Genomic DNA, 144,179 nt, shown 5'->3' with positions numbered 1-144,179 from the left:
TCAAATCCCTGAAATCCACGCATACCCGGATCCTACCATCTTTCTTTGGCACTGGAACGATGTTGGCCAACCAAGTCGGGTATTCGGATACCAGCAGGAAGCCTGCATCAATTTGCTTGGTGACCTCTTCTTTAATCTTGAGAGCCCAGTCGGGGCGGATCCTTCTGAGTTTCTGCTTGACAGGTCGGGCCTCGGGGTCAAGGGGGATCCGGTGCTGTACAATCTCAGGATCGATCCCAGGCATGTCTTCGTAGGACCACGCGAAAACATCTTTGAAATCTTTTAGTAAAGCAACTAAGCGCTCGCGTTCCTCCGAAGACAGCGTGGACCCGATCTGGACTAGCCGCGGGTCCTCCTTAGTACCAATATTCACGGTAATGATTTCATCCATTAAGGGTTTGACAAATCTCTCCTGCTCCTGCTCAATTAAACGTTGCAAAACCGGAGGAATTTCGTTCTCGTCGTTTTTATCAAAATTTTGAAAGTCTGAGTTTATGCAATAAATTAAGGGCACAGAAAAGTACTCAGAAACCACAGTTACTTGATTCTCATTAAGCACATCCAAATCGTCCGAATTCTCGGTTACAACAGACTCAAATGAGAAAGAAAAAGACGACCTGGACACAACTGTGGCATCCGGGTTATCGTCCCCAGGATTACCAGACTCAGACTCAATCGAGCTGGAACCTGATTCCGACTCACAGGACTCGGTGGAATCAGATTCCGGCTCACTACCTGACCCGGTGTTGCTGGACAAAAATCCCTCCTCGTACTGCCAAGTGAGAGAGGGTGCGATAGATGCATCCAAAATAGCCGCTGGAAGGCCCGCAACCGTTTCATCCCCAATCATGGAAACCGAGGAGTTATCCCCCAAGCACTTTTGGTCGATCGAAGGATCTGAAAGTAGACATGCCAGCGCTACCCCCATCTCAAGTTCGATGCTCTCGGAATCCACTGCCTTACACTGCCTAACCTCAGCTGATGGGTCTGTCTGCTCTTCGGCAACATCATCCCCGGGTAGCTGCAAGTCGAAGAAGATCTCGAAGCCAGGCACGCGCTTCCTCTCTGCGTTCAGCCATGGCTCTGGGAAGCCACAGAATGGAAAGTCTTTCCCCTCCTGGACGAAGCGTCCGTTTAGGGTACCCCGAATGGGCCGATGCATTAACTCAAAAGGCTTCCCAGCCTTCTTTGCTCTGGCTCTTCTGGCCAACTCTTTACCCTTCCTCACCCAGTCCTCTTTGGTGGGCAGATAACCCAGGCCAAAGGTGTGAGGGTTGTGTGGCACTTCAGCCAATGCTGCGACGCCTTTCCGGCCGCTTTTTCCCAATCCCATTCCGGGGATGTGTTGTAACTTGTTCATGAGGTAGACGGATTGAGCACTGACGTACACCCCTCATTCACAGCCATAATATTCTGTACCACTCGAGCCTCAGCCAAAGTGAACCCTGATAAAAACACATCCTCAGTGCCATGCTCGATTTCCAAGACTGGTGTAGACACTTCCGGTGGCGGATGGATTGATGAATTCCTGAAGACAATAGCCACCCCCTTCCCGTGAGGATACTTCAGCATCTGATGTAAAGTGGAAGAGACTGCCCTGACCTGGTGCAACCACGGTCGCCCCAAAAGTAGGTTGAAGGTTGCAGGAACGTCCAAGACATGGAATTCAATGTTGTGTTGTCCGGGACCAACCTGGGTCTGAATTTTGACAGTCCCCATCACTTCCCTGCTAGTATTATCGTATGCTCTGATCACCTGAGTAGTTGGGACGAAGTCCGCGGGCTTTAACCCGATTGCATATGCTGTTCTGGCTGGGCAGACATTGATGGCGGACCCGGTATCAATAAGTACCACCGGTATCCACTTGTCTCTACATTCCACGGAAATGTAGAGGGATTTGTTGTGATTTGTGCCCTTAGGCGGTAGTTCCTTGTCTGAAAAGGTTAATGCCGGGGAACCTCCTCCCGGAAAAACCAGCCCAACCAGCTGTTCTGGTGTAGCATCTATGGAGAGTTTGGACTTGTCCACAGCAGATAAGACAGCTTGTCTATGTACTCGCGACGCCATAAGCAGTCCCCAGATGGAGATGTCTGCTTGTATCTTCTTTAGCTGTTTCAGCACAGCTTCCTCTTCGATCTGCTTCTCCTTTTGTTTCTCAGCTTCTTTATCCTTCCCGGATGCCTCGGGTTGGTCTAGGTGCGGGGGCTTGAAGTACCGCCCGCTTCTTGTCATGTGATCAACCTCATCGAGGTACCAAGTGTCGTCCGGTTGGTTGCTTCCCCAGTCTTCGTCTGTGTGGGCAAGACATAAGTCATCGTCTTCCCACCACATTCCGCTGGCATTCAAAAGACACATGTCCGGTTCGGGTATGTTTGTACTCACAGCACTTTCAGCTTGTATGCTCACAGCATCCTCTGTTCTTGTGCCCGCAGCACTTCTGATCCCCTCATGGATTTTGGCTTTCCCGGTTCTCTCAGAACCCTGTTGTTCTACCTGCGTCAGTGCAGTTTGTTGTTCAACTTTCCCTGCATTCACAATGCTTCCGTCCCGAGCGAAATTCTTCATACCGGCGCTCTCCGGCAATGTAACCTGACTTCCGGCCCTTCCGGCCACAACTGATACTCTCGCTCCTGCCGGGCCCTGTTCTGGTTAGGATTCTCCCACCACATCTGGTAGATCATCGAGCCATCCAGTGGCCTCTGCCGATTCCTCATAGTCAAACCAGTTGACTGCCGCGTCCCCTGATTCTTGATCATCGAAAAATTGTAGGTTGGCAAAGTCCTCCTCTACAGCTGTCTGATCATTTGCCCCTTACTCGAATCCATCCCCCTGGATCACACACAGCTCTTCCTTCTCTGGCAATTCTATACCCAGCCCAATCTGGCTTGTTGACAAGATGTACTCACTTGGATCATAGGCTCCCCCAGCAAAACTCTGTTCAATCCCAAACTCAACAATCCCATTCTCTCATGAAGTCTGCCCTGCCCCATCTTCGATGGTCACCACCGTCGGCTCTGGTTGGGTTGTGGAGATGTCCAACATGCACAAGAAGTCAGTGCAGTCGGGAAGGAGCACCTCCGGCTTAGATAGATGGGTAAGAGTAATATAGATGCTAGGATCGTAAGACACGACCCCAGTCTGGATAAGATTGACTCTTTTGAGAGGTGGAGTTTGGTTGTGTGTAGGGAGGGGTTTGGTTGTGACGTTGGGTTTTTCTGGTGGCAAAATCACGTTTTTGTCAAGGAGGTCTTGAATCTCGTGACGCAGCCTGAAACATTGGTCAGTATCATGACCGTGCTGCTGATGATATGCACAGTACTTGGCTGGGTTGTGAGAGGGAGGGAGTGGATTCGGCAATGGCCTCGGCTCTAGGGGTTTTAGATGCCCCTTTCTGATCAAGACCCCCAAAGCCTTAGACAAAGGCATGTGTAGTGGGGTGAAGGTTCTTTGGCCTCTGGGCTGGTATTTAGAGGTTTGAGTATTGCTTCCGGATGCACCGGAGAAGGGTGTGGCTGCCATGGGCCTTGGAAGGGGAGGGGGAATGGTGGCGACCATGCTGACCTCCGAAGCTCTTGTGGTTGCAGCGCCACTCGGGCCTGCATTGTTGTTACGGTTGAATGTTCTCCGGGGTTGTTCCCTGTCCTGGTCAATCAGACCTTGCTTCATCGCGTCTTCGATTTGTACCCCCATCTCATGTAGATCCGAAAAAGTAAGAAAAGGGAGTACAATCATTTTCTGCATCAATTTTGGTTGGAGATTGCGCACAATCATCCTGATTTGGTCCTTATCAGTGGGCCTCAAAGTCATCATCGACGCCTTTGCCCTCCACCGAGTTACAAAATCTGAGAAAGTTTCCTTGGGCTCCTGCCTTGTCGTTTCGAGATCACGAGTCGTAATCTCGATCTGGGTGTTGTACGAGTACTGTGCGACAAAGGCCTCGGCCATTTCATCCCAACTCCTCTTTACCTCATCTTCTAACTTCGCGTACCAGATAGCGGCCACACCCAATAGGGTTCAGCCGAACAGCGAAAGCTTTTGTGGTCGGGTTAGGCCCATTGGCCGCAGGATGTCTGAGAATAGCCGAAGATGGACCATGGGGTCCCCGGACCCGTCGAAGCGGTCAATTTGCGGCATCTTGAACCTATCGGGCAATGTCACGGCCACGTCGGTATATCCATCTTCGATATCCGGAATAACCTTTACTCCTTGTGATTTCTTGAAGAGCTTCTCAAGCTTGCTCAGTTTCAGAGCTGTATGGTCTATTTCGAACTCGAAGGGAGAGTCCGGGTGGTTGGGTGTATGGGTCTTGGACAGTTGAGGCGGAAGCGGGGCGGAGCTGGCCCCGTTGGAAAGTTCGTGTCCTCTTGTATGTTCTGGGCATTTGGCACGGTGTTCTGGGTGTTTGGCAGAGCATTCTGGACAGTAGGTGTCTGTTCGGGTAATAGAGCCCCTGGCGGAGGAAGAACTTGATGTGAAGCAGATGCCGCATTCTGCCGTTGCAGTCTAGTGATTAGCCCGGCCTGCCGGGCCATGATCGCGGCCTGCTGTTTGGAGAACTCCGCTTGACGAGCGGCATCCTCCTGCATTTGTCTCATGCTCTCTGGCATTTGGCGCATCAAGGCTTCCATTCCTGATGTATTTTGCTGATCCATCCGACTAACTAGTATGTCTATTTCTATAGCAACAATCGAGACCTCAGTCCTATTGTCCTCTGATGGAGAAACCCATTATTCTAGCAACCTCTGTTCTGACACACTGTGCTTTCTTGGCCTTCTTCTGACAACGGGGGTAGAGAATGGAACACTGGCTGTCCGTCAATTAGATCCTCAGATCGATTGAGTCGACGACCTCGTGTCCAAAGTGCTTGGGGAATATCTACTGGGTTAGAAGTAATTGTGCTAGAACTGCCCTAGTAAAAAGATAAATAAAGCAATAAGGAAATAAATAAACAGATAAACGGACAGCATAACAGCTTAAAATAAATGCATGACACACAGCCGAGCATAACAACACACGGTTGACAAGCTGAATACACACTGTCCTCCAACATTGATTATTATCCCTGAATCACTGCCCCCAAAACTGAATCTCTGATATCCGCAGATAACTGATTCTCAAACACTGACTGATGCCCGCAGGCCTGGTGCCCAAACTCATACACTGATATATGCATTCCCTGTAGAGACGCACTCCAAAAGCACATAACAGATAAGCGAGAGCCAAAACACCCCTATGTTGGGGTAGGGTTTCCCTGTCCTATTTTGTCAGGAGCTAGGGTTTCACTACGCACGCAGCGGTTTCAAACAACCTATCGGGTAAGCAACATGTCCTAGTTTGGAATGGTCACTACGGATTTCGAATATGCACTAGGTCGAATGGTCAAAAGGGTGCCCCGGTAAAACCGGGGTTTGTGTTCCCATACTGGCAGAGCCCACAACCGGTCAGCCTTATGGTCATGCCTTGACAAGACAAGCCTCCGGCAAACCGTTTAGGAATAGCAGATGGCAAACACGATGTCCTAGGCGCACCAATACACATGCAATGCAAAGAAACACATAAGTGTAGTCAAAAACAGATATCATGAGTTCGAGTCAAGTTCTCTAAATCCCCAGCAGAGTCGCCAGAAACTGTAGACGTCCCCGAACGCCCCGGGAGGAACGAACTCCCGTTCCGTTTGATATTAGGCTCACTACAACTCGGACTCTCAAATTGCCACGGTTCTTAATCTGAACCAAAGAGTCCAAATCCAGCAAATCGTTTTGAGAAAACAGATTTTGAAAGAAGTGCCAAACATGGACTGCTTTGCCAGATACAGAGTCGCCACCTAAATATTTTATTTTGGAAAATTTAGGAAACCCTGACTCATTTGCCTAAGGCCACGTGTCCGTCATCACCAAAGTTGCCTTGGCTCGGGAACTTGGGTACGATTGGGGAAGGTCACTTCGTGAGCACCCCCGCTCGCCCGATCAAAGATCGGCCTCTACTAACCATGATATCTATTTTTGAAAACTTTATGTGTTCTTATTCCGGTTATTAGCCTAGATTACTATGTGATGCGCACAGCATACAAGTATAGACTGGATCGCCTGAATTGGAACAAAACATTTCATGTTTGTTTGTTTGAAAATGGTTTGATGGTGCTACTCGCAAGTAGGCTAAGACGTGGATTTGCCACCCTCGGGTGGGCTTAGAAAACATGATTTTGCCACTATCTAATGGGCTTAAAACGCACATTTGATGAATTGTTCCAATTCAGATAACCCAACCTTCACCCACAGGCATTCAGGCAGTTATATCACATAAGCATATAGCCTCATGGTAAGCATGCTATTCATGGCAGTCACTCACACGCATACAAGGATGCTAAAGCATAAAACTTACCGAGTACTCCAAGCCAAAACAGAAGCTTATTAGAAATCCATGCATGATCCTAATTATACAGAAATGCCTAATGCAACACATGCAAAGTGCAACTATAGTAGGCTCGGCTATTCTAAACATGGCATATGAGATGCAACAGCTAACAAGTATTCAACTTTGAAATTGAAATACAAATGCAATTAGTATGATGCGCCGAGCACAGTGCATGCAAAACAGATGAATGATGCAAACATGCTGTCATACTGTATGCTAATTGAAACATGCCCGAATCTAACCATCATAAGCGGATAAATAAAAGGGAGAAAGACGTGGGGTTGGAAGACATACAACACACACACGCACACTTATTACAGTTGTGCCCTCGCGCAAAGGGTCCGAATAAATAGTACAGTCCAAATAACACAGTCCAAATATATACAAATTCCTAATTAATTTACAAATTAACTAAAAAAAATAATAAACTGGCATGCAAGCCAGGGACTGCCTTGACTCTTCTTCAGATGATGGATGATACATGTCTGGGCTGCCTTGCGCGGAAATCCACTGGGATGCCCCAATTAGCCTCTGTTTCACAATTACTCTTAGAAAGCGCGCCAAGCTCCGGAAGGTTTCTAATTCTTGATTTGCTGCAACAGAGAGCAGAAAAGGGGCATAGCAATATATTTTCACAAATGTATGCATGCCTCGATCCTCGTGCCACTAATCACGCATCTCGATGCATGATGGCCGAGGGGTCGAATTGTGCAACTCAATATAGAATGAATGCACATATAAACACAACAAGACCTAACTCCATCATGGATAATCCGGAGTGTCGGCGACTTGGAATTGAGACACGTTCCGTCACTCGGAGTACGAAACGTACCTCGTTTCCCGTGCTTGGGCTAACCCCTATCCCAAGCACGATGCAATATGCATGATATGCATGAAATGCAACTAAGATACAACCTAACATACACAATGCTATGAAATGGCATACACGATGCACGAGATAACATGGCATACACAATGCACTAACATACAACCTAGCATACGCAATACTATGAAATAAAATGGCATACACAATGCACAATGGACTTACACCAACACAAGTGGACCTCAGCCACACTCACATAAGAGGCCATATGATGAAAATGAGACAACTCGAGATGCGCGCACGCATGCACGCAAACCGAGGATCGACCCTAAGGCACGAAATGCCACTCTACCAAAGCATGGTAAGGAATGGAACATGGTATGCAAACATGCAAATTTCAGGGGCAATAAGTGATGCAAAATAGCCCCGAAAGATGGAAAAATGGCACCCGATGCGTGACATGCGACCCGAAACATGAAATTAGGCACGTGCATTGGCCTATAGCTATACAAAACATGCATTATTTGAACATGGAATGTAAATACAGAGTCAAGACAGCCCTAAAATAAGCACATTTACAGTTCTAAGCAAGGTCAAACGGAGAGTGTAAATGGGACTAAACTAGCATGCAAAAATGGCCCTAAATGTGAGATAAAGAAGCAAGTCACAGCTGCCGGCCTCAAACAGATGAGGGCCCTTCAACAATATTGAATAGGGGCCCAAAATATGATATTTTACAGTTTACAACAAACCACAAAAACCAACACAGGTATGGCTAAGCTCTCGTGCAAGAAATGGGCCAAAAGAGGGACAAAGAAGCAAGTGGTGGTTTCTGGCCTCAAACACAAAGGGTCCCTTCAACAATGTTGAAGAGGGGCCCAAAATATTTCACTTTACAGTTGAGGGCCAGACCCAAAACAGTACGCATGCAAACCTAAAATACTACGCAAAATAAGGCCAAAAAGAGAGATATAACACAAAGTATATAAAGGATGCCTCAAACAGTGAAATACCCTTAATGAAACATGAAGAGGGGGTCAAAATAAGGCCACTTATAGTTCGGACCAGAGCCCAAAAACAGAATCAAAAGAGGCTAACAAATCATGCAAAAATATGGCCAAAAGAGAGATATAAAGGTAAGTGATAAATGAAAGCCTCAAACAGCAATGACCCCTTCAACAATATTGAAGAAGGGCTCAAAATAAGCTACTTTTCAGTTCATGACAGAGTTCAAAACAGTTTATACATTGGCCAAAAATACTACACAAGAAGATGGCATACAAGGGAGATAATGAAGCAAGTGCAACAAGGAGACCTCAAACAGGTAAATACCCTTAAACAAACATGAAAAATAGCTCAAAATAAGCCTAGTTCCAGTTAGGGTCGGAGCCCAAAACAGCAAGCAAGTATGGCTAAGAAAGCATGCAAAATATGGACCAAAAAGGGAGAAATGGAACTTACCCTTGTAGACCAATCTTTTGGCAACTCTTGGCTTGAGTTTGGTGGCTCTTTAGCTTTGAAGAACAACCTCAAGCTGCTGGAATGAAGGATGGAAGGGTGGGGCTATGGGTTGGTGAAGAAATGGTGTAGGGTTTGAGAGGTTTGAAGCTTGGAAGTGTAAAGGGAGAGAGATACAATGGAAGGGGCCTAAGGCAAGTGTTGTAACCCTCAAACCAGCAGCTGGAGCTGCTGTTATATAGACAAAAGAGGGGGGAAAAGGGGGGAAAAATGGAGGGAAAACAATCCAAGTTTCCCTCCAAAAATGCACCCCCCCGGATACACAATCTGGGGGGAAACAGAATATACAGCTGTAAGGAACAGGGTGCAAGGATCATGACCGGCCAGCTATCTAGGGTTTAGGTGGCCGGCCGGCTACCTCCCATGGCCGGCCGGCCAAGGGTCAAAAGGTTCAAGAAGCATTAGTGGCCGGCCACCCCAAAAAGAGAGCCTCTGATGTGTGCACAACACAACCCTGTGGTTAAACACTGGAAATAGTGAACCAGGAGAGAGAACAACCCACTTTTCAAAGGGGTTCAAAAGGTTCAACAACAATTACTGGCCGGCCACCAAATATTGGTGGCCTCCCTTATGTGTACATCACAAATATGGGGTTTAGGGTGCAAGAAAATGGCTCAAGGATGGTCAACATTGGCTTTGAAGTGAGGAAAATCGGGCGACGGAGGGCGATGAAGGAATAAAGTTGGTTGACAGAACAATTACTGGCCTCCCACCCTTCTACGGCCTTCTTACCAATGAAACAGAGGTCCCTGCAAAAAATGAACCAAAACTGATGCAAAATGAAGGTTCGGGGGCCAAAACACGCTGCCCGAGGCCCCGAAAACTGACTGTTAGGCACCAGGAGTGGTGTTTGACCACGAAGTTGGTCTCTCGGACCACAGTGTCCCTCAAAAGGGAGCAAATAAGATGTATGCCGAAAACCGGAGCAAACGGAGATGGTTAAGCGGTCCCGAACCGAGGCACACGGCCAACAGCTCCGAAAAACTGGGAATCGGACGCCACACGGGCAAAAATGGCCTACGACCACGAAACGTAGCCTACGGCCACTGAGAGATGATCTGCAGGACCTCTCCCTCCTTTCGGGAAGAGAAACAGAGAAAACTGAGCCTGGTTCGCAAACCGAGGTAAGGCGTGAAAGAGTCCGAAAGTCCGAAGGTAAGGCTCGCAGCCAAGACTCCGCGACTTCTGAACGAGCACGATATGCAACATAACCAAGCGCTCAATCGGTGACGTCTGAGTCTTAAGGTCGGTCAAAAATGGGGTGTCTAGAATGTGGTGCTAGGTGATGGTGAGGAAATGGTGTAAGAATCAAAAGGGTTTTTTAAGGCTTAGAGTAGAGAGAGAGAGATTTAATGTGAGAGCTCCAAAAAAAAATTTTCTAACCCCTAAAACACAGCTGGGGGGTCTGTTATATAGACACAAGAGAGTGGAAAAGAGGGGGAAAAATGGGGGGGGGGAAATGAAATTCAAATTTTCCCCCAAAATTGGCCTAAAATGGAGGTAAAGGGGCAAGTGATAGTAGGAGATCTCAAACCAAAGAGAGCCCTTCAACAAAGTTGAAGAGGGGCTCAAAATAAGACACTTTGTAGTTTATGACAAGCCACGAAAATAAATAAAAGTAGGCCTAAACTATCATGCAAGAAAAGGCCTAAAAGAGGGGTAAAGAAGCAAGTGGCAGTAGGAGATCTCAAACAGCAAAAGGTCCTTAATCAAACATGAAAAGGACCTCAAAATATGACTAACTCAAGTTCGGATTGGAGCCCAAAAATGCAGAATGAAGGTTTGGGAGCCAAAACACGCAGTGCGGGACCCCGAAAGTGGGCTGTTAGGCACCGGAAGTGGTGTCCGACCACGAAGTTGGTCTCTCGGACCGCAATGTCCCTCAAAAGGGAGTAAATAAGATGCATGCCAAAACTGGAGCAAACGGAGGTGGTTAAGCGGTCCCGAACCGAGGTACACGGCCAACGGCTCCGAAAAATCGGAAACCGGACTCCAAACGGGCAAAACGGCCTACGACCACGAAACGTAGCCTACGGCCACTGAGAGATGATCTACGAGACCTCTCCCTCCCTTCGGGAAGAGAAAACATAGAAAACGGAGCCTGGTTCGCAAACCGAGGCAAAGCACAAAAGAGTCCGGAAGTCCAGAGGCAAGGCTCGCAGCCGAGACTCTGAAACTTCTGAACAAGCACAATATGCGGTATCACCGAGCCCTCAATTGTGACGTCTGAGTCTCAAGGTCGGTCAAAAATGGGGTGTCTACACTTGGAAATCCCGAACCTTTGCGTTCTAGGCGTGAGCCATTCGAACTCTAGTTTCCACCGTCTCAGTTGGTCTCCTTGGAACTCACCGTAAACACAGGCAGGTGGCTATACCAGACCGCCGAAAGTCGTTCGGGCACGACAAACACCAAAGGAATTACACCTTTAGAGGATTTAAGGTCTCCTAGACCAGGAAGTGCACAAGACAGTACGAATGATACAAAAATACAATGTGCACAAGACAGTGCAATGCAGAGTGAATGCACAAAATAGTGCTAAGAAGATGCACAAAATAGTGCGATGCTAAAGGTGTACAAAACAGTACGAGCATGGTGAATGCACAAAACAGTGCGATACAGATAAGGTGTGCAAGATAGTACGATGCTATGCACTAACAAGTGCAGGTAAGGTGCGCAAGATAGTGCGATGCGATATGCAAAGCACAAGACAATGCGATGTGCGAAATAGCGCGATGAATGCAATGCACAAAAAAGTGCGAATGAGGTGCGCAAGATAGCGCGATAAAATGCATGCACAACGCAAGACTTGGCACACGGCTTACAACATAGCATTCCAATCATTTGGCACACGGCTCACAACACAACACTTTGTTTGTTTGGCACGCGGCTCACAACACAATATTCTATTCATTTGGCACGCAGCTCAAAACATAGCACTCTGTTTATCTGGGCACACAGCTGTTTTGGGCACACAGCTCATTTCGGGCACACGGCTCATTTTCGGGCACACAGCTCATAACACTGCTCAATCTGAACACTCAGTCCATAACGCAGCATTTGGTTTGCATTTTGAACACACAGCTCAAGCACTTGAATTTCTGAACACGCAGCTCAAACTTTTGGCGTGAACACGTAGCCCACATTTTTGAAACCTGAACACACAGCTCAAACTTTTGTCGTGAACATGCAGCCCATATTTTCTTGAAATCTGAACACACAGCTCAAACTTGTTGTCGTGAACACACAGCTCACAGTTTTTGAAAGTTGAACACGCAGCTCAAACTTTTGAATTTCTGAACACGCGGCCCATCTTTTATTGTGAACACGCAGCACACACTTGTTGAAAGTTGAACACGCAGCTCAAGCTCTTGAACTTCTGAACACGCAACCCATTTTTTGATTGTGAACACGCGGCGCACACTTGTTGAAAGTCGAACACGCAGCCCAAACTTTTGAATTTCTGAACACGCAGCACACACTTGTTGAAAGTTGAACATGCAGCTCAAGCTTTTGAACTTCTGAACACGCAGCCCATTTTTTGATTGTGAACACGCGGCGCACACTTGTTGAAAGTCGAACACGCAGCCCAAACTTTTGAATTTCTAAACACGCAGCCCATTTTTTGATTGTGAACACGCAGCACACATTTGTTGAAAGTTGAACACGCAGCTCAAACTTTTGAACTTCTGAACACGCAGCCCATTTTTTTATTGTGAACACGCAGCACACACTTGTTGAAAGTTGAACATGCAGCTCAAACTTTTGAACTTCTGAACACGCAGCCCATTTGTTGATTGTGAACACGCGGCGCACACTTGTTGAAAGTCGAACACGCAGCCCAAACTTTTGAATTTTTGAACACGCAGCCCATTTTTTGATTGTGAACACGCAGCACACATTTGTTGAAAGTTGAACACGCAACTCAAACTTTTGAACTTCTGAACACGCAGCCCATTTTTTGATTGTGAACACGCAGCACACACTTGTTGAAAGTCGAACACACAACCCAAACTTTTGATGGAGAACACACAGCCCACAGTTTTTAAAAGTTGAACACGCAGCTCATTCATTTCATTTGCACGCAGCTTATACATCCCACTTTGAACACACAGCTCACACATTTCACTTGTGAACACGCAGCCCACACATTTCTCTTCTGAACACATAACTCATTCATTTCATTTGCACGCAGCTTATACTGAACACACAGTTCATACACTTCACTTCTAAAACACACAGCTCATTCACTTCAGTTTGAACACGCAGCTCACATATTTTAATTCTGAACGCGCAGCTCATTCATTTTCATTTGCACACAGCTCATTCTTAATTCTGAACACGCAGCTCATAAATTTTCACTTCTGAACTCACAGCTCATTCACTTCATGTTGAACACGCAGCTCACATACTTTAATTCTGAACACACAGCTCATATACTTCAATTCTGAACACACAGCTCATATACTTTAATTCTGAACACACAGCTCATATACTTTATGTTGAACACGTAGCTCACATACTTCAATTCTGAACACACAGCTCATATACTTTATGTTGAACACGCAGCTCACATACTTCAATTCTGAACACACAGCTCATATATTTTATGTTGAACACTCAGTTCACATACTTCAATTCTGAACACACAGCTCATATACTTCAATTCTGAACACACAGCTCATATACTTTATGTTGAACACGCAGCTCACATACTTCAATTCTGAACACACAGCTCATATATTTTATGTTGAACACTCAGTTCACATACTTCAATTCTGAACACACAGCTCATATACTTCAATTCTGAACACACAGCTTATATACTTTATGATGAACATGCAGCTCACATACTTCAATTCTGAACACACAGCTCATATACTTCAATTCTGAACACACAGCTCATATACTTTATGCTGAACACACAACTCACGTACTGCAATTCTGAATACACAGCTCATATACTTCAGTTTTTTTTTTTTTTTTGAACACGCAGCTCATAACATAACACTGCTCAATTTGAACACACGGCTTATAACTCAGTAGTCTTTTAATTTTGAACACACAGCTCAATCTGAACATACAGGATGCGATAACGGAACTTGCAGAAGTTGAAACAAACTCAGATGTCCGACATCTTCCTCTTTTCTTTTTGCTTCGAAGTTTGGAACCTATATAGCTTCAGATGGGTTCTGGCTTTACTATTCCCACATGATTCAGGTTGAACCCTGCGGTTTTTTTGAAAGAACAAAATCTTGTTTTGCACAAATGTGGAGAACGACACGGCACTCTGAGCACAAGACAATTTTTTGAAATTAAGAAATGTGTTCTTAACTGGGTATTGAGCCTACGACTGAACATAGCGAAAAAGACTCAACAACGGAAAACAAAAGGTAAACAACCTGAACACAATAAGACACGCTCAGAAAGACTAAAGGCAAGAATCGAGACAAACAAAACAAAAGACACGACACACAGACGTGTTACAAAGACGAGAGACCTCTCAGTACGCAAGGAGCCAGTTTCTTCGGGTATTGTTTCCCACCCTTTCTCGTTTGTGATTCTTACATCACTTGGCCCTCAGGCTCTGTTTTTGCTGAAAAAGCCCTTTTCCTGACTTTTTCTCTCAGCGCACATCTCTCTATTCTTTAATCTCTCATTTTTTATCCCTCCCCTGGGTGGTTGATGGATGAACAGGAAGTTGCGGGCTCACGCCTAACATAATCAGTTCGCGGCTATTTCCCCCGGTGATATCTGTCGATGCGCCGGATGAGGGGATAGAGTATCTTGATCCATTCCAATTCGTGCTTCGCACTCAGCTTGATACCTTGCTGTTTGGAGGATGAGAGAGCTTTCAGCCCTTTGTTGTTAACTTCAGTTATGCCCTTTTCTAGCGGGTAGAGTGTCCTTTCTGGCAAGTAGAGTGCCCTTTTCTGGCAAGTATGTTGACAACGAGGAAAAGACAGAACACCTGACTTAACTTTTCCCTTAGTTCATTATTTTGACCATTTTTTGTTTTTGACGTTCTGTTAAAACAATTTTGACCAACATGAGAGTTAGATTAACATGCTTGTTCGATTTTCTGATTTAAAATCATGCAAGTTAGGTTATGAGCACTGAAAATTTTCCTTTTTGGGTCCAAGAAATGGTCCAGTTTTGGAAAAACGGAATAATTTTTCGAGAAAATTAGTCAACTTCATTAAAAAATTCTTAAAACTGTTCTTACAAACGACCGATGCTCAACGAGCTCGGAACCTACTCTTGAGATGCACAACCTCAGATCCGAAGGAAAATTGCCCCTTGCTTGGAGGACATTGCATGGCAACGGAAAGTTGCCCTTTGTTTGAACGGCACCATGGCGCATTGAATGGCAACGAAAAGTTGCCCCTTATTTGAAAGGAACCGTAGCGCATTGTAGTCAATCCTCAGAATGACGATCACAACCGAACTCCCGGATATAAAAAAGACAAAGATGACCAGAACCATCACATGGACATAGTTGAGTTTGAAGTGTTTTACAGCTGGACTTCAGAATGAAGTTGCCTACGTATCCCAATGATAGGAATCAAGCCTTACGTAGTTCGGGGTTAAGGCACACTCGAGTATTTAACCTCTCCTTTTGCGCTCTAACTTTTGCCAAGGCCGCCCTTCCAGGTTTTCAACCTTGCGAGCTATGTTCTTCTTTTCTTTTCAATTTTTCATTTCTTTTCTACTTTGTTCATTCTTTTTCAGAATTTTTCATCTCTTTTTCTTCATTTCTTTTTTTTGTTCTTTTTCTTGCTCTAACTTTTGCCTGGGTCGCCCTTCCGGGTTTTCGACCCAGTGAGCCTCTCAAGGGTAAAAGTGTAGCTTTTGTCCATATGGAATGGTTTGAGATCTCGAAGCCATCTGAATCCAGGAGAATGGCTGTTGTTCGCTGATGATGTAGGAGTCCATCCAATGGGGGGCTGAATTTGCCCCTAGTGTTGTGGATAAGAACTCAGTTATCCTTCAACAGTATTTTCTTCTTTCCTCCCTTTTGGGATTTGGCATTCTTGCCGATCTTCATCTTTGACTCTTCGAGCGCATCTGACATTTTTGCCCCTAGTTCGAGGGGAGCTCCTGATCTAACTTCACAAGCTTCTTGATCTGACTTTTCTTGCCCCTAGTTCGCGGGTTGCTTCAAATCTGGCCACACAGGCCTCACATCATGGTTGACCTTTGAACTTTCTGAGTCCGAGTTCGAGGTTTGAAAGCAAAGGGTCGAGTCTCGAGGCTGAGAGCGATCCTAGGCTGCACAATCTCAAGAGCGATTCCACACAGGTCTTCGTGGGATCGCGCAAAACATTTTTTTGTTTTTTTTTTTTGAAATCTTTTAAGAAAGCGACTAATCGTTCGCGCTGAAGACAATGTAGAACCAATCTGGATCAAGCCATGATCCTTCTCAGTACTCACATTAACAAGTATGATCTCATTCATTAAGGGCTTAGCATGCCTCTCTTTCTCTCAATTGATCAAATTTTTGCAAAACCCGAGGAATTTCTTCCTCTTTGTTTTCATCACAATGTTTGAAAAAGTTTTGAAAAGCTTAGGTCAATGCAATGAGTTCGAGGCACAGAAAAGCAGGCAAAAAGTACTGTTGTTTCATTCAAACTTTCTGGCATAACTGGCGCAAGGCAGAAGTAAACACAAGAGTGTGAAAATCACTGATGTTTCAATTAAATCTGTTGGTGTAACTGGCTCCAAGCAGGAACAGACTCAAAGCAAAACGAAAAGACAAACACAAAACAAAATGGTGATGCCCGAGGTAACACCCCCGGAATCACCCGACCTTTGTACAACAGGACTGACTCGATATAACAAGACAGACCCTTAATCAAGAAGACTGACTCGAGACAATGAGACAGACTCAAAACAAAACTACAGAACTGACTCAACACCCAAGTCAGAAACTACAAAACTAGCATTTGCAAATGCTCAAAATAGTGCGTGCCATACGCCACATCCGAGGTAAATCGCGCGCCGCCAGCAGATGGTCCAACCCCTGATCACATACTCATACTATCCTCGAAGTTCACTGACCTAGTGATGGTAGACTTCGCCGAGCTTGGCGGGAGGACAACCCCATTGTCAAACAGATCCTGTACTTCGTGGCGAAGATGAAAGCAGTTGTCGGTGCTGTGACCAGTTTGCTGGTGGTATGCGCAGTACTGGGTACCATCATGCTTAGCTGGAAGGGGACTCAGGAGAGGCCGAGGCTCGAGGGGTTTGAGATGTCCTTTTTCGACGAGGATTTGAAGGGCCTTAGACAAAGACGTGTAGAGGGCATGGAAGACCCTGCGACCTCGAGGCAGATATTTCGAAGTCTGCGAGTTTTTGCTGGATGAATTCGAAAAAGGATCCGCAGGTGCTGCCTTGGCTCTCTGATCTTTTCTAGGTGTAGGGTTAGAATTGGAAGGAACTGTTTTGGTACGACGATCCCCATCCCGATTTTCCCCTTGGCTTTAACTGCACTCGTCTTTAGTGGGGAAGATGTCATCCACAGTCTTAGCCACAACTGCGAGTACTTGTTGCTTATTCAACCCTCTGGCTTTCAGAGCCTCAACAGCTTGCTAGAGTTGTTCATAGGGATCAGTGTCCATCTTCATCTTGTTCTTTCCCCTAGCCTCAGCTTGGTGGAAGGTTTGGGTTGCTTCACCAGCATGAAGTCCGGCTGTTGTTGACACATCATTGCCAGAGCTTGAGACAGCTTCAGGTTGGCTGAGCTCAATTACAATTCGCCCAGTAGCGGGGGCTCCTGCGGTATGAAATTCCCAGCATATGATGCATTTGGTGGCGGAACCGACATTCCGCAGGCTAGATCCGCCACAGATCTTTGAAGGTCACCAATCATTCCCATCAACTCGAATGTGGTGGGCTCACGGGTTTGAAATAACTGGGGTTCCCAGATCGGATGTGCGGCCGGTGACCTGGGTGGGTGTGGCACTTCAACATCGGTATCACCCTGCAATGTGATTCCTTGGTCTGATGCAGCTGCCATAACCACAATTTCTTTCGAATTTTGCGCCATCACGAGTTTTGTTGAACTGAACAGAGGTAATGTGACTGGTGACTGACGGATCTGATGGACTGGACTGGTAACTGACGGATCTGATGGACCGAATAGGTGACTGACGGATCTGATGGACTAGTGGGCCTCGACTGGCCTCTTTCTGCCCTACCTCAGCGAAGGAGAACACTGGTTGCTTTGAACTGAATCTCTGATCCCCCTCTCTAAAGAGAAAACAGGCAGCATCTCAGCCCAATTTTACCAGAACAGATATAAACAAAGCTGAATAACTGTATTCGACCACTGATCATTATTCTCAAATCACTGCTCAAAACTGAATCTGATACCCGCAGATAACTGATTCCGAAAATGCTGAACTGGTGCCCGCAGGCCCTTGATACCCAGAAACACTGAACTGGTGCCCGTAGGCCTGATGCCCAAACTTGCAAACTGATACATGCATTCGTATAGAGACGCACTCTAAAAGCACATAACAAACAAGTGAGAGCCAAAACACCCTTATGTTGGGGTAAGGTTTCCCTGTCCTATTTTTTCAGGAGCTAGGGTTTCACTACGCACGCAGCGGTTTCAAACAACCTATCGGGTAAGCAACATGTCCTAGTTTGGAATGGTCACTACGGATTCCGAATATGCACTAGGTCGAATGGTCAAAAGGGTGCCCCGGTAAAATCGGGGTTTGTGTTCCCATACTGGCAGAGCCCACAACCGGTCAGCCTTATGGTCATGCCTTGACAAGACAAGCCTCCGGCAAACCGTTCAGGAATAGCAGATGGCAAACACGGTGTCCTAGGCGCACCAATGCACATGCAATGCAAAGAAACACATAAGTGTAGTAAAAAACAGATATCATGAGTTCAAGTCAAGTTCTCTAATTTCCCAGCAGAGTCGCCAGAAACTGTAGACGTCCCCGAACGCCCCGGGAGGATGAGTCCCCCGCTCTGTTCATTTTGGGCTCACTACATGTTCGGACTCTCAAATTGCCACGGTTCTAAATCTGAACCAAAGAGTCCAAATCCGGCAAATCGTTTTGAGAAAACAAATTTTGAAAGAAGTGCCAAACATGGACTGCTTTGCCAGATACAGAGTCGTCACCTAAATATTTTATTTTTGGGAAATTTAGGAAACCCTGACTCGTTGCCTAAGGCCACGTGTCTGTCATCACCAAAGTTGCCTCGGCTCGAGAGCTTGGGTACGATCGGGGAAAGTCACTTCGTGAGCACCCCCGCTCGCCCGATCAAAGATCGGCCTCTACTAACCATAATATCTTGTTTTGAAAACTTTATGCGTTCTTATTCCGGTTATTAGCCTAGATTTACTATGTGATGCGAACAGCATACAAGTATAGACTAGATCGTCTGAATTGGAACAAAATATTTCATGTTTATTTTTTAAAGTGGTTTGATGGTGCTACCCGCAAGTAGGCTAAGACGTGGATTTGCCACCCTCGGGTGGGCTTAGAAAACATGATTTTGCCACTATCTAGTGGGCTTAAAACTCACAGTCAATGCATTTATTCCAATTCAAATAATCCAACCTTCACCCACAAGCATGTAGGCAGTTATATCACATAAGCATATAGCCTCATGGTAAGCATGCTATCATGGCAGTCACTCACACACATGCAAGGATGCTAAAGCATAAACACTTACCGAGTACTCCAAGCCAAAACAAAAGCTATGTTAGAAATCCATGCATGATCCTAACTATACAGAAATGCCTAATGCAACACATGCAAAATGTAACTAAGATAGGCTCGACTATTCTAAAGATGGCATGTGAAATGCTACAATTAACATGTATTCAACTTGGAATTGAGATACAAATGCAGTTAGTATGATGCGCCGAGCCCGGTGCATGCAAGACAGATGAATGAATGCAAACATGCTATCATACTGTATGCTAATTGAAATATGCCCTAATCTAACCATCATAAGCTGATAAATAAAAGGGAGAAAGACGTGGGGTTGGAAGACATACATCACACACACGCACACTTATTACAACATTGCCCTCGCGCAGAGGGTTCGAATAAATAATACAGTCCCAAATAAATAATTACAGTCCAAATAAATACAAAATCCTAATTAATTAATAAATTAATCTAGAAAAGTAATAAATTGGCACACAAATCCATGGACTGCCTCAGCTCTGTTCCGAATGATAGATGATGCATGCTCGAGCTGCCTTGCGCGAAAATCCACTGCGATGCCCCGATTTGCCTCTGTTTGCAATTGTTCTCGGGATGCGTGCCAAGCTCCGGAAGGCTGCCGATTTCTGATTTGCTGCAACAGAGAGCAACAAAGGGGCATGGCAAAGTATTTTCACATATGTATGCATGACTACTCTTCAGGGAGTGTAGTCCTCGATCCTCGTGCCACCAATCACGCATCTCGATGCGTGATGACCGAGGGGTCGATTTGCACAACTCAATATCAAATGAATGCACATATAGACACAACGAGGCCTAAACTCCATCATGGATAATCCGGAGTATCGGCAACCGGGAATTGAGACACGTTCCGTCACTCGGAGTACGAAACGTACCTCGTTTCCCGTGCTTGGGCTAACTCCTATCCCAAGCACAATGCAATATGCATGACATGCATGAATGCAATCCTAACATGCAACCTAGTATACGCAATGCTATGAAATGGCACACACAATGCACGACGTAACGAGGCATACACAATGCTCTAACATACAACCTTGCATACGCAATGCTATGAAATGAAATGGCATACACAATGCATAATGGACTTACACTAACATGAGTGGACCTCAGCTACACTCACATCAATAGCCATTAGATGAAAATGAGACACTCGAAATGCGTGCACACATGCACGCAAACCCAAGACCAAGCCTAAGGCATCAAACGCCACTCTACCAAAGCATGGCAAGGCATGGAACATGGTATGCAAACATGCAAATTTTAGTATTGAAATATGATACAAAATGGTCCCGAATCACGGAAATGTGGCACCCGATGCATGGAATGGTCCCGAAACTCAAAACTAGGCACATGAATTGACCTATAGCCATACAAAGCATGCATTATTTGATCATGAAGTCTAAAGACAGAGCCAAGGCAGTCCCAAAACATGAACATTTCCAGTTCAAAGCATGGCCAAAAGATGCTAGCAAGATGGACTAAAGTAGCGTGCAACTTTGACTAGCAAACATGAGTTATATGGAAAGTATAGGATGCACATGGAATCTTACCAAACCAGCAAAAATCAGTGAATAAAACATGTAAAAATATGCCCAAATAACCATGGAGATGCAACCAATACATGCAAAAATGATGAACTCCTTTAGAGGGCCATGCAATGAATTATTAAGCACATACAAAGTGGACACTTAGCATCGCATAAGAAACTATGAAAATCAAATATGGTAGTCTTAAAACTTACCAAATTGACCCTGGAAAGTGGCTTCAAAGCATGCAAGATAGGGTCTCTTTGGAAGGCCAAAAAATGACCACCAAACAAGTCAAGGTGAGAGGGGGTCACCCCTCTTTGATTTGGAGGCTCAAAATAGTGGCTAGAAGGCCAAACCAAGCATGCAACAAGAGCTTAGGTGTAAGGCTCAAAATAAGGGACAATCAAGCATACAAGGAAGCATATGACCTCAAAAAATAAAATGCCCTTAATCAAACATGAAGATGATACCAAAAGGAGACTTTTTTTAGTTTATAAAAAATCTCAAAAGTGAACACAAATAGGGCGAATCTATTATGCAAGAATGGCCCTAAAAGAAAGATTAGAGACAAGGGACAGCATCTGGCCCCAAATAGCAAAGAGACCTTCAAAAAAGTTGAAGAGGGGCTCAAAACAAGGCACTTTATAGTTTATATCAAGTCTCAAAAATAAACACAAGTGAGGTTAAAACAACATGCAAGAAAAAGGCCTAAGAGAGGGATAAAGAGACAAGTGGTAGAAGCTGGCCTCAAACAGAGGAAATCCTTTCAACAAAGTTGAAGAGGAGCTCAAAAAAAGACATTTTACATTTTATGACCAAGTCCAAAACAGCTCACAAATAAGACTAAAATACCATGCAAAAATAGGCCTAAAAGAGAGATAAAGAGGCAAGTGGCAGTAGGAGACCTCAAACAGCAAGAGGTCCTTGATCAAACATGAAAAGGAGCTCAAAATATGACTATTTAAAGTTCAGGTCGGAGCCCAAAATTGTAAGAAACAAAGGCTAAGATTGTATGCAAAATAGAACAAAAAAATAGAGAAATGAGGCTCACCCTTGTAGTCCAAACTTCCAGCAGCTTTTGGCCTGAGAAATGGTATTCCTAAGCTCTAAAAAACAGTCTCAAGTTTCTGGAATGGAGTATGGAGGTTGTAGGCTTGGAAGTGTAGTGTAAAGGGTGCAAGAACCTTGGGTGTTTGGAGCTTGAAAATGGAGAGCAATGGAAGAGGGAAGGGTGTATGCTCCAGCTGGTTTTCTAACCCTTCAAGATGGTGGTAGGGTGCTGGTTTTAAAGAGGGAGAGAGGCCAAGGAAAGGGGGGGAAAAACAAATTCAAATTTCCCCCCCCAAAAGGCAGCCCCTCGGATACAAGATCTGGGGGGAAACAAATTGCACAGCTGGAACACACTTGGAGAGAGGATCATGGCCGGCTAGGTTCAAAAGGTTCAGGTGGCCGGCCAGCCACCCCCCATGGCCGGCCAGCCAGGGGTCAAAAGGGTCAATGAAGATTGATGGCCGGCCACCTCAAAAAGGCGGCCTCTCATGTGTGCACAACACAACTATGTGGTCAAAACCCAGAAAATGTGAACCAAGAGAGAGAAAAGCCAACTTATAGAGGGGTTCAAAAGGGTCAGAGACAATTACTGGCCGGCCTATCAATATTGGTGGCCTCCTAGGTGTGTACAACACAAATATGTGTTTTAGGGCTAGAAAAAGTGGCCTAAGGGTGGTCAACATTAGCTTTCTAGTGAGGAAAACGGGCGACGGAGAGCGATGAAGAAATAAAATTGGCTTTTCAAAAAAATTGCTGGCCTCCCACCCTCCTACAAGCTTTCTAACAATGAAAATAAGGTCTCCACCAAAAATGAACCAAAACGGATGCAAAACGGAGGTTCGGGGACCGAAACGCGCGGCCCGGGGCCCCGAAAATGGGCTGTTAAGCACCGGAGGTGGCATTCGAGCACGAAGTTGGTCTCTCAAGACACAGTGTCCCCCAAAAGAGAGTAAATAAGATGTGTGCCAAAAACCGGAGCAAACGGAGGTGGTTAGGCAGTCCCAAACCGAGGCACACGGCAGTCGGCTCCGAAAAACCAGAAACCGGGCTCCAAACGGAAAAAATGGCCTACGACCACGAAACGTAGCCTACGGCCACTGGGAGATGATCTACGAGACCTCTCCCTCCCTTCAGGAAGAGAAAATAGAGAAAACAGAGCCTGGTTCGCAAACCGAGGCAAGGCACGAAAGAGTCCGAAAGTCCGGAGGCAAGGCTTGCAGCCGGGACTCTGAAACTTTTGAACGAGCACAATATGCAATATCACCGAGCGCTCAATCAGTGACGTCTGAGTCTTAAGGTCGGTCAAAAATGGGGTGTCTACAGGTACCTCACGCTCGAGCGAAGTATTTTTTTTGCCTGTACGCTCGAGCGGGTAAACCCACGCTCGAGCGGGGCCCTTATTTTTTGAAAATTTGTTAAGTGTTTTAAAAGGGCATCTATGCATCCTTATTTCATCCTAGGCATTCTTAAGCCTAGTTTAAGGCATCTTAATGAGGATATTGATGTAGAACCACGCGGAACCAAAGTAGGGACTAAGTCTTTGATTCCCGAATATGTAACTTAGTGTGTGTTCGTCCTGTCACTGTATAGGGTTGGCTTTCGGAGACGCGCTCTAGCTGCTTATCGCCCAGAACTCTGTGAGTAACAATATTGTAAAGATATGTTCGAAAATGAATATTTTCTGAATGATCAACTGAACTGTTTTCTGAACTGTTTACTGTTAACTGAATGAATGTTTGTCCTCTATTCTGAACTGTATTGTGGCATCCTTAACAACTACTGTTACTGTTACTGCTACTGTTACAGAGATCTCTGTCAGTTCCTATCTTGGAACTTCTGTTTACTATTACGATGGCCATCATTGACTGTTTGGTCTTTTAAGACCTACTGTTTACTGTACTGTTCTGCTAATGGATGTACCACATATGACTGTTATGACTGAATGACTGATATACTGATTCAATGAACTGTTTTCGTTACTGTAAGGACATTTATTCTTAACCTCTTTACACATTATGTTATTCACTGGGCTTTAGCTCACTGTTTATATATATATGTAGGTGTACAGGCACCGAACCGTTGCTAGAAGCGTCAGGGTAAACTCCAGTTTTGTCAAGCCAACCAACGTGCCTCACTGAGAGGTTCCAAGTCCTTCAAGCTAGGGCTTTTGGGGTGTTTTAGTTTCCCCCTTTTTGTATCTGTTTTGTAATTACTGTATAGACTGAGTGGTGTTGTACTGTACTATTCTAATAGGGATTAAGTCTCTGTTCTGAATGATTGTATATATTGTACATACTGTTTTGGTACTGATTGTATATTTATATATATGAAAAGTCTTTTTGCATACAGACTGTCACAGCTCATTGGACCTTTTTTAATTACTGTTTTGGCTTCCGCCAGCCCCTGTACTCTGTATTACTGTATTACTGTTAAGCAGGCCTTCGGTAATCTCGGATTACTGGCCGGTTACGGTGCTAAACCCATAGGGGCGGGTTTGGGTCGTGACATTATCCCTCTTTTTTTCCATGATATGATCGAGGTAGGATTTGAGGATGAGATTTTTATTCTTTTTTTGGATTTGGGGAGTGAAACCACGTTTCTCCTTCAGCAATGGGCACTAGGAGAAAGTGTGGGTTTGGGAGTGGATAACGATGTGTTCCCAGACGATAGAGACGCCATGGAAGACGTCGATGAGACAATCGTTGTTGGAGAAGAAGAAGGTCAAGATGAAGGAGGTGGTCATCGAAATCATAGAGAGAAATAGAGTCGACTGGTTTAAAGACCATTAGCGCTCGTGGTGATGAAAAAAAAAGGGATGGGGATGGAGATGGAGAGAGAAAGAGACAGATAGACAAACAGAGAGAGCCCTGGGTCGAAATTAGAGAGAGAGGGAGAGAGAGATAATGAAAATGAAGATGGCATCAGTATGATATTCTCAACCTCGAAGATTCTAGAGGCTAAATCTTGATTATGGATTAGAAATCATCCAACGGTTTGGATGGTGTCTTGAAATTGCACAACGACTCTTTTTGTTCCTAAAAGATAAATATATATATATATATATATAAGAGGCAACGACTATAAAAAAGAAATGGTCATATTTTTATGTTTTAACGGCTATATAAATTTTTTTTAAAAAAAAAACAGTTTTTTTTTTTTCTATAAATACAAACTCTCAATCTCAATTTCATTTCACAGTAAGCCTTAAAATTATGTTTTTCTTTTTCTCCTCTCTTTTTCTCAATTTCATTTCACAACAAACCTCCAATATTACATTTTTATTTATAATTTTTTCACACAATCACTATGGAAGGTTCATCAAAAACAAAGAGAGAAAAATCATTTACCATTAATGAAGATGTGGCACTTTGTAAAGTTTGGTGTCACATTTCTAAAGACCCAATTGTTAGCAATTCGCAATCTCATGCTCACTTTTGGAGGAAAATTTATGAAAATTATTGCTCACTTCAAAATGATCAATTAAGAATACAAGTGTCTATCCAATTTTGATGGGGTATAATCATAAAATGTTCCAGCAAATTTCGAGGGTGTTTAGCGCAAGTCGAAAATCTATACCCAAGTGGAATGTCTCAAGTTGATATAGTAAGATTTTATCTTCATTTATTATGTTTGTTTTTTTATTTCATGTTGTATAAAAATTAACTAATTAATTAATTTAATATTTTATCCACATAGATGCTTCAAGCAAAACTTTTATACCATGAAGATGAAAAAAAATATTTTGCTTTTGAACATGTTGGCAAGTGTTGCAAAACAATATCAGGTGGTAAGATGTAACTCCTACGAACACATTCAAGTCAAGGATACGTATACCATTTACCAATTCAATCCCCAATTCCCCTATAGATAACTGTATTTCTCTTCAAGACGATAATAGTTCAACTGAAGGTAACAATCCAAGTATTGATGATGGTAGTGTCTCTACAAGAGGTAAAAGGCCTATATGTAGGAAATTTGCAAAAGAATTATTTCGGAAAAATCAAGTCATTGAAATTGAAGTCCACAAATTTAACAATTTGTTAGAAACATTTAATCAACACCTTACTAAGAAGGAAATGAAAAGAGTTGAAAGAGAAGGTAAAATGATTCAAGTATTGCAAGAGATGAAAGAACTTGAGATGAAAAAGGAAGAACATTCCATAATGATTGTAGACCTTTCTAATATAGACCCTCAACTGAAAGCTTATTGCATAATGTGCAAAAATGAGATTTTTTCAAAGTAGTTCGTACATGTGAGCAATCCAAATTACTATTTTCCCCTACTTCCTGATGAATAATTGGGGAAGAATGTACTTTTCATTTTGCAATGTCATTTATTTTCTAATGTTATTTTTAGTATTTTTGTTTCAATATAATTTTTATTTTGTAATGTAATGTATCGTTCCAATGTAATGCATTGTTTCAATGTAATTTTGCTTTTGCAATTTGATGTATTTTTCAATATAATTTTAATTTTTCATTGTTATTATGAAAAAAATACAAACTTATTGAAATGAAGACAACAATTTTTCAATGTATTTAATTTTTCAATTTTTTAAACTTTTTATATTTGTCTAGTCGAGTAAAATGTAAATATTTCATTATTTTAGAAAAAGTTTGAAAAAAGTCACAAAAGACAAAAAATAAACATAGAAAAATCACTAAAAAATCTATATCCAAACAACACCCACAAAATTATAGGGAAGTTAGTTGAGATTTGTCAAAATAACATATGACCATTGGAAAACCATTACTATAATTTGACAATTTATTACTATTCATTACTAAATTATATTAATAACAAATATTATTTATAACATTTGTCATTAAAGATGCTCTTATATTGCCATGTATCCTTATGTCTTCAATCTTCATACACTACGTCAAAATTGGGCTTTAGCGGCGGTTTTTTACCGCCGTTAAAGGCTGTAAAACCGCCGTTAAAGCCTTTAACGGCGGCATTAACGGCGGTTTCGTTACCGCCGTTTATGCGTGTGTCGGGAAAAAGTGAAACCGTCGTAAAAAGGCAAATTACCGTCGTTAAAAGTCGATCAAAAACGGCGGTAATATAGGACCAAAAACCGCGGTTTTTTACCGCTGTAAATAGGTTCAAATTTTTCAAAAAATAATTCTTTCTTCTTGCACTCCCTAAATTTTGAACCCAAGACCTCTCATCCACCAACACCAACCACTCTGCCATAGCCACTCTTCATGAAATATATTCCCTAAATAAATATTTAAACATTACTTGTACTTTATTGTAGATGGTTTCGCCGGAGCTCGCCGGAGTTTCGCCGGAGCACGCCGGAGTTTTGCGAAGCTCTGCCGGCAAAGACCGCCGTCATTAACGGCGGTAATGATTGGGCATTAGCTGCGGTTTTGTTACCGCCGTTAAAAGTAGGCATTAACGGCGGTTTCGTTACCGCCGTTAAAAGTGGGTTTCATTACCGTCGTTAAAGACACTTTTAGTGGCGATTTTTTAACGGCGTAATGAAATCGCCGTTTTTCATTAACGGCGGTATTAACGGCAGTTTTCGTTACCGCCGTTAATAGTACCTTTAACGGCGATTTTCGTTACCGCCGCTAAAAAAATCGCCGTTAATGCCCTGTTTTAACGTAGTGATAACTTATTTCATAACACATGTTAACCTCTTAGTGATCACATGTCCTACGTAGTAATAATAATAATAATAAGTACATAAAATTTTTTGTCATTAAAGATGCTCTTATATTGCCATGTATCCTTATGTCTTCAATCTTCATAACTTATTTCATAACACATCTTAACCTCTTAGTGATCACATGTCCTACGTAGTAATAATAATAATAATAAGTACATAAAATTTAAGGTCAAGTTTGGGAAGTCCCAAATAATTTATCTTTTTATCTTTTTATTTTTTTTCATCACATCACCTTTCTACTTTTCTGCACATCTTTTCGTAAAAAGATAAAAAGTGCACTTATTTAAGTCATCCCAAACAACCCCTTAAAATCTAAACATAATTAATACAATCGATAGGTTTTGATACAATTGATAAGTAATGAGCTGGGTTTTCTTCTGGTCTATAATTAACTGAAGGGTATTGTTGGGTCCATGGAGACTCATCACGGGTCTTATTTCGATAATTCGAACCATTCAATATGTAGAACTCATCAAGTACTATATGTTTATAAAAAATTACGTTGATCGAATATTGATAGCTATCTCATCTGATCAGATTTCTATCAACTATTTATATTTTCACTGTCTATTTTTTTTTATACAAAACTAATTTAATCACGTAGTTATCGATATTCGATTAACGTGATTTTTAATAAGCATATAATACTCGACGAGTCTTATATATTAACGATTTAAATTATCAAAACGAGACTCATAATAAACTCCTACAAATCTAATCGTATCTTTTAATCCGATCACAGACTAAAAGAGATCAATCCCTAAAATAATTTAGGATGCAAACAGTAACACAACATATACTAAATTTTTATGGGTCATGCTCCGGAGCTCTAATTAGAGTTGCAAAAGGGCAGCTCTAATGAGCTGTCAGCCAATAAAAAAAAAAAATAAAATAGTGAAGTAAAAGATAAAAAAAAAGAAAGAAAAAGACAAATTAATGCTCCATTAGAACTCTTCTTTTAGAGATCTAAATCATTTTTGAATTTTTATTAGAATTTTGTTTGTACTCTTATCCGATAGGAAGGACGACTGCCGAAAGCCACGTGTCTATTAAAAACTTGATATCATTAATTTAGGACCACTTTGAGAAGTCGGATAAAAAGTCAGTTTTTTGATTTTTTTAATTAAAAAAGTCAATTTTTTTATTCAAAATAATTTAATTTTTTGTCAAAATAATATAATTTTTTGTCAAAAAAATTATTAAAAAAGTTAAAAAGTCAAAAAATTAATTTTTTATCAACTTTTTAAAATACCACTTAAAAACAAAAATTGAGAGTTTTAATTTTAGAATTTTAAATTTTTTTTTACTACTGTGGCAAAGAATAGAATTTACATGTGATATGATGTGTGTGTTTATATTTTTTTTTCTCTTGTCACATTATTAAAACTCTTTTTAAAATTTTAAAATTAAAACTTTCTATCATTATTATTAATTTTAAAAAAATATATATTATAAATTCTAAATAAATTATTAAATATTTTATCAAACCTTTCACATATATCTTAAACTCACACTCATATAATTTATATGAATCCTACATCTATATAAAAAAAATTTTGATAAAATATTTAGGCCAAGTTTGGCAAGTCCAGAATAAGTCAAAAAGTCAAAAAGTGACTCAAAAAGTTAAAAAGTTAACAGTATTCACCAAAAGTCAACAATTACGGCTGCACAACTCCCAATTCTAATTTTCTCTTGCAAACTAATTTTTACAATTTTTTATTACACATTTTTTCATAAAAAAACAAAAAATTAATCCAAATATCCATATTTTCCTCTTCAATTTTTTAATTCAAAAAGATAAAAAGTGCATTTATTTAAAACACTCCAAACAAACCTTTGGTAATTCACTCGGATCTCGAGCCTAACTCAAAAAAACAAATTTCTTCTTACTTTACTGCTGCTAGTATAAAAAACGGAAAGCTGAACGGGATGCTTTTTCAAAAAGCCTCATAATTTTTTTTGTCGATTCAATTATCCCTTATCTATTTGCGCCACTAATATATCCGCACTCATGTAGTAGGAGTAATTGTGAATTTCAGAATTAGGGCTAATAACTGTGAGCGAAGCGAACATTTTGAGAGAGAGAGAGAGGAGAATGGGGCGAAAGAAGGTGGAAATGAAGCGAATCGAATCGAAGAGTAGTCGACAAGTGACATTCTCGAAGAGGAGAGGTGGATTGGTCAAGAAAGCTCGCGACCTCTCCGTCCTCTGCGACGTCGACGTCGCTCTCCTTGTCTTCTCCAGCCGCGGCAAGCTCTATCAATTCTGCAGCGCCAACAACAGGTCTCTCTCTTTCTCTCTTCGATTTTTGTTTGTTTTCATGTTTTTGGAATCGCTGTTGTGCGTGAACTTTCTTGTCATTTTCTGTTTCTGTTTTTTGTCGATTTATTGCAAGTTATATTAGTTCAGTAGCTACCGTGTTTAGGTTTACAATGGCCGATTAAAGAAGACGGAGACGTAGCATAGAATGGCCTGTCATGTTATTCTACTCTGATTCTAAATCGGTTGGTCTTATTTGGACTACACGTTAACCCTAGTTTTTTTCTTTTTTTAAAGTTCCATTTATTTATTTATTTAATCTATAGGAGAGAGAAATAGAGAGGGAATTTACCAATGCAACAATGAGATTCAAACTTAGCATAAAAAGTTAATTTTTTAGATTATTAGTTTATTGCTGTGTTGATAAGGATTTAGAAAGGGAAAAAGAAAAGATATTTGAAATGTAAATGAAATATAACTATATTTTATTTATATTTTACACAATCTTTTCCTTTCTATTCTTAAATTTATGAACCAAACACTATTTAAAAGTTTGAAATAAGTTATTAATTTGTTTGGTTCAACTTTCTATAATCTATAAAATCATCTGAATCTGTTTGATCAAATAAGTTGTTTTGTTGTGCAAATTTTTAAGATACCATAAAAAATTATAATTAAGACAAAGGAATTGGAGCTCGTTTGTGGATAGGTATTTATTATTTAATGATTTCAAATAAACTAAAAAAATTATAAATTATAGGTTAAGAGAATTTTTTTTTTTTTTTGCCAAATAAATTGAAAATTTCTAATAAATTATAATATAAAATTGCAACCAAATACCATTTAGTTTTTTTTTTATTTTTTTTTTCTAGTGCATGTAATATCGTATTTTGTTGGATTGTGGTCAGTATGATTTACAAATATAATCTGTATACATAGGGTGCATTTAGAATGATGTGACTACATATAATTATGAGTACCATTTTGGGTGGAAATGTAATGACCATAAAAGGTCATGAAATTTGTATGAAAATTATGTATTACCTTGTTTATTTGTTCATTACCAACTATGAACCTCATGATTATTTGGTGGAATATGCTACATCTCCATCAGTTGCATGAAACAGTTGTAAACAACCTCTTTTGTTGTGTTTTATGGTGCCTCGTGATCATATATAGTCCATTCATGTGAGACATTTAATTGTTCTCAAAAAAAAAAAAAAAAAAAAAAACAACAACAACAAATAGTTAGACATTGATAACTTGGTAGGCAAGTGAAATCTGCATGCTCTTTGGGCTTAACAATCAAGGACTTTAACATAGAAGAGACATGCTTTAACGAATTAGAAATAAAATTGAAAGAAAAAGTGCACATTTGTCTTTTTCATAGCATTTGGTATTAGAGTTAGCAACCACATGTAGAATTTGGGGAGGGATACCCATAATAGGGAGTTGTTTAGAACACGGATTTTGCAGTGACTCTCATTAGGTCTAGCAATTCTATTCCAATCCACCATCTAGCAATTTTGTCAATTTTCGCAACTCTACATGCTCTGACAAAGACATTTTCTAAGGCACTTTTATTGGCCTACTGCAACCAAGAACAAAATGAGCCTAATTCTTTTTTTTTTTTTTCTTTTTTCTTTTTTTGAGAATATGAAAAGCAGTTATATTAAAATAAAACAAACAACATACAATTAAAAAGAAAAACAAGAAGACCCTAAAGGGCCAAACAACAAACTACAAACAATAAAAACAAATTCGCCAAAAAAACCAGTAACGATCCAGAAAAATCACCGATCTTCTCATAGATGTGGTTTGGAAAGTTAGATCTACATCAAACCAAGTAAGATCTGCATCAAAACCCGCTCCTGCCGTCGTACCTGTCGACGCTGTCCAACTCCGCTGCCTCTACCATTATTGCCGTACTTCGGACACTGCCAGAAGTTATTGTTGAAGAGGAAGAACACCACAATAGTATGGGAGAAGGGTTGAGAGAAAAAGGAACCATTATGGGTGTTGAAAATCCAAAATTTTATGTCGAAATCGGGGGGAGAAATACTCAAAATCCCCATTCTAAGCATAAAAAGCCCAGATTTATACTCTAAAAGTTCAAATCTATACTATAGGATTGTAGAGAAGTGTAAAAGTGATCGTTGGTGTGTCGCTGGAAATCTCTAGAGAGAGAAGCTCTTACTGTTCTCTCTCTCTCTTCGGGCCTGTATAAGCTAATTCTTTTTTAAAATTAGAAACCCATTGAGATTAAAGCATTGAAGTCATAGCATTACTATCTAATTAACATGCCCATTTCATTCATTCTCCTTGATTTGCGCACTAGAATTCATTTCAAGCACCAATCGTGTAGCAAAGTTTATGGTCTTAATTTGTGTTAGTCTGGACAACTTTCAAACCAAGGGATTGCATGTCCTTTATGTATTGTGTGTGGCACTTGTTTCCATTATAGCCAACACATTAGTACCTACGAACAACAATTTAATGTGGATCAAACTTGATAAAAGGGGTCTCATTCACATAAATTGTATTCAACAATTTAAAGGAATTCACAATAGTTGGACCATCAGAGTTAAGACTCTTCTTTGCTATCTTTGGTCGCTACAATGCTCAATTTTTTTTACGCTTGGGGCATTCCTTCCCCCTTATGGGGACCGCGTCACATATGAAGCAACCCTTATTTGACTTTGGATACATTTACTTTGTGAACTCTCCTGTTTCCTTTTTTTTTTTTGAACTTGGAACTTTCTTTGCTTTCCTTGAAACCAAACTTTCCTCCTCCTAGTTTTTCCCTTCCTTTTGGATTATTGGTTTTCGATATATAATCCTTGGCTAATTTGTAGTAAAAAAAGCCATTAGTTGCAATGCAACCATGGCAAAGGGCAAGTCTTTGACTCCCTACTTGTGGAGTTCTAACTAATTTGTGGTCAACAAGCCATTAGTTGCCGCCACGGTAAAGGGCATGTCGTTGACTCCCTACCTAAGGAGTTCTAATTGTGGCCAATTTTGTAATTCAAACATGAAATTGAAGAGCTTAGCTTTCTCTGACATGTTCTTCATATCCAACTTCAAAGAAATGAACTTCTTTACATAGTCTTTCACTATTTTAGGTTGTTTCAACCATTTTGAATCGTTGCTTATAACCTAAGGTGTGTTGAAAGAAAGAATTGCTTCTTCTATTTATTTTTCATTGTTTCCCACATTTGAATCTTTGGGTGAGTATCATCTTTTGCGTGTTCTCCACTAGAGTTTGTCATCCTCAAGGGAAACACTCTTAAGGACAAAAAAATGACCCCCACAACCTAAAGGTAGCAAAATTGAATCAAGAAGTGCTAGATGCAAGACACTAGAATTTATTACGGCTCACTTGGTTCTCCTAACTCCAAAAGTCTTCCACAATCATGGCATGTTTGCCATACAATTTGTGACAAAATTTTAGATTAATTTGTTATGTAATTCTATGATAAAAAAAAATTATTCAATGCTCTCATTGGTATGCATTATTCTTATGGGTATGGTATGGTAAAAACAAAAAAGGAAAAAAAAAAAAAAAAAGAATTAGTGGGAAGTGCCATATGGGTGGAATTGTTTACTATTAGATCCCAACTTTTTTTTGTTAACACGTAAAGTCCCATTGTATAATGTGTGAAATTAGTTTTAAAAAAATTTCAAATTTGAACTAAAAAATATGTGAAATTTCAATCTTTTAAAATTGGAAAAAAAAAAAAAAAAAGCCCTAACAAATTGTGAAAGCCATGGGAATCTAATTGCATTTCAAACTTCTCAAGGTATAAAAAATAAAAATAAAAAACTATGAAGTTTCAAGGTTTAAAAATGTGAAGTGAGATGTAATTGGCATGGCCTCAAAATAAAATTTTACTATTTTAAAATGAGAATAAATTATGAGATGATGTTTCTCAATTATCTATCTTTGTCAAATTTCATACTTTCATAAGTTGGATATGTTCAAAGTGAAATTTCATGCTTTAAATAACAAGAAAGGCAAAGTGAAATTTCATGCTTTAAATTTCATGCTTTGATTTGGTGGGTTGATTTTTGTGGGGTTTCATGTATTTTGTTTTTAGTTAAGTCCTTCTTAACTTTTTTTTAAAAAAATGTGAGGCCAAAGGGTTGGTTGTATGGATGCGAGTAGCAGTAGTAGGGGTATTTTTTGTACTTTCCGAATCTCTTTCGATGCATGTCATCTTCCTGTACCTTTAATTTTATGCTGTTAAATGAAATTTTTCTTTGCTGATCAAAAAAAAAATAACAAGAAAGGCAAACTTGTCAGACTTCACACTTTTATGAGACGAATGTTTCACAATTTTCTTCATGAAAGTTCGAAATTTCACATTTCCATAAAGATTGGTGTGTTAACCTTGAAATTGAAATTTCTCACTTTCATGTAATTTATACTCTAATCCAACCACTGGTTTAGATTGCACCATGTGAGTAAGTCTAAAAATCTGTTGAAATTTAAAAAAGGAAATACACTTAAAGGGAACAAAAGAAAAATATGGTTGGATGATGCTAATCCAATTGCAACAAATTGACGTTGTGGATTTTGTGGGGCATCATATCGTCGACAATGGAGATTGTTGTTGTATAGGCAACAATAAAGGAAGGGGCACAATTGCGATCAATGAAATCAAGGATTCCATAGTGAATTCATCGCTGAAATGAGGTATTGGAAAGAATGCGAATGATCTATGATGGTGAAGGAAAGGGAAGGTGAACGACAATAGTAGTGAGTGAAGGAAAAGCTGGAAGAGGTCTATGATATGATATGACTCTCATTTATGGGTGTTATATTATGGGGTTTTTTGGTCTTTGGTTCGGGTGTGAGACTAAATAAAACCAACATAATACTAATACATATGGTTAGCCTATTAAAATGAAATTATTGTATACATGGCCACAAATCATTAGTGTCTAGTTTTTTTGCCAATGTTTTATTGTTGTTAGTAGGTTAGGTTAATTGGATTGGCCCCTTTTTCTTTTTTTTTGAGATACTTTTTGTATATAATTTACATAATGCTTACTTTTGTGATGTGAAGCTTTCGTTACCAGTTTTTTGTTATTATTATTTTTTTTATGATTTTTATTGTTCTTGACTTTTACTAATGCTTCAAGATCTAATGCTGGAACTCCAATGAGTGAGTGCAAGTTTCCAACCTACATGCAAAAAAAAAATGGTAAGGAGAAAGAAGAAAGTTCACTAATGGATTTCAGTATAGCAAGTTTTAAAGAAGTGTAAGCAAATGCGAAGTTATTGGTTGTGTCTATGCTTTCTAACTAGGAATGACAATTCAAACTTGTCAATATTAGACTTTAAATATGCTATTCAAACAAAATTTGATGTTTTAAGTTAATACTTTAGGTTGTAATAAACATCCCAAGTTGTAGTAACTAAAAATAGTTGATGTTTCTCTATTACTCAAGTCAGTTGGGGACGTACAAAATAGGCTTCTAGGCACTAAGTTTGATGGTTATACTCATTACTAAGTGAAAATAGATTTGATTGTTATAAGTTAGATGGATTTATTGATATTATCATTGCAATTAGTTAAAAAATTGCCTCGAACTATTTGGAGTAGGCTATTTGAATTTTGTTTTACCATTCGGATCTACCGTTTTTATAATCATATGCAATTTTGTCTTTTGTTGTATATATTGATATTGGTATTATCATTCTCCTAATTTTACTATGAAAGTGAGATCTGCTATGCATCATCATTGGAACAAAATATATATATATTTTGATAAATGAAGTTGAAAAGTATTTTCATTATAACACAATTTAGTTAAATGCATATTTTACGAAAACAAAAATGCCTATGATTTCTAAAAAACACTACCTCATATTTACCTTAAATGATGTGGATTATTGCATGTCAATTGTTGCTTTATTTAAAAATCAAGCAAGTGAAGACCCAATATCATGTACATTGACGTCAGAAATATTTTGTGGATTTATGACATTACTCTTAGGACAACATCCACCTTGAAACATCACCTTAAATTTACCTCTATGGTATAACATATCAATTGTTGAGTTATTTAGAAATCAATGAAGTAAGACCCAACCACGTTAATGTGAATAATTTTATGAGTGATTTTTTTTGGAATTTCTAGCGTTACTCTTTAAAAAAAATTCACTTTAACCTCTCTTATTTTAATAAGGGATTAGCTATGAAACACGGGTATTTTAACAAATGTGCCGTATTTGTAGTGAGTAATTTTTTCTTCTTAATTTTTGCCATACCTCAGGGGTTCCTACTTTATACCAAAGTCATACCTTAATCGAAATAGTATTTTCTTCTATACAGAGGTAAAATTAGTTTTATTGAAATTTTTTTATGCTTATCCATCAAACTTATTTAATATAATGACATTTAATTTTAATTTATACTTTTCTTTTGGCGTTAAACGTGAATTGTAGGTTGAATCTTAATGAACTAAACAATTTAACTAATTTGTACATTATTCCAAGTTAAAAATAAATTTCTTAATACATATGTAACAAGTTGTACTCGTATTCAATTATTTAAATAGCTCTAGGTGCATCGAGGCGCTAAACGAATTTTATGGTATATTTTATTGTTTAGAAATTTATTTAACTAAATATACTCTTTTTTTATCTTTTTTATTTTATTTTATTTTAGTTTTGCATTTGTGAATTGATTAAAATGATTTACAAACTCTTCATATAGATCAAATATCAATGTTGTGTATGGTCTATATAAACATAGAGAACATAGAGATCATGAACCTTTCTTTATTTAGATGGCCTTTGGAAAGTTCTTATTCGTGTAATATAACTCGATTCTTGAAAAGTTGAGTGGAGCTACAAAATCATGTTCACTTGCTTCCAAATACTAATATCCAACAAAAGATAAGGCACACAACAAATACAATTACAAATCTTGGGCAAAATTAATTAAAGACATAAGCATTAAAAAATAAATAAAAATATTACAATTACTAATCATCTTTTTACCACTGGTTATTTACTTCGGCAAAAGTGGCACTCTACCTCTATTATATCCATCTTTTCCAATGAAGTAATTAATCATCTACATGGGTTCAAGCTTTTTGTCAACAAATTATTGTGTCAGTAATCTGTTTTTTCTTTTCTTTTCTTTTTTTCCCCTAACGTAGTGATTTTGTGTCAGTAAAAACATTCTTGATACACCTTATTTTATGAGTTGCCTATGTAACATTTTTTGTCAGCCAATACCTTTTTTTGTGCTGACAAATGTGTGTTTCTTATAGTGATTTCAATAAAATTAAATACCAACCAACCAACAAGCATCAACAAAATTAATTAAAGATATTACCAAGTTTGAACAACAGAAACAACCAAGCAATAATCAAAGGAATTTAGTACACCTTTTTTTGTTACTATTATGTTGGTATTAGGTGTAGGGGGTGTTTGGTTGTAGATGTATAGAAAGATGCGGGCACTTCAATGGCCAAGAATTGTCAAAGGTGGGGAAGGAGAAGACGAGGGGAAAAGAGGATGGTAGTATAAGACCTTAATCACCCGTGCTAAGAGAGTTTATGTTGCTGCTGCTGAGTTGAAGTGACAGATTGGAGAGGTGCTTGGGCAAGCAGTGCTCCTAATCACTACTTGGCATACCCTATGAAAATGAGGTGTGAATGACCATGGCTGAGCAAATACTGTTCTATGATACGTCAGTGTTCACTTTTCGTTTTATTGCAGGTAAAATTTTGCGCCTAGTTTGACAGTCTGATATTAGCTTGTTGTAGTGCCCATCTTGACCATGTATGTGGAGACTTGGAAAAGATAACACAAGATGTATTTATACCAAAACCAAGGGAAATATTATAGGAAAAAAAAAAATTATACAGAATGAGATTAAGGCAAGCGTTATACAAATTGAAACATGTGAGTATGCATTTGAAACATGTGGGTGTTTTTACATGTTCTTCTAGTGCATTGAATATAAATTTGAAACATGTTTAGAATCTTTCAGTTTTTTTTTTGTTTTTTTTGGCATTGAAGCATTGAATGTATGCGAAATTAATGAAATTCAAACTTCATTGTGCATCTACTCAAACCATAATATTTGGAATGTTTTATATTTACCTTATACTTTGGATGAGGATCAAGCTGACTAGTCCTTATGATTCAGTATGGCCAAGATCCTCAAGCAATATCATCACCACTCTGGGGCAAAAGGAAGGTTCTCAACAGGTGATTGTGAAGCAGAGGTAATTGCAGTACCTTTATCTGTTACCTTTGAATGAGGTTTAAGTTACTACTCCCGATCTTTTCTTGCACTGTTTTGCACAACAGTTTCTTCTGGCTTGTGGAGAGTCGAGTTAAAATAATTTTTTTTTTTTCCTCGGGGAATATGGTCCAGTAAAATTCAGTCTTTTTTGTCCAAACAATTACACATATTTCTACACTGATCTGTACTAGATGTAACAACCAGTGATTTATGATTTTAAAATCTTTCCATGTTAATTTGTATCTTGTGTTTTGCATCTCCTAAAAATTCCAAGTGTTCAAAATTGTTTAGGTTTTGCCGAAGTAATACAGAAGGTACCTATGAGTCTCACTAGAATTCAATAATATCTAATCAATGATTAAACTAGTGTTCAAAATTAGTCAAAGGGGCTATTTTGCAATCTGTTATCCAGTGGATTATAAACTTTTTAATCTTTGATCCATCTGCATATTGATTTGTCTTTCTATCTTGTTTTCCATTGACAAAAAATTTAACCTGTATTCTAAATTTTTCAGTCCAGGTTTGCCAGTTTTCGGACAATTTCAGAGCTTTTACAAATAACCAAAAGGCAATAACTCTCTAATTCACTTTTGGCCTGTCTTAATAAGCATAATGCATGACATCAAGCGACTTATAATCTCATTTTCTGACAGGCACCTGGAAGAGCCCTATGTGGACCAGCTTAGTGTGACTGACCTCATCCAACTAGAGAAAGAATTTGATGCTGCATTAACGCAAATAAAGTCTAGAAAGGTCAATGCCCGTCTCATTATTCTCACTCGACCTCAAAAACCCACATCATTTGCAGTGCAAGTAGGATTTTCATATTTTACCATAGAACTGATGAAACGTTTGCATGTACTATGTGTTACAGAGTAGGCATTTAGAGCTTTGAACCTATACCGTAAATCACAATTTACTTTCAAATTTCATCTAAGAATCATTCGATTCTCGTTTTGCAATTTCCTTGCCCCTCAAGTATTTGTGGATTTAGCAATTTGAATATGTTGAAGATATGTGTTAGTTTCATAGCCTTTTTTTTTTTATTTTTTTTGATGACCTCTAATCAATCCTGTAAAGCTGCAGTAAAATTTTTGTCTGTGACCTGTAAACACTCTTCCCTTTTTTATTAGTGTTCCCAGGAACTTTAGTAATATTATTGTACTACATGCAGAGTTGTTTTCGTAGCTCAGGTGAGATTTTAAGGGCGTGTAGGAGTTGTGGGACCTGAGTTTGATGATGATGGGGTTGTCGTGGGCTTGCTGCACAGTTGGTAGGGAGGCCGAGTAGGGAAGCAGAGATGAAAAGCCCCTTTGTCTCTTGTGGATTGTGAGGAGAATTCTTTGTGGATATGAGGAACTCGTGTAGACTGTGGAGTTGTTTTGTTGGGATTTTGAACATTTGGTTGTCCAAGAGAGTTAGACCAAAGACCTAATCTGGATCGATACTTGGATTTTGTTTATACTTCAGATAAGAAAGATCTTGTCTGCCTAACGCATACATTTCTGGATAAGCAACAATTTTATCAAAAGCATCAAATAATAAATAATTATCAATCTACATGATATGTAGTTCTCTGAAAAAACTGTAATATATGAACATGAAATGATTCTTAAATCCAACAAAATAGAAGCAACTAAACTATCAAAAGTTTTAACTTATGAATAGGAAGCCTCACTCTCAGTATTACACCAACTCATCATCACACACAGGAATCATAGACCATTGTCAACACATTCAAAACTATCCACATCTCCAAGCGAAGCCACCTCAAAACAATACGAGTAATTAACTGTTTAGATCTGCTAGCCACCTCTTTTTTTTTTTGGGTGAATAAGTCATTGATTAAAAACAGAAAAATTACACAAATACAAGGCTAATAGTCCAATAAAATTATTAATCCGACGTTTGGTTAAACAATTGAAATATGGACAAACAATTCATCCGGATATGGTATCCCACATATGATGGACTATTCAATCCCACAAAGGAGGGTGGGATATAAATTGGTGGACTAAGCCAAAGTTTGGACTATTAGTCCCTCCCTTATAATTCTAACTCAATTCAAACATAAGATAGGATACACAATCTAAAAATATTTGTAGTCCTAGGACTATTAGTCATTGGAATGCTAATTCAACCTAATCAAATCCGCCCAAACAAACATGGTCTAAATGTGTTCAAGATCCCCATATAAACTGTACGTGGACCATGAACACATTCTATATGCTCAAAAATCTGATACAAAATTGGAGACAAAATAAAAACTATCCCTTACACAGCCCGTAAGGGTAGGTCAACAAAAGATTTTCAAAATATCCACCCAAACAATAGTACCAATGTGATGAAGTATGTCAGTCATGTCCTCTAGATCTCCTAGCCACCTCAATGTGGGGAAGTATGACAGTCATATCTGTTGGCTCCATCCACTACCCACATGGTAATGAGCCCACCATTCACATAGTGTAGGTAGCACCATATTGTAAAAGAAGGTGGTGGAGGGCTACACCAACTCACTAAAGGAAGATAGTGAGGGTGGCACTACCTTGGCCAATTATGGCTAGCACTTCACCTACTCCTCCTCTCTTGGTTATAAATTGAGATGAGTGAGGAGGGGTTTGAATCATCAGAAATTGGAGAGTGAGAGCTGTGAGTTGAGTGAGTTTCATCTCCTCCTCTGTAATTGTATTTTTGCTCCATTTTAGTGATAATTCTCATTTCTGTCCGTGGATGTAGGCATTGGGCCGAACCACGTAAATATTGTGTTCTCTGTGTGTGTGAGATAATTCTCTGGGTGTCTTTGATCGTAACAAGTGGTATCAGAGCCTCGTTGGTGGCGTTTCGGAACAAAAACAGCGTGTTGTTCGAAACTGCCCAGAAATCGTATTGCTCGAAATCAGATTTTGAGCATACCAGGAGCAAGGACTCGACGAGAGGAGTCCAGAAATATAAAGAAGACACCCAACGGAGGCCGGACGCGCCCTCACGCGCCTCTGGAAGTTGGCGCGTGAATCCCAGTCGCGTCACGTGCCTACACGCGCCGTGCAAGCTCCCGACGCGTGGTCCTAGTCTCAGACACGCGCTACACGCGCGGACGAAGGTAGACGACGCGTGAGTTGACGCGCGACACGCGCCGCACGCGCGCGCACCAAGCCACTCGAGCAGGAGCCGCGTTGACCGAGCCAGAGCCGCTGATCGAGCCGCTGACTGAGCCGATGACGTCAGCCTGACGTCAGCATAACCGGAGGAGTAATCTGGTGCTTCGCAGGCGCACCAAATTCTCCCAATCTGAACCGTTAAAATTGTTTTGGCTTCATCTAAGCCATTTGAGGTCCGATTTGGGTGATCCAATAGTGCTTTCCAACTATTTGGAATATTTTGGACACATCCGTACGGTCAGATTTTTCAAATAATCTTTCAAAAATTTGCAGTTTTTATTTTGGCAATCCGAAGTGCTTTTCCGGCTAATTTTGAGCCGTCCGGACTTCACAGCAAAGCCTGTTTTTCAAACAGAGATTTCTTTCTGGATGATGGAGGAATCCACATTAGCTTCAGGGCCGATGATTCGGTTGAACGCTTCTAATTATGCGATATGGAAGCCGCGGATGGAGGACGTCCTGTATTGTAGAGATTTGTTTGACCCTATAGCGCTAAAGGGGGTCAAACCAGATGGAGACAAGGATGGGGACTGGATAAAAACTAACCGCAAGACTGTCGGTCAAATCAAACAGTGGATTGACCACAGTGTGTTCCACCATGTTGCCCAAGAGACAGACGCCTATGCCCTATGGATGAAATTGGAAGGCATGTACCAGTCCAAGACCGCACGGAACAAAGCCTTGATAATGAGAAGGCTTATAAACCTGAAGCTGAAGAATGGTGTGTCTGTTGCTGAACACACCAGTGAATTCCACAGCATTGTGAACCAGCTTGCATCAATCAAAATGGAGTTGGAGGATGAGATGCAAGCATTATTATTACTCGGTTCCTTACCAGACAGCTGGGAGACGTTGGTGGTTTCTCTCAGTAATTCTGCACCCGAAGGGAAGCTGACCATGGGGATGGTCACAGACGCCTTATTCAACGAGGAGGCAAGGAAGAAAGAGATGGAAGGAGAGCAGTCCCATGCCCTTGTCACAGAAAGTAGAGGCAGAGATAGAGAAAGGGGCAGAGGTAGAGGAAGAAGTAAAAGCAGAGGGCGTTCACAGTCCAGACAGGACAACACGAGGAGGTGTTTTTACTGTGATCAAGAGGATCACGTAATAAGAGATTGCCCAGAGAAGAAGGCGGACAAACAAGCCAAAGAGAAGGCTAAGGGACACGGAGGTCCCTCAACTACAGCAGTTGCAGTGCATTCCTCTGACGATGAAGAGGTGATGCTTACAATCTCGTCAGAGTTGGAAACACCCGGCTGGATTTTGGATTCAGGGTGTACGTTCCACATATGTGCGGATAGGAAGCTTTTCTCCACTTACCGAAGAGTCAGCGGTAGCATTATCCGGATGGCCAACAACACAGTGAACAGAGTTGTCGGCATAGGGACAGTGCGATTCCTTACTAAGGATGGAAGAAAAGTAATTTTATCTGAGGTCCGACATGTGCCAGGAGTACGGAGGAATCTAATCTCCCTGAGTATGCTAGATCTAAAAGGAAATTGTTTCTCATCTAGTGGCGGGGTTCTTCATGTACACAGAGGTGATAAAGAATTGTTGCAAGGCAAATTGTGCAACAAATTGTACAGACTGGAAGGAGAAGTTTTGACAAAGATGAGTGTTGTCAAATGCCAGTCGAAGGGTACAAAGAGAGAACATACGCAACCAAAACGTATGATTGAGCAAGGCTTTCATCAGGAATGGCGAAAACGGTGCACGGGAACGCAAGGAGGCAGTTCAAAGGTGCACAGAGCTGAGCCAGTGAAGCCAATCTTGAAGAAAGTTCAGAGCAAAGAAACCAAGTCTATAGAGACTATGCCGGTGAAGAAGAGAGTTTCTTTTGCTTCCGTGTTAGAGACATTTTGCAACCTCTCAAAAGATGCATGGAAAGGAGGGATGCAATCTCGAGTCGCAAAGTGAGCGTTGCAATGCACTCCAATAAGGGGGTGCAAGCACTATGCACGGAGTTGCATAGTGATAACTTGTACAGACCGATGGAAGTTGTCTTGGTAGAAGGGCTAATTGTCAAACATCAGTACGGACGTACAAGTGAGACTGAACCGAACATCAGGGATTGCAGCACAGACAACGGGCGTATGAGATCGCTAGGAAGTTGTTCTAAAGTGCAGAAAGCAAAGGCTGGTTGTTCAGAAATAAGCTCCGAGCAAGGAAAATTGAGGATGTTGATGTGTCACACTCTGAAGTTTTCTAGTTGCTCCCGTGTTCATCATGCAAGGAGTTGCACGGTAATGCAAGGGTATCCCGAGCAGGGGGTACAGGGCATCCAATCAGGGGGAGCTGTGTCTTGGCAGTCCAAGCTGAGAAGTCAGTTGTCCATGTGGGTGTGGAGGGGGAGAATTGTTGGCTCCATCCACTACCCACATGGTAATGAGCCCACCATTCACATAGTGTAGGTAGCACCATGTTGTAAAAGAAGGTGGTGGAGGGCTACACCAACTCACTAAAGGAAGATAGTGAGGGTGGCACTACCTTGGCCAATTATGGCTAGCACTTCACCTACTCCTCCTCTCTTGGTTATAAATTGAGATGAGTGAGGAGGGGTTTGAATCATCAGAAATTGGAGAGTGAGAGCTGTGAGTTGAGTGAGTTTCATCTCCTCCTCTGTAATTGTATTTTTGCTCCATTTTAGTGATAATTCTCATTTCTGTCCGTGGATGTAGGCATTGGGCCGAACCACGTAAATATTGTGTTCTCTGTGTGTGTGTGAAATAATTCTCTGGGTGTCTTTGATCGTAACAATATCCTCTTTCACCAATGAGTCAAACTTTAGTTACCCTTCTCAAACTGTAAATCATTAATCGGCCTTTTGTTGCACTAACTGATAATAAAAATGCCACCTTTAATGAAACAATTGGCCAGGAAGAAAGGAACTCCATCGTGACCAAGCACCGTATAAAAGAATTCAGATGAAGTCTTACCAGATCTCATCCTATCTTGTAGTTGTGCCATGAAAGAATCTAATGTCTCTAAGGTCTAACCACTGACTGCCTGTCGTGTCTTTTAAAAAGAGAGAGATTCTTAATCAATTCATTTAATATCATGGTTCAGAGTGGAAGTCAACAAGGCTTAGTATTTCGTTTTGCAATCCTAGGAAACATTCAAATGCCATCAATTTATTCATTTGGTTTATCTATCCTTCATCTATTTTTGGGCAATTCTATATCATGTCCCATGGATGCAACTTTTTTGCCTATTTAGTATTTTATAGGATTATAAAATTCTGTAAATTCTTTCTATTTGCATAGTAAATCAACTACCTCTGTTGAGATTTCTCATTTCTCTTAAACAATTTGTTATTTAGAGATTGTACACCGTTGAACATGGTTCTATGTCATGGACCGCCACTTTGTTTGTAGAAGCTAATATATTTATTTGATTTATTATTGATATTACTTTTTCTTGTTAAATGAAAAGTTGGGTTATATAAATTGCCTTGTTTGGGAATAGACTACTTTAGTAATTTTTTGACTTTTTTGCCAAAATATGAGGTAAAAAAACTAGTATGTTTGGGGATGACTTTTTACACAAAAAACAATGCAAAAAGTAGAGAGAAAATAAACCATTTGACTTATTTTATTTTATAGTTTGTTGGTTTTTTTGGCTTTTTTAGTGACTTTTGACTTTTAGACTAAAATCATGTATTCCCAAACAAGGCAAGTTGGACACATTATGTTACAATTCTCATTAAGTTTTCTTTTATGCAGACACTACTAATGATGGAGTCCATAATGGCTCTTCATGAAAAGGTATGTGATTGTTTATGTTTATCATGTTCTCACATTTCCAATTTCGGGTATGCCTTCTTGTTAAGATATAATTTTAAATAAAGTGTCATCTATTTTAATTCTAATTGCTGCTGTGAATAATGGTTTGTATTTTGATAACTGTTGTTAATAAGAGAAAGATTGGTTAAATTGCTTGGTTTTTTTATTAATTACGCTCAAATAAGTACTGTTAATTTTCCACCACATTAGTGTAGTATTATCCAATTACATGCAGATTTATTTATCATTTTGTTTTGACTACAAAATGTTGACGCAATTTGTTGAGAAATTTCCATTATTTTCAGGAAGAGTTAGAAACTGTATTTAAATCTAATGTTGTAGCAGACCAGACCACATCGAACTAATCTGCACCATCAGATCCAGTGTTTTAGAAAGCGCGCCTAGGCGCTAAGCGAGGCGAGGCGCAGGGTTGGCGCTCAAAGTAGACGAAGCGAGGCGCATTGCGAGAAGCGCACGTAAGGCGTTGAGGCGCGGGCCTTTCGCCTAGGCTGAAAGCGCACGCTTCATGCGCTTCGGCTAGGGCTGACCTTTTTTGTGTTTGTGTAATAGCCACATAGGATTAAAACTCTTATACAATACAAATCTATTGGTGAGCTTCTTCGAATCGATTGATCTGAGCTTCTTCAGGTTCGTCTCTGCTTCTGCTTCTGCTTCTGCTTCTTCTCTTCTCTCTCTGCTTCGTCCTCTCTTCTCCTCTCTTCTTTCGCCGTCTTCTCTCTCGTTTCTGTCTGTCTTACGATCGCGATCTCTCTCTCTCTCATGTCTCTTGATTCATATATATATATATATAATATAATACATTATATGATACCTATTATATAACATATAATATATAATTGATTCATATATATATATAATATTATATAATACCTATAATATATAAAATATAATATATACTTATTCATAGTAATAAAAAAAATAAACACATGTATGTAAAATAAAATAAAATAAATTAATTAAAACACATTATGTAAAAAATATAATAAATAAATAAAATAATATATATATTAAAAAAATTAATTTTTTTTTTCTTCTTCTCTTCTCTTCTTATTAAAAAAATTAATAATGTACATATTAAATACTTTCTATGTTGAAAATTGTGTTATATTAATATTTTACTTAACTTTTATAACTTGCGCCTCACTTTGGTGAGGCGCGCGCCTCGCCTCACGCCTCGGCACATAGGCTCTAGGTGACCTTGGCGCCTCGATGCGCCTAGAGCTTTTTAAAACACTGATTAGATCCATTCAGGTGGAATCAACTTTCGCCGTTCTGCCCTATCAAGAGAATGTTGCACCAAGTCTTCTATAGGTGTTTAATGGGAGAACTAGCAGGGTAATTTGCAGTAAAAGGATTAAACTTATCCCCTGCTATAGTCATGTAATCTTGATTGCACTAAAGGATATTGCTAATTGCTCAACAACCTACTACGGTGCAGACAAGGAATCTCCCCGGTGGAAATGTGGGTAATCAGTTGGAGCTTCAGGATCAGGGATATAGTCAGGGTCATACCCAAGAGGGTAAAGGACTTGATCCGTGTTATCCTCAGTATCAGAAGGAGGATAATTATCAAAGCGAACGGTGCAGGGATGAGAAGAAAGGGCATTGTCATCATCCCATCCTACAGCAAGAGTTTCTTGTCTATGAGAAAGTTCATTTTGGACAGAACTATCGTCATCAGAATCTTGCATAAGTTCATTGTCAGTTGAATCATACCGGACAGGTGGTGCTTGTGAGGCATTAATGTAGTTACCAAATCGATAACTTACATTTCCACCGGGGAGATTCCTTGTCTGCACCGTAGTAGGTTGTTGAGCAATAACCCTTCTGGCTGGTGGCTTAATAACTATATCTCATTGTATGATCTTGTTCATCTAATACTTCCATACTTAATGAGTATATTGTTTATATAATTTGTTTCTTTTAATGGACATTCGGAAGCATAAGTGTTGTGAAAGTATATAGAATCTTTTTTCAGAGGACTTGAAAAAATAAACCCTATACAACGCCCAGTTAGTACATATTAATGTATGTTTGGGAGGGAAAAAAATTGGATACACACCTAACCTTTGACATAATGCACAAAGTGGTTGCTCTCAGACTTGAACCCATAACCTCAAGGTTATTAGGCCAGGATTTTAATATTGAACCAATAGTCACCCCTATATATGATGACTGAAAACAAGGTCTGTTCAGAATTACTTATCCAAATACTTTTTTCTTCAGGAAAGAATTCTGCAGGAAGAAAACAAGCTTCTAGCGAATCAGGTATGCACAGAAAATAGAAATACCTTCATACAGAGATACTATTACCTGAAGTACTTGTATGCGAAAAACAGAGAAAAGAATGCTTAATCACCATGCATGCTTGTGAAACTTGCAGATAGCTGCAATGGAGACCAATGGAAATAAAGCGGAGAACAAGGTGGTGATGGCATCTAATGACGACCTTGGAAATAAATATATGAATTGTCATTCACAACAGCCAATCCTTCATTTGCTTTGAGTAGATCTCCACACCGCACTGCACGCACATATTTGCAAGTGGAGTCCCAACACACCCTGCCAAAACACCTTTGGGAATTTAGACGTTGATGTGTGAGAATGTATGTAACATTATCTTTTCATGTAACATTGACTGAAAAATTTGATTTCTCCATGTATCTAATATTGCCCTGGGTTATTGATTATCGATTATTAGTATTATTTATGTAATAAACCTCTGTTCTTCTCCTAACATGATTCTTCCTCTATGTTAGATGTTGTATTAATGGTTGAGATAAAGTCTCTAGAATTATGTTATTCTGAGTTCACCCCTGATTGTTTGTGTAACAACTAGAGCCGACTTTCTTAACATTCAAACTAAATTTCAATTAAGAGTATGTTGCTCAACTTCTTGTAATTTATCAAAAGTTGGCCTTAACTTTTGCACTTCACGAATGCTGTGCTTGTGTTTTAATCTTTTGATTTGGAGAGGAATTCGCAGAGAGATGAGAAAAATTGTTTTTCATGCATATTTTTATTCCCTGTTGTTTTCTCTCCAGAAGTCCATTTTTAAAATTCATAATCCATTGCCTTTTTAATGCACACCTCACTAATTGGACTTTTGATTCTTATCTCTCATTAAGGAGGAATTGCAAAACTCATAAAATTTTAACGAAAATCTCATGCCTCGCGGTAAGAAATTACCTTCACCTCATTCATGCAGTAAAAAGCAGAGAAAGAAGACGATAGACAAATTGCTAGCAGTGTCTGCGCGCTGAAGCGCTAGCATGGTGGACGGTACACAGACTATATATATAATGGAAAAGTCAATGATGTACACTTTATAATTAAAGAAAAAAATAAAATAATTTTATCATTTTTAATCATAATTACAAAAATAAAAAAGTTATGAGTAAACAATACATAAGGTATAATTAAGAGTGCTGTTATTAATATTTTATGAATTATTTTGAACCCCTCAATTTTTAGCCTTCTTTTATTACAATAATAACTTTAAATAAAATTATTAAAAATGATATTATTAATTTTGGAACATCCTATCTCATAATTAAATCCACACACCGACTATATCATGAATTAAAGTTTATAAGAGCATCAATCTCCATCACCACCCATCTATTTTCTCCAAATTCTACCTTCAAAACTTACTTACCCTCAAAAACTTAAAAATCTTTTGACGGCAATATTTCGACAGTAACAATGGCAACTATTTGATTACCTACACTTTTCCAGCAATGACAATGAGTGAAAGTTTTTTCAGCAACTACAACTCTATGAGACAAGAGGAGTACAACAATAAAAGTTCAGAGAAGGTTCATAACTTTGATGATGTTTTTAGCTCAAAGGAGATTAACTTTATAAAGAAAAGTTTTTTTTTAAAAAAATGACAAAAATAATAAAATGTGTTCGTCATTTTTTCGGGACTGAACTCCCGAACATATTATTGAAATTCTAAAACATAGGGCCAAACATTGTTTATTTGTTTGAGAACCAGTAACCGAACATTTATTATTTGTTCGGAAACAAGTTACTGAACATTAATCACTGAAGAAAAGGATGAAGCGGCATATATATATATATAGAGAGAGAGAGAGCATACCAACTGTGACAATAGTTAAATTGAAGAAAAGAATGAGGCGACAGAGACAGTAATTACACTTGGCTCTTTTTCTTCTTTGTGGGTTTTGTTAAAGGTTTTGGAAGAGAGGTTTTTTTGGGATGTCGGGGTATGCATTCAATTGAATGGGTAGAATATTTTTACAATGATAATTTTAGTATTATTTAAGATGAGAAAAGAAATTTTAATGATTTCAAAACTTATAAGTGGGGGTCTAAAGAAATGAGGAGTTCAAAATAATAGATTGAGTGCTAATAATATCACTCATAATTAAAGATCTCATGAATTATAATTAAAATATGATCATTACTAAAAAAAAAAAAATCAATCATGATTTAAAAATATATATATAAGAAGAATATGTATGGTAGAATTTCTCCCTATTCTATTCTTTCAATGCGCACGACGGAGCATCCTCTACCCATCATTGGCTTACCCAGAATCACCTTATAAATTGGGCTATTTACACCAGCATTAACTGATTATTACTTATTTCTTCACTTCTTAATTTATAAATGCATATATTTTTATTCCCTCGCTTTTACCCCCTTCGGATTACTCCCAAAATGAATACATTTGTATAATTTTCATAGTTAAAAGGAATTAATAGGTACGAATTGATAAACGAAAGGAATAAAATAATAGTTATTAATAATTAAAAGAATCTTGGTATAATTAACTCTATTAAATTTTACATATAAGAAAATGAATTTACAATTGAAATGTAACTACTCATTCCAACATTATTATTGATAACGTTCTTCTTCCCGGGTGAATGGGTCGGACTAGTCCAGGCTCTTCAGGTTCCGGTTCGGGGTGATGATTCCGTCAAATGACCTGCATGCAAGCCCAAAGGGGAACGGGGCAGTCCCCCAGTGAACCCTCCGGCGTGAGAATTAGTAGAGGAAGAAGTAGGGAATATGGAGAGAGGGATCAAGAGAGAGATAACTTAACCTTATTCTTGTCTTTCTATCCTTGCTTATATCCTTTGGTCATCATTTCCCTGTCTCTTGTGACGTGCTTCCTTTCGCCGAAAGCCTGTGCCGTAGCTTACCTTGTTCAGGGTGATGGGGCTCTGTTCCGGCGGGGGGTGTTGTCGTAATAAATGTTGTGATGGGATGCATTAATGGTGATGTGTTGTGATAATAACTCTGCAGATCTTTGTCTGCTGATGTGGCCTGTGTCCCACCTGCCATGTGCCCAAATGCCATTGGCCCTCCATGTCTAGATGGCCTCCAGTTGTCTTGGGCTTTGCCAACCGGGTTATGCCATTGGTCCCAAGCGATGGGTTTGGGGTGGTTTGCTGTGGGCCGTATGCCTTGTGGGCCTATCCGTGTCAGTAGTCCCCCATTTCCGAGTACAGCTTTAGCCCAACGAAGGGAATAGTAATAAGGAAGAGAAGTGTGAACCGAGTGGAGAGGCCGACTGGAAGCCGTGCCGACCGCAAAGGTGACTGAGCGGGAGAAGCTGACCGTGAGGCGTGCCGACCGCGAGGGTGGCCGGGCTGGAGGGGTCGACCGTAAGGCGTGCCGACCACGAGGGTGGCCGAGCGGGAGGGGTCGACCGTGAGGCGTGCCGACCGCGAGGGTGGCCAAGTGGGAGGGGGCGACCGTGAGGCGTGCCGACCACGACGGCGCGGGGCTAAAAAATGTGATGATGTGAAATGGAAAGGACAGGGTAAGGGGAGGGGACAGTGCATCGTGGCCATACACGTGGCGATATCGTGGGGGGAATGAAACGTTGGAGCGGAAATGAAACGATAGGTCACGAGGGGGGTTTTGAAAAGGCGATTTTGGCGGTTGATTTGAAAGGTTTTGAAACGGGCGAAAATTAATGTGGATCCATGGGATACGGGTAAAACCGTGGGTTTTTAGTATAATGCGTTTCACCTACCTTTTTACAAAAACTCAAAATATCCAAGTGTTAATTCTTTCACTGCGTACGACATATTTGTGTAACATCCTCTCAACTTCCTTGCGTCTGCGTCAGAAGTGTTTTGTAAGCAAACCCTAGAAATGGCGCAAGAAGAAGTAGACAATATGAGGGTGGACCCGCTGGGGGATGATGATGCGGAGGAGTTAGCAGCGCGATACAGGACGGAGGTGCGAATGGTGGGGGAAACGGTGGGAGAATCGCAGGCGTCGGTCCTGGTATTGGCGCCACAGCCACTAAGCCAGGTAGAGCCAGATCAGTGGCACACTAAGGCGGATAGATCCACACTCACGGCGGCGGATTTGGAGGTGATTAGGGGACGGTACCAGATTCCGGCGGAGGTAGAGTTACGGCTGCCAACATCAAGGGAAAGGCCGTCTACTGTGAGGCCAGGGGAGTTTTCCCTGTACGAGGAGGCGCTAAAAGGGGGGCTGAGGCTGCCACTGCCTCAAGTGGTGGTTGACGTGCTAAATCGCCTGGAGGTAGCGCCGGGGCAATTGATGCCCAATGCGTGGAAGATTCTGCTGGCCTGTGCGAGTGCATGGCCTAAGGCGAATGGGGGGGAGGCCATGACGATAGACGAGTTCTTCTCATGTTACAAGGCATCGGGGTAGCAAGAAACTTGGGTCACCCTACAGGCGGTGATGGGGAGGGGATTGGTGGCAGGGCTGCCTACGTCAATCAAGGGGTGGCGGCCACGGTGGTTCTTCGTGGCAGTTAATGGGGGGATGGGGGTACGCACCATCTGGAAGGTGCCAACCCGGTCGATGGAGTCGAGACTGGGGGTGGTGGCGGAAGAGAGGGTGAAGAGAGTGAAGGAGTGGAAAGAGAGAGAGAATGCCAAATGGGGCGATCTTGTCCAGCCGTCTGCACTGTTTGAGGCGGGGCTGGGACCGCAGCCGAAAGGTGGAGACCTCGGCCGGGCGGAGTTGGAGGAGAGGAGAAGGGCGCAGGAGGTAGAGGATCGAGCCGTTATGGCCAAGGCCGCAAAGTTGATGGAGGCGCAGAGCCTCAACCGATCGCGCGGGAGAGGATCCGACCGCGCCCCAGGCCGTTGGGGAAAAAAGACTTAAGTAGCTTTGAGCCGCGGCCGCCGCCTGTAGACCCTGTAAAAGAAAAGGCCAGAAAGGGGGTGGAGCCTCTGAAAAAGAAGAAGAAGAAGAAGAGGAGTGCCCCAGAGGAAGCTGCAGAGGAGTCTGGGGCCAAGAGGGCGAAGGTGGCCCCAACGGAGGTGGAGGTCCCTGTGGCAAAGGACGCCCCAGAGGTGGTGGAGATCATCCCAACGGTGGAGGTTGTAGAGATTGCTCCACCAGTGCAAGTGGAGGCTGGGGTGAGTGAGGCGGCGCCGAGCGGAGGGGAACAGGTCCAGAAGAGGCCTGACCCCCAGGAAGGAGGGGTTCGTCTGGCTACGGCGATTTATCATGCGCGCGCGGAACCTGGAAGGTTGGAGGGAGAAGAAGGCCCAGCCAGGGTGGGGGCAGACCGCCTGGTGAAGATTGTGGAGGAGGGAGCTCTGCGCGCGGCATCTGGGTATAATGAGGCCGACCTGCTGAGGGGGTTATGCTCCGCCCAAATTGAGGTAACTACCTTGGCGGGGGCCCTTCTTAGGAAGGCTGGGGCTGCCAAGTTGAAGGCTGAGGAGGCCAGGGCCCAGTTGGCCAAATTAAGGAAGGACAGTGCCGACTGGAAGATTGCCCACGCCGATCTGCCAGCAGTCAAGTTGGAACTAGAGGACACACGCCGTAAGGTTGTGTCGCTTGAGTTCCAACTGGCTGGTGAACAGAAAAAGTTAGAAGAGTCTGAGAGGGCCTGCGCCGTGGCAATCGAGCGGCATGAAGAGGCCATGACCAGCAATGAAAAGCTGGTTAGGCAAAAGGATGAAGCGGACTTCAGAATTGGAGATCTGTTGAAGGAGTTGGGGGAGGAGCGTGCTAGAGTAGAGGAGGAGAAGGGGAGGCTTCTGAGGGAGTGAGAGATGGAGAAGGCGAAGGCGGCGGCGGAGCTGGAGAGTCTGAGGAAGGGGGTGGAAGAGGAGAGGGCGACGGCGGCTGCTGAAAGGGGGGCCCTGCAAAGGGAGCTGGACGAGGAGAGGGCGAAGGCGGCGTCTGAAAAGGCGGCCTACCCTGATCTATGCGTCGCAGCAGTGGAGCAATATAAAGGGTCCCCCGAATTTCAGATGGTGGTGGATGCTGCTGTTGCCAGGAGTCTGGCTGGTCAAGAGTCTGGGGGGGTGGGCCCATCAAAGAAGACTGCTGGAGGTAGGACAGAGGCAGAGGTGATTGAAAGCTTCCTGCAGTCAGACTTCTATAAGCACGAAATGGCCGAGTTCTGGGACAGCGGTTGGAAAATGTTCAAGCGCAGAGCTGAAGAGCTGTTCCCACACTTGGACCTTAGTAGTGTGACAATAGGCGAAGATGATGTGGCCCAGACCCCCCTGGACGAAGGCGTTGAAGAAGAGGATCTGGTATCTAGCGAGGAGGAGTAGCCAAGGAGAAGAAAAACTGGGCGTGCTCTGCGTTTGTTTTTTTTTTTTTTTACTTGTAAACACATTGTAAAGGAATGAGTGAGTGAATGAAGGTATGGAGAATTTAACTGTAATGAAGTTGTGTACAAAGATTATTTAATTGTAATGGATGAATGTATAGCCAGTTGAATTTTGTGTATTTTGCTTATGTTGCCAGCATGAATGAAATGTTGTGATTAAAACTGGTCATAAAGATTGGGTCAATAAAAATATCGTGCAACGTGAAAGTTAAAAGTTCCTCCCTGCGGAGTGCGATTGGAGTTGTATGAAAATTGAAAAGATAATGGAAAAATTGGAGTAAGAGGCAGGTTGTAAATTGTAACTAAATAGTTGGCAAATAATCTGATCAGTAAATGTAATACGTGAGAGTATGTGGAGAATTTAACTAGGTAAAGACGTGGTCCTGGAACTGTGAAAAAGCTTCAGAATGTGACTAAGTGTTGAAAATGTGGTTCTGCTTGGCGTTGAAGTGCTCAGTCAGGCTGAGGCTGTTGAAATGCTCGGTCTGGCTGAGGTCTTTGAAGTGCTCGGTCTGCCGAGACTTTGAAGTGCTCAGTCTGGCTGAGGCCTTTGAAGTGCTCGGTCTTCCGAGGCTTTGAAGTGCTCGGTCTGGCCGAGGCTTTTGAAGTGCTCAGTCTGGCTGAGGCTTTGAAGTGCTCGGTCTGGCCGAGGCTTTGAAGTGCTCGGTCTGGTCGAGGCTTTTGAAGTGCTCAGTCTGGCTGAGGCTTTGAAGTGCTCGGTCTGGCCGAGGCTTTTGAAGTGCTCGGTCTGGCCGAGGCTTTTGAAGTGCTCCGTCTAGCTGAGGCTTTGAAGTGCTCGGTCTTCCGAGGCTTTTGAAGTGCTCGGTCTGGCCGAGGCTTTTTGAAGTGCTCAGTCTGGCCGAGGCTTTTGAAGTGCTCGGTCTGGCCGAGGCTTTGAAGTGCTCGGTCTGGCCGAGGCTTTTGAAGTGCTCAGTCTGGCTGAGGCTTTGAAGTGCTCGGTCTGGCCGAGGCTTTTGAAGTGCTCGGTCTGGCCGAGGCTTTTGAAGTGCTCGGTCTGGCCGAGACTTTTAAAGTGCTCGGTCTGGCCGAGGCTTTTGAAATGCTGCAAGTGAAAAAGTTATGGGAGCGACATAGAGACAGTTGAATTATGAAAACCGAAATGACCAGGCGGAGTTTGCATTATGTATAAAAAGGGAAATACAACGATATTGTCAATACAAAAGTACGAATTATTGATAGTAACGCTTCAAATGTTCCGCATTCCGGGGATGGGGCAGGTCTCGGCCTTCCATGTCTTGAAGTCAGTAAGTGCCTGGTCGTGGTCGGGTTTTCACAACGTAGGGCCCCTCCCATTTGGCTGTCAGTTTGCCCTCGGTTGGATTCTTTGTGGCAGGAGTCACTTCTCGTAAGACAAGGTCCCCTACGGAGAACTCTCGTGGTCGGACTCGGCGGTTGTAGTGTGTTCTTATTTTTTGTTGGTATGAAGCCAATCTGACAGCAGCGGTCTCTCTGAGCTCTTCGACGAGGTCCAAGTCTGTCCGATGGAGTTCTTCGGCTGCGGCCAGGTCCGGATGTAAAACCCTGGGGGTAGGCAAACCGACTTCTACCGGAATAACTGCCTCAGCGCCATATGTTAAGCGAAAAGGGGTTTCTCCAGTAGGAGTGCGAGCAGTGGTTCGGTAAGCCCAGAGTACGTTTGGTAGTTCCTCGGCCCAAAGGCCTTTAGCAGCTTCGAGCTTGGTTTTGATGATTTTCAGGAGGGAACGGTTGGTGACCTCAACTTGGTCGTTTGCTTGAGGGTGACCGGGGGAGGAGAAACATGGTTGAATCTGGAGGTCGGCACAAAATTTTCTGTACTTTGCGTTATCGAATTGTTTGCCATTGTCCGAGATGATGGCCTGAGGGATGCCAAATCGACAAATGATCGATTGCCAGATAAACCTGGTGGTGTTCCGCTCGGTGATTGTGGCAAGGGGTTCAGCCTCGACCCACTTGGTAAAGTAATCAATGGCAACAATCGTGAACTTGGTCTGGCCTCGACCGGTGGGAAGTGGACCAACCAGGTCGATCCCCCACTTGGCAAACGGATAGGGGCTGTAGAGTGTGATTAGCTCTGTAGGGGGGGCATGGGGGATGTTGGCAAAGCGTTGACATTTGTCGCATTTGAGTACGAAGTCGGTCGCATCCTGATGAAGAGTTGGCCAAAAATACCCCGTACGGAGTACCTTATGGGCAAGGGACCTGCCACCTGAGTGATTACCACAAATTCCTTCATGGATCTCCTGCATTACATAAGTTGCTTGGGCGGGGTTGAGGCACCGTAGATACGGCTGGGAGAAACCGCGCTTGTACAATATACCGTCCAGAATGACGTAATTGGACGCTCGGGATCGGACTTTGGCAGCCTGCTGCTGGTCATCTGGGAGGGCTCCTGTGGTCAAGAATAGGAGAATGTCGGATGCCCAAGGGATGGGTTCATTTTGGATGTATTGTACGGCTTGCAGAGCTGGTGAGATGGCTGGGTGGTGTAGATATTCGACGCGGACATCATGGCTGAGAGTAGGGTGGTCAGCAGAGGCCAACTGAGCCATCTCATCTGCTTTGGAGTTTTCTCCCCGAGGAATGTGCCTGATGTGGAAAGTATTGAAGAGGCGAGCAAGGGGGAGTGCCAGATCTCTGTAAGCTCGCATCGTGTCGTCCTTGGCGTCAAAGTCCCCCGTCATCTGACCGACGACGAGTTGGGAGTCGCTGGATACTCGGAGGTGGCTGACCCCTATGTCCTTGGCAAGGTGGAGTCCTGTTATTAATGCCTCGTACTCGGCTTCATTGTTGCTTGCTTCAAACAAGAAACGGAGGGCACATTTGAAGTAGCCGCCCTCAGGGGAGGTGAGGATGAGGCCAGCACCGCTTCCTTCTCTTCGGGACGAACCGTCAACGTTAAGAGTCCAAGAATGGGGATCTTCTGGCTCTGTTGGAGTGGGTAGGAGCGGGGGTGCAGTGGTCGGGGTCGGCTTGGTGAACTCCATGATGAAATCAGCTACAGCTTGCCCTTTGATTGCTGTCCGAGGGCGGTAAGAGATGTCGAACTGGCTAAGTTCTACGGACCACTGCATCAATCTACCTGAGAGTTCTGGTTGCTGCATGACCTTCTTCAGGGGCTGGTCGGTGAGGACCACTATGGAGTGGGCTTGGAAGTATGGGCGGAGTCGTCTGGAGGCAATGACCAGGGCCAGGGACAGTTTTTCCAGCAGGGGGTAGTTCTGCTCCGCGCCCCTGAGAGCCCGACTGATGTAATAGACCGGGCGTTGGATTGAGCCATCTTCTCTGAGGAGAGCTGCGCTGACTGCGGTTCCCGATACTGCTAGGTAGAGGAAGAGGAGTTCGCCCGTGATAGCTTGGGAGAGAAGGGGGGGTTGGCCATGCATTGCTTTAACTGTTGGAAGGCCTCTTCGGATTCAGTTGTCCATTCAAAAGTCTGCCGAAGAACTTTGAAGAAGGGCAAGCACTTATCTGTCGCACGGGAGATGAAGCGGTTGAGGACTGTCACTCGGCCGGTGAGTCTCTGAACCTCTTTGACCGTCTTAGGCGACTGCATCTCAACTAAGGCCTTGATCTTCTCAGGGTTAGCTTCGATGCTGCGCTGGCTGACCCTAAAGCCCAAAAATTTGCCAGACCCTACGCCGAAGGCGCACTTCTCTGGGTTGAGCTTCATCTGGTACTTGCGCAAGGTGGCGAAGGTCTCACGTAAATCAGTAAGGTGATCGGAGGAGTATTTGCTTTTGACTAGCATGTCGTCGACGTAGACTTCCATATTCCGGCCTATTTGGTGATGAAAAACAGTGTTAACCAGCCGCTGATAAGTGGCCCCAGCATTCTTCAGTCCGAATGGCATTACACAGTAGTGGTAGGTACCTCGGTCGGTAATAAATGATGTGTGCTCCTGGTCAGATGTGTGCATCAGGATTTGGTTGTACCGAGAGAAGGCATCTATGAAGCTGAGCATTTGATGGCCGGCTATGGCGTCGACCAGCAGATCTATGCGAGGAAGGGGGTAGCTGTCTTTGGGACAAGCTCGGTTCAGATCAGAGTAGTCGACACAGAGCCGCCATTTGCCATTGTGTTTGCGGACGAGGACCACATTGGACAACCACCTAGGATAGTCCACATTTTTGATGAATTGGGCCTCGAGGAGTTTGTCAACTTTGGCGGCTATAAGGGTGTTGCGCTCCGGATGGAAAATGCATTGCTTCTGGCAGTGGGGTCGAAAGTGGGGTTCGATGCTGAGGCGATGGGTTATGAAGGAGGGGTCGATGCCTGGAATATCATAATGGGTCCAGGCAAATACGTCTTTGTGCTCGGTTAAGAGAGCAGTAAGGTCGGCCTTGGCTTGGGCGGGTAATTGACTGCCGATCTTGGCGGTTCTGATTGGGTTGGTGGGATCAATGTTGACTTCAACAAGTTCCTCTACAGGTTCACCTCTGACCAGCTCGTCCTCGTCTCGGACGTCAAGCCCTTCGATGATCATGGCCTCTTTTAGCTTGACTTCCTTGAGTGAGGCGACATAACACTCCCTGGCCACGGTTTGTTCTCCTTTGACAGTTCCGACACCGAGATCGGTAGGAAATTTCATGGCCAGATGATATGTGGATGTGATGGCTTGAAAGGCATTTAGGGCTATGCGGCCAAGGATAATGTTGTAAGCGGAGGGGCAGTCGACCACAAGGAAGGTGAGCAACTTAGTGGTCTGCCGCGGGTGCTCGCCGATGGTGATAGACAAATCGATGGAGCCGATGGAGGTCACTCGGTCGCCGGTGAAGCCGACCAGAGGGGTTTGGAGAGGGGACAAGCTCTCCTCCCCGATCTTGAGTTGGCGGAAGCAATTGAGGAAGATGATGTCTGAAGAGCTGCCGTTGTCTATGAGGACTCGTCTGACCTTGTAGTTGGAGAGGATGGCGGAAATGACAAGGGGGTCATCATGTGGGTAACGGACTCCTGCACAGTCGGTGTCGGTGAAGGTGATGGGTTCGATCCATTGTTTTGACTGTTTGGGAGGTCGGTCCACCGTCGCCACTACTTTGTCTGAGCCTTGCTTGATTTTTCTGAGTTCTGCCTTCTGAGCCGAGCGGGATGGCCCCCCGCAAGCAAGGCCTCCCGAAATGACTCTGATTTCTCCGACTGGTGGAGGGGGATTGCCCGGAGGCCGAGGCTGTGGTGGCGGGCGATCGTGGCCTTCGTTTGGTGGGGCTTGATTGCGGGGTGGTGTGCGTCGGCGATTGTTCCTGGGAAGGTCAGTTCTTTGCCTCTGTGCGGGGCGGGGGTCTGTGAATCGGCTGAGGCGGCCCTGGCGGATGAAGGTCTCGACCTGGTCTTTGAGGTTGATGCACTCGTCGATGGTATGGCCATGGTCTTGGTGGAAGCGGCAGTATTTGGACTGATCTCTTCGGGTGGAAGGGTTTCAGGACGGTAGGGGCCACTTGAGGGGGTAGTCCCGCTGGATTTGATTGAGGACGTGCTCCATGGGGGAGTTGAGAGGTGTGTACCGCTCAAACCGACCGGGCGGTCTGGTCGGAGTCGACCGGTCGGTTCGGGGGGGTCGGTTATTATAGTGGGGTGTTTGGCTATTATACTGGGCGGTTCTGGGCTCGGAGTCTTTCCTCTTTTCTCTGGGGGTCGGATTTTTAGGGGTTGGCTCTTGCCGAGCGGCCAGGGAATCTTCAGCATTCATGTATTTCTGGGCTTTGGATAGTAGAGCTGCCATGGTGGTTGGAGGGTTTTTGGAGAGGGAGAAAAGGAAATCAGACGACCGCAGGCCGGCCATGAAAGCGGTGAGGATGACCTTGTCGTCATTCTCCGCTACTTGAAGGGCTTCGGTGTTGAACCGGGTGACAAAGCTGCGGAGCGACTCCCCCTCGGTCTGACGAATGTTAAGGAGCTGGGTGGCTGGGCGTCTCTGACGCTGGGCTCCAATAAAGTGGCTCAGGAAGGAGTCACTGAGGTGTTGAAAAGTGGAGACGGAGTCCGCCGATAGTTGGCTAAACCACAGCCGAGCTGATCCCTTCAGTGTCACTGGGAAAGCTCGGCACATGATCTCGTCAAGGAAGGCATGGAGGATCATGAGGGTGCGGTAGGTTTCCAGATGGTCGACTGGGTCCGTCGTGCCATCGAAGGAGTCAACAGTAGGCATTTTGAACTTGGCAGGCAATGGTTTGTCGCGGATGGAGGCAACAAAAAGCGAGTTGGTGGTGACTGAGGGCTTGTGCTGAATGTTCTGCATGACCCCTTGTAGTTGGAGTTTCATAGCTCGGATTTCAGCGTCCCAGAGGGGAATGTTGTCGCCATGGTCGGTCAATGGAGGCTGGACACTGCTAGCTTCCCCCTCAGGAGCCAGTGCTGCGACTGGCGGGCGTGGAGGTGGGGGTGGTAGGTTTTCATGTTGGGGAGGAAGGGGCTGCGAACCTTCTGGGTTAGGCGGAGGGGGTTGTGGAGCAGTATGGCCTGGGGTTGTTCCTTGGTTGGGTGGGATATTTGGAGGTGGAACGGGGGGGTTTCTTTGGAGTAACGCATTGATCAGGGCCTGGTTTTGCTCGGCCATGCGGTTAATGCTGTTGGTGAGCTCGATGATGTATTGTGGTGGGTTGGTTGGGTGGGAAGGATCTGTTTGGTGATCGGCGGCGTTGTGGTGAGAAGCCATGGACCTAGTCGTGACCATACACCTGGACGGGCAAGAGGGAAAGGTGATGGTGAGAAGGGAGGGCTCCGGCGGTAGTGAACACAACTAACGCACGGATAAACCACTAACTTCCCACAGACGGCGCCAACTGATAACGTTCTTCTTCCCGGGTGAATGGGTCGGACTGGTCCAGGCTCTTCAGGTTCCGGTTCGGGGTGATGATTCCGTCAAATGACCTGCATGCAAGCCCAAAGGGGAACGGGGCAGTCCCCCAGTGAACCCTCCGGCGTGAGAATTAGTAGAGGAAGAAGTAGGGAATATGGAGAGAGGGATCAAGAGAGAGATAACTTAACCTTATTCTTGTCTTTCTATCCTTGCTTATATCCTTTGGTCATCATTTCCCTGTCTCTTGTGACGTGCTTCCTTTCGCCGAAAGCCTGTGCCGTAGCTTACCTTGTTTAGGGTGATGGGGCTCTGTTCCGGCGGGGGGGTGTTGTCGTAATAAATGCTGTGATGGGATGCATTAATGGTGATGTGTTGTGATAATAACTCTGCAGATCTTTGTCTGCTGATGTGGCCCGTGTCCCACATGTCATGTGCCCAAATGCCATTGGCCCTCCATGTCTAGATGGCCTCCAGCTGTCCTGGGCTTTGCCAACCGGGTTATGCCATTGGTCCCAAGCAATGGGTTTGGGGTGGTTTACTGTGGGCCGTATGCCTTGTGGGCCTATCCGTGTCAATTATAATTATATAACCGCTGTATATACATAATACAAATGAAATTAATTATACATATATAATAATTTGTTATTAAATAATAATATTACATGCTGATTATGCCGTGATATCATTAATGAATTAAAATTTTGTTCTATGTTATCGGACACCATGTTACCTATATCACACTTCAATCATCAAATATGGTGCCAGTCTTTCCATCCATAACACAATCGTAGCCCGTTTTCTCCATCAACAACAATCTTCCCGGAACACGATATAGCAGTGCCTTATGTGCATGGAATAATTTCTCTTTGTTGAGAATTTTGAAAGGGGCAAAATAAAAGATAAAAAATAAAAAATAAATAAATAAGTCAAAATTTTGACTTAAGTTACAATTAATGATTGCGAATAAATTAATTTAGGAAGAGAAGGAATTTAAAAATAAAATAAAAAAATTCATAACCCTCTTCATTCCAACAAAAAATAATACGTAGTTTCAGAATTCGCCATGATTTATGTATTTGTCCAATAACTAATAATATTCAATGATGAATTACTTTATCTCTAATTCTTTTCCAAAAAAATCATCTATACCATATTATTAGATAGACACATATGACATGGTATTATTATAGGGGTGGAATAAAATTTTGTTTTACTGTTCTTCTACTAATAATTTAATCAACTTAAATAAATACAGAAAAAGAAATCCTACGCATCAAAAATTAAAATATGGGCTAATTCCAACCCCTCTTATATTTGGGAAGTTATTTAGTAATTTGAGATACTTTTAAATAGCATCAATGCAAGAATGACAAATGATGATTGGGTGTAATGTGCAAATGACATTCAATAATTTGTTTCCCCCCATCCCTTCAAACGAATCATTGTTCAACAGCTAAATAATTAAAATGATTTTAAAATAAATATTTCACATATTTTTATTGGTGACATTTATTTTGTTATTTCTTAAAATAATCATAACAATAGTATGCCCTATTATTTAAATTAATTTTCTCTACATATGCCTCATAAATACATTATACACCTATTTTAATCAGACAATACGGTTCTGTTTGGAAAATTAAAATTGGGTAATAATTAATAAAAATAAAATAAATTAAAATATCAGATCCAAATTATAATTATTATTATTTTTTTTTTACAAATATCAAATCAATTATAATAATAAAATAAATATATTTAACAGACAAGTATGGTAGTCAACGAGTGGATAAGGTCCCACGTCATCTGGGCCCACCACGTACCTCATGATCATACTTACGTGTCACACACGCGCCCCCAAGACGTGTCAGCCTAATAATCCAACAACCGACGATGAGGCCCCCCAATCTTCTAAAGATAAAGCCACCAAACTCATTCATCCAGACATGGCTGTGCCGACTGCGTCATAAATGTTTCTGTCAATCCAAACACACTCCATAGAAAATTTATATGTTATTTACCCCTCTCTCTCTCTCTCTGATCGGAACAGCACCGCCGCATCTCCTTCCACTTTCTCTCTCCTTTACCTGTCTTTCCTGAGAAACAAACAAACCGTTACCTATCAGAACTCTCCACATGTATTAAAAAAAGTTAAAAGCACTCCCCAATCAAATAACCAAACGATAACGATTTGAGAGATAATATCCGACTCTTCTCTCAGAGTTTATCCATTTGCCTCGTTTTTAGCAATTCTAAAATTTTCTCTGATTTTCTAGGCATTGTATTACTATCTGTCATCACCGTTTTTCTTTTTAATTTTCTCGGGAAAAGATGATGAGAAGACAAGATCAACATTCCAAGCTCTTTTACGAGCTCTCTGTTATGATTCTCAACATTCTTCGATCTCCTCCTACGCCGATTCAGTTTTCCGATCACTCTCCGGCGATTCATACGCCGCCGCCGGTGTCTTCCTCGAGGCGACCATTGCCGCCGGCGCAGTCGATGTCCCCGGCGGGATTTGCGTCGTTGCTGTTAGGGATTTCGCTGGCTTTGATGCTCTGTGGCTCGGTTACGTTTTTTATTGGATTCATGTTGATGCCTTGGGTTATTGGATTGGTAATGTTCCTCTATGTGGTTGGGATTGTGTCCACTTTGTCGATGCTGGGACGCGCGATTCTTTGTCACACCATGTCACCGCCGAGGAAAGAGGTTCCAGGTTAGACTTATTGCCTTTGAGATTGATTCTATTTATATCGATCTTGGAGATCTAGAGTTATCAATTTGGTTTGTCTTTACAGCTTTTGTATTGATTGAAATTGTTTCTATATCAAGTCTTGATGGTTACATGGATTTGTTTTTATGATTGTCTTAGTGTTTGGTGCTTTTTGTAATCAATCTGGCAATTAAATATGTTAACATGTGCAAGGTAGTTAATTTGTGGGTAACTTGACCAAAATCCCACTAGTTTTGTGGTATGTGTCGAACTAAATTGCCGAATCTATGGCTGGCAGGACATCAAAATGAGTCTCTCTCATTAATTTTATGTACTCAAAACAAAATTTTGTTAGGTTGGCTTAAGACAAATATTGATGATAGGTAGTTTAATGCATACATTTATGGGGAAAACAAAAATATTGGTTATTGAGCTTTATTTGTTCGATTTGGTTGGGCATACAGGTCTAGAAAAGGAATATATTGTCTTCTGTTGGTTTATGGGGCAGCAATCCACCTTGTAGTTGAGATGCCACTTGTATGGGCAGGCCAAATGAAGGGAGGAGTAATCAATTCCATCTGTCGGTATTGTATGGGCAGCATTGCGAAGTGCTGCATGTCTGCCCATTGGGTAGGCTTCCCTTTAAATGCTAAAAGTTTTGCCCGTCCTAATAGTAATCACTTTTGTCCCACATCTTTGATGTTGTCTCTTTGGCGTTTGTTTATGTATGGAGAAAAAAGTGAGAAATGAAACCAAACAAGGTTTTTTGTTTCCTTCTTTTCACTTGAAACCTTTTTTTTATTTCTCCTTTATGGAATCAAAGGAAACCAATTCTGCCACACAATTCTTCAGCAAATTTTTCTGTTGTCTTCCCATTCCTCCTCTTTCTTCTTGTGGGCACAGCTGAATTATGATCAAAATATGTTTTTCATTTAGTAATTTTTGGGACAATAGTTTCTTTTTCTTGTATTTTTAGCTCTCAAACATCCAGAAAATTTGCTCAAAATTTGCTGGTAACTGGTAAGTGTCAAAGAGTAGGTTGCTCTGTTGACAAGTTTGTGGATTATGATGGTAGATTGTTGGTAGTGGCCCTACAGATGAAATTTAGTCTTTAAGTGGCTTTCCTATTTAAGGTATATAAATGTCTGCAGTAACAATACGTTCTCTATTATTTTTACACCTGCCTTCATTGGTGTCTAAAAATTGTTGAGTGGCTCCTCTTTATCTTAAGCTGGGAAGCTATGTGAGTTATGAACTGAGTTTCTATTGACCCTGCCCTTGCCATTTTGAATTGAACACTTGAGTTTAGTTGGTTTCTTGTTTCTGTTTCTCTTTGTTTTCTTGAAAGTTCATCAGTTTATTGCTAGTGATTTACATCTGTTTGCACTTTGCATCTTATTTTTGAACAATGTGGTGGGCTACTTTACGTGGTTGATGTTTCTGACAATAGGGATTTATGTTTTGAGGTCAATTTGAGGTTTTGGAATGCAAAAGACTTGATGAAGGATAAAAAGTGGTTTGGAGACTGAAATTTGTGGTTCGTTAAAAAGTGGAAAGAAAAAAATAAAAATTTCTCTGATGGCATGATTTATGCTGAGAGTGAGGGATGGAAAATTTGAGGCTTGTTTAAAGAACAATGGATAAATGGTTTTAATATGCCTCATCCAAAATCTTAGCCTGTTAACTAGTTTTTGAGTGTTTATGTAAATCCTCCATTCAATTTGCAAATCCTGGGTTTACGAACTTATAGTGGAAAGACATCAAAGTTCTTCAAAAGCTTCCAACTCTAGTGGTTAGAGCTGGTGGGGTAACAAGTACTCATGGGTTCAAATGAGCTCTTTGGAATGCCACAGTTGGAACTTGATTGATTTTACTCTATATTCACAATGGTCTCGTTAGCAGACCCCACTAGATTGGGACACTAGGCTTAGTTTGGTTTGATTTGGTTATTTGCAATGTTATCATTGTTTCACAGAACAGATCCATGCATTATGCAAGTTTTAATCAATTGTCATACCTTTTAGAAGTGAGGTGCTTGTTTTGTTTTCATCTTGAAGGGAGTCTGTTTTAAACAAGCTTTTCAGATCTACTCATATGAAAACAGGTACCTCAGTCACACCCTCATGAATCAAAATTTGATTAGGTCTATCAAAGCTCAGACCAAGCTGAGAGAGGGGTGCCTCAGTTCTCAAGCCAAATCTGAATAGTTTGATTCGAACTTTGCTGAAGTTTAAGCGTTACTTTGCTTGTTAACATTTTTGAGCTTACTGAACTTGGGCGTGTTATTTGACTTGTTTAGGAAATGATTACATTAATTATTTTTTTCTTTTCTTTTTTTTTTGGTTAAGTGATATAAAGTTTTAACAGGATGAAATGATAAAAAAAATATTCCAAACTTTTTAGTTTTTACATAAATTCAATTTTCTATTCATCACTGAAGGGTTACCTTCTTAGCATGTATATGTATGATGAAATGGTTCTGAGGACCCTTTTCTGTAAGCTTTGCTCCAGTCAGTTTTTTCATTGTCATTTCTCCAAAACTATTGCATACCATTTTTTCCCTTGGGGCTGTGGCTTTATAATTCACATGCACTAAAAATAAACACTGCATGTTTTCAAGTTGGTTAAATCAGTTATTCAACTTCTTCTATGCATTATCCACTGTGTTTTTCTGTCAAGAGGATTCCTTCTTTTCTTTTTTTTAAATTTCTTTTTAATTTCTCAATGCTGCAGCATGGAAACTCTTGTGATGGTCGTTCAGAGTTGGTTAGAGCACACGTTGGAGGATTCAGTAGCACTATCGTTCTTTTTCTGGGTGGGGTGCTGCCTTTAGCAATGTAGAAGGGAAAAGAACATTTTCCGGGCTTCTTGGAGAATACAGGAGAAACTGTTGATTTTTTTTAATTTTTTTTTAAGAATTACTTAAGCTTGTGGATATGGCTTTTTTGTTAAGTAGAATAGTGTACTGTTGAAGGTTTCTAAGAAGTAATGTCTTGATTAGTAATTACATAGGGGGGAACAGATAGATTGCACTCTGTTTCTACTTGTTCTATTTTTGTCTTAATTCACTCTGTTATTGATTTTGTGCTTTTTAGAATTGTGTAAAATCTTCGCCATCGGGCATTTCAATGTCTTTGTTGTTTTGTCAGGTGGTTTTTGTCAGCTGAGGTTGAAGGTACCAACTGCGTCTGGTTTTTTAGTTCTTTTCATGGCATTTTGCTTTCTTTATCAAACATTCTCATTGTGTTTGGTCAATTTTAGAAGAAAGTATTTTGGCCATCTTGTTTGTTGAAACATTGAAACCCTGAGCTATGGTGCTTTGGATCTATTACACTTCCGAATGTATATTATGTTCTCTAGCCATTAGTCAGCTCCACTTGGCTAGTAGGGACAGGGTTGTAGCAGGGGAAATTGGGGACACGACTGTTGTCACACTGTCAGGCCCCAGTATTATCTGTTCTTGAATCTCTCTAGCCTCTGTTGTATACCTCCTCTCCACCATGTATCAAAACCAGAATTGATCGTGTGGTAGAGAGAGACAGAGATTGGGGTCGGTGGCCAAAGATTGTGCTTGGACCACCATCACAGCCTTAGAAGGCCAGGCCCTCTCCTGCCTCTGCGTCTGTCATATAACTCCGGCTCCATTTGCCCATCAATTAGGTCCAAATGTACATGAAAATATGACCCTCAAAAAAATAAAAACAAAACAAAATGACTTTTTATTATTAAAGTGATACACCACATATGAAGTATGATCGTAATTTATTATTCTTAAAAATTACCCTTAGTGCTGTGTTTGACAAGTGTTAAATTTTAATTTGTCGAACATTTCATCATATGATATCTAACTTTAATATCACATCATTAGGGATGGTTTAGGAGTGCTAAATTATTAGCTAGATGTACTATATAATCTTTCCTAAAATGGATAACTTGTAATATAACCCCTCCTTGAACGAAAGGCCAAGCCCAGAGAATATTCAATTTCACGGAACACTAACAAGTCTATATCAATAAATGTATCAGTTAAAATACACGATTTGTATGTGAATTTCACCACTTGATGTGATATTCACTTAACATCATCTCTAGTTAATGTGTTTGTCGTTATGTTTGTCATTGTTTCCAATATTATTGTTTCACTTTACATCCCTAATCAAAGTTATACTTCATAGCTTTAGAACATAAACAATTTAACCAAAACAACTTACCAACCACCTAGATCTAGGGTACACCAATGGCAATAGCACCAGTAAAATTCTCATTTGGAATGAAAATTACAATAAATTAGGTGAACAAAAAGGCCTTCTTACACACTTTCACTTCTTGAAATACATATCAAACCAATATGTATATATATACACACATATGAAAGCATGAGATAACAAGGAGGAGCACAACACAGCCCCACAATCACAAAATTTCAGTGACAAAGAAGCTTAGACTTGAAAGGTGAAAACTTGAGAGAAGTGTGGTGGAAATGGAAATATATATCTATATATATAGTAGTAGTAGTAAGTAATAATTAGCCAGAGTAGATGTGAACGCCGATGGCAATGAGGAAGATGGTGATGAGGCCGAAATAGATGACCGTGTCAACAAGTATGGAGATGCCGCTGGTTTGCATGTTCGCGAATTGTACCAATGCATCCTTCCCCGGTATCTGAAACAACAGTCCCGGTGTCAACAGCACGAACAGCACCACCGCTATCACTACTGGTCCCCAATCTGCCATCTCTCTCTCTCTCTCTCTCTCTCTCTCTCTCTCTCTCATTAAGCTTCTCTATTGTGTGTATGATGCATGTATATGTATATAGAAAGATGGAGGGATTGAAGAAAACAAAAGAAAAAATAAAAGAGGTAGGAAAACAGTTGGAAAGTTGAGAATAGTTGAAAGAGATTTTGGGGGCAAGAAATGGAATCAGAGGGGATTATATGGACAATGGAATGGACATATGCTAAAGCGATGCGATGACAATAATTATTAAGTAATCAATAATTATTTTTCATTGCTTAATCTCGTGCAAATCTTCTGCAATATTCAAATTCATGTCCAATACAAGAATTAATGGATTTTTCCATTCTTATTTTATTAGTTTCTTTGTCAATTTTTTTCCTCATTGTTGTTGATGTTTACTGGTTTTCTCATTAAGCTTGTATGTTGGTTGATAGAGGCCACTATGGTGGGCCATTTCCCAATATAAGCCATTTTTGTATCGTATTTCCAAAACTAGGCCAACTTCTGACGGAATTCCAAAACTAGGTTAAAACGCTATTACTATTCGCGCTTTCACTGTTAGGAGCGTAAAAGTAGGTGAACAGTAAAATCGCGTTTACAAATAGCGACTTTGATTAATAAGTCGCTATTACAAATAGCGCTTCTAGGGTTATTTTTTTCCCAATAAAAAACGCTGTTCTTAACAGCGCTTTTCACACAAATTTTTGTTGCAAAAAAACGCTATTATCAATAGCGATTTTAACAAAAACAAATTCCCCAAAAAACGCTGTTTATAGTAGCGATTTTAACATAATTTTTTTTGCAGAAAAAACGCTATTCATAATAGCGATTTCAGTTAAAATTTTGTTCCAAAAAACGCTATTCCTAATAGCGATTTTAACAGAAATTTTTTTTTTACCATAAACTTTGTTGGAATAAAACGCTATTTTCAAGATAAAACAAAAGGAAAAAACATAAAGCAATTATCATGTTAAAATATGTTTTTTTTTTTCTTTTTTTTGTTTAGAATGTGTAATTCATAAATTTTACATAATATGAAAAAAAACCTCTTCTCATATATTAATTTTACATACTATTTTTCATATATATAATTTCAAAATCATATTCATGTAGATTATTGAATTTTTTTTGGGAAAATTTTACATAGCGATTTAGCTATTATAAAAAATGTAATTAAAGCTCATTTAGCTATTATCAATAGTATATTAATTTTACATAGCGATTTTTCATTATTTCATAGCGAATTGTTTCAAGTTAAATGAGCTTTAATTACATTTTTTTAATTACATTTTTTTGGGAAAATTTTTTTTGTTAAAATCGCTATTGTTTTACAAAATGTAATTAAAAAAAAATTTTCGTCTTCACTAAAGTTGTTTTCATGTAAAATATTTTTTTGCTTATTGTTTTGTGTAATTAATTATTTTTTTTTCGCTTTACTAAAGTCGTTTTCATGTAAATTTTTTTTTTCTTTTGTCTTTATTTTGGGTTGGAATGTGTTATTTTGAAAATTATTTTGGCTTTACGAAAGCCGTTTTCATTTAAACATAAATATATATTTATTCTTTTGTTTTGGGTTAGAAGGTGAGAATGTAATTCAGAAAATCAGTTTAGTAAACCAGTTTAGTAAAACCGTTTTGTACCCGTTTTCATTTAAATTTATTTTGTTATGGGTTAGAATGTGATATGCATGCTGTACAGTTCGAAGCACACCCACACATTGTGCAACTCGACGAGCAACGACGAAGGGTGAGACGCGAAGACCACCGCGGAGTAGGCCAAGAAGACAAAGGCCACAGCGAGAGCTCCTAAAATAAATTTTCTCAACATTTTTGTAATAATACTTAATACATAATATACGAAGTCAGTACTTTACAAAATACTCTTACGGGTATGAAAACAACATAACTGAAGTTGCAAATGTAATAGTTTTCAGTTACGTAGGTAGTACAGACATAATTCTCCCACAAAAATACATTATGGACACCATGAACTGAACACACATTACATACATCCTGGACACTCTTAACTGAACACACAATACATAAACATAACAGTTAGATAGAGAAACACCTAATTCATGACCTAATATTGCATATTAGTAGCCGTAACATTTGACAGACACAATACATATACATAAACATAAACTTAAACATAAACATAACATAACATAACAGTTATACTTACTCTAACACAGACATTACATATTAATGGAAGTTGTTATATTGCCGAAGTGTAGACATTAACACCTAATTCGCGCTTAAATCGGCAGGTGGCTCAGAATCTGAACAATCCGAAAGCTCAGCGTCAGAGACAAGTTCAGGATCCTCCATGATAGCCTTGATAGCCGCAACATTTGGTTCTGTTTTGTTCTTCTGGGCATCCTTCTTAAGTATGAGTAGCTGCATATCGCGGGCCAATCTACGACCCATTTGAGAAATCTCACGTTCTAGTGTTTGACATAGTCGATCAACATTATCAGGATCTTCCTTTTGGATCTCAACAGAACGTGCTTTTGGCACCTTCAGTCCTCTTTCCCGACATAATCTTTCGTTTTGCACTCGCTCTATAAATAGTGCGGGCCACTTAAGAAGTCTAGCCTTTGCATAACCATATCCTGTTTGATTTTCTGATGGATCCTCCACCAAACCACATGGATCTCGATAGTACTTGGGCATGACGAAATGTCGCTTCCCAAACCTATCATGATAAGCACAAGAGGCATCCAAGAAAGGAAATGGTGTTTCATCTTCAGCATCGCCACTTCCCCTTCCCCCTCCTCGTCGTGAACTTTCACCCCTTTGCAAGTTCCTACCACCTCTGCGACCCCCACTCCCTCCTATGAACCATGTAGCCATGCTAATTTTTTAAAACAAATGAATAATAATTTCGTAGGGCGAAATGAGTTGTAAGGTTGTGTCTTCACCTTGAGTTGTAAGGTTGTGTCTTCACCTTTACTCGTTTATATAGTTGATTATGAACGGATAAATGAGAATCCCACATATATGCATGCTGACTGTAAGGTAAATCAGTAGATTCACTGTTGCCATGTGACTTTCTAAATTGAGAATCCCACATATATCAATACGAGATGAGTTATCACTGTAACAAAAAAGTCGAGCAAAAAATGGAGAAAACCAAAGCATGTGGACCAAGTCACATCACTTCACAATCCATCTGCATATACGAACAAAATAAGGGCATGGTGACTGTAAGGTAATTCAGTGAATTCACTGTTGCCATGTGACTTTCTAAGTTGAGAATCCCACATATATCAATAATAGATGAGTTGTCACTGTAATAAAAAAAATCGAGCAACAAATCGAGGAAACCAAAGCCTGTGCACCAATTCACATGACAAAGACCATCCATCTGCATATAAGGACAAAATAAAGGCATGCTGTTGTTAACAGATGACAAAGAATCTCACATATATCAATAACAGATGCGTTGTAATAAAAAAAATCGAGCAAAAAATCGAGAAAACCAAAGACTCTGCACCAAGTCACATGACTTCACAATCCATCTGCATATACAGACAAAATAAAGGCAGGCTGACAATAAGGTAAATCAATGAATTCACTGTTGCCATGTGACTTTCTGAGTTGAGAATCCCACATATGTAAATAAGAGATGAGTTGTGACTGTAATAAACAAATCAATAAAACCGAAGACTGTGCACCAGGTCACATGACTTCACAATCTATCTGCATATACTGACAAGTCTCTCCACGATTTGACTACTCAATGTGTGAAAAAATGAAGGTCATGAAGCTTACGACCCGCTATTTGTATTTCATTGAAAAGTATGACTATTTGAATTGTTCTTGTCATTTGGGAAGCTATTCACCGACCTACCTGTTATGTTTTATGTGTTGTTGAAGGCGGTAGTTCGATTCACCGAGTTTAGTTTTTTGTCAACCCCTCATTCATTACCGGAGTCATAATTTTTACTGGACTTTCAATAATTGTAAGGTGACTCTTTCTTCTTTCCTGATGGAGATTGAAATTCGTTGTGATTTCATCCCTATTTCAGCAGCCCCAGTTAAGGGAACCTTTTCTCCGAGTTGCCTGATCTATTTTATGTGTTTTAAGTATTCACATAATTGAACATACATTAATCCATTAATTAATCCAGAACATTCATGAACAAATTGCAATTCAATAAAGAAAGTCATGAACTCATAAATGTGTACTTATAAATGTAGGTATTTCATAAACTTCAGGTGCATAACAAAAATACTTGAAATACATCCGTACGTTACACCAACAACAACGTTGTCTTACACTCCAGGAACGAACATATGAAAGATAACGGTGTTTGATTTCTTATTCATCATCTGACATGTAGTAGTCAGAGAGATATTTTTCATTGTTGAAGACATTATTTCGCTCAACCATTGTCAAATCTCTGTTGCTTGCTTCTGCCATTTCAGTGGCTAGCTGAAGCATGAAATGTCGACATCTCCGCATCAACATCCTGTTGTTCTCCTTCTTAATTCTGCTAACTGCTTTTTCATAGTCACTCACATTTCGTCTAGCCATGGTCAATGAACGACGATGAGGTACCGGTGCCCCAAAGTTACGTAGATCATTATACAATCCTTCTTGCTCCGTTACCCTGAACGCCCATTCTGCTCGGATACCAGCATAATAATCCTTCGGACTTGAGTACTTTTCGCTCTTGTAGTCATACATAAATGGAGGTAGCAGCCACACTTTCGGATTTCTTTGCTGGCGTGAACTTCCTGCACCTCTTGAAGACATTGTTAATAAAATTAAAAATAATAATAATAATAGTAATTGTATATCTATTACTATTGTTATGCCTTCAACAAACATCATACTGGGGTATTTATAGACATGATAGTGGTGCTAGGGCACTATGGAATAAGTGATACACGTGATATTATTTGATGTTGTTCATTTCATGTAATTTTGATTACCCGTGACTTTGTGTACCTGTGATGTAGTCACGGATGTGGTTGTAAGATAAAATAATAATTGTAGGCTATAGAATCACAATGCTATCCCTTCATATTCGAGCAGTGCGTTGTCAAATAAAACAAAATGCAGTGAGTTGTCACATCTGCACATGAAACTATTTTGTCATGCTTACTTTTGTAATACAATAAGTACTCACTTGGAATTGACGATTTCAGTACGTATAAGTGTTTTCGAGAAATTATAAATCAAATCGAAAAATGAAATTTTCTTTGTATTCAAGTAATATTGTTCATAAACTATCATTGTTTTTCTCACCAACATAACAAAATGGTCACCTGCTAGGTAAACACGATTGGAACGTTGGTGCCTATATTTTATCTTATTTTCAGTTAAAGAACTTCACAGTCATCCGATTTTTATTGTCATTACACAATCGTCCATCATATTTTTTTACCAACATAATAGCATTTCTGCTTCTTTTCACAGTCATAATAATGTGACTTAGATGAATTCTGAAATGTGCGGAAAAAACAAAGCATGTAAGTTGCACTGCAGAAGTCACATGCATCACGTAATGTCAAGAAACAAGTCACAACGTATACAAGCATGGCAAAGTAAGAAAGTCACATGCATTACTGCATCACTGCATAAAGTGACATGCAGCATTGCATCACTGCACAAAGTCACATGCCTCCTACGTACTGTGCCCATTGCAATTATGCACAAAGTCACAGGCATCGCTGCATCTTCGGCACAATAGCCGATGCTACAGGCCGTTGATTCGTTCATGACTGCACAAAGTCGAGTCCTGACAGCCGTATCCACTGGATAAGGTCAGTGGCATGCATGTGATCGAACAGGAAATTGCATACACACAGGTACCATGTGTGTATATGGTATAAATATCGTAGCATACCACAACAAAAGTTTTACAGCTATTTCTACCGATATGATCATGACATATACGGTGGTTGATCTATATTCAGCAATGGGTCGCTATTGGGTTGCAGATGGAGATGAATTTCAATACCCATTAAATCCAAATTTGCGTTACTCACGTGCCACCGTCAATACCATGAGAGCTGAGTGGGAATTTCGCAAAACTCGAGCAAACGTTCTCGTTGAGCTATGCCGTGAAGTTAATCTTAAATTTCCTCGCCGGTTAGCCATGCGTATGCCAACTGACACTCCACAGTTGTTGCAAAGGGCATTGCATCGTATCCGCGACGAGGTTAATCGCATGACACAACGTTTGCAGAGGTCTGAACTAATGAAGACCGCAAATGAGCGTGCCGAAGATGGGTTAATGGATGATGCACACCAGTACTACGCCTGGAGCATGGATGTTATGTATGAATCTGATATTGAGATGTCAGATGATGATGATAATGAATGAAATTGTTTGGATGAACGCCCAGGGCATTTCTGTAATGCATGCAATTTGTAATGCTTATCCATGACTTATCAATAAAACGAGATATTTCAATTATTTTTAGCCTTCAACGAACATTTTTTTTATAGCTTCTTTACACATTTTGTTCAAACCAAACGCGTTTGTAATTTATGTTCTCCTAAATTACGGATAATGAGAGAGGGGTAGAGATGTGAAACAGATTTGTGTGATTCATCAATATAAATAAGAATAAAAAATTGTGAAATGATAATTGCGAATAAATAAGTATGACACTTACATCAGCTGTACAAGTTTGACACATACAAACAAAAAAGAAAAAAATAAAAAAACCTATATAGTCCATATCGCAACCGCTAATGCCCTAACCTGCCCCCAGTCCCACAACCCCGACCGTGGATCTCCCTCCTCGGTCTCCTACGGTAGACTCTCTGAATATCTGGCACTCTCTCCCCTGCATGCTGCCCTCCACTGACTGCCTGCGGAGCCTGTGAGTGTGAGTGTGACCCCCCCTCTCCTGCATCTGATGCCCCTGATCCTGCCTGTGCCTGTAGATCATATACTGCTGTGAGCTGTGAAACTCCCACTCCCTCGTCTGGTGCAACTGTATCACGATCTGCAGCTCGACCACGACCTCTGCCTCTGCCCGCACCCCGACCTCGGCCGCGACGTCCCCCACGACCATAACCTCTCCCTCGCGCTCTGGGGGGGGCTCAATATGGCCCTCATCATCAATGTGTGAGATGTCAGTGAGAACTGCATCATGTGTACTCCTGGGCGCGGTCGAAGTAGTCCCCATAAAAGCAGGTGATAACTGGGTGGGTGGGGTAGCAACATCATGCATGAACGGGGGGGCGGTCGAAGTACTCCCCAGAAAAGTAGGATGTAACTGGGTGGGTGGGGTAATAACATCATGTATGAAGCGGGGCGGTGACCAATCAGGGTCAGGGTCAGCATGCTGGGTAAGATGTACGTGTGGGGAATATGGAGAAATGTATGGGGTATCATGTGGTGGGGTGCCTGAAGTCGAAGGACCTGCTGTGGCTGGCGCTGAACTGGAAGGCACTGACGTGGACGGGACTGATGTGTCTGGAGCAGCTGCTGCAGTGTGTACACCGTAGTCCCCAAAATGCAGACGATCTACCCGATGGGCATGCTGGATCCCCTCGTACAATAACTCTCTGATCTCTACAAGGGCCTGCAGACCAAGCTGTCCATCACGTCTGAAAATAGCATCCTCAGCCAAGTGATATGACCTCCCAGCTCGAACCACCTGTCAAAAAAATAGATATATTAGGCTATAGTTGACTGAAAATAATCAATTATGATATTAACAATTATCGGAGATATAGTACGCTACTCACCAATGACTCGAGAGAAGGCCCAACTCCCTGATATCCGTCCTCGGACAGGTGGCTCGGATTACCGACAAGTAGGTGTGTATGTCGCCGATACCACAACATGTAAGGGTCGGGAGAGGGGAGGACCCCATCGCTCCAGTCAGCCTGTACAATAGTGTCGCGACGGGCATCCCACAACTGTATGTATCGCATATGATGCTGACTCCAGTCAGTGCTGCCTCGGCCACGTCTATCCGTCGCATGCAACCGCCACTCGGTGTCACATCGATCCGGCACGGGCTGGACCCGACCAAACTGTCGGAGGACACGATCAGGGAGATGCCACTCAACCACGTCATAACAAATGAGTGGTACTCTCGCCATCCATATATCCTCACCTAGGCGGCAGTAGTCTGGGAGCGTGTGCAGGACATCAGCATAAGGCTGCCAGATAAACTACAATAACGACAAGTCTATTAAAAATCGGTCATAAACGTATACAGTCCATATGACAATTAAAATTTAGGTATATAAATTTGATACCTCGCCGTCTATCATCCGGTCAAGCTGGTCTCTATACACGACCACTACGTGGGTCGATACGACCTCGTGGCTCATGTCAACCCTCCATCGGCTACCTCGAGGTCCGGCCGGCATCTGCATGTCTCCCTGCCCGATGGGAACCTCACCAGGAGCAACTACTTGCCGCCTAGCCGGGGCAATGCGAATCAATCTCTCCCACGCCCAAATCTGCAATAGTTTGAACGCAATTACAATACTGATATATGCCATACAATATGAATTGACATGTAATAAAATTCTTACTAACCTGTAGCAAGACAAGGGGTCCTCCGATCTGAGTCACACCCACCTGAGTGGCTCGACATAACATCCTATACAAGCATGCCAAAGCCGCGGCGCCCCAGCTGTACTGGCCGATGACGTCAATGTCTCTCAACAGTGGCAAATACATCAGCTTGAGCAGGTTCTGTGACTTATCAGGGAGAAGTACCCCCCCAATAAGCCACAGAATATATGCTCGCGCATGCTGCTGTACTAACTCATCTGCAGCATCATCTGGAAAATCGCCCTGAAAATGCTCCGACAGCCACCTCACCCTCACTCTACCTGCCTGTAAGTCTGCAGGTGTAGGTGCTACTCCCAATAGCTCAGCACATAGCGCTATCCACTGCTCCGTCGTCAATGATGGGTCAAGTCCAGTAACTGCTCGCCCATCAATCCGTAGACCGTATAGGACAGATACGTCCTGCAATGTGACGGTGGCCTCACCGGTCGGGAAATGAAATGTATGAGTCTCTGTGCGCCATCTCTCGACGAGAGCAGTAATGAGTGGGTGGTCCAGTCTGATATGGCCTATACGATATACACCATAGAATCCCGCGCGTAGTAGACACTGCAAGACTCTATGGTGCAATGGACGATCCCACAGGCCGGAATCTCCCCGTCGGCATGCCACCACGGTGCGTGACTGGTCCTGCATAACAGAATGAGTATTTTAAATTATAGCATTATCAAGGAAATGAAAAACAAAATGCAGTGTATTTTCATTGTACGCGTAAAGTCCAACAAACGTTATTGCATACCGGGTCCTCCCATATACTGTCAGCCCGATGTGGATGACTAAAAAGGGGGACCTCATCAGGTAGATGTGCCATGAAGCCTGTACAGTTGAAAAACAAATACATTTTGACAAACTGTATTGGTGAGCATGTAATTTAACTATATCAATTAAGCTGAAATTATTATGTACATGACGACTTGAAAAATAAATGTGGTCGATTATTTTAAAAGTATAAATTTGTGTGCCATTAACTAAAATCAAAAGTTTGCATATTATGTGCCCATTAAATATGATAAACAATTCAACATAACCTATCGTTATCTATGCTTCAGACTAATATAAAAATCTTTTACAAAGTCATTTTACGATATCAGTTACATAAGCTTAATAATGACCAATAACATGTGGATAGTTTTTGTATGTCAATATTTACAAACAAAATGGAATGATCAATTTTTTTTTTTCAAAACTTCATTATTGATTTTGGCATATTTGACATAACGTCATTATTGATTTTGACATATTTGACAAAATTCGTTACATTTATGGCATATTCGACAACTTCATTATTGATTTTGTAATTTTTGTTTTGCAATAAAATAAAAAATTTGTAAATTACGTACATGTAATTCACAAAATTCTGTAATAAACATTTTCAATGAAGTAGAGAATAAAAACTATGATAGTTGTAAATTTCGTCAAGCAAATAAAACAATTACAATATATAAAGAATTAAACAACAGAAATGATATATTACAAATAAAAAATGTTCTATTACATGTATGGCCCCGTTTACAAATAATGAATTACAAAAGAAAATAAAATGATCTATTACAAATAAAGAATTACAAAAAGATCTATTACAATATGTAAGTATTACATAGTCTTCATCGACCAAGTCGCGCCGGACATGTTCGCCTGTCATGACCTGTCTGCTGGCACTCACTGCAACGAGCGGTCAAACGCCTATCTGATATGTCCATCTCATTCGGAATACGAGACATAGATGCACGACCCCGTTTCACTTGTCGCAGACGCAGTACATTAGGCATTAAAGTCCACTGCGGATCAGCCCAATAATCTTGATGCGGTATTGGATTGAATTTAGTTTCCCAAACTCTAATGTATACAGGAAGCCTATATACTGGATCAACGTACTCGAATGGATTGTCACCGCATTCAGACATTACAGCGAGCATATGAGAACATGGATAGTGTCGTATCTCATATTTCCCACAACTGCACGTGGGTTGATTCATCCGCACAATTTGTGTATTGCGACCTCGTCCATGGCGAAAAGATGTTTGCACCTCAAACACGCGGCGTGGCCTATAAAAAAATTATAGTAGAAACTAATGAAGTTCATGTTTTTAGGTGTAGTTAAATTGACAACATAATAACAATAATTTAATTTATATTACAAACTAACCTGTCATATGATATCAACTTGAAAGTATTTGCCCTTGCGATGCCATCCTCAATAGTTTTTTGCATCTGTCTAGGGTATTGGAACTCATTTCGTACATCTAGTTCAGCTTGGGCTCCCATCTCGTCAAAATATTTTACAAGCCGCCGAAATGTAAATTCTACCATAGCTGAGATAGGTAAGTTCCTTGCACCTTTCAAGACGCTATTGAAGCACTCTGCATCATTGCTAGTCAATACCCCCCAGCGATGCCCACCGTCATACGAAAGGGCCCACTCCTCAGGATTCATCTTGTAAACCCAAGTGATGGCTTCTTGGTCAATAGCCTGTATTTGTTGTAAGTAACCATTACACTTTCGTCGTTGATGAGCACTTCCTGCTTTCCATAGAAGTTGTTTCAGCTCCTTATTTCTGAACGTAGTGTTAAAGTTACTACAAACATGTCGAAGGCAGTGCCGATGATATCCAACAAATTGGAGCGAGGGATTCAACCAATGCCGCCTCACAGCAGCTAAAATACTCTCAGCTCGATCGGATATCAAAGTCACTCCCTGTCGGTCCATGACAATATGTTCCTTGATATTTGAAATGAAGAACGACCAAGACTCCAAACTCTCCTTGTCGACAACAGCAAATGCAAGCGGTAGTAGTTTGCCATTGGCGGTGACAATCGTTGCTACAAGCAACACACCAGTGTATTTCCCGTATAAGAATGTACCATCTATGGTTATAACAGGCCTACAATGTCTGAATCCATCGATGACGGGTTTGAAAGACCAAAAAACAAAGTGGAAAACGGGCATAATGGTTGTATTTCCGGTATATCTATGCTTCCATTGCACGATGGTACCAGGATTAGATGTTTGTAATGCATACATGAATTTAGGCAACATCATATATGATTCATCCCAATCTCCGAATACCATTCGAATTGCCTTTGCCCTTGCATGCCACGCCTTCTTGTAATGTATAGTATAGTTCATGGATTTTTTTATGTCTTCGATGACATTCTTAATGGGCATATCAGGTTCGTTCTGCATACAACAATACCTATGAGTCAGATTATTTTGGTGTGAACACTTTAAAGACACAATTTTGGTGTGAACACTTTAAATGAACAATGTGTATATAAATGTAAACATTTATTTTGTATACTCACCGCAACTTGTCCCAAAAGATGAGAAGCAATGTAACTGGAGCTAATATTTGTGTGGTCCCTATTCGTTCGTGGGTATAAACAATGGTGAGGACCCCTATACTGCTTTATTTCAAAAAGCCCATGTCTCTTACTAAGAGATGCACGCAACCACCATCTACAGTCGTGCTTGCAAGCACACACCCAAACGTCTCGCTTGGAGGTTACGACTTTGTACTCTCGATTATTTGTTGCATGGTACAATTTGACAGCATGTACGAGTTGCTTCTTATCAACGAAAACCATCCCTTTGTCCAACTCTGGATTTTCAGCATTCCAGATTCGGTTACGGGGAACGACATCGCGGTTACTAATGTCAAAATCACCACCCATGTGAATGTTTTCAAAGAAAGGGATTTCAGGTCTAGGTGGAATGGGGGCATTCTGAATATCAACGGGAGCGTCGACATCATCTTCTTCATCATCATCATCATCTGATCCGCCCAATAAATTTTCTTCATCACACATTTCATTCTCATCATTGTCTAGGGCGACATCAGGACCGTACATGTCACTATCAGCAAACTGCACAAAATTAACCGTTTCAGCCATATTACCAGCAACTTCAACTGGAGTCGTATGATGGCTATAGGTGGGCACATATTGGGTGTTATTGTGAAATTCAGTCTCGTATCCACCATGTGAACTTGATTCTCCACCATGGCCATGAAATGTCTGTTGTGTGTAGCCAGCTGCATAACATTCATTTGATTCATACATAGGAGACTGAAATGCTGTCGTGTCAACCCCATGTGTCAGCAATGTAGTGAACGGATGCGATTCCATCTGTGTTACATTCGGAAGATTCTGTACAACCTCTTTCTGAATGTACACTTCCAAACAATTTGGTGGTTCGAAATTTCCACCGATACTTAAAACGGTGTTCAACGCCTCATCGTCATTTATCGGTAATATTTTGTATTTGCTGGTTGCTTGCCACTGGCGATAAGGATATCTACATTTGAAGATCAATCGGACTGTTTCCCCGTAACTTGCGACCTTGGACATAAACATCTCCTCCAAATTGCCAAGTGTGGTGCCAAGTTGCACCATATATATCCCTTTCGGCTCAGCATCATATGACACACCTTCATCGGGATCCCGAATTATGTTTCCCCCCCAGTAAAAGATAATTGGAACAGTTGCCATATACTTGCTTCAATGAAACAATAAATATTAAAATATCAACAATATACATATATTGAATTGTACTTGTAAAATAAACATTAAAATTTGCAGAAGCCACAAATAAAAGCAACCCTCTAATTTTTTATCAATTTATATTTTCCAGGGTTGAAGGAACTGTAGAGGTGAAACATTAATTCAATTTCTATTTTGTCAACTATATATTTGTGTCTCAACTTGATTATTACTTTTTATTCAATAATCTTGTTCACTTATTTTTATTCGTATAACAGAACAGCTGAGATTTCATCTATACGTGGAGTTACATATTGTGTCTCATTTACTTCGTATGTGAAGACTCTTATCTTTTCAACGTGAATGTTCTTTGTTGTCATTGCTCTATTGTCTTCATCTAAAAAACACATAACAAGAAGTATACATGTTGTCTTAATTCTTTCGAATTAGTGGCGAAAAATAAAATAGGTTGACAGATATTTAGTAGAGGGTGACGCGATTGATTTGGACAATATAAAATACAGGGTGCAAACATTGAGAGAGATTTTTTTAACCTGGTGATGTAATTGTTCAGATTTATGGAAAATATAAGTTAATTTGATTTGCTCCAACTTGTGCCATTACGGACCTTAATGACAAAGTTATTTCCTATGTGAACTAGTAACCCTCGTCCATTTTGTAGAGGGCATAGAGGCTTTCTTATAAAATTAAAACAACAAACTGATTTTGGATCATTTTGGATTGTTCTGAAAAGTAAGAAAAAAATTAAATTTATTTACTCCTTTTTTTTCTTACACATACAAAAACAACAAAATTATTACAGAGATAATTTATAATGGCCAAAAATTAGAGATAATTAAATTGAAGTTGGTGGTTAAATGTATGGACTACATTTTGGACAGTTATCCATGTGAATCTATCGGGCCATCCGTACCAATTATTTGGTATTACAAAATACATGCTTACCCATCAACGTGCCAATTTTTTTTTTTCCCTTCTTACGTACGAAATTGCTACGGACTATTAATTAAAATAATTTATTACTCTTTTCATGCATATATGTCTGCACACCTCTATGGACAGAATAATTATGATATTTGCTTCCGCCAACCCCTAATTTTGTAAATCTATTTAAGTGGCCTTCGGTAATCTTAGGATTACTGGCCGGTCATACCTATAGTAGCGAGTTTGGGTCGTGATAGAGTGGTATCAGAGCACGAGTTGATTATTTGAAGTGTTTCCATGTTGGATCATTTTGGATCGTTCTGAAAAGTAAGAAAACTTGATTTTGGATCATTTTGGATCGTTCTGAAAAGTAAGAAAAAAATTATATTTATTTACTCCTTTTTTTTCTTACACATACAAAAACAAAAAAATAATTACAGATAATTCAATTGAAGTTGGTGGTTAAATGTATGGACTACATTTTGGATAGTTATCCATGTGAATCATATTTTGGCTGCTTGACCCCAAATATGACCCCAAATATAGTGAAATAAACCAAACGAAATTAAACCAAATTTTTTTTTTTTAAATCAAATACAGTCAAATTTAAATATTTTCAGAAACCAATAAAAATATTTCTTTTCAATAAAATAGAGTCAAAATTAAATATTTTGATAAACCAATAAAAATATTTCTTTTTAATAAAATAGAGTCAAAATTAAATATTTTGAGAAACCAATAAAAATATTTCTTTTTAATAAAATATAGTCAAAATTAAATATATGAATTTCGGATTTTTTAATCGCAATTCTTAATTAAAAAAAATTACTTTTAAAACCCTAATTTCCTTTTAATTCCTCTTCACAAGAAAAAAAAAACAATTTCCAATTCAACAAATGTACGTTGGTTTATTCAATATTCAAAATATAGACATTTTCATTCACAAACAAAATTTAAAAATTCTAATTCCTGATTTGAAATTTAAAAATATAAACATTCAAAATATTCAAATTTATTCAAGATTCAAAATATTTTTCTTTTGGGTCCAATGCCAGTGGTGCAATACATAGTAATTCATGGGTGGACATTGGAGATTCTTCTTTCTACTAATAAACCCACTTCGCAAAAGTATGAAACAAAGAACTAGCTTGTTGGTCAAGAGTCTTTTTATAGCTATTTTAGCCCAAACATGACATGCCAAACGAAACCTAAGATTCACAAAAATTAAATTTAGAAGGCATAACACTATTTACATACATCCTAAAATTATATATATTACAGCTAAATTAGCTAATTGCCCAATAGAAATCCAGTCTATGATTTTGCATAATGATGAGTAGCTCTTTCACTTGTTCATGAATTCCCTTCATTTGACTTGATTATGATTGTGTTTGAATCATAACTTTGAACACAGATTAAAAATAAAATAAAATAAGAAAAAAAAAGAAAAGAAAATAAAATAAAATAAAAGAAAATAGAATAACAAATTAGATTTTATTTTACTCACATTTTTCTTTCTCTTAATTCAAACTCAGTTTTAAGAGATTGATTGACTTGACAAATGAGACACTTTCTTAATCAAAGTTGTATTAGATTTATCATTGCAGAATTGATTGTAAAAAGAGAAAAAAATACTCTCTTTTTTTCTTTTTTTTCGGCTGAAGGTTAGATTTGATTTCAAGTTTTTGGTACACCTATTAAAAGACTTGTGAATTAAGTTAATGTGGTCATTTAATGTTGTACCCGAGCCTTGGATTTACCAAGAGAAATAAATAAATTCACCTCATTTTCTTTTTGTCAAGATAAAGAAACATAATCTTAGGGTGTTGTCATTTACTGCATTCCAACAAAAAAATCAAGATTGAGATCTGAGTCGATTTTTTGATATGAGTCGATTTTTTGACAAAAAGGGTTTGTTTGGATATGAGTCGATTTTTTTACTATTTAATTTGGGGCTAAAAAATGTCGTTAGTGATATGTTTTTTTGACTTTTATGAGAGAAAAAATAAAATATTTATGATTTAGATATAACATTTTGTCTTATATGAATAAAATAACTTATTTTATCTTATATGACTATTTCTTTGACTTGAAACCTTGAAATTTGTTTATGTTCATTTTATTTTTTATTTTATTTTTGGGTAGCCCTATTAATATTTTGGTTTTGTTGTAACGGTCCATGAAATTTTGGGATGATCAAATTATATTAAATCTAGCATTTAGTGAATCTTATCACGTTTTCAAGAGATGAGGATATGTAAAATATTTTGATCCTCCATGTAATTCTCTCTCCCTTAAATTAATCAGAGTATACATATGTGACAAAACTTTCCTATTTTTTTTTTTAAAATTTTAATTTAATTTGTTTTTTGGGGTAGGTCATCCATATGTGATCCTAACACATTCAAAACCCAATAAACAAAACCCCTAAATAGTCCCAAAGAAACATGGATCCTTTGTCTCTTGGGTAACACAATGCAGGTCTCGAGTCTTGACCTCTACAATTTCTCCCAAATTAATGACATTTACATGCTTTGATTTCTATTTTAACTATCTTCATTTGTATAGGAGAATGTAAAACATAAATAGAAATAAATATGATGAAACTTAGATATTTTTGTACATAGACAAAAATGTTCTCACATTTGAAATAATGAAATTAACTAATTTATAAAAAAAAACATAACAAAATAAAATGATAGTATCCTCTTGAATAAAAAAACAAAAAACATTAATATTTCATTATAAATAAAATATAAATTTATAAATCATTTAAATAATATTACTTTCTTTATTTGGAAGCTCATTTAACTTGAAACAATTCTTTGAAATAGATTATTGAATTTCACTTACAATTAGATTTTAATCTATTAATTTTATAATATTAGAACCAAAAGAAAATAAAATCCATTCATGCTATAATATTACAAAAAAAATAAAGCATTTCAATTTATTCCAAAAAATAAAAAACCAAATAAATAAAAATACTTTATTTACAAATTATATAATGACAGTATATGTTTCAAATTAAAAATACTTTATTTTGATAAACCAATAAAAATTTCAGAAAAATTCAAAAACTAACCATGATTCCAAAAAATTCAATTTCATTTCAAAACCCTAACATTGACAGAAAAACCCTAACCCGTATGCCAAAAAATTCCAAACCCTAATTTCATAACCACAATGATAAAAACCCTAACACATTTAATAATTCACAAGTAAAACCCTAACATTGACAAAAAAATACAATACAAAACAAACACAAAAAGTAAATACATAAAATTAGGGTTAATGTCATACCACGGAGAGAGACAGACAGCAGAGACAGAGAGCGAGAGCGAGCTGAGATGGAGCGAGAGCAGAGAGAGAGAGAGCGAGCGAGAGCAGAGAGAGGGAGAGCGAGCGAGAGCAGAGAGCAGAGAGAGCCAAAAACCTAAGTCGTATGCAAATGAGGGGGGGTGAGGGGGGGGGGTTTGTTCGTATATATGAGGAGTTTGAAAACGCTGATACAAAAAGCGATTTCATTTAAATGAAATCGCTATTACAAATAGCGTTTTTTGGCAAAAAAAATTTGTACTGAAATCGCTATTAGAGATAGCGTTTTTTCCGGGGAAAATTTTTTCTTAAAATCGCTATTACGAATAGCGTTTTTATTTTAAAAAAAGCGCTGTTAGGAAAAGCGTTTTTAACAAACCCTAGAAGCGCTATTTGTAATAGCGACTTATTAATCAAAGTCGCTATTTGTAAACGCGATTTTACTGTTCACCTACATTTACGCTCCTAACAGTGAAAGCGCGAATAGTAATAGCGTTTTAACCTAATTTTGGAATTCCGTCAGAAGTTGGCCTAGTTTTGGAAATACGATACAAAAATGGCTTATATTGGGAAATGGCCCCACTATGGTTCAGCATAATAGGTTCAAATAAAATATTATAATCAATGAAAAAGTCTACAAATAATGATTATAACAAACGTTAAAAAAAAATGCAATTTTTTCAGGAGTACATATCAAAAGCAACAAAATACAATGCCATAGACATCAAAGATTGACTTGGACAATTTAACAAACACCTTAGGGGCATAATTCAACAACGCATGCAAATCGAAATTCGGAACCAAACAAACCAAATGTTCTAACCAAAGTACATATGAACTTTAACAGCCAACAAGAAGATACAGATGAGAGCGAAGTAGAGCAGGGTGTGGATGAGTATGGACGCACCACTGGTGTGGAAGTTGCCGAATTCAACGGATCTGCTCCGCCCCGGGACTTGAAACAGCAGCCCCGGCGATAGCAGGACGAAGAGCACCACCGCCACGAACACCGGGCCCCAGTCCGACATCTCTCTCTCTCTCTCTCTATAAGTGTGTGTATATACGTTTGTGTGTGGGTATGTTTTTGTGAGGCTCGATCGGGCTAATTGAAGTTGATGATGGGAAGGGTATGAAGTGAAATGGGGTGAAAGGAGAGAGGGCTGTTGTGAGCTGTGTGGAGGGTATATTAGTGAAGCAGAAAAGTAGAAGAGACTATGGTGGGAAGTAAAGAAGGCGAAAAATAGAAGTGGGGACGAAGGTGAGGGAATCAAGTCACCTGGCCACGTTTGTTTGGGGTTACAGGGGGTTGGGAATACGAATGCCTTATTATTAATGGGGTGTTTATTTTAAGGTTGTGTTTGATTAGCGCTGTCTTTGATTGGGGGATTTGGGAAGGAAAATTGAAAGAGAAATGGAAATGAAAGAAAAAGGAGAAAGAATTAATAGAATTCTAAATCCCAACTATGTTTGGTTGTGTTGGTTATAAAATAGAATTGATGTCCTAAAAAGTCTCATATTTCTTTATTTATTTCCCACCCCCTTTCTTTTTCCATATATTTTTTATTATAACCAAACATAAATAGGATTACATTTCTCATTCCTTTTCCAAATCTCACCCCAAAAACCCCAACCAAACACAACATAGAGGATTTGATGAGGGAAATGGAAAGGAAAAGGAAATAGAAAGAAAATGAGAAAGAATTGATAGGATTCGAATTCCAAGCTATGTTTGGTCGAGTTGGGAAATGAAGAAAGAAAGAAGCCTAAGTGAACCTAAAACACAAAAAGTGGGATTGTATTTTTCCCTCACTTTCTTTTCCCTTGTGTTTTCCACTATAACCAAACAAAGAGTGAGATTGTATTTCCTTTTCCCTTTCTATTTATCACACCAAATCCTCCAACCAAACATAGCTTAAGAGATGGGAAGAAAATTATTAATTTCTTGATATTAGTAGTCTCTTTGGAAGGAGGATTAGTAAGGAAGAGACAGAGATGATATTAGAAAAATAGTGAGGGGATTAAATTTTTTTTTTTATATATATTGGGAATTCTTTTTAAAATATTAATGTTTAATTTTTTTTATATTTTTTTATTTGTTTTATTATTTTATATAAAAATAATTTAACAATTCCTCACTATTAATCCCCTCACTATCAATCGCCTCACTATTAATCCCTTTACTAACAATCCCCTCATTATTAATCCCCTCACTATAAATCCCCTTCCATTCTATCTCTGAAAACAAACAGGCCCTTGGATTTGTGAAGTTATCGTTGGGTTGGGATACTGTCACCTGTGCTTCAACGTTGTTGTAAGGTAAATTACAAATATATTTTTTTAGATTTGGTTAAAATATGGATTATTTTTTGTGCTTTAAAAAATTATAAATATTTTCTTGTTAGAATTTTTTATTTAACAGAATTAATTAAAAAAATAAAATTTTTAATTGTTCACGTATATAATAATAAAATTATTTAAATTATTAATTGAAATAAAATTTTAATACTATTAAAAATTATTAATTAATTTAATATTTTATTAATAAAAAACTTATTTATTATGAAATTAAAATTTTAAAAGGCATAATATAACTTTTAAAATTATAAAAAAATAATTTATAATTTAAATAAATTTTAAAAAATGTAATTATAATTTACCTTAAATTATAATTGATGAAAAGTATGGTAACGTGACGTTCAAAAACCAACAAATAATTTTTCTTTGGATTCACTCCCATCGTCCCATATTGCCCTTGTTTTGAGATTTATGTTACATCCGCTGATATGACACCATTATTTTGACTGTTAATGAGGCAAAGAGAGAGAAAATAGAGAGAGAGAGGAGAGATGAAGATCGTGGGCCCACCATTTTAGTAATTCATTTTAAGACCATCTCCAACGATGAATCAAACCCAGCATTAAATTCAAATTTTGATGAAAAACATACTTTTTCAAGCTCCAACCGTTGCACCAGATTGATATCAAAATGAGATTTCAGCAAAAAAAACATCAAACTGAGAACGAGACACAGATTTTACCAAATCACTGTTACTGACCGTTGAAAGAGGTACACCGGTCAACCAGTAAAAGATTCAAACAGTTCAGGAAAAAAAGTTCAAACCGTTAAAAAAAAAAAAAAAATTTGCCTAACTGGTCGACCACCCCGGTCGTCCTGAAAAAGTTCAGAAAGTTCAAAAAAAAGTTCAGACAATTCACCAAAAAAAAATAAATAAATAATTTTTTGCCTAACCGGTCAACTGGCCAGTCGACCACCCGGTTGTCCCGGGATAGATTTGGTGAAAGGTGAACCGTTGGAGCGAGTGGTATCAAATTTAGTGAAATGGGTCATTTTTTACTCAAATTTGGTGAAAAATTTGAGTCACCGTTGGAGATGCTCTAAGTCATTGGAGAGCATCTTTTAACGATGTATCAAATTTTTTATTAGATTTAAATAAAAATTTGAGTAAAATATTTATTTGATGTGTTTAAACAAAAATTTTTAAAGTTTTATTAGAGTAACAGTCGACTTAATACCAACAAGCACGTAACTTAGCTGGTAAGGAATTATACTAGCTTAATCAAGATCTCGAGTTTGAGACTTGGGAACGCAGCTGTGTTAAAAAATTTGTTGGGAGAGCTTTGCCACCCTTGTGGTCCAACTTTGCTGCCCTTGTGGTCCTACCCAGCTTGAACCGGATTAGTCGAGGTCTTGTGGACTTCTGGATACCGGTGGTTTAGACCTAAAAAAAAATAGTATAAATTTTTTTATAAATTTTTGTCTTGAAGTAGTCATCTAGGGGGTCGACTGGATAAATGTTTGGCTGATCGACTAGTCAGTGTAAATTTTTTATAAATTTTTGCCTTAAGGTGGTTATTCAGGCAAACATCCAGAGGGATATTTAGAAGACATCCGGTGGTGAAAATCAAACGATTATGAACAATGATTTGATTTTAAAAAAAAAATTATTTTTTTATTTTTTATATATTGGGAATTCTTTTTAAAATATTAATGTTTAATTTTTTATATTTTTTTATTTGTTTTATTATTTTATATAAAAATAATTTAACAATTTCTCACTATCAATCCCCTCACTATTAATTCCCTTCCATTCTATCTCTGAAAACAAACGAGGCCTTGGATTCGTGGAGTTATCGTTGGGTTGGGATACTGTCACCTGTGCTTCAACGTTGTTGTAAGGTAAATTACAAATATATTTTTTTAGATTTGGTTAAAATATGGATTTTTTTGTGCTTTAAAAAATTATAAATATTTTCTTGTTAGAATTTTTTATTTAACAGAATTAATTAAAAAAATAAAATTTTTAATTGTTCACGTATATAATAATAAAATTATTTGAATTATTAATTGAAATAAAACTTTAATACTATTAAAAATTATTAATTAATTTAATATTTTATTAATAAAAAAAATTATTTATTATGAAATTAAAATTTTAAAAGGCATAATATAACTTTTAAAATTATAAAAAAATAATTTATAATTTAAATAAATTTTAAAAAATGTAATCATAATTTACCTTAAATTATAATTGATGAAAAGTATGGTAACGTGACGTTCAAAAACCAACAAATAATTTTTCTTTGGATTCACTCCCATCGTCCCATATTGCCCTTGTTTTGAGATTGAAAACCAACTATGTTACATCCGCTGATATGACACCATTATTTTGACTGTTAATGAGGCAAAGAGAGAGAAAATAGAGAGAGAGAGAGGAGAGATGAAGATCGTGGGCCCACCATTTTAGTAATTCATTTTAAGTCATTGGAGAGCCTCTTTTAACGATGTATCAAGATTTTTATTAAATTTAAATAAAAATTTGAGTAAAATATTTATTTGATGTGTTCAAATAAAATTTTTTAAAGTTTTATTAGAGTAACAGTCGACTTAATACCAACAAACACGTAACTTAGCTGGTAAGGGGTTATACTAGCTTAATCAAGATCTCGGGTTCGAGACTTGGAAACGTAGCTGTGTTAAAAAATTTGTTGGGAGAGCTTTGCCACCCTTGTGGTCCAACTTTGCTGCCCTTGTGGTCCTACCCGGCTTGAACAGGATTAGTCGAGGTCCTGTGGACTTCTGGATACCGGTGGTTTAGACCTAAAAAAAATAGTATAAATTTTTTATAAATTTTTGTCTTGAAATAGTCATCCGGCCGATCGACTAGTCAATGTAAATTTTTTATAAATTTTTGCCTTAAGGTGGTTATTCAGGCAAACATCCGGAGGGATATTTAGAGGACATCCGGTGGTGAAAATCAAATGATTATGAACAATGATTTGATAAAAGGCACATTCATTCTCAATTTAATAAAAGATTTGACAAATTCTAGATTTGATGAAAGATTTGGTACTAGGTTGAAGTCGCAAAAAGTAAATTTTTTCATCAAATTTAAATTTGATGAAAAAAAGTGACTTTTTGCTTTTTCAACGGTTCATCAAATCCATTATCAAATTTAGGATTTCACTTTTCTTTTATTAAATTGCGAATCAATGTACCTCTCATCAAATTATTATTCATTACCGTTGGATCTTCACCCCTGAATGTCCTCTCGAATAATCACCTGAAGGCAAAAGTTTATAAAAAAAATTACACTGTCTGGTTGACCAACCGATTGTCTGCCCGGTCAACCCCCCAGATGTTCACCTCAAGGAAAAAAAATATGAAAAAATTATACTGTCCAGTCGTCTGTCCAATCGACCGGTAATTTGATAAAATCACAAATCCCTCCATTTAAGCACTTGATATCAAAGGAAACTTTTACTCAAAATTTTATTCAAATTTTATGAAAGTTTTGATGCACCGTTGGAGATGCCCTTAAGGGTGCTCAATTACCATTTTTGTCATCTCCAATCCTTCATTAAATATTTCATCAAATTTAAATTTGATGAAAAAAAATCTTAAAACTTAACTCCAATGCTTTCATTTAATAAAAATCAAATGAATGAATAACCAAATCTTTCATCAAATCAAGTAAGCTTGTATCCTTCATCAAATTTTACAGGTAGCCGTTGGGTCAGATGTCCTCCCAGACAACTAAGTTTTCTTCATTTGAATGTCAATTTTTGCTCATGGTCGAACGTCCTCCTGAGCAATCTACTTTGTACCAAGATTTGATGAAAATTTTGAATTTACCATTGGAATGCATCATATAGATCAAATTTTTTATCAAATTTTTACTCAAATTTAATAAAAAAATTTGATACAACATTGAAGATGCTCTTAGGAGGCTATCTCCCCTCTCTATTTGAAAAAATTATATATTTAAAATTTGTGTGGAACAATGATAAGAAGTTATTGGCAATTTATGTTAACTTGACAATAATAGGAAAAAAAAATACACATACATGTATTTTCACGACTTTTCATTTGCAACCCGTTAGACCATCTCTAATGGTTTATCAAATAGATTATCAAATCTATGATTTTTCAAATTTTTTATCAAACTGAGGATGGATGTGTCTTTCATATCACCGGATGTCTCCCAAATAACCACCTCAAGGCAAAAATTTAATTTACACCGGCCAGTCAACTAACTGGATATCTGCCTAGTCATCCAATCAGTCGACCAGTGATTTGATGACGCTCCGTTGGAGTGCTTGATATCAAAAAACCTTTTTACTCAAATTTGGTAGGAAAAAAAAACAAGATGAACCGTTAGAGATGCACCTCCATGAACCATTAGAACCGCAGTTCCATGTGTTCGTGATTTTTGTTTTCTCTACTCCACTATTAATTGTTAATTAATTCCCTCTTTATTTTACCATATTTAAAAGGAAAATTTAAGGATGGTTCGGAGTTTACTTATTTAATGATTTTTTAAATTTTTATTAAAGATGTACAAAAAAAAATAATATAACAATTTATAATAAATAAATATACTTATTTAGTGTGTTGCCGAATGTTGATTTAGGACTTGAAACCCCTTTAGTTTGTGATATGGACTTGAGGGTGTTATTCCCGTGGTTCATTTCGATTCCATTCGATATGATAATTATAATCTATTTTATTTATTTTTAAAAAAATAAATGATAAATATATTTTTTTAAATGAGAAACTATAACATTGGTGAATTTTTTTTAAAAAATAATATATATCAGTAAAAAAAATTATAAATATTAATAGTTAAAATTTTAATTTTTTTTATGAATTTGTATATTTTTTCCCTTCTATTATTATGATGTAATTTTTTCTTTAAAAATAGATCATCTATTTTTTTTTTAGTAACAATGGTAATAAATTATGACTATCAAATTAATTTTTTTTATATATAAACAATATGTACAAATACTCAAATAAAAAAAATTATTTAAATTATTAAAATGAGACATGTCCAAATCACCGAGTTCAGAGAAATTAAGTGCTACATTTAGGCCAAATTTAGCATATCCAAAATAATCAATCTTTTTATCTTTTTATCATTTTTTCATCACATCACCTCTCTACTTTTCTGCACATCTTTTCATAAAAAGATAAAAAATATATTTATTTAGGTCATCCCAAACAACTCCTTAGTGTTGATCAATGATACCCATAATCAGTACTATTAGTGATGCTAAAATTTTACTCGATTGGCCCGTGGCTTGTGCTTTTAAGAAACTTGCAGGAAGTTTCGTCAGCTAAACAATACAAGGAAAACAACAATGATTTAGACCACTAAAAAATACATCACTAATAGCACTAATGCATTGGGAATGGTAAAAAAAAGAAAAAAAAAAAAGAAACAAGGCATAGAAAGTGGGCAGGGCCCACTGCCACATTATTAGTGCTCCTTCTAGTGCTCCCTTTTTAGTGCTCTCAAGCATTTTTCACAAGGAAAAATGATGTAGGAAAACCCGTGAAGGACAAGTAAAAATTGCAGAACTATGGCTAAAAAATATATTGAAAAAAAAAATACTTGTCAGAAATATTTTTAAAAATCAATTATAAAAACATAAAAAAATTATGACTTTATCTTATAATGTTTATCATTAATTTAAAAATAATTTTTCAAACATTGTTTGATTTTCCCAAATATATATATATATATATATGTTGGTGGTATAATTTGTATAAACGAATCACAATTCAACACGTGGCATGAAAAGGACAATTTGGAGAGTTAATACAAGTTGTCAACCATAATCAGACACGTGTCAACCTATATTGATAATAATAGGTCTGCGTAACACTGGATTGATCGAGGGATATAAGGTGATGTGGGCTAACGGTTACTCACAAGGCTCAAATTCAAAATTAGGAGAAAAGTTCAACTGCAAATATAGCGTAGTGGGACTGATTGTGAGAGAGCATGTTCGGCAATCATAGAGGGACATTTCAACGGTTAAAAATCTACTTCGATGGTTATCATTGAGAAGTATAAATAGCAGAGAAGACCCTAGAAAGAGGGATCCAGACTCAGATCAAAAAATCAGTTTTATTTACTTTATTTTCCCTTCCAGTTTTTACAGTTCTTTACATTCCTGTACTTCAAATTCCTGTACTGCATTTCATTCATAGGAGTAGTTTCAAATAGTTTGTTGTTGTAAACCTCTACGAGACTGGGTCAGATCATTGTAAGTTTTTTATTTTCCTTAATGAAATTCTGAAATTATTCTTTACTTAGTTGTTATTTACTAAATTTTCCTAAACAAGCCACCAGTAAAAGTCCTCTTCATTGAGGCTGAAAGAACTAAAACACAATCATCTGATAATTGGTTGGTAATTAATCTTCTATAAGGACTAATTGATCATTACTGGCACACTTAAAATTACAATACTAACCTTCGAAAGCCAAAAAAGCCAACATATATTTTTGTCAAGGCTAGCAGGACCAATTGAAATGGCTAGACGTAGGAGACAATGAAAAAATGAATGCTTGGAAGAAGGTGTGGAAGGAGAGGTAGAGGCACCTGATCTAGAAGATAATGTGATAGCACATCCTATAGAAGCACCTATCTCATCAGAACCTATGGTCGAACAAACCAGTAATTTAGAACATGCACCACATGTTCAAAACATTGAACGAGGCCATGGAATTGGACCATCTACTATTTCATCTGCTCAGCCAATGAATCCATAGGGAGACCTAGTAGATGCCATGGGACAACAATTAATGAACACAATAGAAAGATGTGGCAATATCCTTTATGGATCAGATGAATGCCCATCAACCAACTAACATACTAATGGTTAAACTAACTTTATGGATCAAATGTTCCTCAGTAAAGATTGGCTAGAGATAAACAGCCTATGCAAAGTAATGAACATACTAATGGTTAAACTAGTAATCAAAATTATGAAAGACCATCACCTATACCTCAGTCTTGGTATGAGCCTCTTTCAAGGCTTATGGTAAATCAAAAAGGCCTATGGTAAATCAAAATGCTACATTACCTAATAGCGAAGCCATACAAATTGGTGGATCTAGGCTAACACAAGAAAATGGCATGAGAATTCGCACCCAAGGGGTTGGAAGGGTTTTCTGTGGCTGGAAGAAAAACAACACTTGTTCCTCCTACTACAACACCTTTCGCAGGACAAGCTCAGAGAGGTCAACCATACCCTCAACAGTAGCCAGTACCACAGGGACAACCAGTCCCAAATATACCTCCCTATGGACTAAAAGGATCTCAGGCACAAGGTTTTTCACCAAATCCTGTGTTTGTTCCTCCAATGGTAGTCCAACAAGCACAAAATATGGTTCCTAGAGACCAAATTGCTGATATTGTTAGAGAAATGTGTGGACCTATGGCTCGGGGGGTTCAAACTCCTGTGTATAGGAAGCCATACCCAGAATGGGTGGATAGGGTGCATGAATACCCAAGAGGGTTTAGAATACCAGACTTTGCTATTTTTTATGGGAATGGAAACTAGTCAATAGTAGAACACATTGCTAGGTTCACTGCCCAATATGGTGAATTTACCAATGATAATTACATGAAGTTAAGAATTTTTCCAAATTCTCTAATTGGGGCAGCTTTTGTATGGTATATTAACCTTATACCTAACTCTATCCAAACTTGGTAGCAAATGGAGGAGGCATTTCATGCCCAATTCTTCCAAACGGAGCTAGAAGTTTCCATGGCAGACTTGGCAAGGTTGAGCCAAAGGCCTGATGAGAAGGTTGTTCAATTTATTATCAGATTCAAAAGAGCACGAAATAAGTGTAGGGTCATCCTACCAGAGCCTGAATTTGTGAGATTGGCTCAAAATGGTTTAGAGTATAGGCTTCGAAAGAAGTTTGACTCAACTGAGTTTCGAGACTTAGTGGAATTAACCTATAAAGTGTTAAGATATAAATCATTACTTGAGGAAAAACAAGATCGAAGTAATGCATCATACAAGACTTATTATAAAGATCCTAATTATGAGATTGATGCAGCAGAGATCGTAAGGAAAGAGCTTATGATCTATGAGGCATTAACTCATAAAGACACTACAATAGACCAGCAGTTTAAAAAAAAAGACCTTCATAGAAAATATTCTTTCAATTTAACAACAGCAGATCACATTTTTGATCATTTGCTTGCAGCAAATTTCCTAAAGTTACTAAAAAGAGTTAAAATTCCTTCTCCAGAAGAACTTAAAGAGAAAGTGTGTTGTAAATGGCACAATTTTTAGTCTCACTCAACTAAAAATTGTATTATTTTTCGAGACAGGATCCAAGAACAAATTAGAAAGGAGAGTTTAAAATTTCCAGTTAAAGCAGAAAAAACTATGGGGATTGACGCTAATCCATTTCCAGAGATTGGAGAAGTTACAGCCAATGTTGTTGTGTTAAACTTCCAGAACTTGTCCTTGAAGGAATTGGAAAAGGTTAATGTGCAGATGCATGTTGCTAGGTAGACAACTGACAAGAAAGATACCAGAGGTTTACCAACGAATGGGTAGAGCTTTGTAGACCAAAGGAAGAACTCTAGTGAGGAGGCATTGGATGATGACTCTTTAGAGGTAGCTGTCATGTAAAGGATGTGTCCCAGATGCAGGTTAAGTTACAAGTGGTTAAAAGGGCTCCTAATTGATGGGAAGTAGTATTACAAGTATGCGCAAAGACGTCCTAAACCAACCACAACAAAAGGCCATACCCAACTGGTCCCAGACAGCAGCCATTCTTGACTGGACCAACAGCCACTGGAGTGCATTCCAAGGGCAAGAGACCTCTACATGAGTTCAGACCACCCAACTACTACAAGATGAAGGGCAATCATCTTGGGAGGAGGCCTGAAGTAGGCTCAAGTTATGGAATCAAAGCAAGAGATTAGCTTCCTAGATCAGCCTTAAACAAGATGGAAGGTAACCACCCTGACAGAAGGCCTAAATTAGGCCCAAGACAGGGGATCAGGGCCAAGCAGTGGCCCCCACAGGTAGTTTCAAGGCTGACTTCGAAGGCAGAAAGAGCTAATTCAGCAATTGAGCTAGTGAGTTCATGGGTACCTGGGGTTCCAGATTAATTTGTCATGCAGAACAAGCCTAAGGAAATGCTTGCCTAGAGAAGTGTTGTTAGAGACCAGGATAGAATGGTTAAACCTCCCTTGGTGGCTCTAAATAATTAGGTGTTACCGAAGCACCCAAAAACAAAGGAACCAATTATGGTTCTAGTAATTTCTAGGTCCCAAAGGAGGAAGATCCAGCGAAGGTACACTTAATACCAAAAGGTTCTGAAGGAAAGTAGGGAGAGTTCTTCATTAGCCCAGCCAAAAGGTCAGACAGAGGAAAGAGAAAGTCCAAAATTAGATCATAGTCTAAAATCGACTCCTCTGAATAGAAGAAGTTTCAGTAAAGAGCAATTGTGTAAAGTTCACTCTGAACTGAAAGCCAAGGAAAGATTCAGCTTACTAGGTCTTGAAAAGGCCTTGATGGAAAGCGACAGTGAGACAGAAGGAGAAGTTGACTTAGGCCAAAGGAAAGAAATGGTTGAAGAGGAGATGTTTGAAGCCTTCATGGCTGAACAAACATTTTTGGTCGAAAAACCAGCAAGAACAGACCATTCGAAGGAAGTCACTAGTACTAAAGTGCCAGAATGCAACATAAAAGATGCTTCTGAAATAATTGAACAAGTTAGCTTAGAAAAGAAACAAGTGCAGCCAGTAGTTCATTTTGGTTCATTTCCTCCAGTATCAGTGAATGAGGTGCATATACTACTACAAGAGTTCCAAGTTGAAGATGGAAACCAAGAAGGTCAGGAGATTGGCCCTATTCCAATTTCCAGTGAAGATTCACAAGTCAGTATGGTTCATGATGAATCTAAAGTGGCCACACCGATGAAAATTGAGGACGAGAGTGAGAAAGAAGTGAGTATTAATCTCTTGTATCCTTTTGAGTATCCTACAACCTCTATGACACAACATGTCAAGCCCTTGTATATCAAGGCCTTTTTTCGATGGGATATAGATGAATAGGGTATTGGTGGATAATGGAGCAGCAGTGAATCTGCTTCCGAAATCCTTTTTGAAAAAACTAGAGAAAATGAACCCCAGATTAATCCCAACCAGCACAACCATTGCTGGTTTTGTTAGGGATAAGCAGATGGCTCAGGGTATTTTGCCCATCAACCTGAGTGTGGGAACCAGAGATTGCATGACGGCATTCTTTGTTATTGATAGCAATGCTAAGTATAATGTTTTACTTGGTAGGGATTGGATTCACACCAACAAATGTGTGCCTTCCTCTTTACATCAGAAGATAGTGATGGCCTTGTGTAATGGAGAGACATAAGAGATCAATGCAGACCCTCAACCCTTTGTTGTTTGTGCTGACTTTGCAGAGGCTAAGTTGTATACTGAAGGAGTGACACCACTCAGTATATTGAGAAAACCTAATGGCTCAGCCGAAGTAACAGCTGATGAGGAAGTAGCACACTTGAAGCACTTGGTACAAGAGAGTGCTGATGAAGAATTCGTCATTAAAGATGATAATGATGCCTAGTTGTAGGCAAGAAGATGAAACCCAAGAAGCCAGACCCTTGGCTTTAGTCAAGTTTTTAGCATTTGACTTAAAAGCAATAATCCAAAAAGTTTAGGAACAAGAGAAGGAAGCTATGGTAGTTGGTTGTAAGTAGAAACAACAACAGGTCAAACCTTTTACTTTTGATAAATACTGTGCATTGGACATCGAAACAAAAGTCCAGGAAATACAGGAAGAATAAGCCTTATGGACAGACTTTGTCTATGAAGAAGAAGGTAAAGATGTTGAATTAGAGAAAGTGGGAGTAGAACAAAGCAAAGAAATTGCTTTGATGACAGAAGAAATCAAAAGAGAAGCATTAGTGAGTTCTCAAATACAAGACCCACTGGAAGAAGTTAACTTAGGGAAAGGTTCTGCACAGCAACCCACTTACATCAGTGCTTGGTTAAGTGCTCTTGACAGGGACCAGTTATTGATGGTCTTAAAGAGATATAAAGATTGTTTTACATGGTTTTATAATGAACTACCAGGATTGGATAGGACATTAGTGGAATATAGGCTCTTTATGAAGCCTAATTTCAAGTCATACAAGCAGAAGCCAAGAAGGATGAGTCCTAAAGTGATTCAAAAGGTCAAAGAGGGAATTCTTAGGCTTCTTAAGGTAGGTTTTATTAGAACAACTATATATGTTGAATGGCTATCCAATATTGTGCCTGTGGTTAAGAAGAATGGTAAAATGAGGATATGCATCGATTTTAGAAAACTAAATTTAACAACTCCAAAAGATGAGTACCCCATGCCCGTAGTAGATTTATTGGTAGATAGTTCAGCAGGGCACAAGATTTTACCTATGATAGATGGGCATTTTGGATACAACCAAATCTGCATTGCAGAGGAGGATGTCCATAAGACAGCATTCAGATGTCCTGCTAACATTGGTACCTTTGAATGGGTTAAAATGCCATTTGGCCTAAAGAATGCTGGGGCTACATATCAAAGGGTAATGAATACTATCTTTCATGATCTCATTGGAGGGTATTTAGGGTGTTATATTGATGACATTGTAGTAAAATTTCAGTCCATGGAGGAACATTTGGTTCACTTGGAAGCAGCTTTTGAAAGAATGAGAAAGTTCAAGTTAAAGTTTAATCCTCTCAAATGTGCTTTTGGTGTATCAGTTGAAAACTTCTTGGGTTATGTAGTACACAAGAAGGGAATACAGATTGATCAGAATAATGCTAAAGCCATCATTGAAGCCAAGCCTCCATCAAGTAAGAATGAAGTACAAAAATTCCTTGGGCATGTTAATTTTCTTCGAAGATTTATTTCTAACACTGCAGGAAAAACTAAAGTATTTTCTTCCTTATTAAGGTTGAAAAATGAAAAGGAGTTTGCGTGGACAACAGAGTATCAAACTGCTTTCGAAGGAATTAAAGCCTACTTAGCCAGGCCTCCAATGCTGATGCCACCAAAGAATGATAAGCCCTTAAAGTTGTACATTGCTGTACTAGAAGATTCATTGGGAGTTTTCTTAGTCTAGGACAATGAAGAAGGCAAAGAGCAAATACTTTATTAGTTTAGTTGGTTTTTAAATTCTTGTAAATGTAAATATTCAGTTGTAGAAAAGACGTGCCTTGCATTGTATTTTGCTGCAATGAAATTGATATACTATCTTTTGCCTACAATTGTCTTGGTAATTGCAACCACAGATTTGGTTAAATATATGTTATCTAGACCTATGTTAAGAGGAAGAATTGGCAAATGGATACTAGCCTTATTAGAATTTCATCTAGAATATGTTCCCCAAAAAGCAATAAAATGACAAGTTTTAACTAATTTCTTGGCAGATCATCCATATCAGACAGAAAGCCAAAAGATAATGGATCTTGGTATTATTAATATTGAGCCATGACAAATATGGTTTGATGGATCAAAAGCAAATGATCTAACTGGGGTGGTGATTAAGTCACCACAGGGGGTAGAAACCACGCACGGTTTCAGAGTTGATGAAATTACTTGTTCCAATAATTAAGCTGAATATGAAGCTTTAATAATGGGACTGGAAATGCTTATTAGGTTACAAACTCATGTAGTTGATATATTTGGAGATTCTCAATTGGTGGTCAACCAAGTGAAAGAAATTTTCAAATGTTAAAGTGCAAGCATGTTGCCATATTATGTTGTTGCATTACATTTGCTTTCTCAGTTTCAAATAGCAAATGTGACTTATATCCCAAGATTCATGAATAACAAAGCCAATGATGTAGCTTAGAATGCTTCGAATTTCAGGAGAATGGATGACACTCAAATGAACATAAGTCAAGCAACATATCAAAAATTAATACCACCCCAACTAAAAGGAATGCGGTGTTAGAAGTCAATCATAATGACTTATAAGATCAAGATTGGAGGCATCCAATAATGCAGCACCTAACCGGCCGATGTTCAAAAGCCAACAGAAAGATGAAATTACAATCTATGCAATACATAATGTATGGTAATGCTCTTTACAAAATTGGAGCAAATGAGTTGTTATTGGAGTGTTTAGAGCCAAAGGAGGCATTGACAGCCCTGGTTGAAGTTCATGAAGGCATCTATGATGCTCATCAGTCTGGTGTGAAGATAAGATGGCTGCTTCGAAGACACTCCTACTATTGGCCAACTATCCTTAAAGATTATATAGCGTATGCTAGAGGTTGCCAGGCATGCCAAAAGCATGGCATGATAAGATATGTACCAATAACTGATTTATATGCAGTTGTGAAGCCATGGCCATTTAGAGGATGGGCTATGCATATGATAGGGAAAATACATCCACCCTCTTCGAAGCACCATTGTTTCATCTTAGTGGCCACAGACTACTTCACTAAGTGGGTCGAAGTTAAAACATATGAGGCTATAGACCAAACTGAAGTTATTGGATTTATTAAAGATCTGATTCACAGGTTTGGCATCCCACAGACCATAACTGTGGATAATGGGACTGTATTTGATAGGAAGATGGTAAAGTCTTTCGCGGAAGAGTTTGGAATTAGCCTTGTTAATTCTACCCCGTGTTATGCACAAGCAAATGGTCAGGCAGAATCATCCAAAAAGTCTTTGAAAAACAAAATACAGAGAGTTGTGGAAGACAATCCCAGAGATTGACATAACTTGTTGTTGGATGTATTATGCGCTTATAGGACTTCTCCAAGATCAAGTACATGAGTTACTTCTTATGCCTTAGTATATGGGCATGATGCAGTGTTACTTGTAGAAATGAACATCAAGTCCTTGAGGGTGAGATGTCAAGATCAGTTAGTTCCTGAGTAGTACCATCAAATCATGTTCTTGGAAATAGAAAACGTGGATGAAACTATAATTTTGGCATTAAATAGCATTCTTTTCCAAAAGAAGAAAGCAGCCAAAAACTATAAAAAGAAAGTCAAGTACATTAGCTTTGATGAAGGTGATTTGGTATGGAAAAAAATACTCCCAACAAGAATTAAAAGCCATAAGTTTGGCAAATGGTCACCTAATTGGGAAGGATCATATCAAGTTCATAGAGTATTGCCTTGGGGAACATACCATTTGAGAAATTTGAATGGGTATGTACACCTTAAGAAAATTAATAGCAGGTACTTGAACCCTTATTATCCAACTGTATGTTAAACACAAGGAGTATAGTAAATGCTAAACAAGAGAAACATGAAAACACTCAAATAATAAATAAAGACTTCATTTCATAAGGAGTTAAGTACATGCAGCCATAGATTGGCCCAAAAGTTAGTACAATGTTTCAGTTGTTCCTTTATAATTGATTCTCTACTCTTAGGAGATGGGAACAACTAGATGGTTGTAGTTATCTCCTACCTTCGATCAACCAGTCCTTGGTTGGTGATTTGCAGCTTTGTGGCAGTTTGATCCAAAACCAAGTTAATTGCTGATAACTCTTCCTCTAGTTGAGCTTTCTTTTCCAAAAGTTGGACTCGAAATTGAGAAACAGAGGAATGTTGTTCTTTCAATTCAGACACCTCAGCATGTATATATGAAACAAATTCCTGGTCTTTTAACAATTTCTCCTCTGCAGCTTTAGCAATATGCCAGACGTTGACATAAAAGTCAATAGTAGCTGCTGCCTGAGACAAGTGACTGGAAATAGCCATGCTGGATTGCTCAATGACCTTGCAGCACTGGAGGAAACCATTCTTGATAATAGGTTTTTGCAAGGCTTCGAATAGGATCCTCGAGAACAATGTTAGCAACTCCAAATAGATGCCCAAATCTAGTGAAGGTGAGGAAGCCCTACTGATGTTGGAAGAGCTCTCAAAAATCTTTAAGAGAAAATCAGTCAAAACCAATGACTCAGTTTCATTACTGGCTGTTGAAATGGTAGAAGGCATTTCAAAATGGCTAGCCAATCTAGCTTTGAAAATGTCCATCTCTTCCATTGGCATTGGTGGTGCAAAAAAGGCTCTAGTAGAAGGAAGAGATGGCTGCATAAGGATAGGAGAGGAGGATGAAGTGTCCCTAGCAGTTTCCATAGTCCTGGCCACCAGTAGTGTCACGTCCCAAACCCGCACCTATGGGTTTAGCACCGTAACCGGCCAGTAATCCGAGATTACCGAAGGCCTGCTTAATAGTAATACAGTAATACAGAGTACAGGGGCTGGCGGAAGCCAAAACAGTAATTAAAAGATGTCCAATGAGCTATGACAGTCTGTATGTAAAAAGACTTTATATATATATATACAATCAGTACCAAAACAGTATGTACAATATATACAAACATTCAGGACAGGGACTTAATCCCCATTAGAGCAGTACAGTACAACACCACTCAGTCTATACAGTAATTACAAAACACATACAAAAAGGGAGAAACTAAAACACCCCAAAAGCCCTACCTTGAAGGATTTGGAACCTCGCAGTGAGGCACAGTGGTTGGCTTTGACAAAAGGGAGTCTAACCCACGCTCCTAGCTCCGGTCTGGTGCCTGAACACCTACATATATATATAAACAGTGAGCTAAAGCCCAGTGAATAATATAATGTGTAAAGAGGTTAAGAATGAATGTCCTTACAGTAACAAAAACGGTTCATTGAATCAGTATATCAGTCATTCAGTCATAACAGTCATATGTGGTACATCCATTAGCAGAACAGTACAATAAACAGTAGGTCTTAAAAGACCGAACAGTCAATGATGGTGTAGACGTCCCCGAACGCCCCGGGAGGAACGAGGTCCCCCGTTCCGTTCGATATTGGGCTCACTACAGTTCAGGACTCTAACATTGTCACAGTTCTAAATCTGAACCAAAGAGTCCAAATCCAGCAAATCGTTTTGAGAAAACAGATTTTTTGAAAGAAGTGCCAAACATGGACTGCTTTGCCAGATACAGAGTCACCACCTAAATGTTTATTTTAGGGAAATTTAGGAAACCCTGACTTGTTTGCCTAAGGCCACGTGTCCGTCATTACCAAAGTTGCCTCGGCTCGGGAACTTGGGTACGATTGGGGAAGGTCACTTCGTGAGCACCCTCGCTCGCCCGATCAAAGATCGGCCTCTACTAACCATGATATCTATTTTTGAAAACATTATGCGTTCTTATTCCGGTTATTAGCCTAGATTACTATGTGATGCGCACAACATACAAGTATAGACTGGATCGTCTGAATTGGAACAAAACATTTCATGTTTATTTTTGAAAGTGGTTTGATAGTGCTACCCGCAAGTAGGCTAAGACGTGGATTTGCCACCCTCGGGTAGGCTTAGAAGAACATGATTTTGCCACTATCTAGTGGGCTTAAAACACACATTTGATGAATTGTTCCAATTCAAATAACCCAACCTTCACCCACAGGCATTCAGGCAGTTATATCACATAAGCATATAGCCTCATGGTAAGCATGCTATTCATGGCAGTCACTCACACGCATGTAACGATGCTAAAGCATAAAACTTACCGAGTACTCAAAGCCAAAACAGAAGCTAATTAGAAATCCATACATGATCCTAATTATACAGAAATGCCTAATGCAACACATGCAAAAATGCAACTATAGCAGGCTCGGCTATTCTAAACATGGCATATGAAATGCTACAGCTAACATGTATTCAACTTGGAATTGAAAATACAATGCAGTTAGTATGCTGCGCTGAGCCCGGTGCATGCAAAACAGATGAATGAATGCAAACATGCTATCATACTGTATGCTAATTGAAACATGCCCTAATCTAACCATCATAAGCGGGTAAATAAAAGGGAGAAAGACGTGGGGTTGGAAGACATACATCACACACACGCACACTTATTACAGTTGTGCCCTCGCGCAGAGGGTCCGAATAAATAATATACAGTCTCGAATAAATATTACAGTCCAAATAATACAGTCTGAATAAATAATACAGTCCAAATATGTACAAAAATCCTAATTAATTAACCAATTAAACTAGGAAAACAATAAACTGGCATGCAAGCCAGGGACTGCCTTGACTCCGCCCCGGATGATGAGTGATGCATGTCCGAGTCGCCTTTGCACGGAAATCCACTGTGATGCCCTAATTAGCCTCTATTTTGCAATATTTTTTGGAAAGCGCGCCAAGCCCCGAAAGACTGCTGATTTTTGATTTGCTGCAACAGAGAGCAGGAAAAGGGCATGGCAATGTATTTTCACAAATGTATGCATACCTCGATCCTCGTGCCACAATCACGCATATCGATGCATGATGGCCGAGGAGTCGATTTGCATGACTCAATATGAAATGAATGCACACATAAACACAACGAAACCTAAACTCCATCATGGATAATCCGGAGTGTCGGTGACTAGGAATTGAGACACGTTCCGTCACTCGAAGTACGAAACGTCCCTCGTTTCCCATGCTCGGGCTAACTCCTATCCCAAGCACAATGCAATATGCATGACATGCATGAATACAACTAATATACAACCTAGCATGCACAATGCTATGAAATGGCATACACGATGCACGAGGTAACATGGCATACACAATGCGCTAACATACAACCTAGCATATACAATACTATAAAATGAAATGGCATACACAATGCGCAAGGGACTTACACCAACATGAGTGGACCTCATCCACACTCACATCGGAGGCCATGAGATGAAAAATGAGACACTCGAAATGCGTGCACACATGCACGCAAACCGAGGACCGATCCTAAGGCACAAAATGCCACTCTAACAAGACATGGCAAGGCATGGAATATGGCATACTAGCATGCAAATTTCAGCGCTAAAATATGACCCAAAACAGCCCCGAATCATGGAAACATGACACCCGATGCATGGAATGAGACCCGAAATGCAAAACTAGGCATGCGCGATGAACTATAGCGATACAAAACATGCACTATTTGAACATGAAGTGTGAATACAGATTCAAGGCAGTTTTAAGCAAGGCCAAACAATGAACACAAATGGGGCTAAGCTAGCATGCAAAAATGGCCCCGAAAGAGAGGTAATGAAGCAAGTGGCAGCTGATGGCACTAAATGGATAAGATCCCTTCAAAAAAGTTGAAGAGGGGCTCAAAATGAAGCACTTTACAGTTTAAAACCGAGCCCAAAACAGTGCATAAGCAAGCCTAAAATATTATGCAAAATAAGGCCTAAAAAGAGGCTTAAACACAAAGTATAAAAGGGAAGCCTCAAACAGAAAAAGTCCCTTGATAAAACATGAAGAGGGGGTCAAAATAAGGTCATTTAAAGTTCTGGCCAAAGCCTAAAAAAATAATCACAAGGGGCTAACAAATCATGCAAAAATAAGGCCAACATAGGGATATAAAGGCAAGTGGCAAATGGGAGCCTCAAACAGTGATGAGCCCTTCAAAAATATTGAAGAAGGGCTCAAAATAAGAACTTTATAGTTTATGATAGAGCTCAAAACAGTTTACAGATAGGCCAAAAATACTACACAAGAAATAGGCATACAAGAGAGGTAAAGAAGCAAGTGCCAAAAGGAAGCCTCAAACAGTGAGAGGCCCTTAAACAAACATGAAAAAGAGCTCAAAAAAATACCATTTTCAGTTAGGATCGAAGCCCAAAAGTGTAAGAAAGAATGGCTAAGAAAGCATGCAAAAATGAACTCAAAAAAAGGGAAAAGAGGCTCACCCTTGTAGACCAATCTTTGACACCCTCTTGGCACAAGAAATGGTGCTCCTCGGCTCTGGAAAGCAGCTCCAAGTGGCTGGAATGGAGGTGGTGGTGTGGTGCTAGGTGGTGGTGTAGAAATGGTGTAGGAACTTAAGGGTTTTGAGGGTTAGGATGTAGAAAGGGGGAGATACAAGGCAAGGGGCTTGGGGGAAATTTTTGTAACCCTCCAAACAGAGATGGAGGGTCTGATATATAGACAAAAAGGGGGGGGAAGAGGGGGAAAAACAATTCAAGTTTCCCCCCAAAAAGTAGCCCCCCGGATACAAAATCTAGGGGAAAACAGAATGTACATTTGAATTGTACCAGTGGAGGGGATCATGGCCGGCCGGCCCTTCCCATGGCCGGTCGGCCAAGGGTCAAAAGGCTCAATGAGAATTAATGGCCGGCCATACCAAAAAAGGAGCCTCTCATGTGTGCACAACACAACCATGTGGTCAAAAACTGGAGAGAATGAACCAGGAGAGAGAAAAGGCCACTTTTAGGAGGGGTTCAAAAGGGTCAACCAGAATTAATCTCCGGCCATGTGATATTGGTGGCCTCCTAGGTGTGTACAACACAAATATGTGGTTTGGGGCAAGAAAAAGTGGCCTTAGGGTGGTCAACATTGGCTTTTAAGTGAGAAAAAATGGGCGACGGAGGGCGATGGAGGAATAAAACTGGTTGTCTGAACAATTGTTGGCCTCCCACCCTTCTACGACCTTCTTACCAATGAGACAGAGGTCCCTGTCAAAAATGAGCCCAAACCAATGCAAAATGAAGGTTCGGAGGCCGAAACGCACAGCCCGAGGCCCCGAAAACTGACTGTTGGGCATCGGAAGTTGTGTTCGACCACGAAGTTGGTTTCTCGAGCCACAGTGTCCCTTAAAAGGGAGAAAATAAGATGCATGCCAAAAACCGGAGAAAACAGAGGTGGTTAAGCAGTCCCGAACCGAGGTACACGGCCAACGGCTCCGAAAAACTGGAAACCAGACTCCAACCGGGCAAAATGGCCTACGACCATGAAACGTAGCCTACGGCCACTGAGAGATGATCTACGAGACCTCTCCCTTCCTTCGGGAAGAGAAAACAGAGAAAACAGAGCCTGGTTCGCAAACCGAGGCAAAGCATGAAAGAGTCCAGAAGTCCGGAGGCAAGGCTCGCGGCCAAGACTCTGAAACCTCTGAACGAGCACGATATGCAACATCACCAAGCGCTTAATCGGTGATGTCTGAGTCTTAAGGTTGGTCAAAAATGGGGTGTCTACAGATGGCCATCGTAACAGTAAACAAAAGTTCCAAGATAGGAACTGACAAAGAACTCTATAACAGTAGCAGTAACAGCAATAGTAGTTGCTAAGGATGCCACAATATAATTTAGAATAGAGGACAATATTCATTCAGTTAACAGTAAACAGTTCAGAAAACAGTTAATTTAATCATTCAGAAAATATTCATTTCGAACATATCTTTACAACATTGTTACTCAGAGAGTTTTAGGCTATAGATAAGCTAGTACGCGTCCTCGGATGCCAACCCTACACAGTTACAGAGTGAACACACACTAAGCTACACAGTTGGGAAAAATAATAACTTAATCCCTATCTTGACTCGGTGTGGTTCTACAACAATATCCTCATTAAGATGCCTTAAACTAGGCCTAGGAATGCCTAGGATGGAATGAGGATGCAAAAATGCACTTTAAAAACATTTTCAGAAAACAGAGGTCCAGCTCGAGCATGGGTTTACCCGCTCGAGCGTACAGGCAAACAAAATACTCCGCTCGAGCGTAAACATTCCCGCTCGAGCGATCTGTAAAACGTGACAAAAGTACTGGATGGGTGAAAATCACGCTCAATTGGGCGCTCGATACCCGCTCGAGCGTGTGACACAAGTCCTCGCTCGAGCGTCCAATACCACGCTCAAGCGGATTGTAAAATAGTGTAATGTGTTGGATGCACGAATTTCACGCTCGAGCGCTAGTCACTCCGCTCGAGCGTGAGTCCAAAATCTGGAATTTTCAGACTTGAACCTCAAGCTCAAAAACAAGTTTCAATGTACCAAATTCGATCTTTTTGGGCTAATTTTCTGGAAAACACTTTAAAACTCATAGTATAACATGTTTTGAAGATCAATTTGAGAAATCAAAGCCCAAAGGTAGTTCAATTAAACCCAATTTCAAACCAACTTCAAGAACATACTTTAAATGTAACACGCATGGATTTAAACAACTCCAAGGCTTCAAATACTTGCTCCAAAGAGCCAATTCCTTCAAAACCAAGATGAATTCATGGTCCATTGCAAAAATATGAACATGCAAGAGGAATTTCATGAACATTAATTTCAAAACTCAAGAATGGCAACATCCATGCATAGATTAAGCTCTTAATTCAACATATTAAAGCAAATTTTGACTCCAATTTCCAATATAACAAGAATCAAGCAAAAACTAACTTAAAGACAAGTTTAAGAAGGTGGATTCTCTACCTTAGACCTTGAATATCAAGTGTAGGAAGCTCAACTATGAAATCAACCTTCAATTTCTTTAATTCACCAAGCAATTCACAAGATGGAATTCAATTTCTCTCTCACTCTCTCTCTCTTAGTCGGTTAAGGGCTCAAGAATGGCTGAACAAATGTTTTGTTTGAATGTAATAAGGCTTCAATATGTGTTGCCTAAGTGGTCCACTAACATGGCATTATGGTAAATACTTGGACTTTTGTGCTTCAATGCTATTTAATCTAATTTAATCATACCAAATCCAAATTCAAGTAATTATACCATAAAATCCTATAAATTCTAATCATCACATAACACTAATCCATTCCTGGTTTGACCGCCGATAAGGCCTTCAATTTGCAGCTTAAACATAAAACGTGAACAGATTGAAATGCACTTAAACAGATACAGACAATCAATCAGTTCAGGATTTCAGTCAATTCAGTCAATTATCATAATCAGTCTCAGTTTAACAGTAATCAGTGGTTTATCAGTAAACAGTGGTGAGGGTTGTCACAAGTAGGTCAAGAGAAGAAGGACTGGAGCAGGACAATGATAGAGGACAAAGAATTGGTGAGCTACCAATATCTTCTCTGAGAGAATCAGCTATTACTGGAGATGAGGTAATAACTGGGAGCTCCTCAGAAAATGAAGGAGCAACAAGGATTGCAGGGAGAATAAATTAGGCTGAATTAAAGGTTAGAAGAGGAAGGTATGGAGTTAAGCCGAGGAATAAAGATATAGGATTGCTTTGCCTCAAAAAAGGTATGAAAAGTGTAGAACCAGGGAGTGAGAGTATTGCCTGAATGGGCTTTACACTTAGAGGCACTTTAGTGTCAGTCTTCTTTTTCTTTTTTCAGGATGCTTCTAATAGTCTTTCAACTTCAGATGAAACTGAAGAAGTCCTTATCGAAAGAGAAGGTAGAATAGTTGTTGCTGCAAAAGAAGAAATACGAAGCAATGTTAAGCTTCAGTATCGAAAAATTGAGAAGGAAAACTAGAGACACAAAAGGAAATTACTAGTTTCAAAAGTGGTAGCAATGGCTAGAGAACTACGAAGGGTATAATGTTCAGCAATTTGTTGCCTACTTGTAGTTTCTCTTTGGAATGCATTAGCAGCAGCAGCTTCATCCCTAAGCATTTGTTGTTGTTTCCTCTTCTCAGCCCTCTGGAATACAATGATCTCTTTGGAGTGTTCCACTTCCACTACTTTAGTAGATGCTTCATGAATGGAATCCCCAGTGAAATCAGAGAGAGAGACTGTCATTTTCTTCTTTCTTTTTAATGGTGTCTGCTACTCTTTCTCTGCTTCCTCTTTTCCAAGAGCTTTCTTTTCCTTTGTTGTTGCTGGTTACTCTTGAGGAGATTTAAAGCTTGAACTCTTTGAGGAGAGTCTCCCTGTGAGGCACCTACACCACCTACACCAAAGAAGGAACCATAATTGTAGACACCCCATTTTTTACCGACCTTAAGACTCAGACGTCATCGATTGAGCGCTTGGTGATCGCACATGTTTGTGCTCGTTTCGAGTTTTCGGTTGAGTGCCTTGCCTCCGAGCCTCTAAACTCTTTGTGTTTTAGCTCGATTTGTGGACCAAGCCTTGTTGACCTTGCCTGGAAGAGAGAAGAGGTCCGTAGACCACTTTCTGTGGTCGTAGACCACTTTTTCCTCTTGTAGACTAGTTTTCGATTTTCGGAGCCTTCGGCCGAGCGCCTTGTCTTGCTTCCCTTTTAGTTTGGTTTTGAACCAAACCTTGTCTTCCCTTTGCCTAGAGGGAAATAGAGGTCTTGTAGACTACTTTTCCCTCTTGTAGGCTAGTTTCCGGTTTCCGGAGCCTTCGACTGAGCGCCTTGTCTTGCTTTCTTTTTGGTTTGGTTTAGAGCCAAACCTTCTTTTCCCTTCCCTGGAGGAAGAGAGAGGTCTTGTAGACCACTTTTCCCTCCTATAGACTAGTTTCTGATTTTTGGAGCCTTTGGCAGCGCGCCTTGTCTCGGGACCGCTTACCGTTCTCCTTGTGGCCTGGTTTTCAAACCATGCCTTGTTGCCTTGGTCTAGAAGGACACAGAGGTCTTGGAGACCACTTTTTGTGGTCATAGACCACTTTTCCCTCGAAGACCACTTTTGGTGCCCATAGACTAGTTTTCGAGGCTTCTGGCTGCGTGCCTCGACCCCGGACTCTTGTCTTGCATCCTTTTTGGTTTGTTTTTGGCACAAACCTTGTTTTCCTTGCTTGGAGGGTGGAATGAGGGTTGGAGACCAGTTTCTCTTCCTGAAAACCACTTTTCTTCCCCGCCAGCCAGTTTTCTGGTCGGCCAACTAGTCTTGGTGGCTTGTGGACCACCAAAAATGGTAGGCCACCATGCCACCACCTTGCTTTCCTTGTGCAGACCACCCCTTCCCCTGGCCGACCACTTGCAGCTTTCCTGCACCTTTCTGAAGATCTTTTCTTGCCAGCTGTGACAGTTGGTGAGCACAGAAACCATCCTCTATACACGTGTATGGAGGGATGGCTTGAAGCTCTTAGCTTCTTCAACAAGCTTGTTGCTTGTTTTTCTATATAAGGGAGCCTCCCCCCTCTTCTGCAGGTTCAGAATTTTGGGATTGAGCTATAGATACACACATATCTCTATTTGCTCATTCCCTCTTGTTTTGTGCTTAAAAGACCATTTTCTTCTTACTTTTGCACACAGACACATAGTGAAACACCACCCTTTTGTTGCTGAGGCACTTAGAAGCTGGTTTTGGTGTTTTTGGATTGGTTTGAGCTCAGAAAGGTTGTTGGAGTTGCAGTTTTGAAGTGGTTCTACAAGGGTAAGCTTCTAACCCCTTAAACCTTGGCTTTTGTTTAAGCTTTTGGCCCTATTTGCATGCTTATTTAGGCCTAACTTTTAACTGCAAAAAGTTCTGATTTTTCATGCTTGAAATATTTGTTTAAGGCCTTGTTGGTGTTGGGGGTGGTCTACCCCCTCTTGTGCCTTGCTCGGCCTTGGTTTTGTGCTATACTTTTAAGCTATTGAGACCAACTCCTTTTGGCCTTCTCACCACTGAAACTCAAAGGAATTTCAGTGGTGGAAAGGTAGTTTTGAGGTCCCAAATAGGAGGGGGTCATCCCCTCTCCTTGTATTTTGTGTGCTTACTCTATTGGCCTCATGTTTGAGCATGTTTGTTAAGCTTGTGTTGGCTTGTTCTCAGCCTACTTTTGGCATTATTTCAGTATGGCATACCTCTGTTTTGGCTTGTTAGAGTCACCCTTTGCATGCTTTATACACTTGTAGTGTAATCTTGCATGCTAGCCTAACATGCATCATACTTTTGGACCATCATTCTAGCATACTTTGGCTCAACTCCAAGAAGTTTGTGTTCATTTTTTACCATGCTTAAGGTTTTATTTATGTCGTTTTGATCATGCATGCCATGCTTTGTATAGCCATAGTGCATTTTAGCTCACTAGCTTTGAGTTTCCAAGCCACTAGCATGCATTGCTTGGGCTATTTGCATGATTTGGCATCATTTGTTATGTCATTTCAGTACGTGTAGTGTGGCCATACAATCACATCTTTCACTCTTTCAATGCATTGGAGGGTTCATGTTTTATGCCTTAAATACGAGTCATTGTGTATGCCATCATGCCTAGGCTTTTGGGCCACCATTTCAGTGTGTTTTGGGTGTTGTTTTGCCATGATACAACTCTGTTTTTGGTTGGTTAAAGCATTCCTCATTTTCTTCTTACACTTGTAGTGTAAGTCCTCTTTGCTAGCCTTGCATGCCTAATGAGTAAGCTTGTTATTCTTGCATGTGTTGACTTGGTCTTAGCCCATTTTTAGTGTTATCTTGCCATGCCATAACTCTGATTTTTGTTGATGGAGTCACCTCATGCTTGGTTGTAACAACCTTCGTCACTGTTTACAGATTAACCACTGATTACTGCTAAATTGAGACTGATTTTGATTGGTAATCGAACTGATTAAAGTACTGAACTGACTGACTGAAATCTGGAACTCAATTGATTAAGTATATCTGTTTAATTGTATGTCTATCTGTTGACTGTTTGATTATCTATTCATGCCTTTGTGTTTAAATTACGAATTGAAGGCCTTATCGGCGGCCGAATTTGAAATTGATTGATGATTTGTGATCCTTAGAATTTATATGATTTTATGGCGTATTTACCTGAAATTTGATTTAGTATGATTAAACTGGATTAAGTAAAGCTAATTAAGAGTTAGGCTTATCTACAACTTTGCCATTGTGAGTGGGCCACTTCATTGACCATATGTGAGCCTTACTATACACTTAGGCAAACATTTCATCAGCTCATCTCCCTTGCCTTAGCCGACCAAGAGAAAGAGAGGGAGAGGAATTGAATTGTCCTTGTTGATTTGCTTAGAAACTTGAAGAATTGAAGGTTGATTTCAAAATTGTGCTTCCATTCTTGAACTACAAGACCTAAGGTAGTGTAACTACCCTCTTGTTAGTGAATTCAATTGGTTCTTGCATGGTTTTAGAGCAAGTTGAAATCTAGAGACAAGTTATGGCTCTTAATTGTTGAATTATAGCTTAATTCATGCATGCATGCCTATACTATTGAATTTTGAGTTGATTCCATGGAAAATTGTCACATGCATGCTCATAATTATGTGAAGTCCATGATTTCATCTTGTTTTGGAAAGAATTGGCTCCTTGGAGCATGTTTTGGAAGCCTGGAAGCTAGCTAAACTCATACATGTCATGCTTGGATTATGTTCTTGAAAGATGGTTTGAAATTGTGTTTAATTGATCTTCCCTTGGGCTTTGATTTTACAAATTGAGCTTTGAATCATGTTAAACTATGAGTTTTGAGGAGTTTTCTGGAAAATTAGCCCAAGAGGATTGGTTTTGATGCGTTTGAACTTGGTTTTGAGCTTGAAGTTCAAATCTGGAAATTTCAGATTTTGAACTCACGCTCGAGCGGGGTGACTGGCGCTCGAGCGTGAAATTCGTGCTCCCAGTACTTTGCACTGTTTTGAAGTTCGCTCGAGCGGAATAATTGACACTCGAGCGGGACATTGTGTCTCATGCTCGAGCGGGTGTCGAGCACCCAATCGAGCGTGATTTTCACCCATCCAGCACTTTTGACTATTTTGCTGAACGCTCGAGCGGGTAATTCTACGCTCGAGCGGAAACCTTTGTCTGCATGTCCGCTAGAGCGGATTAACCTACGCTCGAGCAGGACCCCCATTTTTTGAAAATTCTGAAAATGCTTTTAAAGTGCATCTTTGCATCCCCATCTCATCCTAGGCATTATTAGGCCTAGTTTAAGGCATCTTAATGAGGATATAGATGTAGAACCACACCGAGGCAAATTAGGGATTAAGTTATTATCTTTTCCAACTGTGTAGCTTAGTGTGTGTTCAATCTGTAAACTGTGCAGGGTTGGTGACTGGGGATGCGCTCTAGCTCTACTGTAGCCCAGAACTCTGTGAGTAACAACTGTGTAAAGATATGTTCAAAATGATTATCTTCTGAACAATTGAACTGTACTGCTTTCTGAACTGATACTGTTAATTGAATGAATGTATGTCCTATATTCTGAACTGTATTGTGGCATCCTTAGCAACTACTGTTTACTGTTACTGTTACTGTTACAGAGATCTCTGTCGGTTCCTTTGTTGGAACCACTACTGTTACTGATTGATGGCCATTATTTACTGTTCGGTCTTTTAAGACCTACTGTTTACTGTACTGTTATGCTAATGGATGTACCACATATGACTGTTATGACTGAATGACTGATATACTGAATCAACTGACTGCTTTCAATACTGAAAGGACATTCATTCTTAACCTCTTTACGCATTACGTTATTCACTAGGCTTTAGCTCATTACTCATATATATATGTAGGTGTACAGGCACCAGACCGTGGTTAGAAGCGTCGGGGTAAGCTCCAGTTTTGTCAAGCCAACCACTGTGCCTCATTGCGAGGTTCCGAGCCCGTCAAGTTATGGCTTAGGGGTGTTTTAGTTCCCCCTTCTGTCTCTGTAACCGTTTTGTTTACTGTACTGTACTGTTTTATAGGGATTAAGTCCCTGAACTGAGTGATTGTATATATGTACATACTGTTTTGTCCGACTATATATATATGTGTATGAAAAGTCTTTTGGCATACAGACTGTCCCAACTCATTGGACATTGTTTATTTACTGTTTTGGCTTCCGCCAGGCCCCTGTACTCTGTTTTACTGTATTACTGTTAAGCAGGCCTTCGGTAATCTTGGATTACTGGCCAGTTACGGTACTAAACCCATAGGGGCGGGTTTGAGTCATGACAGAATGGTATCAGAGCGATACTTACCACGAGTTATACCGCACACACGTGTCCCAATGAGCTATAGGATGTCCTAGAAAAGCGATTAGGGCATTACATGAGCATGATAAGTGTGTGGCTATGACATGATTGAATGTATGCTAATGTGTTAATCTGTTTAAACAAATGACTGTCTATGTTGATAACTGCTATAACTGCCTATAGTGAAATGGATAATGCGAGAACTACAAATGAATCTGAATCCTCATCCTCTGAGGCAAGAATGACAAGGTTGGAAAGAATGATGAAACTAATAACTGAGAGACTAGATCAACAACAGAATCAACAGCCCCCACCTCCTCCTCCGGTACAGCCGGAGCAGAATATGAATGTTAATGATGGGGACATAATTGCTCTCACCCATAAGTTCAGCAAAATGAAACCGTCATCCTTCCAGGGAGGCCTTGAACCGTTAAAAGCTGAGGTGTGGGTTCTCGAGACAGAAAAATTGTTTGAGGTTTTTCCGTGCTCCGAAGCACATAAAGTGCTATTGGCCACATTTACTCTACAAGAAGAAGCTAGAAGGTGGTGGATGCTTACCCGTGATGACAACACTGTAATAACTTGGGCTCAATTCAAAGGAGCCTTCTTTGAAAAATACTTCCCTCAGTGTGTTAGGGACAGAAAAGTAACTGAATTCGAACAGCTGAGACAGGGCACAATGTCCGTTGCTGAATATGAGACAAAATTTACTGAACTTGCCCGTTATGCACCACATATGGTTGACACTGACTACAAGAAGGCCAGAAACTTTGAAGGCGGCCTTAATGTTGCAATACTCGACAGAATAAATGTTCTAAAATTACCGAATTATGTAAATATTCTTGACCGAGCCTTGATGGCTGAATCGAACATCGAAGCACTGAAAACTGAAACACCAGTGTCTGAATGGCGTGGTAAAAGGCAGGGCTTTAAATTCAAGAAAGGCAAGCATAACCCATTGAACAAGAAACAGAATACGAGGTCAACAACTAGCCCCAGCCAAGGGAGTGGTTTCATAACACTCTGTTCTGAGTGTGGTAAGAAGCACAAAGGGGTCTGTTACAAAATATCTGGAGCCTGTTACAGGTGTGGCAAGGTGGGCCACATGGTTAAAGACTGCCCCTCTGCTCCATAAGCCAGTAGTAAAGCTGCACCAAGCGTGGCAGCATCAACTGTCGCACCAAAACCGAACCCCAAAGCTACCAGGAAAGAGCCCATGAGGCAGGGCCGAGTGTTCACCCTAGTACCGGGAGACGTGTAGAATACTGAGACCGTTATGTCAGGTATTCTCTTTATTTGTACTCAAAATGCTTATGTACTGATTGGTTCGGGGTCTACGCATTCATATGTGGCGCATGCTTTCTCGCGAAAATTGAATAGACCATTAGAACCCATGAATTATCTGTTAGCTGTATCATCACCCATTGAGGGATCTATGACCTGTGCATATATGTACCCTGCTTATGAAATTATTGTTGGAGATGCACATTTGTTTATTGACTTACTGCCCCTGAACATCGATCATTTTGATGTAATATTGGGAATGGACTGGTTAACGAAATACCATGCCACCATAGATTGTGTAACGAAATAAGTAGTTTTCCGTCCACCAGGTTTACCCGAATTTGTGTTTAATGGGGTTGGAGTAGTACCTCCTCTGTATTTGATTTCATCTGTGAAAGCTGTTAAATTGATTAGAAATGGGTGTAAGGGATATCTGTGTTCTGTATTGACTGTATCTACTGATGATAATGCTAACGTGAACAATATTCCTATAGTTAGAGAATTCCCAGATGTTTTTCTAGATAATCTGCCAGGGGATTTGACTGACAGGGAGATTGAATTTACCGTTGATGTGATTCTCGGAACGCAGCCAGTATCTAAAGCTCCTTGCCGAATGGCTCCAACTGAACTGAAAGAATTGAAAGTGCAATTGCAGGAACTGCTAGATAAGAAGTTCATCAGGCCTAGCACTTCGCCATGGGGCGCTTCTGTTTTATTTGTGAAGAAGAAAGATGGCTCACTGAGACTGTGTATTGACTACCATGAACTGAATAAGGTAACTGTGAAAATAAATTCACATTGCCATGTATTGATGACTTATTTGATCAGTTACAGGGTGCTCAAGTGTTCTCTAAGATCGACCTCAGATCAGGACACCATCAGTTGAAAGTTAAACCAGAGGACATTGACAAAACTGCTTTTCGAACGAGGTATGGACATTACGAATTTTTAGTTATGCCTTTCGGAGTTACCAATGCACCTGCTGTATTTATGGACTTCATGAACAGAATCTTTAAACCATACCTTGACGACTTTATTGTAGTATTCATTGATGACAAACTGATTTACTCCAAAAGTATAGAAGAACATGAACATCATCTGAGACTTGCCCTACAGACCCTAAGAGAACAGAAACTTTATGCTAAACTGTCTAAATGTGAATTTTGGCTTGATCATGTTATATTTTTGGGGCATGTTGTTAGCAAAGATGGAATTTCAGTTGATCCACAGAAAATTGAAGCGGTAGTAAACTGGCCTAGACCAACAAATGTGACAGAAGTCCGAAGCTTTTTGGATTTGGCTGGATATTACAGAAGATTTGTCAAAGATTTCTCCAAAATTGCCTTACCGTTGACTCAGTTAACTCAGAAGGGGATATCATTTGACTGGACTGACCAAAGGGAATCAGTATTCCAAGAGTTGAAAACTTGACTTGTAACTGCACCGATTCTTACCCTACACTCAGGTACAGATGGTTTTACTGTATTTAGTGATGCTTCTCATAAGGGTTTGGGATGTGTTTTAATGCAGAATGGGAGAGTTATTGCTTATGCTTCCCGACAACTGAGACCGCATGAAAAGAACAACCCGACCCATGATCTGGAACTTGCTGTAGTAGTATTTGCATTGAAAATCTGGCGTCACTACCTGTATGGGGCAACATGTGAAGTATATACTGACCACAAGAGTCTGAAATATTTCTTCACACAGAAAGAACTGAGACAGAGGAGATGGCTAGAACTGATTAAAGACTATGACCTACAGATTTTGTACCATCCGGGAAAAGCCAACACCGTTGCCGATGCACTGAGTCGGAAATCGATTGGAAATTTAGCCTGTTTGCTTACTGGGCAGAAAGAATTACTTTATGACCTTGAAAAATCTGAAATTGAAATTGTTTTACGAGAACAAGGTGGAACAATAGCTGCTATTTCTGCTCAACCAGCACTGATTGAAGAGATTAAAGAGAAACAGCAACTTCTTGAAGAAGATTATCGAAGAAAGGGAAACTAAACCAAGACCGGGTTTCAAATTTGAAAATAATGTACTGAAATTTCAAGAAAGACTGTGTGTACCAAATGATACTGAATTGAAAAGAAGAGTTCTGCAAGAGGGCCACAATTCAAAATTTTCTGTCCATCTAGGAAATACGAAAATGTATCAAGATCTGAAACTGAATTTCTAGTGGCCGGGAATGAAGAAAAAAATTGTTGATTTTGTATCAAAATGTCTTCATTGCCAACAAGTTAAAGCCGAACATCAACAACCCGCAGGCTTATTGCAGCCCTTACCCATACCGGAGTGGAAATGGGAACATATCACCATGGATTTTATTGTGGGATTGCCACGCTCCAGTAAAGGTATGGACTCAATTTAGGTTATCGTTGACAGACTGACTAAATCTGCTCACTTCTTACCTGTTAAGACAATTTATAATGCGGACAAATTGGCTATACTCTATATTGATGAAATTGTTAGACTGCATGGAGTGCCTGTGTCCATTGTTTCTGACAGGGATTCGAAGTTCACATCAAGATTTTGGCAAAGCTTACAAACTGCATTGGGTACTGAATTGAGACTGAGTAGTGCTTATCATCCTCAGACCGATGGCCAGTCAAAAAGGACCATCCAGACTCTGGAGGATTTACTGAGAATGTGTGTCCTTGATTTTCAGGAAAACTAGGAGAGTCATCTGCCCTTAGCTGAATTCGCCTACAACAACAGCTATCATTCAAGTATTGGTATGACGCCTTTCGAGGCATTGTATGGCAGAAAATGTAGATCTCTGATTTGCTGGGCAGAAGTTGGAGATGGGCCTTTGCTAGGGCCCGAGATTGTATACGAAATGACTAAGAAAGTGAAACTGATACAACAGAGACTAAAAACCGCACAGAGCAGACAGAAAAGTTATGCTGATGTCAGAAGACGAGATAGAGAATACGAAGTGGGTGATCATGTATTTGTGAAAGTGACATCGATGAAAGGCCAGACTCGTTTTGGAGTCAAAGGCAAGTTAGCGCCGAGATACGTCGGACAATATGAGATTATTGAGAAAATCAATCCGATGGCGTATCAGGTTGCGCTTCCTCCTGAAATGGGGCATATGCACAACGTCTTCCACATTTCTATTTTGAGGGACTACCTCCGTGATCCTTTCCATGTGATAGAGCCTATTCGTGTAGTGCTGAGTGATGACTACACTTACGAGGAACAGCCTATTCAGATTGTAAACAGACGGATCAAAAAGTTGAGAAACAAAGAGATCCCGTTAGTGAAAGTTGACTGGCAAAACCATGGTGGCGTATATGCCACTTGGGAGAGGGAAGATGACATGGCTAAAAGATATCAGGAACTGTTTCCACTGAATCCTGTTTTCTTCCAAAACGAAGGTAACTCGAGTTTAACTTTGCCATTGTGAGTGGGCCACTTCATTGACCATATGTGAGCCTTACTATACACTTAGGCAAATATTTCATCAGCTCATCTCCCTTGCCTTAGCCGACCAAGAGAAAGAGAGGGAGAGGAATTGAATTGTCCTTGTTGATTTGCTTAGAAACTTGAAGAATTGAAGATTGATTTCAAAATTGTGCTTCCATTCTTGAACTACAAGACCTAAGGTAGTGTAACTACTCTCTTGTTAGTGAATTCAATTGGTTCTTGCATGGTTTTAGAGAAAATTGAAATCTAGAGCCAAGTTATGGCTCTTAATTGTTGAATTATAGCTTAATTCATGCATGCATGCCTATACTATTGAATTTTGAGTTGATTCCATGGAAAATTGTCACATGCATACTCATAATTATGTGAAGTCCATAATTTCATCTTGTTTTGGAAAGAATTGGCTCCTTGGAGCATGTTTTGGAAGCCTGGAAGCTAGTTAAACTCATGCATGTCATGTTTGGATTATGTTCTTGAAAGATGGTTTGAAATTGTGTTTAATTGATCTTCCCTTGGGCTTTGATTTTACAAATTGAGCTTTGAATCATGTTAAATTATGAGTTTTGAGGAGTTTTCTGGAAAATTAGCCCAAGAGGATTGGTTTTGATGCGTTTGAACTTGGTTTTGAGCTTGAAGTTCAAATCTAGAAATTCCAGATTTTGAACTCATGCTCGAGTGGGGTGACTGGCGCTCGAGCATGAAATTCGTGCTCCCAGTACTTTGCACTGTTTTGAAGTCCGCTCGAGCGGAATAATTGACGCTCGAGCGGGACATTGTGTCTCATGCTCGAGCGGGTGTCGAGCACCCAATAGAGCGTGATTTTCACCCATCCAGTACTTTTAACTGTTTTGCTGAACGCTCGAGCGGGTAATTTTATGCTCGAGCGGAAACCTTTGTTTGCATGTCCGCTCGAGCGGATTAACCTACACTCGAGCGAGACCCCTGTTTTATGAAAATTCTGAAAATGCTTTTAAAGTGCATCTTTGCATTCTCATCTCATCCTAGGCATTATTAGGCCTAGTTTAAGGCATCTTAATGAGGATATAGATGTAGAACCACACCGAGGCAAATTAGGGATTAAGTTATTATCTTTCCCAACTGTGTAGCTTAGTGTGTGTTCAATCTGTAAACTGTGTAGGGTTGGTGACTGGGGACGCGCTCTAGCTCTACTGTAGCCCAGAACTCTGTGAGTAACAACTGTGTAAAGATATGTTCAAAATGATTATCTTCTGAACAATTGAACTGTACTGCTTTCTGAACTGATACTGTTAATTGAATGAATGTATGTCCTATATTCTGAACTGTATTGTGGCATCCTTAGCAACTACTGTTTATTGTTACTGTTACTGTTACAGAGATCTCTGTCGGTTCCTTTGTTGGAACCACTACTGTTACTGATTGATGGCCATCATTTATTGTTCGGTCTTTTAAGACCTACTGTTTACTGTACTGTTATGCTAATGGATATACCACATATGACTGTTATGACTGAATGACTGATATACTGAATCAACAGACTGTTTTCAATACTGAAAGGACATTCATTCTTAACCTCTTTGCGCATTACGTTATTCACTGGGCTTTAGCTCATTGCTTATATATATATGTAGGTGTACAGGCACCAGACCGTGGTTAGAAGCGTCAGGGTAAGCTCCAGTTTTGTCAAGCCAACCACTGTGCCTCACTGCGAGGTTCCGAGCCCGTCAAGTTATGGCTTAGGGGTGTTTTAGTTCCCCCTTCTGTCTCTGTAACCGTTTTGTTTACTATACTGTACTATTTTATAGGGATCAGGTCCCTGAACTGAGTGATTGTATATATGTATATACTGTTTTGTCCGACTATATATATGTGTATGAAAAGTCTTTTGGCATACAAACTGTCCCAGCTCATTGGACATTGTTTATTTACTGTTTGGTTTCCGCCAGGCCCTTGTACTCTGTTTTACTGTATTACTATTAAGCAGGCCTTTGGTAATCTTGGATTACTGGCCGGTTACGATGCTAAACCCATAGGGGCGGGTTTGGGTCGTGACATTGGTTTTGGTAGATGCAGTGTAATCTTCCATATTGGCCTTGCATGTTCCATGCTTCATGCCCTCATGCTAGCTTGTTTTGGCTCTGGTCCATACATGTTTTAGCATCATTTTGACATGCTCTAGGACTGTTTTAGATTGCATTGGCCATATGCTTCATGTGTTGCATAGCTATAGTGAAAGTGTCTATACTAGTTTCAAGCTTTGAACCTCCTAGTATGCTTCATTTGTAACATGTGTATGATTTGGCATCATTTACCATGTTATTTCAAAGCATATAGCACTGCCATATTCCCATTTCTTTCACCCTTTGAATGCTTCTAAGGGTCATACCTTTATGCCTTGCTTATGGCCTAGCTTGTATGTATGCATGCATGCCTACACCTTTGAGCTCCACTCTTAGCATGCTTTGGTCTTTGTTTTGACCTAATTGAGCTCTATTTGTGGCTGGTTCATCCATTTGTGCCATACATTGCATGCCTCTTGTGTAGTCCCATTCATTAGCTTTCATGTTTAAGAGCTCTTGCATGCCATACTTGTGTTGTTTGAGTGGTTTGGCACCATTTCATACATTATTTCAAAGCATTCCATGTTTGTCCCTCCTTGCTCATGTTTGAGAGTTGTGATCTTATGCCTAGTGATAAGCCATTGCATGTGCATGCATTGTCTTGCATTTCATGCCTTCATTTCAGCATTTGGCCACTGTTTTGGGCATGATTGAGGTCTGTCCATATTCGGTTTAAGTCCATCTAGCATGTTGTTTGAATGTTGTTGTTTGCATTGTGTGTGCATGCCTTGCATTATGTTTGGAATCTTGTACATGCATTGCATTGTGTTTGGATTGGGTATTAATCCAAACACGAGAAACGAGGGACGTTTCATACTTGAAGTGATGAAACGTGCCTCAATTCTCGGTTACTGACGCTCTTGATCATGTATGATAGAGTTTAAGGCCCTTATGTGTTATTTGTGTATTCATTTACATTGATTCGTGCAATCTTGGCTTCTCGGCCATTGTACATTGCGATGCTCGATTGGTGGCCCGAGAGTCGAGAACCGCACTCCCTTGAGATCATGAAATGATAGGGAGGGTAGTTGTGCACACATATCTTGCAAATACATTGCCATGCCTCTTCTTGTTCTCTGTTGCAGTAAACTGGAGAAGTGCAACATTTTCTGGTCGGCAGACCACTAAAAGTGGCTAGCTGACCACTTTTTCTGGTCTGCAGCAAAGGCAAGTGGTCGACAGGTGGTTGGCAACACCAAGTGGTCGGCCATGCTCCTAGAGGTCTCCATGTTGGAGTAGAAGCTATCTAGAGCTTTGTGCAGTGTTCTAAAAACAAATGCAAACAGAGGCAAGTTGGGGCATCGTAATTGATTTTCGAACGAGGCAACCGAGCATGCATGCACTTCTTGCCCTGAGGACATCTCTTTACTGCTTTACTTAACTTCTTGGCTTAGCTAGCTAATGCTTTGGTTTTGTACTTAAGTAGTTAATGTACTTAGCTATTCATTTGTGTTGTAATAACTAATTAGTTAACTAGGATTAGTTAATTAGTTTCGTTTTGTAATAATTAGTTTAATTAGCTTAGATTAGCTAGTTAGCTTATTATTCGGACCCTCCGTCGAGAGGGCATACCTGTTGTAATAAGGTGCGTGTGTGTGATGTATGTCTTCCAACCCCCATTTCTTTCTCCCTTTTACTTAACCGCTTTTGATGGTTAGTTTTAGGGCATGTTTCAATTAGCATACTTATGCTCGCATATTTGTATTCATTCATCTGTCTTGCAAGCACCGGACTCAGCGCATCATTCAAACCGCATTATATTTCAATACTTACTTGGATACGTGTTTAACAGCATATTATCAAGTGTTGCATTCATATGCCATTTTAGCTACCCGAGCCTACTTAGTTGCATTTTGCATATGTTGCAATAGGCATTGTTGACATAGCTAGGATCATGCATGATTACTAACTAGCTTCTGTTTTGGCTCGGAGTACACTGTGAGTGTTTATGCTTTAGCATCCCTGCATGAGATGTGTATGTTGTCATGTTAGCATGCTTGCCATGAGGCTATGTGCTTAATTGCTATAACTGCATGAATGCCTGTGGATGAAGGTTGCTTGAATTGGAACAATCCATCAACATGTGCGTTTTAAGCCCACTTCAGAGTGGCAAAATCATGTTTTTCTAAGCCCACTTGAGGGTGGCAAATCCACGACTTAGCCTTCTTGTGAGTAGCAATTCCAAACCATTTTCACAAACAAGCATGAGATGTTTTGTTCCAAGTTGAGTGACTGAGTCTATACTTGTATGCTGTGCGCATCATATAGTAATTCTAGATTAACATCCGGAATAAGTACACATGTGTTTTCAAAAATAACATATCATTTTAGTAGAGGCCAATCCTTTGATCGGGCGAACGGAGGTGCTCATTTCAGGACCTTCCCCTCTCGTACCAAAGTTCCCGAGCCGAGGCAACTTTGGTGATGACGGACACGTGGCCTTAGGCACGAGTCAGGGTTTCCTAAATTTTCCAAAACAAAATATTTAGGTGGCGACTCTGAAATCTAGCAAAGCAGTCCATGTTTGGCACTTTTTGATTAAAATCGATTTTCCAAAACGACTTGCCGAATTTGGACTCTTTGGTGATTTATCAGTCTTACATTGCACTTTGTGAGATTAGATTCAGAACCGTGACAGGAGTCCGAACTGTAGTAGCTAGAACTACAATTCACGCCCTCGCGCGCGGAGCTGAGTTCCGGGCGGTCTACAGTTTATGGCGACTTTCCTGGGGATTTAGAAAACTTGACTCGAACTCATTATATCTTGTTTTGTTTACACTTATGTGTCTCTTTGCATTGCATGTGCATTGGTGCGCCTAGGACAGCGTGTTTGCCATCTGCTATTCCTGAACGGTTTGCCAGAGGCTTGCTTTGAGAAGCGTGCCATAAGGCTGACCGGTTGTGGGCTCTGCCACGATGGGAACACAAACCTCGATTTTTACCGAGGCACCCTTTTCGACCATTCGACTTAGTGCATGTCAGAATCCATAGCGACCATTCCAAACTAGGACAGGTTGCTTACCTGATTGTAGGTTGTTTGAAGTCGCTGTGTGCGTAGTGAAACCCTAGCTCCTGACAAGATAGGACAAGGAAACCCTACCCCTCCATAGGGGTGTTTTTGCTCTTACTTGCTTGGTATATGCTATCAGAGTGCGTCTCTACAAGTTGTATGTATCAGTTGGCAAGTTTGGGTATATCAGGCCTGAGGGCATCAGTATTTTGGGGGAATCAGTTTTACCTGAGGGTATTAGTTCAAGGGCAAAATTTGGGACAGAATTCAGTAAAGAGTACCGTCATTTAGCTATGCTCAAATCTGTTCTGGTGAAATTGGGCTGAGATGCTGTCTGTTTTCTCTTTTGCTAGGTAGTCTTGGGACCATAGCTTTAGAAGTCTCCACTATCCCCCGGGTGCATTGGACTTGTGTTGATAGACTTTGTCAAGTTAGAGATTCAGTTCAGAACAACCAGTGTTCCTTCGTTGAGGCAAGGCAAAGAAGGGCCAGTCAAGGCTCACCGGTTCATCCGATTCGACAGTCACCAGCCATATCACCTTGTTCAAACTTAGCAGATCGTCATAACACAGAGTTCGGAAGAAGTTGTAGCCATGGTAGCAGCATTAAACCAGGGAATCACCACACAGGGTGAGACCGATGCCGAAATGCAACGTCCATCTGGGGCATCTACCACACATCTAGTCTCAGAACCCCAATCATCTCAAACCCATGAACCCACCACTTTTGAGCTGATGAAGATGATTGAAGATCTTCAAAGAACAGTGGCGGATTTAGCCTGTGGAGTTTTGGCTCCATTATCAACCACATCGCCTACCAGGGATTTCACGCCAAAAGGCCCCCCAATCTTGGGACTAGCTGCATTGGAAGAAGGCCAATCTCCTGGTAAAGTGGAGGCTAGTAGTAAGAACAAGGTTGGGGCGGGCATTAGTCCCCATGAACATCTTTAGTGGGCCGTTGAGGCTTTAAAAGCCGAAGGACTGAACAAACAACAAATGATTGCAGCTGTTGCACAGATTGTAGATGGCACTTTTGCCACTCAAAATGAGAGCAGTCTGAGTCAAGGGGCAAACCGGGGAAGGGCCGTCGTACCAGAAACGTTCCTTTCAGCTCTAATCCTACACTCGGAAGAGATCAACAAACCAAGTCAGCACCTGCCGACCCATTTGCTAGTGCATCCAGCAAAAATCCACAAACCTCGAAGTGCCAACCCCGAGGTCGAAGGGTCTTCCATGCCCTCTATATGCCTTTGTCCAAAGCTTTCCAAATCCTCGTTGGACAAGGCCATCTCAAACCCCTTGAGCCTCAACCTCTCCCGAATCCCCTTACAGCTAAGCATGATGCTGCACAATACTGTGCTTTCCATCAACAAACCGGTCATGGCACTGACCTTTGTTTTCGTCTTCGTCACGAAATACAAGATCTGATTGATAACGAGGTCATTGTCGCGCCAGGTCCTGCAAAGTCTATCGGCACTAGGTTAGTGAACTTGGGAGATAATGTGTTGTGATCGGGGGGATGAACCACCTACGGATGGCAACCAGTTTACTCCGGGTATGGCGTATGGCACGTACTGTTTTGAGCATTTGCGAATGGTGGTTTTTGTACTTTCTGACTTGGATATTGAGTCAGCTTTGTTGTGTTGTATTGAGTCAGTCTTTTGTACTGAGTCAGTCGAGTCTGTCTTGTTGTATCGAGTCAGTCCTATTTTGTTAGAGTCAGGTGATTCTGGGGATGTTACCTCGGACATCACTATCTTGTTTTGTGTTTGTCTTTTTACTTTCTTTTGAGTCTGTTTCTGCTATGGAGCCGGTTGCACCAAAAGATTTGAATGAAACAACAGTGATTTTCATTCTTTTGAGCTTGTTTCTGCCTTGAAGCCAGTTGTGCCAGAAGATTTGAATGAAACGAAAGTGCTTTTCACCTACTTTTCGGTGCCATGAAATCATTGCATTGACCTAAGTTTTTCAAAACTTTTTGAACACTGTGTTGAAAACAAAGAGGAAGGAATTCCTCTAGATTTACAAAATTTGATCAAACTGAGAGAAAGAGAGGCGTGCTAAGCCCTTAATGAATGATATCATGCTTGTTAGTGTGAGTACTGAGAAGGATCCTGGCTTGATCAGATTGGTTCCGCATTGTCTTCAGCGCGAGCGATTAGTCACTTTCTTAAAAGATTTCAAAAAATGTTTTGCGTGATCCTGCGAAGACCTGTGTAGAATCGCTCTCGAGATTGTGCAACATAGGATCGCTCTCAGCCTCGAGACTCGACCCCTTGCTTTCAAACCTTGAACTTGGATTCAGAACGTTCAACGGTTAACCGCGATGTGAGGCTTGTATGGCCAGATTCGAAGCAACCCTCGAACTAGGGGCAAGAAGGTTAGACATGTTCAAAAGAAAGCTTGCAAAACTGGATAAGAAGCAGCCCTTGAACTAGGGGCAATAAAATGTGTCAGATGTGCTCGAAGAGTAAAAAATTGGGATATTTCTCAAGTTAACGAAGATCGGCAAGAATGCCAAATCCCAGAAGGGAGGAAAGAAGAAAGTATTGTTAAAGAACAATCAAGTTCCTATCCGCAACACTAGGGGCAAATTCAGCCCCCATTGAATGGACTTTTACATCATCAGCAAACAACATCCATTCTCCTGGATTCAGATGGCTTCGAGATCTCAAACTGATCAACATAGACAAAGCCACACTTTTACTCTTGAGAGGCTCGTTGGGCCGAAAACCCAGAAGGGCGACCCAGGCAAAAGTTAAAGCAAGAAAAAGAAAAAAATGAAAAGAAAAGCAAAAAGAACAAAAAAGAAATGGAGAAAAAGAAATGAAAAATTCTGAAAAAAAATGAAAAATAGAAAAGAAGAAATGAAAAGAAAAGAAAAACAAAGCTCGCAAGGTTGAAAACCCAGAAGGGCGGCCTTGGCAAAAGTTAGAGCGTAAAAGGAGAGGTTAATACCCGAGTGTACCTTAACCTGGAACTACGTCAGGCTTGATTCCCATTTGTGGGATACGTAGGCAACTTCATTCTAAAGTCCGACCATAAACACTTCCAAATCGATTGTGTCCATGTAATGGTTCTGATCATCTTGTCTTCTCTGTATCTGAGAGTTCGGTTGTGATCGTCACCTTGAGGACTGATTACAGTGTGCTGCGGTGCCATTAAGACAAGAGGTAACTTTCCGTTGCCATGCAGTGTCATTTAGACAAGGGGCAATTTTCCATTGTTTTGGATTTGAGATTGTGCATCTCAAGGGTAAATTCCATGTTGGTTAAGCAATGGTCATTTGCAAAAATAGTTTTTGAGGATTTTTAATGAAGTTGACTAATTCTCTCAAAAATTATTCCATTTTTCCAAAACTAGACCACTTCTTGGACCCAAAAAAGGAAAATTTTCAGTGCTCATAGCCTGACTTGCATGATTTCAAATCAAAAAGTTGAACAAGCATGTTAATCAAACTCTCTTTTTGGTCAAAATTGTTTTAGCAGAAGCCAAAAACAAAAAATGGTCAAAATGATGAACTAGAGGCACAGTTGAGTCAGGTTTTCTGTCTTTTCCCCATTGTTAACATACTTGCCGGAAAGGGCACTCTACTTGCTAGAAAAGGGCACAACTGAAACTAACAGTAAAGGGCCGAAAGCTCTCTCGACCTCCAAGCAGCGAGGTATTGAGCTAAGTGCGAAACACGAACTAGAACTGGAGCGGGATATTCGGTTCCTTCATCTGGATAATCAAATCAAAAAATTGGCATCTGACCTGGAATGGTGACGTAGAAAAAGCAATATGTGAGACCAATCAATTGTATGCCTGGCCGGTAGGACATGCTGTAACTCACCTCAATGAAACTAGGCCAAGAAAAATCGTCAATCGATGTCAATTGCAGATCTGCTACGCATTTGGTCGCATCGCAACCCCTCTGTAGGAGAAGCTCACTAGTTGTGAGCGAGAGAAGAAGAATCTAGCGGAATACTAGGGGCAAGAGCCCACAACTTTCTGTTTATCCATCAACCACCCAGGGGAGGGATAAAAAATAAGAGAGATTAAAGAATAGAGAGATATGCGTTGAGAGAAAAAGTGAGAAAATGGTTTTTTCAGAAAACAAGAGATTGAGTGCCAGAGTGATGTAAGAATCAGAAGCACTACCCGAAGAAACAGGCTCCCTGTGCACATTTGAGTCTTGTGTTTTGTTGTATTTTGTCTGTCTCGATTCTTGTTTTGAGTCGTTCTGAGTGTCAATAGATGCGTTTAGGATGTTTTACCTCTGTTTTCCGTTGTTGAGTCGTTTTTGCTGTGGTCAGTCGTAGGCTCAATATCCAGTTGAGAACCCTTTTCTCATTTCAATTTCAAAGATAAAATTGTTTTGTGCTCAGAGTGCTGTGTCATTCTCTACATGTGCAAAGTAGGATTTGTTCTTTCATAAAATTGTAGGGTTCAACCCATGTCATGTGAGAACAGTAAAACCAGGACCTATCTGAAGCTATATAGGTTACAGACTACAAAGCAAAAGAAAAGAGGGGAAAATCAAAGCATCTTAGTGTGTTTCGACTTCAGTAAATTCCATGATTGTACTCCGGATGTACCTCTTCAGGCCTTGTCAGTGCTCCGAAGAATGAGTGTGTCTCTACGTCAAGCTTAAGCTCAAGCTTGCTTCAAAGCCAAAATGGCGATCAGAAGTGCTCTCCCCAAGTACCATTCCCCGCCAGAGTTATCTTGACTGTGTTTGCAATGAGTTCCTAGGAGACCAACTGCGACGGTGGAAACTAGAGTTCGAAAGGCTGTTTCCTAGAACGCAAAGGTTTGGGATTTCCGAGACTAAAGTCTTGTAACGACCCCATCACGTATAATGATTAACACTTAATTAATTAAGAAGATTTGGAATTTAATTGTCAAGTATTATAATTTAATCTAGGATTCACGAAAATTATGGAAATTGATTCACATATGATTCTATTAAAGATTTATTTTGAAATTAGAAATTAAGGGTCCAAATGGCTTAAGGAAGTGAAGTTAAGAAGTTGAATCGATTTAATCTTAACTACGAACTCATTTGGGAGTTTAATTAAATATTCGATTCAGTTTAGTAAAATTGAGATTCGATTAATTGGGCCCGAATTGGAGTTAATTAAGTTAAGAGGATTGGGAATTAAGATTATTATGAATTAAATTCATTTATGTGGTGCTTAATTTAAATATGTAATTTATTAACGAAATTGTGAGTCTGATCAGAAATTGAAGGCTTAAATGATTTAAGAAACCAAAATTGAGGATATGAATAAGTTCAATTTGATATTTGGAGCTTTTTGGGAGTTTAATTAAAACCCGATTCAGACTGATAAATTTAAATATAATTAATTGGGCTCTAATGGAAGTCAAATTAGATTAATTAAATTATGTGAGATTGTGATTAGTTATGATTAATTTAATTATGTATTAATCAAGATTTATTAAGAATAAGTGTTATTTAATTAAATTAATCTTACCCATAAATTAAATTGTAGAATGATTTAAAGTTTTGAGAGTGTATGTGGGTGTGTGTACAAAGGAGTGTGTGTGTGTGTGAAGAGTAAGTGGTGTGCGTGCATGTGTGCCGTGTACTCATCTGCTGGAGTCTACCAATGCTTGAGATTCATTTCAATGTTTTGACATTCTAAGGAATAGAAAAATATAGAGAGAGAGGGAGAGGGCTTTTCAAGAAAAGGATGAACTAAGGAAAGATAAACTCAAGAAAAATTTAAAAAGAGGAAGAAGATTCAAGAGGAAATCAACCATAAATTCTGAAATCAAAGTTTAAGGTAAGGAATTTATACTCAAATCATGTAGAATCTATATATAATACTTGAAATTAAGGAGACTTTGGAATCAATTTCTTGTAAATTGTAAGAAATTGGGTTTTGAGTAAGAATTTAAAGCTAGGCTCATGGTTATAGAAATGAATATGGAAATTGATTATTTTTGGTTTGATGTTGATTATCCTACATGAATTTGGGTCTCATTTCTACATGCATGTAATGTAATTTAAGAGTTTGATTCAAATTAAACATATTTTGGAACATCTATGATTTAGGGAAGTAAATTTGGAAAATTAATTAGTTTGAGTTTGATCTTTATTATTCTTCATAAGTTTGAGGCTCATCCTTACATGCATGTTAGAGTTTCAAAGTTTTAGATTTAATTCATGTGCAAAAAAAAAAAAAAAAAAAAGACTTATGAGTTTAAATTTGGGTTAGATATGAAGAAAATTAATAAAAATCTAAATTGGAGTAATTCAAGAGTTAAATTATGATTTGCTTGGGAAAAATATAAAATCAGTAGTTTTGATCCTAATTTCATATATGCAATTATTTCTTTAAAAGAGTTTATAATTTCAATTTCATGATTTAAGAGGAATTAGTAAAATGAAGAAGAAATTGAATTGGATTCAAAATTATGGAAGGAAATTGGTTTGATTCTAATCTCTAATCCATGCATGTAATGTAATTTAAGAGTTTTATTTAATTTAAACTTGTTATTGAATATATTAAATTAGTTCGTTTTATTGGAATTACATATATGCAATGTTGGCTAGGAGAATTGACAAGAAAATGAAGAATTAGAGCCAAGATCAAGTTTATGAAGTTAAATAAGAAATTAATTACTTTGGGTTTGATTTTGGAATATCATGCATGAATTGAGTCTAATTTCTACATGCATGGATAAATTCTACAAGTTTTAATATTCTAATTGTACATGCATCATGGATTTCTAATAATTGATCTCATGTTTTGATGAGATAAGAATTAAGCTTTGGAAATTTATGGGTTTATGAACAATGAGCTTAATTTATAAATTAAAGGAGTTTTGATGTAAATGATTCAAAATTGATCATATTTTCTTGATTATTAAAGAGTTTGCATGTTTTAGACAAGCCATGTATGAACCCAAGTTTTGAAGTTATTTTGAAAACTCAATTCAAGATTTAGAATTTGTAAGTTTAGAATTGGGCTTGGTATGAAGAATATGAATTGAATTGAATTTGATGAGTTTGATATGATTCGAGTTTATGAAATGGATTTATGTAAATTTGAGATTCAAATCCTGTAAAATTGGCTCTTATACTCATGTTAAAGGTTATGTGGTGGAAATATAAGTCTTATGATGTTAATTACATTGGTTAGAACCAAGTTTTGAAGCTCAAGCATAATCTGGAAAAACCTAAAATTTGACCTGTCCGCTCGAGCGTGGAGAGTTCCGCTCGAGCGTACCTATTTTACTTGACTTCTCGCTCGAGCCTAATTTGCAAGCAACCAGTACTTTTGCAGACCAAAGGGGTCCGCTCGAGCGGAGGGCCTTGTTTCAGAAATTTTGGAAAGATGTTTTATGCTTCGTTTTTCGTTTTCTTTCATTTCAAATCACTCTTAGGCATGCATTAAAGATTGTAAATGAATTAAAGAACATGAAAAGAGCCTAAGAATGTTAAACAAGTTAAACAACGGAATGAATTGTAATGTGACCCAAAGTGTTATGAATTATGTAGGGTCAAGCGCAGGGACGAATCAAGCACCAGAACACTATGAGTAATAACTTTGTAGAGTTATGTTCAATGTTAAATATTTTCTGAACATTACGACATGAAATTATTAGTCTTCTAAAATGCTACGCTATGTTTTGAATAAATAAATGATTGTCCAAGATTCTGAAAGTTATTTGTGGCATCCTTAGCATCATATGATATGCGTCCCTTTATGGGTCATTGGATTTGTTAATGCTAATGGATGTACCACGCACGATTATATGCAAAATCTGAATATGGAAATGATCATGAATATGTATACGAATCTGTTTCTGATAAGAATCTGATTTCTAACTTTGTGATGGACATCGTTCATTAGCCCTTTACTCTGTTATTATTCACTGGGCACCAGCTCACTGTTTATATATATGTATGTAGGTGATCAGGCCGTGACCAAGCTTAGAGGCGCCTGGAATCAATTTTTGACAGCCAACCCATGTGCCTCCTGTGGAGGTTCCGGACATATCTAGTGGTTATGGCTAAGTGCTTTAGGTTCAAGTTGTGTTTTCCTGTTCAGTTAGACAAGTCTTTGTGTATTTTGTAAATAAGGCTAAGTCCCTTTGTGTCTAGTTAGAATATGTATATATATGATGATGTGTATATGTACGTAAATAAAGTTAAAAATTTTATGTCTCATATAAGTTTGCACAGCTCAATGGATGTTGTATATTTGTTATTTGCTTCCACTAGACCCTAATATTATGTTAATTTGTCTCAGAGGCCTTCGGTATTTCCAGGATTACTGGCCGGTTACGATGCTAAACCTATAGAGGCGGGTTTGGGTCGTGACAAGTCTGGTTTAAATACCTAGGGGTGTATCCCCGGCTTGAAACCTGTATGGAAGCCCCATAGGTTGAGATAGCATGTATGCGCCTCAATTTTGGATACTGAACCAACCTAGTCTGTCACCCCGTTGGAGAATAGAGAAAGTTGTGAATATGATCAGGAAAAAAAGCGACATCCGTGGCTTCTACATGCAGATGTTGCTCTTTGTCAGCATTTCAGGACCTTTGTACTATGAGTTGAAGGTAAGTATTCGAGGAATACAAGGGGAGATCCCCATCAGAGTAGAGCGGTTCATCGCCACTCAACCCGTGAGGTGCTTTCTAAAGCGCCACTTTGTTTATTTATTGCATTCCCTAAACATCATGCTTTACATTGCCTGTAACATGTATCGTATCATCACACTTTGCATTTATTTGCATCTTGTGTTATCTTGTATCATTTATCCTTTTACGATGAGCAGCGTTTAGGATCGTTGTTCTCCGGGGCTATCTCAAGTTGCGTCGAGCGTGCCCTTGAGCGGTTATTTTCGGGCCTCTTCTCACGATTTCAGCGTAGTTAGAGTGTTCATTTCCTTACACGATTTTAGCGTGTTTAGAATTTATCTCAAGACGCGTGAAGCGCGGCCCTGGGCGTGTTTTATCTCGGGACGCGTGAAACGCGAGCCCGAGCGGTTTCTGACCTCTTTTCATGATTTTAATGTGGCTTTAGTGTCCCCCATTTTCCTCACACGATTTCAACGTGTTTGGAATTTATCTCAAGATGCGTCAAGCGCGCTCCTGATTTGTTGTTTTCGGACCTCTTCTCACGATTTCAGCATGGTTAGAGTGTCCCTTTCCTCACACGATTTCAGCGTGTTTGGAATTTATCTCAGGATGCGTGAAGCACGGCCCTGGGCGTGTTTTATCTCAGGTTGCGTCGAGCGCGCCTCTGAGCGGTTATTTTCGGGCCTCTTCTCACAATTTCAGCGTGGTTAGAGTGTTCCTTTCCTCACACGATTTTAGCGTGTTTGGAATTTATCTCAGGACACGTGAAGCGCAGCCCTGGGCGTGTTTCATCTTAGGTTGCGTTGTGCGCGCACTTCGGCGGTTGTTTTCGAGCCTCTTCTCACGATTTCAGCGTGGTTAGAATGTTCCTTTCCTCACACAATTTTAGCGTGTTTGGGATTTGTCCTTCCTCCTCTCACGATTCCAGCGTGGTTGGAGTACATTCCCCTTTTGCATTTACTGCACTACCTGTTACGTCTATCGTATCATATCCATGTTATCATGCATCATTTTCTACTTGCATTGTTATGCACCCTTCCACCCGCATTGTCATGCACTCTTCACATGCGTTGTCACGCACGTTCTACTTGCATTGTTGTGCACCCTTCCACCCGCATTGTCATGCACTCTTCACATGTGTTGTCACGCACGTTCCACTTGCATTGTTATGCACCCTTCCACCCGCATTGTCATGCACTCTTCATATGCGTTGTCACGCATGTTCCACTTGCATTGTTATGCACCCTTCCACCTGCATTGTCATGCACTCTTCACATGCGTTGTCACACACGTTCCACTTACATTGTTATACACCCTTCCACCCGCATTGTCATGCACTCTAGAAAAGAAAAGAAATAGCAGTGCATACCTTTCTTCGAAGCAACTTGAGTGACTCTAGGAAGAGGTGAGGTAGTAGGAGCAGACTTTGTGGTAGTAGGGGTAAGAGCTGGGGTAGCATGAGCAGTGGAGGAAGTGACAACTCCAATCCCTTTGGACTTGGCTTGAGGCACATCTAGTACCACTAATAGATCTTGAGGAGAAATGGCCAAGTACACCTCCATATTGGCCATCCACCAATTTTGGTACCTTTTCAGTGTGTTGCTTTGGGGAATGAAGGGTAGGTATTCAAAATCAATCCAAGTCTTGGATGAACTTGGAGGTTGCCTCTTCTAATATGGATCTGAGAACTTTCAATTCTCTGTTCGCAAGGTTTGAGTTGGACTGTCTGCAAAGAGGGATAGGGATCCCTTGAGAGAGTCCAAATTGCCTAGCAAATTGAGTAAGGTAATAGGGCTCAGAGATACACTTATAAGCTCTGGAGTTCATAGTGCCAATGAAAAGCTCCCTCAAGATCAAAATGGAAGCCCACATACTTTTGTACTGAGGCCTAGAGTAGGACCTATCGTTCAAAAAGGTCCTCAACCAGGCTGGGCCAATATTGGTTTCGAAGGGGTAGGAAAAGGTGTGAGAAGAAGGAGAAGCTAGGAATTGGTGAAAGAAAGAAAAGTAGAAGGCAAAGTTAGAAGGATAAAGAGAGACATTGGCTAACTTCATACCATAAGTGGTAAAGTTTGGTATTAAAAACTTTAGACAGTTAGAACGTAAATCAATGAAGTATGTAAAAAGCTAGAGCTGGAGTATCCAAAATGGACCTCCTTAATTGGTATCCATGGGTTTTTTCACAAAAGAGGGAACAAACTCTGTAGACATGGCCCAAAACATAAGAAGATAAGGCCACCTGTTTATGCAAAACAAAGGCTTTGGCAAGAGGGGCAAACTCAAGCACAATCCTCTGAGAAGAAGTACAGAAAAGAAATTTACAAAGCCAATACAATAAAAAGGAAAAGAATTCCCTATCAGTCACATGGCCTTTCCTTTTGTTCTTAGCCTTGACAAAGTCACTATAGGATGAGTTCAGAGGGAGAGGAGAAAAAGAGATGCTGAGATCAGGGTAGTCTGGACCAAAGGGAGTACCAATAGGGGATAACCTTAATAGATAGCAAATGTCAAGAACAGTAGGGGCCATCATACCACATCTAAATTGGAAGAAATCGAAAGCAGAATTCCAAAAACAAAGAACAGCAGGTATTAAAAATGGGTACTTCGAAATAGTGAACCTAGACAGTTGAAGGACGTCGAAGAGGGAAAGTTCTTGGAGATCCAGTGTTCTAGCAGGGACGACTCGATCATACCATTCCTCCCATTCTAGTTTTACTGTGGGCCAGCAACGATGGGGTCGGTTCACTCTCCAGCTTTTCCAATTAAGACCGCCTTCATAAAGGAGGCAATGGTCCTCCAGACGTGGGTACAAAGCTGGAAATTGAGTAGGGACCTCTTTAAAAATAAGCCCAAGCACATATTTTTGTTGCTCATGGCGACGGGAAATGAAAATACGCCAATCAATAGCACTTTTCTTGCCAGCTTTGTATTTCTCACACTCTTCAACAATGATCCTTTTCAAGACTACGGATGGACTCACATGCTCCACGATTGGTATTTTCAGAGAGGAAAAAGCCATTGACAGAAGTTTTCAGAGGATGAAGAGTAAAGAAAATGAGAGATCAATAGAAATGAAAGGTTTGTGTGTTGGGTAAGCAAGTAAATTAAAAGCATGAAAGGAAAGGGTTTTTAAACCTTTTTGTTCAAAAAATGTCCAATCGATTTAAATGGGTAAAATTCATAAAGAAGTACTGAAGGTACGGATACGAAAAGTTTCTCTTAAGAGTGATCATTTAAGAGGAAAACGTATCTCAAACACTCATAGTGGCTTCGAAATCAAATATTTGGCTTCAAAGCCAAGCTTTGGCTCCAAAGCCAGATGACAAACATCCAGCTAGGGCTTCGAAAGCAGAAAGTTGACTTCGAAGCATGTTTCATACCTAAGAGTACAAGAATGCTCAGGTGTTTGTTTGCTTCAAGGGGATTAAGGATTTGCTTTTGGGTTTCTTGTTGAAATAAAGTCCTTCAAAGTAACCTTTGAAATACTCTGCAGCTAGAATTTGTTTGATTTTAAAACTTCGAAGTTGTAAAAAGCCAATATTTGGTTAAGCAGTGAAAAAACTTGTTTGATTTTAAACTTCGAAGTTGTAAAAAGCCAATATTTAGTTAAGCAGTGAAAAACATAAACTGCTTTTCGAAGCAAGAATAGTTAATTCGAAATTGTTGATTGTGTTAACCATATGATTGGAATTGAGAAGATCTACGGCAAAGATTGTCAATTATAATCCATATGTTGGAGATATTCAAATTAGGTTTCTAGTATTCCATTATAAATGTTTAAATCAGGTTTCAAAGGACAAAATTGATAAATTCGAAGCTATGATTTTGTTGGATTTGGGCGAATAGAATTGTTACAAGTATGCAATTGGAATATAGAGTTAGATCATGCCGATTAAAGAAAGGAAAACCTAGCTTTATTAATATGAAAGTAATTACATTAGAAAGCCTTCTTGGCTACAAATTCAATTTCATAAAAATAAGGAATAGAAAGAAAAACAAGGTCATGGAATTTGTTCGAACAGTGGTCAATGAATTTACGTTCCTTTTTTATTCTGTCATCTATCATCTCTAAGCTAGGTTATTGTAGCTGATACGTTCTTATTTGATGAAAAAGTTGTTCAACTTTAGTTTGAACTTTGTTTCCTTCAATCCTTGTTTCATCTTATACATATCTAGATCATCCCAGAATATAGAGTCTTTATTCTTGAAGTCATTATATTCATCGATAAGGTTCTCTGTTTCATACTGGGTGTGAATTCGATGGGCTGAGATTTTGTCCAAAGATTGAGTGGTAGCCAAAGAAGTTTGGTACCAATGGAGAAGTATTGAGAGTTGGTCCAAAAACATCTGAAGTTCTGCTTGAGCAATAGGGTTGAGGACATGACCTCGAGTCATAATGTCACAGGCCCATTGAAAGTTATTAAAAGGAATATCCCCTCCAAGAACATTGAAGGGCAAGTGAGAAAAGGCTGCAAACTGAAGTTGAGCTTGATATTGCTCAAATATAGTGGGGAGTGCTGGAGGTTAGTAGAAAGGAAGAAACTGATTCTCAAAGAGAGTAACTCTCAGTTCTTCCATCGAGTGAGGGTTTTGAGGAAGATGAGGCGCAAGAGAATCCATTCCAAAGGAAGAAGGGAACTGGGGGTTATTCATACATTCAAGCCAGTTAGAAGAGCAAAGTTTTGCCTTCTAGGCTAAGAATGACGGGTTGTAGCCTTGTGCTTCCTCTGGACAAGGAGTTGCTCGCGCTATCTTCATAGGTATGGAAGATGTGTACCATGCTATAAGTAAGTTGTCTTCTAAACTGCGTCGGCAATCGATAGATACATATGGGTAAACCACCGAACTCCGAACAAAAGGAGGGAAAGACAAAGGATCAGTGAATTCAATGAATCGATGGTTAATTCACTCTTGTAGCTTGGATTCATTAGGTTCTGCCCAGCTTCCCCAGCCAGACGCTTTAGAAGAAGAAGAAGAGGAAGCAGCAGTCTCGTCCCACGCAGAAGGTTTTGTGGCAGAAGAAAAGCTTCCAATATCCATTTTTGCAAAATCTTGGACTAAAGAATTGTGAACTATAGGTTTTTGATCCAAAGGTCGATGATTTGCAAAAGCTTCCATGATTTGAATAAATGGAGATGGATAGGTGTGGCTAATAAATGTATGAAAATTCTTTTGAGGGCGAACATCATTATCTAACAACTCTTCGTATGCTTGATCTATGTCAAAGAAGGTTTGTTTGGCCATGCGAATTGTATCAGTTTTTTCGAATGCTCAGATAGTGGGAAATGTTCAAGGTATAGAAAAAAATTTATCGAATGCTCAGATAGTGGGAAATGTTCAAGGTATAGAAAAAAATTTAATATAGTACAAACATTGCAATGATGGACGTCAGTTGTAGTTCTAAGAAGATGCAAAGCCCATGCACATCTTAGGATGCGGGTAAAGTGCCTTGATCCACTAATATCACCAAGTATTGGGTATATTAGTGCGGGAGGTAGTGCTGGTTGTATAATTTGTATAAACCAATCACAATTCAACACGTGACATGAAAAGGGCAATTTGGGGAGTTAATTCAAGTTGCCAACCATAGTCAGACACGTGTCAGCCCATATTGGTAATAATGGGTCTGCATAGCACTGGATTGATCGAGGGATATAAGGTGATGTGGCCTAACGGTTACTCACAAGGTTCAAATTCAAAATCAGGAGGGAAGTCTAACTGCAAATATGGTGTAGTGGGACTGATTGTGAGAGAGCATGTTCGACAATCATGGAAGGACATTTCGACGGTTAGAAGCTTATTTCGACGGTTATTATTGAGAAGTATAAATAGCAGAGAAGGCCCCAGAAAGAGAGATCCAGACTCAGATAAAAAAACCATTTTTATTTATTTTATTTTCCCTTTCAGTTTTTTCAGTTCTTTACATTTCTATACTTCAAATTCTTGTGCTGCACTTCATTCATAGTTTAAAATAGGTTCTTGTTGTAAACCTCTAAGAGACTGGGTCAGATCATTGTGAATTTTTCATTTTACTTAATGAAATTCTGAAATTATTCTTCACTTAGTTATTATTTACTAAATTCTCCTAAATAAGCTACCAGTAAAAGTCCTCTTTATTGAGGCTGAAAGAACTAAAACACAATCGTCTGATAATTGGTTGGCAATTAATCTTCTGTAAGGATTGATTAATCATTACTGACATGCTTAAAATTACAATACTAACTTTCAAAAGTCAAAAAAACTAACAATATATGAATAGATGTCAATGCTAGATAAAAATTTAGAATTTAAAACATATTTAATTAAATAATATGTAAGAACAACCCACGTGAATACAAAACTTTCTTAAAAATTGTTAATTTGTGTAGAGCCAAACAAACTCAATCAAGATTCTTGTTTTTATCTTACTATTTTTCAACCTTTACAATGCATTTGAATCATGAATTAAAAAAATAAAAATAAAGTGTGAATTAAATATAATTATATTTTATTTATATATTTTTAAATTTTTTAAATACCTATCAAAATTAAATAATATTATTTGTATTAATTAGTATATCAATTAGTGTACTAACAGATGATATAACATAATTTTAAAGGTTTTAGATATTTATAATTTATATAATGGATGAGATCATAATTTTAAAATAATAATGTCATAATATATGTTGGTATACTAATTGATATATCAATTAGTGTATATAGCACTAATCAAAATTTATAATCCAAACATAACTTAAAAAGGCCCTATCATAAATATTTGTATACCCTATAAAAAGATAAAAGGCTATCAATATGATTTAGAACATTAATTTTTATGCTCTAATAGAACACTAATGACATGACAAGCAGAAAAAAAAAAAAAAATCAAAATCAAAACATCACATCACAATAGATGAGGCTCACTATTAACTCATTAGAACTGATTTTAGAATTTAAAAAATAGAGTTTCAAAGTATTTTTCAAAAATTATATACAAAAGTAATAATCATTAGACTTTAACACCGATTCACTTATAATACTTAAAAGAGTAAGTTTATGGATACATAAATCAAATAGGGGTCATTTTGTAAAGTCTGTATCAAAACTCATAAAAAATGAGTTAAGACTCGTTCTTTGCCCAAAGGTCAAGTAATTAAATACAAAAAAATAATTGTTCTTACAATATTTAAATTAAAAAAACTTAGGAAAAACTTATCTGAGATTTCTCTTTGGCCCTACGAATATTGTGCCGACCTCATGTCACGTGCATCATTATTTTTATGGGGGCAAATGTAGTAGAATGTTATGGAATGTTTTGAGGAGTTAATTAAAAGTTAATTTTTAATATTTTTTTTTGATTTTTTTTATCTTTTTGTGAATAAAAAATTTGAAAGTAATGTGACAAAAAATATGTTAAAAATTAAAAATTAATTTTTAACCAACTTTTTAAAGTGCCTTTATATTAATTAGTTACAACTTTTAAAACCAACAAATTATAAGTTATTTAAAATAATCTAAATAAGTGAATTAATTTTTTATAAAAATGATAAGAAAAAAAATTAAAAAGTAATATGATATAAGAAAAGATTAAAAAAATGTACTTATAATCTACACATATATTAATATTTTATAAAAATAAATCTATTACTCAAATGAGTTGTCCTTGTCATGTTATTTAAATAAGTCATTTTTAAAATTTTAAATTTCATTATTACATTTTTCATCCATGAATAAAGAAATTTTTATTGATAAATCTGATTTAGAAGTGTTCTAACCTAAGAAGTTTGTGAAATAATTTTTTAATCCATTTAGTCCCATGTATGTATAGTTTTATTCCATAAAAACATTTTTTTCTTAATTTATACACTATTTTCTTAGACTTTTATGCCCTTATATTTAATGTTGATATTTAATATCTCCAAACCCTAAACTAAAAAGGCTCAATTTTCATCGAACTTTAATATTGATTTTTAATGTCCCTAAACCCTAAACCAAGAAAGTTCCATTTTCATCAAACTTATTAAAAAATTTGAAAATTTTATAAAACAGACACATTTCCGGAAAGTTCGTTAATGGCTTCAATGCCATGAGAATTCTCTCTCATCTAATGTGAACGTTCACAATATCTTTTTGGAAAATTCTCTCTCATCTAATATAGTAATGTGAATGTTCACAACATGTGAATATTATTAATTGCTATAGGTAATGACAATTAACATTAAATATTAATATTATGTAATTGATAACACATCATGTAATTGACCTCTTTTTATTATAAATATTCACGTTGTATTTATATTCAAATGAAAGTTGAAACTTGTGATTGTGTAATTTGATGCAATACTGATGTGAACCTTTATATCACCTTTATCACAACATCATCTGATGTGAACATTCACACGTCATGTTTATATTCAAATGAAAGTTGAGGTTTGTGGTTGTGTAATTTGATATAATGCTGATGTGATTCTTAACATCACATTTATCAAAGCGTCATTTGATGTGAACATTCACATTCACATCCACATCATCTGATGTGAACATTCACGTCATCACGTACAGTTAATATTTGGATGTATGAGAACTACCAAAACATAATGATAATTAATAAAGAACCATATTTAATTTTTTGTGTATAATATATATCAATATTAAATAGTGGTTTGTAGTTAATGTATTTTTTTAAAGTGAAGATATGAGAAATAGGAATGGTCATGGGAATTACTAAAATATAATGACAATTAACATTAAATATCAACATTAATGGCGTAGGAGACGAGAGATTGAAAGTATTTTGGTCTTTTTACTTCAAATAAGACTTAATGAAATAGTTAAAAAGAATATGGATTAGATGAAATAAAACTCTTAAAAAGAAAATTTATAAAAAAATCTCCCATAATTTTTTTTTAAAAATTTATCATTTGTTCAATAAAAAAATGTGAGTAGTATAATAGTGGATATGTTGGCATCATAGAGGTAGCTATATGACAAAAATCTGGAACCAGACTTTATTCACTTAAATTTTTTTTGAGCGGATAATTTTGCGATAGATATTAAATTTATATAGTGTGAGTTTTATATGTAAAATAAATTTAAATTATAAAATAATAATTTTAAATAATTTAAATAGTTAAATCTGAATACATAATTAGTGTGTTTGATTTCAGTTTTATGAATATTTTTGAAATTTGAATTTTTTTGTTTTTCGTTTTTAGTAAATATTTTTAAAATTTTAAGTATTTTTTTTTTACTTTTTTAAATACACCTTACTTAAACTGAATTTTTACATTATTTTTTATATTTTTGACATTTAGTGAATTTTTTAAAGATTTTTTTTCGAAAAAATTATAATTTTAAAATGTATTTATGTTAAATGTGTCTATAGATTAAAAAAATTACTTAAAACATTAAAAAAATTCAATAAAAAAAATACAAAAAATAAGAAAATACAATTTTATAAAAAATATTTAAGAAAACGAAAAACAAACACACTAAATATTTCTTCACCAACTAAACTTTGAATAACCTACGGCCACTATTTCATGCACACACGAAATCGGTAGGCTTTAACACATCTGCACCAACTAAACTTTGAATAGCCTACAGCCACTATTTCACGCACACATGAAATCAGTGGGCTTATATATAGCCAAGCCATATTTTCCACGTTTGGCTTGCCTTTAAGATGAACTAAACTAAAATAGTCTCAAGACTTGTCAAATTAAAATAGTCATGTGTCCAGTAATCGCTGTAGGTAAATGAACCACATTTTGCTAACCGAGTTTTAATGGTTAACTAATATATCTTTAGGATTCAGTTTTTTAAAAAAAAAAAACAAAAAAAAACACTATGACTTTTTATAATGGATTTGGATCATAAATTTGTATATATATTTTTTTAATATAAAAAAATGAATAAAAAATGAATTAAATATAATTACATGTTATCTACATTTTATCCACCATTTATCATCTTCTTAATTTTTTTTTTATCTCAAAATTTATGATCTAAATACCGTCTTAATCAATTTCAAAAAAATTACTATAGTAATGTCGGAATGACTATCTTTTTACATTACATTGCTTTTGTCTTCGTTTGAAATGTGAGTTTATTTTTTACATTACATTACATTGCTTTTAGTTTTTTAATTTTTTTGACTATTTTAACATGAGATTAAAAAATCTCGTTTAGGATAGATTTTTTAATTTTTTTGAGAGAAAAAATAAAATGATTATAATTTAAATGTGATATTTTTTCTTATTGAGTTAATTTTTTTTTTTTTCCGTAACTACTTTAGCCTAAACTTTATACGCCAAACAAAGCCTTTATCTTGTAATATGTCATCATTGTATGTCGGTAACAATGATGAATAGTGAGGCTTTATTCAAATGCAAATAATCTAAGTAATAGATTTTATAATTTATTTAATTAATATGTTGTATAACATTTTTAAAAAATTTAAAATATGATTCGCTCTAATAATGTGATAAATGTCAAACTTGTGAATGAAAAAAATTATAAAATTTATTAAAT

The 144,179-nt window shown here is 39.3% G+C and overlaps 5 protein-coding genes and 2 long non-coding RNA genes across 8 annotated transcripts; 3 read left to right on the top strand and 4 right to left on the bottom strand.

Annotated features, from left to right (window-relative positions):
* Positions 1–29,573: 29,573 nt before the first annotated feature.
* On the top strand, positions 29,574–47,960 carry LOC114293742 (agamous-like MADS-box protein AGL70). Its single transcript, XM_028237864.2, has 7 exons — positions 29,574–30,019; positions 38,167–38,245; positions 38,781–38,833; positions 38,919–39,018; positions 45,143–45,184; positions 47,450–47,491; positions 47,607–47,960. The coding sequence occupies exons 1-7, from the start codon at positions 29,832–29,834 to the stop codon at positions 47,727–47,729; spliced, it is 627 nt and encodes a 208-aa protein (XP_028093665.2). The 5' UTR covers positions 29,574–29,831; the 3' UTR covers positions 47,730–47,960.
* A 6,018-nt stretch (positions 47,961–53,978) lies between these two features.
* On the bottom strand, positions 53,979–56,506 carry LOC145792093 (uncharacterized). Its single transcript, XM_082872583.1, has 2 exons — positions 56,009–56,506; positions 53,979–53,984 (listed from the first exon to the last, which is right to left on the bottom strand). Exons 1-2 carry the CDS (start codon positions 56,504–56,506, stop codon positions 53,979–53,981), a joined length of 504 nt encoding a protein of 167 aa, XP_082728709.1.
* Positions 56,507–62,528: 6,022 nt separating this feature from the next.
* LOC114293751 (uncharacterized) lies at positions 62,529–66,479 on the top strand. The gene is made up of 2 exons (XM_028237873.2): positions 62,529–63,334; positions 66,065–66,479. The coding sequence occupies exons 1-2, from the start codon at positions 62,950–62,952 to the stop codon at positions 66,079–66,081; spliced, it is 402 nt and encodes a 133-aa protein (XP_028093674.1). The 5' UTR covers positions 62,529–62,949; the 3' UTR covers positions 66,082–66,479.
* A 1,139-nt stretch (positions 66,480–67,618) lies between these two features.
* LOC114293770 (uncharacterized) lies at positions 67,619–86,730 on the bottom strand. Its single transcript, XR_014331085.1, has 2 exons — positions 86,278–86,730; positions 67,619–67,994 (listed from the first exon to the last, which is right to left on the bottom strand). It is a non-coding gene; the product is annotated as an uncharacterized LOC114293770 (long non-coding RNA).
* On the bottom strand, positions 72,266–77,485 carry LOC145791205 (serine/threonine-protein phosphatase 7 long form homolog). Of its 2 annotated transcripts, XM_082871484.1 has the most exons (4): positions 77,369–77,485; positions 76,594–77,259; positions 75,789–76,514; positions 72,266–75,697 (listed from the first exon to the last, which is right to left on the bottom strand). In XM_082871484.1, exons 1-3 carry the CDS (start codon positions 77,468–77,470, stop codon positions 76,287–76,289), a joined length of 996 nt encoding a protein of 331 aa, XP_082727610.1. In that variant the 5' UTR covers positions 77,471–77,485; the 3' UTR covers positions 72,266–75,697; positions 75,789–76,286. The 2 variants fall into 2 exon arrangements, with proteins under 2 accessions (XP_082727610.1, XP_082727609.1); XM_082871483.1 differs by lacking the exons at positions 76,594–77,259; positions 77,369–77,485 and having other exon boundaries at positions 75,789–76,318.
* Positions 78,098–82,403, bottom strand: LOC145791204 (uncharacterized). The gene is made up of 3 exons (XM_082871482.1): positions 79,932–82,403; positions 78,776–79,806; positions 78,098–78,675 (listed from the first exon to the last, which is right to left on the bottom strand). Exons 1-3 carry the CDS (start codon positions 81,114–81,116, stop codon positions 78,234–78,236), a joined length of 2,658 nt encoding a protein of 885 aa, XP_082727608.1. The 5' UTR covers positions 81,117–82,403; the 3' UTR covers positions 78,098–78,233.
* Positions 86,731–130,710: 43,980 nt separating the features above from the next.
* On the top strand, positions 130,711–133,288 carry LOC145791203 (uncharacterized). The gene is made up of 2 exons (XR_014331084.1): positions 130,711–130,858; positions 132,994–133,288. It is a non-coding gene; the product is annotated as an uncharacterized LOC145791203 (long non-coding RNA).
* The last annotated feature ends 10,891 nt before the right edge of the window (positions 133,289–144,179 follow it).

The sequence above is a fragment of the Camellia sinensis genome, chromosome 5 (assembly GCF_055761805.1).
Source record: "Camellia sinensis isolate YWXY chromosome 5, ASM5576180v1, whole genome shotgun sequence".
NCBI lineage: Eukaryota > Viridiplantae > Streptophyta > Magnoliopsida > Ericales > Theaceae > Camellia > Camellia sinensis.
The sequence above is the reverse complement of the archived record's forward strand: the minus strand, read 5'-3'. Positions and strand labels throughout refer to the sequence as shown.

What these genes read in the sequence shown, in the direction of transcription:
- LOC114293742 (XM_028237864.2), top strand. Translation starts at nt 29,832, where the DNA reads ATGGGGCGAAAGAAGGTGGAAATGAAGCGAATCGAATCGAAGAGTAGT. An exon ending in CGCAAATAAAGTCTAGAAAG is followed by an intron (nt 39,019 to 45,142) that starts GTCAATGCCCGT and finishes TCTTTTATGCAG; the next exon opens with ACACTACTAATGATGGAGTC. An exon ending in TAATGGCTCTTCATGAAAAG is followed by an intron (nt 45,185 to 47,449) that starts GTATGTGATTGT and finishes TTTTTTCTTCAG; the next exon opens with GAAAGAATTCTGCAGGAAGA.
- LOC145792093 (XM_082872583.1), bottom strand. Translation starts at nt 56,506, where the DNA reads ATGACGGGGGACTTTGACGCCAAGGACGACACGATGCGAGCTTACAGA.
- LOC114293751 (XM_028237873.2), top strand. Translation starts at nt 62,950, where the DNA reads ATGATGAGAAGACAAGATCAACATTCCAAGCTCTTTTACGAGCTCTCT.
- LOC145791205 (XM_082871483.1), bottom strand. Translation starts at nt 76,148, where the DNA reads ATGGCGAGAGTACCACTCATTTGTTATGACGTGGTTGAGTGGCATCTC. An exon ending in GGCCTTCTCTCGAGTCATTG is followed by an intron (nt 75,698 to 75,788) that starts GTGAGTAGCGTA and finishes TTTTTTTGACAG; the next exon opens with GTGGTTCGAGCTGGGAGGTC.
- LOC145791204 (XM_082871482.1), bottom strand. Translation starts at nt 81,116, where the DNA reads ATGGCAACTGTTCCAATTATCTTTTACTGGGGGGGAAACATAATTCGG. An exon ending in ATCTTTTGGGACAAGTTGCG is followed by an intron (nt 79,807 to 79,931) that starts GTGAGTATACAA and finishes TGTTGTATGCAG; the next exon opens with AACGAACCTGATATGCCCAT. An exon ending in AAGTTGATATCATATGACAG is followed by an intron (nt 78,676 to 78,775) that starts GTTAGTTTGTAA and finishes ATTTTTTTATAG; the next exon opens with GCCACGCCGCGTGTTTGAGG.